The sequence below is a fragment of the Rhinoderma darwinii genome, chromosome 12 (genome assembly GCF_050947455.1).
Source record: "Rhinoderma darwinii isolate aRhiDar2 chromosome 12, aRhiDar2.hap1, whole genome shotgun sequence".
Classification (NCBI taxonomy): Eukaryota; Metazoa; Chordata; class Amphibia; order Anura; family Rhinodermatidae; genus Rhinoderma; species Rhinoderma darwinii.
In genome coordinates, this window is record NC_134698.1 from 59,984,713 (window position 1) to 60,097,801 (window position 113,089).

Below are 113,089 nucleotides of genomic sequence, written 5' to 3' on the forward strand. Positions count from 1 at the left end.
CTACTTTACCTGCTGACTTACACCACGTCTGGTGTCATCTGCCACGTTTTGCATCACCTGCCGCCAAGGTCCCATCTGTGCCTAAGCCGTTGCTACTGTCTTGACTATTACAGGTACCCTTGTGCTCGGACTTTATATTGACTTGGTACACTGTTGTTTGGCCAGCTGCTCCCCGCTAAGGCGGTGCGGCCTAGTGGGTCCACATACCCACAGATCGTGACACTGAGGATGATGGGGCCGCAGGCACTGGTTAATTGCTGCGTCCCCTTAAGTATTTCCCTGCACAGTGACAATAATGGGCACCTGCTGTGCAGCGAACTGCGGCACTTCTTCATTCATGTAGAGACAGACATCCACGTTACACGTCTCATGGAGACAGGCAGCCACCTTTCACATCTAGAGGCCACCAGGGGTACCAAGAACAGAGCCGGGTGCGATCCAGTACCCGACCATCTGTAGTGTAGGTCGAGTACTGGAAAAAACAGTGGCCTTTCCCACCCTGGTAATGCTAGCCTGCTGCTGCTGTGTTGTATCTGGCTTGTTATAAAAATGGGGGAACCCCACATTGTTCTTTACCATTATTTATTTTATTTTTTTATGACGTGGGGCGCCCTTATTTTTCACAACCAGCCAGATACAACATAGCAGCAGCAGGCTAGCATTACCAGGGTGGGAAGTGCCACTGTGTTTGGCCTTTCCCAGGCAAATAATATCAGTCTGCGGCTGCCCCAGTAGCCGACCATCACTACAGATGTTTGGGTACTGGATCGTCCTCTGCTCTTCGGTGGCGGTGGGTACCAGGGTAATAAGGGGGGTTAGTGTTAGCCTTTTCACCGGCTAACACTAAGACCTGCCCTAGTAATGGACGCTGTCAATCAGCCAGCAGCCTTCACTATAGAGGTAGTAAAAGTTTCAAAAAAATACAAAGACATAGATAAAACATTTTATTGAAATAAAAAACAAAACATAACTCTCGTTAACCATTTTATTGATAATAAAAAAAAAAAAGCTGTCATTGAAGTAGTCCTTGAATCCAGCGTAGTCCAAAGACAGAACCTGTAAAAAAATACAAACACAAAAAAAACAACATTATTAGTGGCCTGTGCACATCACCGCTGCCCTTCTGTTGAGGGGTTCTGTCGGAGGTTTCCATTGGGTAACCCCTCAACGGAAAGGCAAAGTGAAACCTCAGCTTCCGTTTCCCTCACCATTGATCTCAATGGTGACGGAAACGTTGGTAAAGGTTTCCGTTTGTCACCGTTATGACAGGGTTCCGTTGTTTTGACGGAATCAATAGCAGTCGACTGCACTATTGGTTCCGTCAAGAACAATGGAACTCTGTCACAAGCTAAGGTTTCCGTTTGCATTTCCGTTGAGGGGTTACCCGATGGAAACTCAGACGGAAACCCTCAACGGAGGGGCAACGCTGATGTGAACAGGCCAAAACACATATGGTAGCCCATGTGCGATACTGTTTGTTGGACCCTGTATCTAAGCCTACCACAAGGTAGGCTTCGATACAGGGTCCAGTAGACCGTAATCTTATACAGTATTTAGGGACTGGACAACCCCCCTCAAAGGGGTTGTCCAGTCCCTAAACATTGATGGCCTATCCTCCGGATAAGCCATCAATAGCTGATAATCGGGGTCCGACTCCCGGGACCCCTGCCAATCAGCAGTTTTGAAGGGGGTGCAGCGCTCGTACGAGCGCTGCTTCCCCCTTCATTTCTCTTACTTGCTCACACTGTGAATCGCTGACACGTCCATGTCGGCGATTCACAGTGTGAGAAATTGACCAGAATGAAGGGGAAATAGCGCTCTTACGAGCGCTGCACCCCCTTCAAAACAGCTGAATGGCAGGGGTCCCGGGAGTCAGACCCCGACCTATTAGCTCCTGCAGGCAGTGGTATTAAACTTACCCTCCTCTTCAGTCACAGAGGAGGTCCTAACTTCACCCAGGGCCAGGATTTTGTGCGCAGCGCATGGCGTCGTGACGTCATGTGCTGCACACAGTGCTGTGACGTCAGGACCGCCACTGTGCTCCAGTACGGGGAGGGTAAGTACCGTCAGTTACTATAGTAACAGGTCCCCGTGTAGTTTATTACATAGGCCCCAGTTACTACAGTAACTTCTCACTGATGTGGTGCGGGGGCCCTCCTGGCTTTGGGGCCTGGTCGCAATTGCGACTCCTATAGTTACGCCACTGCTCGTACCATTGCTCCATATTTGCTCCTCATTCCACCGGAGTTTCGCCTCAGAACCGAGGCGGCTATTTTAATTTTATTGGAGGCTGCAACCCCCCCTAATAACTCCAGGGAGTGCAATACAGCGCTGGAGCACTGGCGCCTCTATGGCCACACTTCTCAGCCATTACCACCATCCACACATACATCCCCACCACCACTGCCAACTCGTAGTCCTTTTTTTCCTGAAAGTACTTCAGTCCAGAAAGTATTAATAATTGGACACTCCGAGAGACTTAGAGACGTGCAGTGGGAGAGCTCTGCCAGCGCCAGAATTAATCCATCTCCATCCTCCCTGGCATTGTTGATTCCCTCCTGGGGCACTAACAGAGGTGATCCCTGAGTGTGCTGCTACTCTCAGAGGGCTGTATTCCGCCATTTGGTGGCGATATCGGTTTGAGCCGGATCCCCGGCCTAAAGTTGAAACCGGAAGTGCACAGACCACACTTCCGGTCGGACGAACGGGGGCCTGGTGAGGCCTAATAGCGCTCTGTGGAGAGTGATTTGCTTAGGGACGCTGTCCCTGAAGTCCTCCCTGGTGCCACCCTGATTTAGGGCTCCCTCTGACCAGCCACAGGTACTCCCGTGCAGGAGTTAGCACGTGCGGCCGCCTTGGATATCTGTGGTGCTCCATCTGCGCCCCTGGTGTAAAGGATCTGCCAGGCACAGCTTCTATGTCAACGCCCATAGGTAATCAGTCTGCACCTGGGTAAAAGGTAAACACCAGGTGTTTAAAATAATAGAAGCATGACGAGAGACCTAACCGCTACAGTAGGTATAAGTTCTTTCACGAGTAATAAAAGCCAAGTTCTCGGTTCAAGTATACGAGGGAGTCCTACTTTAAGCTCAAGAAAAGTCTTTGTTTGGTCCCCCATTCCTCCACCGAACTTCTCCCTTTGACTAGTCCTAACCAATTTTTCTCTTATATATTGCCGATAAGGAAAGGCTGTTTGTTAGAGTTTTGTTTTTGTATATTAACTTCTGTGCATATCAATATGTGAGACATGGATCCGTGTGTTGTAGTTTTTTTGTTAATAACTGACCTTGTACACTTGGTGCTATTGTATTACTTGCTATGTGCAACCGTCAGAATTTTACATTTCTGCATTTGTACCATTGTTTTGCTATGTGGTCTTAATAAAATTGCCTTTAAACAAAATATATACATATATATATATATGTATATAAGCTCGCAACCCACGTCAAGGGTTCTCATTGACTAAGACTAGACTAATGGTGGGTTCACATCAGCGTCGGGTTTCCGTTCATGGGTTCCGTTCCACCTTTCCGTTGAAGGAACCGATGAACGGAAAGCCAAACCGAAACCATAGCTTCCATTTACATTACCATTGCTTCCATTGCAATTGGTTTCCATTCCGTAAGGTTTTTGTTTATTTCGCGGAAACCATAGCATAGTCGACTATGCTATTGTTTCCGCCAAAAAAAGGAAACCTTACGGAACAGAAACAAACCGAAACCAATTTCAAAGGAAGCATTACCATTGAAATCAATGGTAATGCAAGCGGAAGCTAAGGTTTCCGTTCATCGATTCCTCTGACGGAAAGGCCAAACTGAACCCATGAACGGAAGGACGACACTAATGTGAACAGGTCCTCACCAAGCAAAATTAAAACAATGCACACTAATTGTAAACACAACATCAAACTTGACACATGGCATCTCTAGCGGATGGAGTCCTGCTACCGGGCACTGCTCCCTCAAGGCCCGCAAAGAATTCCCAGATTCTGAGACCAGATGTTCCTGGTCTTCCTCTCGGTGCCTCATCAATTGTAAATTATCCAGTTGCCATGTGTTCAACGTCACTATGAACCGCTGAATCATACAATGAAAATTGTGACGGATAGCACAGGCTTTGATGATGTGGTTCACATTGTCTGGATCCATCTGAATTGTGCACATAAAGACCCTCCATCTATTGGCGAGAATACCAAAGGTGCACTCAACAAACCTACGAGCCTTGGTGAGCTGATAGTTGAATATGCACCTCCGGTGGACCAAACCATGCCTGGGAAAGGGGTGCATAAAATGCATGTAGAGTTCAAAGGCCTCACCTGCTACTATGACAAATGGGGTTGGGGGGCCAGAAGACCCAGGGAGTAGGGAGGGTTCTGGGAGGGCTAGCTGGTTGTTAAGAAGCTGCTGACCCATTCTGGAAGCCCTGAAGATGCCAGCATCAGCCTACCATAGGAACCCATGTCCACAATCGCAAACCGGTAATTACGGTCAGCCAAGGCCAACAGCACTAGCGATAAATACTGCTTGTAATTGTAGAATCAGGACCCTGAGTGGGGCGGCTTCTTGACACTGATGTGTTTCCCGTCCTGTGCCCCGATGCAATTTGGAAACTGAACATTGTCCATGAACCCATCCGCAAGGCGAATACAATGTTCTGCTGTGGGTTGAGGCATCACCATCTCTTTGAGTCTCTGCCAGCTGACCTCAGAGGTAAACCGGATAACCCCAGAAATGGTTCACGTCCACAGTAGAAATTCAAAATGAGGGGAGGCAAAAGAATTTTCCAGTCGCAAGGAATCTGCAGAAATAGAATAAAGAAAAATTCTAACACAAATTATCAACATTACTGCCCTTTACAGGCCTCCTCAACTTGCTCTGTGAGGTTACTTACAGTGCATTTAAAAATAGAAATAACATTACGATTTATTTGATAGGGTCTTTGTGGCCTTGACAATACTAGTTCGATTAGCAGGCTAACACATGTTGTAAAAGGGGGCATTGACTGTACTGATAAGTATATCATCCGGAAGGAATCATGGGGAAATTGGGTAAAGCCATTTACCATAGTGCTAGCTGCATCAGGGTAACAGGGCATATTTTTATAAAAAGCAGACCGTATGTATTCTTAAGATGAATACCTATACTGATCTAGACCACAGACAAACGTCCCAATAAACATCCACACATATCAAAGTATAGAAACTCAATACCTATAAATGTATGTGAGGACATGTCAATATCCCAAAGAAGAAATAATACAAAGTACAATGTGTGTACCATGCAAAATATAAATACTTTATTAAAGTTATCATAAGAACAGATTGGCCATCAAGACCTAAAAATAGACAATTAAAATACAATAATGTGGTGATGAGTAAGGACTACACAAATTACATGCAATTGTCATATAGACACCGTAGGACGTAATGACGTTCTAGTGAACTGCACGGAAAGACAAATTGTAGATGAATCAGTTATGAAGCACAAGTACAATTTCATAAGCACCAGGAAATAACCAAACATAAGGGCCCTAGAACCAGTACCAACCCATGTGTTACATGGTGAGCCCAAACAGACAGTCACCACACTAAGAGCCCCGACACGCGTTTCGCCGTCAGCTTTTTCAAGGGGTAGTGATTGGTGAGGTGGCTATCATAATAAATACATTGAATAATGGGAGGAGATTAGTTCAGAGGTCCAATAGGAGCCTGCTGCCTGACATCTATGAGCATTAAGGCTAAGACAAAACAGGTGTCACACTATACACACCTGAAAATAGGATGCACTGCGATCCGTGAATGGCGGACACTGCAGCCCCGGCCTCCCCATCCAGGCGTATGGAAGATGCGGAGTACGGATGCGCACCCACATCATCAGAAAGCGCCAGAGGGAGAGCGCGAGGCAGTGCGCGCGCCGAACACAGACGCGAGGTGGCCATTTTGGAAACTGGCACAAATGCCAGGACAATAAATACGTGCACATTGCACTTAACAACAATAAACGGGATACCACATAATAGATATAAGTATGCTAGAACGACCAAGACAGACACGCCACCCCGGGTATGTATTCTTACCTCAGTGTGTCGATGAGCGGTTCCTCAAGTGAAACGCTGCGTCGCATGTTGGTGTTCTGGAACGTTAGTCTAGGACACAGCTCCTCCAGCAGGCGGTCAAATGTAGCGAGGGACATCCGACAGTCCTTATACATTGTGTGGAAGTGCCCTTTGGAGGCACATTGAGAGACCATGGGATTGCGCCAGTCGTGGCGGATGGTACCAGGGATGGCAGATGACACCAGACGTGGTGTATTCAACAGGCAGCACAACACGACTCCGATACTAGGCAGGCTCAGGAACGAAACACAGCACGGGATACAGGGCACGGGAACACTGGGAGCAGGAAAACACTAAGGGACCATGCACAATACAAACATGGGAAAACGACAACAACGCACAGGCAAGGAGTGGAAGGGCGGAGCCCTTTTTATAGTCATGGGTGCGCTGGGGATAGGATAGGGAAATTTTAGCGAGTGTGCGCTGGCCCTTTAAGGCTGGGTTACGAGCATGCGCTCACCCTATCGCATAGTCCAGGAAGGGGAGGCCGTGCCAGCTGGCGTCTCCGGGGAGGAAGACGCTGGCAGATGGCCAGGAAGTTGCAGTCATGGCTGTTCGGTGATGGTGAGCAGCAGCAGTCCGCTACCGCAGCCATAACAGTACCCCCCCTTATGCCCCCTCTTTTTGGGTCTAGAGCATAAGAGGAATCTAAATGCATTATGTATTTTTGTTTATTATGTTATTTTGATATGGGTCTCCTAGGTTGTTCCAAGGTTACCAATGGATCAATATATTTATGCACTAATGTTACTATCTGGTTAATATACCCTTATCACTGTCCTATGTTCTCTGTTCACTGTGTTGCTTTGTGATTGGTGCATGGTGACTGGCCTCCGCTCCTTTGCTCATGACATGTCGGACTCTGGACGTTGACGTGTGTCCGGCTCCGACCCCTCGTGACTGACGCTACCGGAGGGCGGCCAATTTACTCTCCAGGACGACACGACCAGTAGGTAAACAGTGAGATAATTTAGCTTAATTTCATTGGTGCACTTTCACCTGGACATATGCTCTTGTAATTGGCCAGTCTCCATTTAAATATGGAGGGTTTATTGTTCAACGCCTCCCCCGACTAAAGCATTAGCGCCAAAACACGCGTTGGGGCACACGTTCTCTTCTGCACTCCTCTGTGTAACCGTTCAGATACGTCCAGATACGTAGAGACCTGATGCTTTCTCTCGCCGGACACTATGGTCACTGGTATTGTAATGACTGGGATGGGGAGACAGACAAGTGAGCCCTAATCTACCCGCCACTCAGTCCCTGCCTACTTGCAACGACCCGCCCTAGGCGACGGGGTACAACTGGGCGACGGTCCCTACGCTCAATAAGTGCACGACAGACAAACAGACAAGGGTACACAGAGCTAGGGGGAGAAAGGGGCAGTTGCCCACGGCAACACCGTGAGCAACAAGAGAAGTGAACAAGCCGAGTCAAACCAGGAGAGTACGAGGTGCCAAACGCAGAGCAGAAGAGTAGTAAACAAGCCGGGGTCAATATGAAGCAAGGACAATAGTACAAGAAGCTGCAGCAGGGCCAGGAAACCAAACGAGAAGAATCACAAGCAAAGGAGGAACAGGAAAGGCAGGTATAAATAGACAGAGGGCGGGAGCTAGCTCCGTCTGGCCAGGCTGTGATAGGTTCTCCCACTCCTAAGCCTGCCAACCTGAGTGGTGGAAGATGGAGTCAGTCTCACAGACATAGAAGCAGGTGCAGACTGATTATCTATGGGCGTTAACCCCGAAGCTGTGCCTGGCAGATCCTTTACAGGTATGGACAATTTAGACAGAAGTCCTTTCTTACCCAAGGTTGCCTCTCCTCGCACAAGATGGCCACCGAGGCCGCAATATAGGCAGAGTCCCGAAGTGCGTCTGCGTTGTCTCTCCTGGGTGGATAGCTTACACTGGTCCATCAACACAGACTCCTTTAGGAGGATCGACATCTGAGGACAGAAGGTTGCTGCAAAGTAGGGACCAGATTAGGAAGACCTCCCTCCCGACGAACCTCGGAGGCGTTCTCGGATCTTCATATCAATCAGAGCGGACAGAAAAATGAGGTCATCCAGGGTAGATGGCAGGTCTCGAGCAGCAGTTCGTCCTTAATTTTAGGAGACAGTCCATGCCAGAATGCAGCCACCAGGGCCTCATTGTTCCATAACAGTTCTCCCACCAGGGTGCGGAAGTGGATGGCGTATTCGCTCACGGAGGTGTCTCCTTGGCTTAGGTTAATCAAGGAAGTCGCTGCAGATGAGACCCGTCCAGGCTCCTCAAACACCATGCGAAAAGTCCGGAGGAAGCCATGGAAGTCACGGGTCTCTGGTCCTTGTCTCTCCCAGATAGGGTTCGCCCATTCAAGAGCCTTGCCAGTGAGAAGAGAGACGATGAAAGCGACCCTTGCGCCATCAGACAAAAATGTCCTAGTATACAGGCTGAAGTGGATCTGGCACTGGTTCAAAAATCCACGACAGGTACTTGCATCTCGTCTCCATCTTAGCATTCGGAAGTGGCAAAGAAAAACGCAGGTCGACGCTTCCAGGAGGTGTAGTCTGAGGATCAACACTACCAGGAGGTGTAGTAGGAGGAACGGCAGCTCGTGCCTCCTGCCGACGTGCGAGAATGTTCAAAGCCTGGAGGAGTTGGTCCTGTCGTGACTGGAGGTCTAGCATATCCGCCCGCATCTCTTGTGACGTCGTCATAGTCTTGGATCGACCAGCAGGGTCCATGGCCTGAGCTTACTCTCACGTAGGGTTCATGGACCCACTGGGCCATACCACCTTGGCGGTATGGCAGCTGGCCAACAGAGCGCAGGTCAGTGTCTATAGTTTATATAGGGTACCTGTGGCAGCTCGGACAGTAGCAAGGCAGGCTTACCAGGAACTAGCCAGCAGGTAGATGTCAAGCGTGGAGAAGCAGGACAGGCGTGGTATACAGCACAGCGCGGCTACAGCTAAGCACGGCACTAGCTCAGGATACAGGAACAGGGAACACTGGGAGCAGGAAACACTAGGGGACTTTTTGCAAGACAGACTTGGAATACAACAACAAAGATCAGGTGTGGGAGGATGGGGCTGGGACCTTCTTATAGCCCAGGGTGCTCTGGAGCAATTAGCTCAATCACCAACATGCGTGCGCTCTGGCTTCTTAAAGGGAAGGTGTCATGATTTTTGTATATATATATATATATATATATAATATTGCTTTTAATAAATAATAAACAAAAATTGTATTTATTAGTGTTGTCACATTCTAATTTTTACTGTGTTGAAACTTTTACTTCTCTATGGGGGCTGCCATTTTTTTTCATCTCTGTATGTGTAGATTAACAACACATACAGAGATGGAATACGGCATGGCATGAAACTCACTGCATGTCCTATATTGGTGCGTTTTCGTGGACGTCGACGCTTATTGAAGTCTATTGGTGCGTGAAAAACATGGACCGCACACAGGGATGACATCTGCGTGCTGTCCGTGTGTCACGCATCAGTTGCTAAAGAAATGCAGAGAAATAAAACCAAAAAAAAGAAGTGCCTGCAGAGTAGAATCCCAGATGTGAAAACGGACACCATACGGTCCGTTTTTTGCGCACGCAAATCGGACTCGCTCATGTGAATGTAGCCTTAGGTTGACGTTCTGAGATGAAATAGAGGACATGGCGGTATAATATGATTTTTGTTTATTATATCATTCAAGTTTTATATGACCCGTCTATCAGAGGCGCAAAATGTCCACAATCCACTGTAAGCCAAAGTGGCAGCTTTGGGCCACAGCACTTTTATGGTACTCGCTGTCATTGCTATGGGGCTCTGTGGCTTGCACTAGGTCTTGAGGAAACGCTGGACATGTACCATCCATGTCCTATATCGTGGACGGACGTTTGTCCAATGCCATAACCGCAGCCACGCCGCCCCGACCCTACTAAGATGACGTTATCAGCCGCGCCTCCGGATTGACTAGACGCACAGGCCCCGCCCCTAGATCCGCGGTGCATGCTGGGCCCAAGCGAGCGCTCTGCGGCGTGAGTGCGGCCTAGTAGTGGAGTGTAATCCTGTCTCTTATACAAACACCGACGGTGCACAGGCGCTAGAGACGCATCGGACGTGGCGAGTTTTCCTCACGGTCTAGAAAGCGAAGAAGCGGCAATTTCTTTTCCTGGCGAAGCGACCCCTACCCAGCTGGGGTGGGTGAGTACGGTGGACCACACTTGGGCTCTCCAGACTGCAATGCGGGGTGTCGGCGAGGTGGTTGGGGTAGTCTGAGGGATTCATCAACCCTCATCTCACTCAGGTGATATATCGAAGGTTACATCAGGGGGGCAGAGACTGGCGCTGCTCATATTCCGCCATCCTCTCAGACCAGTGTCCCGGCCTCCCAGCTCGTGTGCAGGCACAGGCGGGTGTCATGGCGGGAATCACGCCTTCCCTATTGGTATACAGTGATTGTTGTCCCGGTTTACTTCATTGTCCCACTCCTTTGTGTGTAGGTGCGGGCCGGAAATAGAGGTCATACCCTGTGTACAGACTGCTGTGAGGAGACTTGTAGTGTGAGTGAAGTCACTCGGGAAAAGTAAAGCCGTTGCCAATAGCAACCAATCAGATTTCAGTCTTTATTTTTTTGGGAAAATGAAAGCTGGTACATGATTGGTTCCTTTTGCCAACTGCTACAATGCTCATTTCTAATACTTAAAATCTCCCCATAACGTGCTTTAAAGGGGTATTCCCATCTCGTACATTTATGGTCTATCTACAGGCTATGGCATAAATGTCCCATAGATACAGGTCTAACCTCTGGGACCCGCACCTATCTCTATAACGGGTCCCCCTGACCCCAGTCCAACCTTCTGTCTCTAGGCTCTGGCAGAAGCTACGGAAACAGCGTAGCAAGGCGAGCTAAGCTGTTTCAGTAGAATCAGAAGTGACAGAAATGTGTGGCTCACTGTGCTACGCTGTTTCTATAACTTAATTTCACTTGTATGGGAGTTCTGGAAACAGCATAGCAAACCGCGCTCGGCTATTTCAGGAAAATCCGGCCACTAAGCCCAGCCGCATTCACATGGCTGCATGTTTTGTTTTATTTGACTGTGAGCAATGTACAACGAGGGACTGTGGCATAATTTTTTAATTCAAGTATGTTGACGTCCCCCTTTTTTTTTTTTTTTTACTTTACGGTCACCCAAGTCACCCCTTCTGCTCTTACTACATTTCAGTGGGCTCCATAACCACATGGCTCCATAGACCTAGTAGGGTTGAAAGGGGATTTTGTCGTTCTCTGTAGGGACATATGTGGTGCCATCTTGCAGTCCGTTGAAATTAATTATAGGGTTATTCCCAGAATCGACAATCATCGATTATGAGAATTCACAGGTTAACTCATAATTGTTGAATCGCTGCGGCACTCGCCGCCATTGTCGATTCTGGGACAATCATGAACCAGTTTTTGTAGCATAAGCAAGTTATTATCAGTCTGACAAATAATTGAAAGAACTGCAACTTTATTTGCTTAAAACTTTGTTCGATAGAATATTTTCTTAATGCTGATTGACACAAATCATTTGGCCGGACATAAGGGTATGTTCACAGGCAGTGTTTTCAGGCAAATTTCAGGGCGTTTACGCCTCGAAAAATGCCTGAAACGGAAGCTGAACGCCTGCAAACATCTGCCCGTTGAAATCAATGGGAAAAACAGCATTTAATTTATATGGGGCGTCTTTTTACGCCACTGTTTTAAAAAAAATGGAGCGTAAAAAAGAGTGCATGTCACTTCTTGTGACGTTTTTTGGAGCTGATTTTCCATTGAACGTTATGAAAAACGCCTTAAAAGAAGCTTAAAAAACGCCTGAGAATCAGGTTTTGTTTTCTCTGAAAACCGCTCCGTATTTTCAGACGTTTTTTGTTAAGCATGTGAACATACCCTAAGGGGGAGTTCACACTGAGTTTTTTTACGCAGAAAGCGCGCCTAAAAACTGCCGAAAATGCCTCCCATTGATTTCAATGGGAGGCGGAGGCGTTTTTTTCCCACCAGCGGAAAAACCGGCTCACGGGAAAAAGGGACATGCCCTATTCTTGGGCGGCGTTTACACCTTGGACCTCCCATTGACATCAATGGGAGGCAGAGAAAGCGTATTTTGTGGCGTTTTATGCCCACGACGCTCGATGGCCGCGGGCGAAAAACGCCACGAAAATCTGTGTACAGGCAGAGCTCAAATCTGCCTCAAAATTCCAAACTGAATTTTGAGGCAGATTTTCCGCCTGCAAAAAACTGAACATAGCCTAAGGCTATGTTCACACGGAGTATTTTGGGGGAGGAATATCTGCCTCAAAATTCCGTTTGGAACTTTGAGGCAGATATTCCTCTCCCTGCACGCCGATTTTCGCGCAGTTTTTCGCCCGCGGCCATTGAGCGCCGCGGGCATAAAACAGCGCGAAATACGCTTTCTCTGCCTCCCATTGAAGTCAATGGGAGGTCAGAGGCGGAAGCGCCCGAAGATGGGGCATGTCGCTTCTTTTTCCCGCGAGGCAGTTTTACTGCTCGCGGGAAAAAGACGCCGACGCCTCCCATTGAAATCAATGGGCGGCGTTCTCGGGCCGTTTTTGCCGAGTTTTGCGACGCGGTTTCCGCGTCAAAAAACTCGGCAAAATACTCCGTGTGAACATAGCCTTAAGAGTTCTGTGTTGTCAGATGTTTTTTATCTTTGCCATACAGAACTGATGAAGTTGTGCACCTGCCCGTACCTGAACAGACGCTGCATGCAATGTTTCTCTGTCAATCTCCGTAAGATGTCCGGCGGCATTAATGATGCTACTGAACACTGACATTAATGGGACAGGAACTGCAATCCAAGGCGCAGCCACTACGGACGTGTAATGCTCTGTGCCTGGTAAACTATGACGAGGCCACAGCATCTGTTGCCGCGGCCCTTTCAGTCAGCTGATTGTCGGGGTACCGGGAGTTGGACCCCCACCGATCAGATAATGATAACCTAGGCCATCAATATAAACGATTCAAAGTACCCCTTTATGGCCCTCTCACATGGACCAATGATGGGGTGTATGAGCGTTTGTACTAGCGCTCATTTCCCATCATTGCCCGGTTTTAAGTGATTTAATGGCAGTCCATTGGTTATATTCTCTAATTTATTTTGGTTTGTTTATTTTTTAACAGGTCGGTACTATAAGAATGTCTTACCCGCCACATCTTAACAGGCCCCCTATGGGGATTCCAACTCTCCCTCCGGGTATTCCGCCCCCACAATTTCCAGGTTTTCCGCCCCCTCCTGGTAAGTGAAAGTCGATACAATGATAGACTATTAGGGGGTGGGGGAAGCCCCCGTCCAAGACACACCTATAGAGCATGTCACGTTTTAAAAAAACAAACCAAAAACGCGTGTTTTAATGCCCATAGGCCCCATGCACATGACCGTGCCCGTAATCGCGGTCCACCATTGCAAGCACGGGCGTCTGCTGACGGCCGCCCACATTTTCAGGCCGTGCTCCCATACTTTGTATCGGAGCACGGCCCATAAAACACAAAAATACGGACATGCTCCATAATTCCCGGCACAGTTCTACGGCGCGGACACCCATCCGTAGCGATACGGAAAGGTGTCCGCGGCCAATAGGACCGAATGGGTCCGTAAAACCATGGACTGTGTTAACTAACATCTGACCTCTGCATTTTTAACAACCAAAAAAAGTCATGAAAAACATGAGCTAAACAGCTTTGTGTTTTTTTTTGTGCATCCAGGGCACACAGACGCTATTCATGTAGTTTACCGCACTCCTAGTCCAAGACTTAAAAAGTTAGTGTGCTGCCGATAATCTGTTACATCACAAAGCTGTCGTGGTCATCACCAAAATACACAAATATCTTATCCATATAAACAGAACTAGCGAAATACCATTCCTTTCCTTGCTGGCATTTGATAGTATCAGAAATAAGCTTGTTTAACAGATCCAGTCTTTAAAATTTTAATTTCTCTTATTCGCCTAGTGTCAATAAAGTCTATTGACGTTTTATACCACGCCTCTTTCCTATAGTAATCGATTTCTGTATTTTGACTAGTTATTTTATTATTTTTCCCCTTTTTGCTAAAACATAACTTTTTTTTTTTTTATTTACCTTTTAAAATGTTTTTGATTTATTTTGCAGGTACTCCAATGATTCCTGTACCAATGGGTTTAATGGCTCCAGGACCAACTGTACGTTTACTTTGTACTCTTCACTTTGTCTATTGTAATGATTTAAAGGACACTTCTGTGGAGATTCTATTTAGTCAGTGGAGGCAGCTACTTTTTAACAGCTTACTGGTTATGAAAACAGTTTTTAGCTGGCCATACACTTCTCTATAGGATTAAACATACATACTTGCCTGATCCAAGTATGCATGTTTACAGGAGAAGTTTGAGAGAGCGCTGTCGACCAAATTCTCATTTGGCAATTTTTCTTTGTTCCCCTTCTATTTGAAGAACAGCTGTTTAAATGGCTGCTGGCCGAACCGGCAATTATTCCCCCTGGGGAATAAGCCGCTGCCTGACTCCTGGTTTATCTCCTCAGGGATTGAAGGATCGGTCATATTGAAATTTAATCTGACGATCCTTTTCTCCCCCAACACCTGCCATTGGGGGGAGAGTCAGGAACACCACCATACACATTAGTTGTCCGGTTTAGCCAAAATCGGCAGGTTCGGCCAACTGTCATCCATATGTATAGGTACCTTTTATGTTGCATTATGTTGTCAGCATGTGCTTTGTTTGATTTGACAGTATATATAGAGATAACATTGTGCATTGTTAAGTAGTAAAACTATTATGATGAAAGTGCTTTTAAAAATGAGCGAGAATATTCCCATAATGTTACAACATATGTTCAGGGTTTAATCCTTTTTGTAACCTTATTTTTTTTTTTCCCTTACCACAAGGTTTTGTTGCCAACTGTACCTATGGTTGGGAAACACATGGGTCCTCGAAAAGACCTAATGGGCATGAAAAATAAGGAAAATGATGAGAACAGCGGGCCTACAACCACTGTTTTTGTAGGAAATATTTCAGAAAAGGCCTCCGACATGCTTATTAGGCAGCTGTTAGCTGTGAGTATCTCATTGCAGTTATTGGTGTGCATATATTTTAGCTTTGCAGTCTATTAAATTGTATGTGATTAATATGCATCTATGTCGGCTTCTGAGCCGAAGTGAAAACCCCCTTAACGAAATCCGACGTACTATTACATCGCTGTCGTTAACGACATAACTAAACGTGGTGCTTAAAGTACGGGCTTAGAAGCTGAGCCCACGCCATCACCAGTGGGTGTCAGCTGTATATTACAGCTGACACTCTGCTGCAAGGCCAGGACCGGTGCTAGCTCCGATCCCTGCCATTAATCCCTTAGATTCCAAAATCAAAAGTGATCGCAGCATCTTAGTGGTTTGTAGCCGATCGACATCACAGCCATGTGATCACAGGAGTGCCGATGGTTGCTATGACAACAGGAGGCCTAACAATGGCCTCCTGGTCTGCCTCGTATGGTAGCCCATTAGGCCCTGCCCTGAGGTGGAGCCTAATAAGCTTGTTGTCAGTGTATGACTAACCGCTCTAATGCATTGCACTACGTGGGTAGTGCAATGCATTAGAATAAAGATCAGAGGTGCAGGACTTCAAGTCCCCTAGTGGGACCAAAAAAGTTGTACAAAAGTGTAGAAACTTTTATTTTAAGTAAAAAAAAAAAGAATGCCTTTTTTTTTCCTATGTCTTTTATTTATAGGAAAAAAATAGAAAATGTTAAAATAAACAAAACGACCCAAACAATGAAACTAATGTTATTTATTTTTCCCGCATGGTGAACAAAATGTGGGGTCAAAATGCTCACTACACCCCCTTAAAATGTCCCAAGGGGTATTTTTTTCCAAAATAGGAGTTGCTACTTGGGGATTTGTTTTATTATTTGACCTCAGAGCCCTGCAATTTTGGGCCAATGGTGTAAAAGTCACCAGACTAAGCCCCAAATGCGCATGATGTTAACTTCTGATCCCTATCATATGGCCAGGCAAATTATAAATGCCTTGAGGTGTGGCGTTTCTAAAATGGGGTCACTTCTTGTGGGCTTCCACTGTACTCTGGTACCTCAGGGGTATTGCAAATGCGACATGGTGCCCAAAGACCAAACCACCAAAGTCTGCATGCCAAATAGCGCTCCCTCCTTTGAGCCCTGCCTTGTGTCCAAACAGCAGTTAATGAGCACATGTCGGGTATTGCCGTACTCGGGAGAGTTTGATTTACAAATGTAGGGGTGCTTTTTCTCTTTTTATCCCTTGTGGAAATGAAAAAAATTAATGTTTTATTGGAAAAAATTTCGATATTCATTTTCACGGCCTAATTCCAATAAATTCTGCAAAAGACCTGTGTGGTCTAAATGCTCACTCTACCCCTGTGTCCGGCTTATGTGTCCGGCAGCTCCATAGAAATGAATGGAGCGCCGGGCACACTTGTGTGCATGCGTGACCGGCGCTCCGTCCATTTCTATAGAGCTGCTGGATACAGACCCAGGAACTCCCAAGCTTCTCATGGAACACTTCGGGGGACTTTCGGTTCCCCGTTCTCCTTATCACTGGGTCCCAGCGGTCCGACCCCCAGCGATCACATGTGTACCCTATCCCATGTAGTTTACCAAATGGGGTCACTTTTAGGGGGTTTATACTGTTTTGGCCCCTCAGGGGCTTTGCAAACACGCAAAGCAAAGTTGTGCTCTTTCCCTTCTGAGCCCTGCTGTGTGTCCAAACAGCAGTTTATGACCACTTATTACCACATATGGGGTATTGCCGTACTCAGAAGTTTGCTTTACAAATGTTGTGGTGCTTTTTCTCTATTGTGAAAATTTAAAAATCGGAGCTAAAACTTCATTTTATTAGAAAAAACGTACCTTTTTAATTTTTATGACCTAATTCCACTAAATTTCAGCTAAACACCTGTGGGGTCAAAGTGATCACTATACCAGTAGATACATTTCCTGAGGGGTGTAGTTTCCAAAATGGGGTCACTTTGGGGGTGTTTCCACTGTTTTGGCACCACAAGACCTCTTCAACCTGACATGGTGCCTAAAATATATTCTAAAAAAAAAGGCCTCAAAATCCACTAGGTGCTCCTTTGCTTGTTAGGCCTGTGTTTCAGTCCATTAGGACACTGGGGCCACACGTGGGGTATTTAGAAAAACTGCAGAATTTGGGCAATAAACAGTTACACTTCTCTGGTAAAATCTTCTGTGTTACAGAAAAAAATGGTTATAACAGATGTTCTGAAAAAGCAAAGGGTAAATAAAAAATTTTTCTTAACTTCTGTGAAACGCCTAAAGGGTTAAGAAACTTTCTAAATGCTGTCTTGGTGCAGTTTTTCAAATGCGGTGATTTATAGGAGGTTTCTAATATATAGGGCCCTCAAAGCCACTTTAGAACTGAACTCGTTCCCAAAAAAAAAAGGCTTTTAAACTTTTGTGGAAAATGTGAGAAATTTCTGCTAAAGATCTAAGCCTTGTAAAGTCCTAAAAGTTAACAAAAGTTAAATGTTATGCCAACATTAAGTAGACATATGGGGAATGTTAATTCGCAACCATTTTGTGTGGTATAACGATCTTTCTTACAAGCAGAACTTTAATTTTTGCAAATTTCATAAAAATGTTGGTGTTTTTCACAATTAAACACAATCTGTCGACCAAATTTTACCACTAACTTAAAGTACAATGTGTCACTAGAAAACCATCTCAGACTTGCTTGAAAAAATAAACATTCCAAAGTTATCACTTTAAGTGACACATGTCAGATTTGAAATCATTGGCCTGGTCCATAAGGCCAAAACCGTGTCCTTAAGGGTTTAATTTATTTCTATTTATGCCCAAAGATGATGTATGCTCGCGCTTCACTTACTTTAGGAAAAAAAATAAGTTGTTTTTTGTTTTTTACCCCCTCTGTAGAAATGCGGTTTGGTGTTGAGCTGGAAAAGAGTCCAAGGGGCATCTGGGAAGCTTCAAGGTAAGTGTGGTATGTAAATCCTCCTTATTTTACTCATTTATTTGATTAAACATAAATCTTGTAGAAGTGTTTGTTTTTCTGCATGTTCATAGCATTTGTGGTATAGCTCTCGCATGTTATCCAGGAAAATCTCTGTACAGAAGCACCTTTAGACAGTCACCATCCCCCAAAAGCCATTTCAGTTTTTTGCTTTTTTTTTTAGTCCCCATAGGGGACTTGAACCATCATTGGATCACTTGCACGATATACTACAATACTAATGTATTGTAGTCTATTGTGATTTTTACAGGCTCCTATTAAGCCCCCCGTGGCTTAACCACTTAGATGTCGCAATGACTATTGACTACGGGGTTAAACGAGCTGGATCCCAGTCGTTGCAAAAAAGTGTCGGCTGACATCTCAATCTTATCCTATATAGTCTCTTATGTAAAGTTATTACCTGTTTGTTTTTTTTGGGGGGGGGGGGGGTTCTGCAGTTTTCTGTATATTTTATGGTCTCTTAGGTTGCTCACCACTAGATCACTGCAATATGAGTCTGCATCAGTGGATTGGTTGGAATTACTGACCGGGTGTAGTAGCATCCATAGTATTAGGGTGTTTTTTATTGGTATATTTATGGTTGCACAGTACTATTCTATGGACACTCTTCCACCATCAGTTCTCCTCTCCCTATTCCCGTCCTGCTGGAAAATGGCTACTTAAATAGCATCTAAAGATTGTTGCCACTCTGTGGGTATACCTGTCAGTTCATTCATCTTCTCCACTGGGAGCTCTGACCACAAGCAGAGAGTGCTGTCAGCTTTGTCCTCCTTCACTGCGTTGTTAGTATAACAGGAGCAAGCACTGTACTAGGTGAATGAAACAGAGCATTGCTCTGTGTCTCGAAGGCTCCTGTTTCCGGTACTGGAGCCAGCCGCATTGTTATACTGCACGCTCTAGTTCTGGGGTCGTGTGCCGCTGAAACAGAGCGTTGCTCTGTTTCATTCTTCCTATTCACTGATTATGTAACGCTACTGACTCCCGTACCGGGAACAGGAACTAACATTGATACATAGTAGGTGAATGCGAAAAATTAAACATAGCCTTGATATGTGTCACGATGGCTCCTGTCCCTGGTACTGTAGCTGTGGCAATATAACATGTTGAAATGGGAATAGGGCATTTACTGGTTCAACTCAAAAAAGGAAACTCCTGATGCTGCATACATGACTGTATATATCGGCATCAGGAGGGCGCAGCAAGCTGAGCCTCTTGTCACGTGAGGTAAAAGCATAGTCCTGCCCACAAAACGGGCTCAGCAAGTGGACAAGGAGTGTCAGTGCAAGAAAATGAAAATAAGTAATAATTTTAAAGCCGTGGATTGGGTTATATTTACTGTTAGATGTGTGGGCAACAAAAAAACTTTGAGTGGGGAGACTAGAATAATCCTTTCACAAGTTGGACACCATTCTCTCGCACCATTTCATTATTGTATAGAATCACTATGTTAACCATACTAGTTGATGACCAGATTTCCAGGTGACTTTTCGGAATAAAATGTTGGGTTCACATGAGGAATTACATTATTTCTGGCCATTATATGACTTCTATATGGTATTTTTTTAGCAGTTTCCGTTCTGCAGACTCTTTTAACCGCTATGTGTGCAGTGTATGGCAGACAGAATAGCAAACAGAACATTGTGCACCCCAATCTCTCTGTATCTCACACATAGAAGCAGTAGCAGCATGGAAGACATCATACAGCAGTAATGAGCAGTGTACCTGTGAATCCAGCACTGGGGTGAGATATAACACTTACCAGAAGCTGCAGCAGCATCTGTGTCTCTGCCTCTCACTCTGTTCCTGCTCCCTCCTCCCCTTCCTTCTCCATAGACTTTTATGAACAGCTGTAACCATATATCTGGGTGAGCTGATAATCTGTCTTGTCTTGAGGAGACTGATTTAGCAGTAAATTCAGGAGGTGAAAATTTGGGAGAGGGGAAAGAGGAGCCTGGTAAGTGCAGAAAGAGGCTTTTTTTCTTTAATAAGATATATTTCGTAGTTTGTTTGCTTATACTATTTATTTATGCAAAGTTTGTTAAAAAGTTAGTAACCAGTTAACCTAAAATGTATTTTGTTCTTTCGCTACAGCCTTTGGGTTTTGTGAGTATAAAGAACCTGAATCTACTCTGCGAGCATTGCGGTTACTCCATGATCTACAGATTGGCGAAAAGAAACTACTTGTGAAAGTAGATGCCAAGACTAAAGCCCAACTGGATGAATGGAAAGCAAGCAGGAGGGCTTCTAATGGGGTAGGTAACACATATGGTTTTTGGTTTTATTATTAGTCAGCCTCTACTTTATGCATTCGTGATGCTCTTTATGTAGTCATGCTGGAGTAGGTCCCTCTAAATAAAGGAAAAATCATATTGAATTTGCACCAAACAAGAGGATTTCACTACTTGTAAACTTTGAGTGTTTGTATTTTGTGCCATGCCATTCAAATGTTCCTCATTTGGCGTTAGGAGAGATGTCATTTTAGAAAGTAATAACCGATGGGTGAGTTTGTTTTTTTTGTTTTTAAATCATTTTTACTTAATTTTAGAATGCCCGTCCTGAATCCGCTGTAGATGAAGATGATGACCTTGATGAAGAAACAAAGAGACGGGATGGAGTTATTAAAGGTGCAATTGAAGTCCTGATAAAAGAGTATTCCAGTGAGCTGAATGCTCCATCTCTAGACTCTGACTCGCACCCTAAAAAGAAAAGAAAAGATAAAAAGGAAGAATTATCAGTAAGTAGATTATTGTGTGTAGATAAAGGTCTAGTTAGGCCTGATTCACACGAACGTTGTATACGTCTGTGTGCTGTGAGTGAAAACAACGGACAGCACACAGACCTACGCAACTCAATGGGGCTATTCAGACATGTGTGATTTTTCACGCAGCAGGTTTCCGTTGCGTGAAACTCACTGCATTTCTATTTTGTTTTTTGCGGATCACACACCCGTTGAAGTCCAGGGGTGCGTGAAAATCACGGACAGCGCACAGACGTCTTCCGTGTGCTGCCAGTGATTCATGCACCATTTTCTAAAGAAAGGCAGAGAAAATAATAAGTAAATTAAAAAATGTGCACCAACCCTGACATAAAAAACTGATGTCACATGAAACACACACACTGATGCCACATGGAATTGCAACGCAAGAAAAACGCTGCAGTTTTTTACATGAGCAAAACGGACACGTTCGTGTGAATCTAGCCTTCTACTGATTATCCCATTTAAATCTATTCAATACTTAAAATTCTGTTATTTGTAGCAGGAAGACATAAATGCAATTGAGATGGAGGAAGATAAGCGAGACCTGATATCCCGCGAGATCAGTAAATTCAGAGATACACACAAGGTAATGTTTGTTTTTGTTCTTTTCTGATAAAATGTGCTCCTTACAGATTCGAGAACCACATAGTTTTAACACAAGCACCATGCTTAATGTGTCAGAAGATAAATGTAGACCTTAAAATTCAGCGTTGTGTATCCTTCCTAAATAGTGATTGGCATTAACCATTGCAATGCGCTGTTATGGTCAGTAATGTTATCAGCTGATTGTACTCGGCAACAAGAAACTGACTAAGCTTTTGTCCTCAAACGAAAGCTGAGCATTTAAATATTTAAAGCCACCTCACCACCATATATAGCCTTACCTTTAACAACATCATACTTAATGTTTTGAAGAACTAAATGAGTAAAAGGCTTTCTACATGCTTTTAGTGAATCAAAATAGATCAGTGGTTTCCACATTTGCCACAGTTAAGATGCATGGAAGATATGTAAATTCCCTAAAAAGCTAATCTATTCATTGACCCCCACCATTATGATAGAGATCATATGGTGACTAATGCAAGATGAAACTCAGCTTGGAAAGTTACATGGAATATGAATGTAAGTATGAGCTCCTGTTTTCTTTACTATATTTTTCGGATACCCCCTCTGAAAAATGTGCAAAGTGGCAACTGGCTTGGTTATTGAACTATTTCTGAGAATTTTGTTTGGATCTCTTGTGCACTGTGGGTTTTTAACAAATGTAGACGAGCTGTTTATTTCACTCTGGCAATAATGCGGGCTAGCATTTTTAGCTTTAGGGCCGGTTCACATCAGCATTTGGGTTCCATTTCGGCTTTCCGTACATCGGTTCCTCTGACGGAAAATTTGAACAGAAACTAGCTCTTCTTTTTGCATTACCATTGCTTTCAATGGTAACCCTTCCATTTCAGTTTTTGTTCTGTAAAGTTATTATTATTTTTTTTTTTCCGACCGCTATTGTTTCTGTGAAAAAACGGAAACTTTACGGAATGGAAACAAACTGAAATGAAAGCATTACCATTGATAGCAATGGTAATGCAAACGGAAGCTATAGTTTCTGTTCATCGCTTCGAATGGTTGAACGGAACCCGAACGCTGATGTGAATAGAGCGCTTAAAAGTTTTATTTTTTTCTGAGCTGTGTTTATTGAGGTATTTAAGACATGTCATTTTTCCACCTGACAAAAGTACACAACTATATATTTCTGTATTATACCTTCTTGCAGAAGTGTATTAAAAACAATATTCTTGAAAATACAATAGTATTGAATCAGTATACATGGACTTTATTTGCTATTGTTTATTATTTATTTGTATTGTTCAGTTCTGGAGTTTAGAGAAAAGTGTACGGGCTCTGCTGTGTTTGATGTAGAGCTGATGTAGCACAGTGAACCTTTGCATGTTTGGTAGGGATTTCTAAAATAACACTGCGGCCTCCTTATGGCTGTCAGGGTATGAGTAATGTAGGGGGTGTCCATTTACAGCACTGATGAATCTGAAGACCATCAGGTAAGATTTTTCTATTCGCTATCTATCTTTCTGTCTGATGTGAATTCTATTTACCCTATTCATTCCCCCTATGCCTTTTTTTATTTTTTTATTTTTCTAATACTAACAAAGTGCAAATAAAACTACACATACATACATATAAAAGATTAGTCAAACATTGTTCATATTGGCCATTGCTTGGCTGAAGATCTAGCTTTTATTTCCTTACACATACAGTAAATATTACAACCCCTAGTTTTAGGATTTATAAAATCCTTTCATGTAATATTTGGATCATCACATGAAACTTGGATCTTCTAGAAATTAAAATGTAAGTATTGTTAATGCTGGTGGAGATACTTAACAGTTGTAATGCCTGAAAGAGGTAAGTTTCCAAAGAAATAAAGTACAGTTCCAAAAGTAGTTCTATAACTTAATTGGAAACAATGTGTACAAGTCTCCTTTGTGTGTTTTTATTATTCATTTTCATTTCTTGTCATGCTTGTGTTGCTAAAACACACTAGGCTTATACCATTGGGTCATGACCCACCTGCATTTGCACTGAGTCCCTTCCCTTCTGTCTGTGTCTCTTTTCTATTCCTTCTTACCTATACGTACTCATAACCGGGATCCAAATCCGGCTGGTTGTAAAGGTAAGATATCTTTCAATGATTTATTTGAATGTTTTGTTTTTTTTCTGTTGAAGAAAGAAAATGCGATGTTTGTATTGTTGTAGTTAATTTTTTTTATAACCTGAGATTGAAGGGGTGAAAAGTCATTTGTTGGTAAATGCGATAAAGTCTAAACTATGTGATGCGTAGACATTTGTACACCTAGAATGGTCTTGTCTGTCTTTGAAAATGTACTTGCTCTTCCTCCCAGAATCATAGCTTGTAGGCAAAGTTAATCCCGTGTTGGAGAGCCATGTCCTAGCACATCATCTGTAAGTTTATTCAAAACAATTGCTAACCAGGATGGATATATGATCTGTGGATGTCTTATTTCCAATGTGTTCAAGGTATTTTGGGCATAGACACACACTTTTTTTTTTCCACAATAAAAGAATTGATATTTTTTTTGGCCATTACTATGGGACGAATGGATACCCCTGTAGATTCCATGTCGCAAGTGATTTCCAACCTTCCTGCAATTTCTATGTTTAGCATCATTCTGTGAAGAGCTAAACCAACATTTGTAAGTTTGCTGACGTTCCTAGTCTTTTTGTAGGTAAATGTTGCCATTGTATTTAATCAACATGCCCACCAATTTATCCAGGTAGAATTTGGCGTCGGATAGTGTACTTAAATCTTTTAAAAGTCAACAAGTACACGCTTCATGTTCTTATTCTTGTTTTTATTTTGTTCTCAAAAGCAGCATTTCATGTTTGCAGTTCCGTTTGTTTAGTTTGTAGCGGAGAATACCATCCAAAAAAATTGAATATCTAAATGTCTGCCACCCTTTGTCTCCACCTATTTGGATTTAAACTATCTTTCACCTCCGGAATTTCTTGAGTTCAAGAGCCATTACAACTTTGACCACCCACCTCTGATAATAGCGGTTGTTGAGGGTGCTCTATGAATGTGTGTGTTTTGATGTGCTGGGATTAAAGGGGTTATCCGTAGAAACAAAACACTTGCCTATTAATCTTGCAATGAGATTTAAACTTCCCAATGTAGTTGAATTTTCACGTGATCCTGGAAGCTCAGTAGTTTACAGATGCAAGATAACGTGCCAACGCAACCCCACGTGACTTCTTGTTTCCTACTCGCTCCCGGTGGTGTTGGCGTATCACCAAACACGTGACCTAATGGGACTAGAACTGTGACTGCTCTTGTTGGGTTGACTTTTTGGGGAGACCGTACAGGGAGAAGGTGTGGGGGGGGGGGGATTAGGCTCCAGAGGGCACAATTGCATGACCGGTTATGTAATACAGCAGCAGCACTAGTTGGAGCACTTGGTGAAAGTGGAGGAGTGTTTATGTTGCAATATCGGGGGTAGGTTTTTGGATATAATATAAAAAAAATAATAATAATTTTGGGTTGGGGGGCCGTTTGACAACCCCTTTTAAGTTTAACCTACCTTTTGAATATTTTTATATTCATGTCCTGAATCTTAGCCACTATGTAGCCTGTAATTTATTGCCTCCCTTTTTTTTTTTCTTCTCCTATTACTGGATATGAAGTGCTGCTTTAACTTGAGCCCTGGATCCTTTAGAAACCATGGTTGGAGATTGCTGGTCCTCGTACCTATATACTTCTCGCACGGAATCTAGTCTTGTGCCTTTTTTTCTTTTTGCTACACGTTTTGATGGTCTTTTTTTATTTACATTTTTTTTATTTAAAATTTTGTCTTTAGATAATTTTGCATTAATATATTCTGTCTCTTTTCATAGAAACTGGAAGAGGAGAAGGGCAAAAAGGAAAAGGAGAGACAAGAGATTGAGAAAGAACGAAGGGAAAGGGAGAGGGAACGTGAGCGAGAGAGAAGAGAGCGAGAAAGGGAAAGAGACAAAGAGCGTGAGAAGGAGAAAGAAAGAGAGCGGGATCGTGACAGAATCAAAGAACGAGACAGAGACCGGGACCGTGAAAGAGACAGAGATCGTGACAAGGAAAGAGACCGTGGAAGAGATCACAGTAAGGATCGAAGTCGATCAAGGTATGTCTACGCTTGTAATACTTAGTCATTGTATGTATCTCTGACTATATGGCCTTATCTATGCTCCCCCCTCCCCCCCTCACTTTTCCTCTTTTATTTGGTGCTAGAAATTGAGTCATTCCTTTATGGCAAAGACTTTTTTTCTAATGTTTTGGGATTTTATAGTGCATTACGTTTTACTGGTATTGAGTAAAGAGGATTTTTTTTTAAACTATCGTGGTGTGACTTTATGCACTTTATGGTTTAGCAGGTGAATATTGGTCTCAAAATAAGTGTTGCTAAAATATACATACTTTAAAAAGGGTTGTTTCATGAAGAGAACGCCTGTCCACCTGCTTTATTAGGACATTTTCCTTACTTAGGACTCTCCTCTGAGCCAGAATGGAGAGGCGTTCTACTGAACCCGGCCCGTCCATGCATTATATGGACAACAGGTTATTGGTAATGTCGGACCAGATGTGGTTTCTCCTGGGATTACAGAGATGGTAGCGGAGGTTAGAAAAGGCCCGTCTGCAGTTGCAGATGTTCATAAAGTTCTCTTCGTGAGATCACCCCTTTTAATTACCGGCCCTCCAGTAGTGTCTCTAATGTTGAAATATGAATGAAAACACAGCAGCTATTAAAACTGAAAGATTCTAATTCTACTTTATGTTTAACTTGTGTTTGTTGTTCAGGGAGAAAAGTAGAGACCGGGATAGGGAGCGGGAACGTGAGCGGGAACGAGAAAGAGAACGAGACCGAGAAAGGGACAGAGAAAAAGAGAAGAAAAGAGACCGGGAAGAAGATGAGGAAGAAACTTATGAGCGACGAAAACTAGAAAGAAAATTGCGTGAAAAGGAAGCCGCGTACCAAGAGGTAAATGTTTGACCATCAGCAGGAAGGCATAGTTTTGTTTTATTTGCATTTCAACATTTTTACAAATAGTCTTATTCCAATGAATGCAGTGCCATGTTTAAACCACCTTTTCTTTGTAGCGTCTTAAAAATTGGGAGATCAGAGAGAGGAAAAAAGCTAGAGATTATGAAAAGGAAGCTGAGCGAGAGGAAGAAAAACGCAGAGATATGGTATGTTCTGTGAAGTGCAAATGTGTAATTTGACTGTTCCAAGCCATCATCCACCCCGTCCTCGTTGTGTTAAGTATTAAAACTTTTTCCCTGCTTTATTAACAGGCAAAAGAAGCAAAAAGATTAAAGGAATTTTTGGAAGATTATGATGACGACCGAGATGATCCCAAGTATTACAGGTATTTTTATTTGTGCGCATATTCTATAGGTTTCCAGAAATACAAACGCCATTTACTATATCAAAACTGACATAAGAGGAGTAGTAGTGGTATGAGTTTTCTAATGTGCATTATTTCTTTATACAGAGGTAGCGCGCTCCAGAAAAGATTAAGGGACCGGGAAAAAGAAATTGAAGCAGATGAACGGGACCGAAAACGAGAGAAAGAAGAGCTTGAGGAAATCAGGCAGCGGTTGTTAGCAGAGGGACATCCAGACCCGGATGCTGAACTTCAGAGGGTCTGTATTTAACAATTTTGATACATATAAAATAATGTCATTTTCTTTATTGGCTTCATTGTTTAACTAATGATCAGTAAAGGTGTTAGTTAATAAAAAAAAGGGTTGACCAGTTGTGTAAATGCCTGTATAACAGCCTCGTTTATCATTTGAGATTTATTATGCTTATTACAGTTCTGACATGTATCTGTTGGAAATTGGTAGGATGTGGTTCCTATTGCCACTTTTAGTAAGACCACATAAGTTCTAAGGGAATAAATTGCTTCTGTGTTTACATGTGATTAATTCTGAGAAGACTAAATAATCTTTTGCTGTTCAGCATTCGTATATGTATGTATGTTTTGCATTCTGAAACTATCATTGTTGGTTAAATGCAGATGGAGCAAGAAGCAGAAAGGCGAAGACAACCACCACAGATTAAACCACAGCCTGAATCTGAAGAGGAGGAAGAGGAGAAACCCATCAAAGAGGAAAAGCATGAAGAACCTATTGAGGAGGAGGAGGAGGAAGAACCTGAACCAAAACCCTGCCTTAAGCCCACTATGCGGCCTATCAGCTCTGCCCCGTCTGTCTCTTCTGGTAGTGGCCATGCCACTCCCAATTCCCCAGGGGAAGAATCTCCTTGTGGTATTATTATTCCGCATGAAAATTCACCAGAGCAGCAACCACAAGAGGAATACCGACCAAAAATAGGTCTTAGCCTCAAATTAGGTGAGTAAAAACTGTTTACACTTCTGTTTCGGGCAACTATAACATTAAGGCTCGCTTTTTAACGAACTGACATTTGTAGGTCCAAAATTTTGTGCTGAGTTTTTTATAGCAGTTTCTTCAGAGAGCGTTCTAAATCCCCTGCAAAGATCGTGTTAAATGATCAAACTCTGGCTGACTTCAGCCACCACTACGGAAAGCTTAGATGTTTTACAGCATACTCTTTTATTGAGTTCAATGTATAAACAGTATTCCGTAAGCTCCAATGCTCCCTCTAGTGGTGGCTGCAGGCAGACAGAATTCTAACATATAACTGTTTATGCAGGGTATTTGGATAGCTGTATCAAAGAAAACGAACTGTTATGTAGATATATTTAGAGGTTAATTCTTATGTGCTTTAGGGTGGATGTTAACGTTAAGGGTTTTTTCAGTATATTTTTTAATTATAGAAAATTCTAGTTGGGTTTTTGACTAAATGGATATTGCTTTCTTTCAACAGGCACAATAACTGCATAAATTGCCAAACGGGATTATGAACTGTATCTTATAGATGGGCCTAAATTTTTAATCTTTTCTACTTCCTTCTTTTAAATTTTAGGCGCTTCCAGCAGTCCAAGCCAAATAAATGTTTCTAAAAGAAAGAAACTTCCAGTAGATAGTGTTTTCAATAAGTTTGAAGATGAAGATAGCGATGAGGTCCCTCGGAAAAGGAAACTGGTACCACTGGATTATGGTGATGACGACAAAGCTTCTGCCAAAAATAATGTGAACACTGAAGAGAAACGCAAACATATCAAGAGTCTTATAGAGAAAATCCCCACAGCTAAACCAGAGCTGTTTGCTTATCCTCTGGACTGGTCCATTGTAGACACTGTGAGTGTATTTGTATGGCATTCAATCCCCTTGAGTGATTATTTGAAACTTATGTACTACCGAACCCTTCATGCAAATAACGTCACGAAAAGCTTAGAATTCTAATAAGGGGTCTTCTGGAGTATATGTTTCTAACATGGGACCTATAGGCAACATATGTCATTGTATGCCTGCCCAGTGGCATATGTCAGGCAATACGTCTTTTGGAAGGCTCAGACGTGATGTAAACAATACTTAAAACATGAAGCTTCCCGTTTGTCACTTTTAGGGTATGTGTTAGGCTTTTCAGTTGTTTTGCTTCATCATAAGAGCAGAACAATGAAAAATTGGAGCCGATTGACACGTAGCCCGATGGGACACATTGACTACGCTATTTTCTCCGGGAAAGACTGAATCTGATCGTTGTGAACATTGTCTTACCATTATTCCTTACTGGTTTATAATTCTCATGTTGAAGGTCTCCATCATCTGTACATTGTTTTAAAAGTTAAACCGCAGTCTGTATTAGGATCTGTCAGATTTTTATACTGCCCTCTCTGAGGGCAGAATAAAGTAGGGGCATATGCTAATTTTATCGGTCTGTCACTTGGTCTGTAATTTGCAGTTGATTGGGAGAACTTGGTTTACATTTGCGATGAACAAACACTGAAGACCTGGAGTCCAATGATACGCATAAGATTCACTCTACAGCTATTGATTGACACATTTCTTCCCATGCACAGTAATAGGGAGAAATGGGTCAATCAGTGGCGGGAGGAGAACGAATGTCATGCATATCATTGGACTCTAGGTCTCTAGGTCAAATATAACCTGTAAGTTCTAAACTACTGCAAGTTGCCAACTAAGTGACAACCTTACACGTTCAGACAGGGCAGCATGAAAATCTAACAGATCCACTTTAATTGTACACCAAGATGCATAAAAAAAAAAGACCATATTTTATCTAAAAGACATGTTTTACAGCGCTTTATAGTTTGCATTGCAGTTAGGCGAATTCCTTTTTAAATTGTGAAATGCAACAAAAAAGTGTTTATGGATCGGGATGCTGTTCATATTCATGACTTGTAGCAACGTATTAAACATTTTCTCTCCCCTCTGATCCACTCAGACGTTAATGGAGCGAAGAATTAGGCCATGGATCAATAAGAAGATCATCGAATATATTGGTGAAGAAGAAGCTACTCTCGTTGATTTCGTTTGTTCCAAAGTAAGTAAAATGAAGCAACAAGCTGATGATCTTTATACAGGTACCTCAGTCATTTTTAGGACAGCCGGGGTGTAAAAATACTACGTAAAGTGGTGTTCGTGTCCATCCACTGTCATCTGACCTATCTTTCGGCCCAATGCTTGGATCAGCCAGGCATGCGTGTTTATATCTATAGGAAGATTGAGATAAGCGAATGCCAGACACATCTAGAAGCGCTTTTCTCTCCAGGGAACAGAGTCAGGCATGCTGTTGAGCTGCCCTGCTATACATTTGGGGGTCAAATCGGTGGGATCAGCACACTTATCTAATTCTTATAGGCAGCTTAACTTGAGACCTGGGGTTCCAGATGTTCAGAATGTTAGACTTTTTTTTTTTTTTTTTCCTTCACTCAGCTGTTGTCCTCTTGACATCCTGCAGTCACCGATGGAGATCTTATAGAACGCAGCCCGGTTACTGCACGATAACCTACGCAGCAAGAATGCTAATGGACCCTGCTGCTTAGTTAGTTACCAGGCCTGAATGCTGAGCGTTCCCCAGTAAATTACTTGTTTTGTGATTGGAGCTTTTAGGTGGAGTTATGTCACCAAAATGTTTCTGATCTGTTTGCACTTAACATTTCAGAATGTTGTAATAGGCATATTTTATACTATGTGAGGATATTATTTTTTATAACTATGGTTCTCACAGATTCAGTAAAGAATGCCAGACAAAACAGCGCTGCATGCCACGCGCTATTTTGTCTGGATAAAACGACGGACACAAGGGTGGAAACCCAAATGAAGCCATTAAAGTTAATTGGTTCCATAAAGCGCCGTTAGTGTCATGCAACAGATCGGCGTTTCTGGTATTTTCGTGGTTTTACTCCTATGATGGAGCAGGATAACTACAAACACTTAATGCAGATGTGAACGAAGCCTTACACTGAATGTTATTGGGCAAAGTCCTCACTATAGTTCAAGCCTGTAGCCTCACTAAGACAGACAAACCTCTCAGGCCTGTTTTATGTTAATTTCGGCATATTTACAGGAACCAGAAGCCCCCACCAAAGTTAGCGAGAACTGTGGGGGTGGGGGATATGTCTTCTAGCTAGTAGGTTATTTTACTTTTCTCATTAATTCCTATCTGACTTTTCTTTTTTGCATGGTAGGTAATGGCTCACAGTTCCCCTCAAAGCATTCTAGATGATGTTGCCATGGTGAGTTTTTTTTTTGTTTTGTTTTTTCTTAATATGTTTAACCCAGTATTTTTGTGAATTGTTAAAGGACATCTGTCACCAGGTTTGCTGCCCTATCTGAGGGCAGCATAAAGAGGTAGCAGAGACACCGATTCCAACGCTGTATTACTTGTCTATGATCAGTAGCTTTTTTTTTTAATAACTTGATATGTTATTTCAGAACTTCATGACAATCAGGTCTGACCGTTCGGATCACCACTTTATCATTCAAATGAAGTGGCTGTATACTACGGCCAATTTATTTATAACCTCATATCTTCGCAATTACCCTTCAAGACATATTTTCAATATAAACGTGTTCATTTTAAATATGATTTATGTTAAATCAAGAGATGTGTTAGTGAGTTGGTGGATATATATATTTTATACACACTCCAGATGGTTAAAGGCATGGTGTCGCCCCAAAAACATGTTTTTTTTTTTAAATTTAAACATTTAGTGTGTGGGTGATAAAACATTGTTCAAATTTTTTTTATTTTTTTCGCGAGTCAGGAAATATTATAAATTTTTTCAAATTTATAATACTACCCATTTTTGGTCACTAGATGGAGCTGTTTGGAGCTAGTTCCCAAAATTGCAGCATTGCAACATTGGGTTAAAAGCTATCGCTCTAGTGAGCGCTCAGCATCCCCCCCTCCTTTATCCTGGCTAGTGCCGGGATAAACGAGGGGTTTGAAAGGTTTAACCTGCTACACTGTGCGTCGCCATTTTTTGAGGTAACCCACAGTGTAGTAGGTTTACATGCAGTAGTAAACACACACAAACACTAACATACATTGAAATCGCTTACCTGCTCCTGCCGCCGCGGCCCGTCCGCTCCCTTTGCTGCCGCTGTTCCATGTGCACTTGTCCGGAAGCCGCGACCGGAAGTAGTAATATTACTGTCCGGCCGCGACTTCCGGTCCACAGGAAAATGGCGCCGGACGGCGCCAATTTCGAATAGGACTGTGTGGGAGCGGCGCATGCGCAGTTCCCACACAGACGCCGTACACGGCAGTCAATGGGACGGGAGCCGTTCGCAGTCCCTATGGGACTGTGGCTGCCGTATTCCATGTCTGTGTGTGTCGTTAATCGACACACACAGAAATGGAACAAAAAATGGCAGCCCCCATAGGGAAAAAAAAGTGTGAAAAAAAGAAACAGTAAAACACAAACACACAAATGAAAATAAACGTTTATATTAAGGCACTAACATCTTTAACATATTAATAAAATATTTGTGATGACACTGTTCCTTTAAAGAAGCACTCCACTTTATTTTTTATTGCACCCGCCCATTTGTACATTGGTGTTTCAGTGGGGTGCTTTGTGCAAAAATACTTACCGATCCCCTCAACTTGTCTTTTTTGGGTCCAGCACCGCTCATGTGATCTTCCCCCTGACTCGTCTGGAGTGTCTGTGCTTTTGAATAAACCGGAACTTAGGCTCTCAATGTATTCCTATGGGAGCCTTACGGTTTTCTGAAAAGCAGCAATTCCAGACCAAGTCAGACTGAATATTACGTGAGCGGCGCTGGACCCGAAAAACTACAAGATGCGGGGATCGCTAAGTATTTCTGCAGACAGCAGCCTATTGAAACACCACTGTACAAATGGAGGGTGCAAAAAAAATAAATAAAGTGGACTGCTTCTTTAAACCTAAGCTTCCCGAATAGTCATGCATGAAATAATGTAAAAGGAGCTCCGTCCATAACTGAAAATTTCAGTAATCCATTTTTATATTTTTTATGGGATAACCTAAAATGCAATTTCTTTTCCCTCCCACAGGTTCTGGATGAAGAAGCAGAAGTATTCATAGTGAAAATGTGGCGGTTACTAATATATGAAACAGAAGCAAAGAAAATTGGTCTTGTGAAATAAAGCACACTGGCTTAAAAAAAAAGAAAAAAATAATCCATATGGCGCCATTACATCTTTGCTGTCAGTAGGGCCACTAAAACATTGAGGAACAATAAGTTGCAGCCCCAGAATCCAGCAAAGTTGTTCATAACCCCAGTCATCATACACATGTAAGGTCTGGACTCTTGTGTACAGAATGTGATTTTATTTTTCTTTAATAGTAACTTTTCAGCTATTGAACTCTTAGAGATCATCATTCTAACAGTATTTAGGCACACAAGTAAGCCAGTGGGGTAACTGGTACGGTTTAAAAACTGCAGCTACTGTACAATGGGATCTTCTGGTGTTTTTCAAGTCCATGCTCATGTACATATTAAAATTTCCAATTTTTGCAAACTGTTTGCACTTATGTTCCATGCCTGTTATACATATGAAGAACAAACTTGATTCACTTGTGACTTTTAGGATTTGAAGACTAGTCCGCTTTCCTAATTTAAAGGAACTCCACTTCACTTTTGTGTTAATCGTACATTGCAGAGAGAAATGTGATCTCCAGGCCCCTTATTCGTCATGCCTGGTTTCGGTCGGCACTGTTCTTTGTGGCTATGGGGAGCACAAGATGCTACCTGCCAACAATGAGGCTCTCTCTCCCTGGTGTTTCTATAGTATACTGCCGCCCACATTTTGTGATTGTGATACATATCGCTTAATGCCTAAATTCCAAGCCAGCAAGGTATGTTTACACCTCTAAGCATTTTTAAGCCATATCCCTAAGGTCTTGCGCACACAGGGCTGTTTTGGTGCAGTTTTTGCATTTGTTAGCCAAAACCCAAAGTGAATTCTAAACCGAAGCATAAATGAAATGTGTATTGCTTTCTTTTTGGATCCAATCGTGATTTTAGATTTAAAAAGTTAAGACACGCATACAAAACCTGCACCAAAACCGTACTGTGGGGCTGAATTAGTTTTTGCTTCTTGTGAACACCTGAGTTGTAATACCTTTAAAAAAGGGCTGCAACGTATTGTCTTATCAACATTTCTTGTGCTAAATTTTTACTCTTTTTTTTTTTTTTTTTTTTTTTTTTTTTTTTTTTTAACGTCCTTTTATTTAACATGACTAGCCAAACAAAAAGTTTGCTGTTAAGAAAATCTTTTGTTGTCCAAAAATCCAAGTTTGTGGGATTTTTTTATTTATTTTTTTTTTAAATCCTTTCAATCAATACAGTCACAGATTTCCATTTGATGTGTTTTTGGCAATAAATGTGGAACAGATAATTACATTCTCAACCACCCGCTTAAAGGAGGGTGAGGGGTGGGAGAAACTGTTCACACTTGACTCATCCACGACTGATTTTTAAAAGGCCAAGATCACGCTCTAAATACCCTGTTATGGGATCTGAAGTCCAGTGGAATTCTCTTTTGGGACAGTATGATGCCTTTTTTTGGGGAATGTCCATTGTGCAGTTAATAATCTGCTTCCTACATCAGCATGTACTAGGGTTAAACACTGTAATCCCAATTCACAGATGAGTTATGGGTTGCTAGATCTTGCTATTTGCTATACGTAGTCGTAATGTACAGCTGACCAATATTTATTTTGTATTGGAACTGATTTAACAATTGAACCTGAACTGCTGTTTTTGTAAAACTGCTGCAATATCAGTTATTGTATTTAAAACATTGGTTTGTCTAAAATGTGGAAGCTGTGATCTGATTGCCAGACAACTTGCATTTGGAACTGTCAAGCCCTTGCAGGCTTATTCTGTAAATAATTCAAACATTAAAGTGTATATATTTGATACGTGGACTTAGATTCTTAATAGGTTTCCATCTCCATGTAATGCTTGAAAATCACTGAAGTTACAGCAATTATTCGCAATATATTAAAATGGATGTGTCCGCTCTTCTGACATGTCTAAATCAATACGTGCATTCCCAACAGAAGAGTTCCAGAGCGTCTGTTCAGAGATATCTGCATTGTCATTCCTCTGTTAGGGCGGGTACCCACGGCTCGGATACGCTGCATAAAAGTCCTGGAACCCGTAGTACGTTCCGTATAAAAAAAAAAATTAAAAAAAAAAGCACATCGGGGAAGATGTTGCTAGTGCGTATCTTTGTTTTTTCCCCCGACTTTTTTATTTTTCATATAAAAGTAACAATCAAACCTGACACGGTGTGAAATACACTGCACATTGACTCAATGTAGCGATAACAAGAGGTACACTGTCACCTATACAATGTATGTGTAAGAACATATTGGAATATTAACATGAACAATACCCCCCCCACCACTGTGTGAATCATTCATATCTATTTAAGACATTCATGAAATATTACAATTCCCAATCCCTACTTAGTCAGAGATGGACACAGGCGTTCGGCCCTGAATAAGTTCTTCCAGGTACCAGTTGGTCTGTTCAAATTGTGATCTCAATCTCTGTCGTACATGATGCAGGAGAGTAGTAATGAGTGGAGACCATGCTTTGAAAAATCGTTCTGTAAGTTTTTCCTTGTCAGTCAGGGCATTGGACCAATCCATCTTAAACAAGAAGTTAAGTTTTGCCTGGATCAAAGATAGTGGTGGCAGTACTGGGTTTAGTCAATGCTGCAATATATATATATATATATATATTTTTTTTTAACAGCTGCGCAAAAGCATAAAAAGTGCTGTCTTTGTTTAGGTATTCCGTCACCCTCAGACACACAAATATTAAATAGGGCCCATTCTGGATCAAGAAGAAGAGAAACTAAAAGTAGACTGTAGGTAGTTGTGTACCTCCTCCCACAGATCTCGAATTTTCGGGCAGTCCCGTAGATTGTGAAATAGATTTGCATTGGGAGAACCACATTTGGCACAATTGAACACTGAACCTGGAGACCTCAGTAATCATAGAGCCTGTGGAAACCCGAGGTTTCTTCACTCTAGTGGCTGTTTGAAAGGGCTTTGTCAAAGACGCAAGGAGTCTGCCTGGTTTATTAAAGTATTTGTTTTTGGTAATCTAAGTTAGTAAGGGCTCTCTTATGCGTCAAGGCGTCAGCTGCAGTTTTAGCGTCTAGGTAAATTTGACTTTTATCAGGCGTTCCATTTGATTTATACCTGTTCTAGGCCATTGCAAGAGCTGACTGAGCATGTTAACTAGCCGCATAAAGCTTTTTTTCTTTCTAGAGACATATGCAATAATCTAAGGAGCACTTTAAAAGCGGACCAAAAGAGATTTATGTCATTTAAGTGTTCCATATTGTCATCTAAATAAGTTCCCCAAAATCCCCTCAGAATTTGGCGGAAGTTATTAGAGTTGTACCAGCAGGACGGGAACCTCCAGCGTCTAAAATGTGTAATAGGATTAATCAAAAGAGTCTCAATGACAATGGGTGCGTGAGCTGAAATATGGATGTCCTGTACACATGTCAGCAATGTAAGAACAGAGCGATGAGGAAACCAACCAGTAATCGATACGTGCATGAGAATTACGAGCATGAGAAAAATGAGTAAAATCATGGTCGTCTGGATGCTGCAAGTGCCAGGGATCTATCAGATCCAAATGTTCCATCAGAAATTGGATTGAAGTGGTACCATCAGACACAGAGGATCCCGACGAGCATGACCTATCAACTGTCAGGTCATGTACTGCATTAAAGTCACCTCCCATGGGGACATTGGAAACCTCCCAAGTCGATATTACTTCCAAAAGGCCTCTGTAAAAAGCAAAATTAGGAGCCACAGGTGCATAAATGTGTATCAGACAAAATAACTGTTCCTCAATTTTAACCTTGACCCTAAGGAACCTGCCCGCTGGGTTTGCCAGAGTATCAATGATTTTGTGATTTACTTGTGAGCTAAATAATATTGCAACTCCTCTGACTTTTTTAAGTAAAGGAGGCTTTAATACAAGTTGGATATCTTCTGCTACGAAGTAAGGGATGATTATTCTCGTCTCTTGAAGAAAAACTACATGGGGATTTAATCTATGAATATGGTTAATGAACTTTTTACGTTTAATCAGGGAATTTAAAGAGGCTCTGTCACCAGATTTTGCAACCCCTATCTGCTATTACAGCAGATCGGCGCTGCAATGTAGATTACAGTAACGTTTTTATTTTTAAAAAACGAGCATTTTTGGCCAAGTTATGACCATTTTTATATTTATGCAAATGAGGCTTGCTAAAGTCCAACTGGGCGTGTTTACAGTAAAAGTCCAAGTGGGCGTGTATTAGGTGCGTACATCGGGGCGTTTTTAATACTTTTACTAGCTAGTTGTTCTGACGAGAAGTATCATCCACTTCTCTTCCGAACACCCAGCTTCTGGCAGTGCAGACACAGCGTGTTCTCGAGAGATCACGCTGTGACGTCACTTCCTGCCCCAGGTCCTGCATCGTGTCGGACGAGCGAGGACACATCGGCACCAGAGGCTACAGATGATTCTGCAGCAGCATCGGCGTTTGCAGGGAAGTAGCTACATCGACTTACCTGCAAACGCCGATGCTGCTGCAGAATCAACTGTAGCCTCTGGTGCCGATGTGGCCGACACGATGCAGGACCTGGGGCAGGAAGTGAGTGACGTCACAGCGTGATCTCTTGAACACGCTGTGTGTCTGCACTGCCAGAAGCTGGGTGTTAACGAACAGAAGTGGATGATGCTGATTCGTCAGCATCATACACTCCCATTCCTAACGCCCAGCTAGTAAAAGAAGTAAAAACGCCCCGATGTACACACATAATACACGCCCAGTTGTAGTTTTACTGTAAACACACTCAGTTGTACTTTTGCAAGCCTCATTTGCATAAATACAAAAATGGTCATAACTTGGCCAAAAATGCTTGTTTTTTAAAAATAAAAACGTTACTGTAATCTACATTGCAGTGCCTATCTGCTGCACTAGCAGATAGGGGTTGCAAAATCTGGTGACAGAGCCTCTTTAAGCCATCTACGTTCCATGAAGACCATATCAAAGTCCTCAAGATTGAGGACGGTAAATCTGCGGGAGTACTCATTAACCAATCCCTAAAATGGGGAACCGAACATCAAAGAGGTAAATATGGATAAGAGACAATAACCTAACCCAGCGAACAGGTCCCCCCCTCCACAATGAACAAAGCTTTATATAAGATGCACACAGTAAACCCCCCCCCCCCCCCCCTCAGAACCGAACAAGGTTTAGCAATGACATTAAACCAACTCATTAGCCAATACATGACCATGGCAGCCAAACAGGGTGTGCAGCACCCAACTGTAGGCAAGCAAGGGCCCAGTGACGTCAATCATAAAAACTTGTGATACCATCCTTGTCAAGGAGGAGATGCAGGTGACGAGGCTGGTGTAGCTGAATGAAGAAGATCCAAGGCCTGCTATGTATCTTCAAATAGCCAAGCAAAGTTTCACTGAAGACTGAATCGGATTCCATTTTCCAACAACAATTTGCAAACAGGGTTGAATGCCTTTCGTTGAGCCGCTAGAGAAGCTGAGAAGTCCTGGAACAACAACAAGCGATGATTTTCGTATGACAACAAAGAGGATTTTCTGAATGCACCCAGAATTCTGACTTTGCCCTGGTAGTTTAGGACTTTGAAGATGAACGGGCGAGGTCTAGACGCTAGTGCTGCTTTTTCAGGTCCAATCCTGTGTGCCCTCTCCACTAGTATAGACCCGTAGAGCCCACCACATGGAGTATTTGAGGAAGCCACTCAAATGTAAAACTCAACAGTTCTTGGGGGGCACACAGATTCCGGTACTCCAATAATGCGTAAATTGTTACGAATGTTCCAGTTTTCCAAGTCATCTAACTTGTCTTGCAAGGTAGTCACCAGCTGATCCCCCAGTCGCTCAGTAAGTGCATGTACAGAGTCCTCCAAGTCTGACACCCTTTGCTCGACGCCATCGAGCCTAGCGATGACCTGCGAGACTATTTGATCCAGAGAGGACTGGAACATTGCTAGGCGCCCATCAATAGCTGGCATAAGAATCGCGGACATGGCCTCGGCAGTGCCGAGTGCCTTTTGGAGAGGAATCCGCACTAGTATTGCGAGTCTACGGCCTGTTTGATTTGCCATGAGTCGGCTGACTGCTCTTGCCCATCAATTTGTCAATCGTGGAGGTAGGCATGTTGCGTGACTAGAGATACCGTGCAAAATTGAGCCTCAAATAGGAGTGGACGGCTTCACAAGTACAATTAGGTTACATAGAAATTGACAACTTTAATAAAAAAGTCCCGAAAAAAAAAAAAAGAGAGCACTAGTTCTCAAAAGTTAATGGAGTAATAGCACCACCTAGTCAGAAAAGTCTGTAGTGTTAATAGCGTACCAAGTAAATGGAAGAGTTCTGTTCTCAGAAGCAACACAAGTATGGCACATTTAGGTAAGAACAAGGTGATTAAAGCTGTGATTGTCCTCTTCGCATAGAAAGTATTTCACCATATAAGAGATGGGAAAAGTTCTCAAGAACGCTCCCAGGCCAGGGAATTGCAATGGTAGATGTAGTATAAATGCATACAGGAGCTATAAAAATGGTACTTTTCAATTCTATCATCAGCGTGACTTAGCAGCAACAGTAGAGATACAGCAGAATGGGCATATGGGCCCTGTCAGTACTCGCAGTGATGGTTCCAGTGCAGAGGCCGCATGGCCAGAAAAGCATATAACCAGCAGATGCTGGAAGTCAAAATGGCCACCAGGCCAGGCAGTCCAGTGCTATTCCACGCTTCCCTCCTCACAGTGGAGCAAGCTGCTAGCAGCAGAGAACATGAAGGGACAGTCACAGTCTCTCCGGAGCAGGTGCTGGTCTTATTCACCCCGATTCCCAGGTTTTCTTCTGCAGAAGAATTGCTGCTGTGCCCACCATTAGCTGGGGACATCAAGAAAATGGCCACCGCAGGTGCCCTCGTGTCACACCTCTGCCGAGACTCAGAGGATTGCGCCTCCGGGGTATTGTGGAGAGCCGGTCAGGTCCTGCCTGACGCTTGTCCACCCCTTATCCCGCTGTCTGTCACAACAAATCACCGGCAAGCCGGCTTACCGAGAGTATGAGACGAGCAGAGCGGGAGCTCTCCTAAGATGCGGCCGATCCTAAGCTCCACGCCCCGGAAGTCTCCCTAGTGCATTTTCTTATAACAAAATAATAATGCAAAAATGCAGCACTGATCAGGTACATGGGGAAGGGGTAACGTACAAGGGAATGTTCACGCGGTTTATTTTCAGGTGTACTTCGGAGTGTAAGGCCTCATACACACGACCGTAGCCATGTGCACGGCCGTGATTTTCGGGTCGGACGCAAATCGCGGGCCGTGCACGTGGCCGCGGCCATTATTTTCAATGAGCCCAGACTGCAGAACACGGCCGTAATAAGACATGCCCGTTCTTTCTGCGGTGCGGGCTCCTGGGCCATGCACGGACAGTGAAAACCACGGTCGTGTGCATGGCCCTATAGGAATGAATGGGGCCGCAATTCTCCCGTGGATTTTCGGGAAAATTGCGGCTGCAAAAATACGTTCGTGTGCATGAGGCCTTAGCCGCTTGAAATACCAATGCAAACAGCTTCCTGTTGATTTCAATGGGAAATATACTGTATAGCTCTGTATTTAGGGTTCCTGTCTGAGGTCTGTATTTATTTAGGTTGCTTGTTCTGGGTCTGTATTTATTTAGGGGGGACTGGTCTGGGGTCTGTATGTATTCTATAATCTAGTGTGAGTAAAAGGGGTTGTCCGGGCACATGGATAGGTCATCAGTATAAAAAACGGTCTGTGCCTGGGAAACCCCTTTAATGTATGGTTCTGGGCCTTGGTGTCTAAATTTATGTGTTTCTATAGAGGCTGGAAAAGGCTCCCGAAGTGATGGGCAAAAATGTCTCATCAGGAGAAGTCGCCATAACGGTCTGCGTCAGATGGAGAAGAAAAGAAAATGACTCCCATCAGAGAACACATCACCTGTGAGTCACTGGATCTATAGGGGATCTGTCCCCTCTCCTGACATGTCTGTTGTAGGAAATCCTTGTATTCTACATATCTTTGTGTACCCGGAGCTAATAGACAAATGTGTATTACCATTCCCATTGTCAAGAGGAAGTGTCCCTGAACAGTGTGATCTAGTCAGCGACGTTTGGAGACTGCCAGTATGTAGGGACACAGCCCTTTGACAAGGGGAATCGTAACAACCATTTGTCAATGCTCGCACAAAAAGGTGGTGTTCACTATAGACACGGCAGAGCGGCGCTGGGGAAGGGGGGCCCAAGTTTGGAGAACAGCCCAGGGCCTGTGGTCTACTTAATCCGCCACTGCACCCATAGAACTTCATTGTTCTAAAAACGTCCGTGTGGCCCTTAAAGAAAACGTCCGTCACACGTTTTTCACTGCCATGTGAATGTAGCCTTGAACCAGTTTTGTTTTTATTTAGTTTGTTTTGCAATTCTGCAGTGGTGTAGCTTTCTACCATACCATTACCACCGTGCGTAGATATACCCTTAGGTTACATGCACACGTTGCTTAATTTGATGCGGAAAATCCGCACCAAAACCGCAGGTGTACGCACGTAATTCCGCAGCTAAAACTGCAGCTGATGGTGAGTTTTTTTAATACGTTTTTAGGTGCGGTTTTTAAATTTTGATGTGGAAATAGGTGCGTTTTTATGCTGCGTAATTTGGTAGGTTTTTCTTTAAAACAAGACAGATATAATTCGCAAGCGGAAACGCAAGATAAATTTACATGCTGTGGATTTTAAAATACGCACCACAGGTCAATTTATGTGCAGAAAAGATCTGCACCGTATAGATGAGAATTCTTGAAATCTCATGTACTTTGCTGGTACTGTATTACAGTGCGTATTTGCCGCATGAAAATCTGCACGTAATAAGCAAAGTGTGCATCCAGCCTTAGGCTACATGCACGCGTTGCGCAATTTGGTTCAGAAAATCTGGATCATAACCGCAGGTAAAATCCTTACTTAATGGGGCGTATTTTATGCGGCCTATTTTGTTGTGTTTTTTTTTATGAACCCGTCGATACAATTCTCAGACGGAAACGCAAGATAAACTGACATCGTGCGGATTTTAAAATACGCACCACAGTTAAATTTACGTGCGGAAAAATTCTGCAACATGTAGATGACATTACTTGAAATGTCATTTACTTTGCTGGTACTTTATTAAGCTGCGGATTTGTTGCAGGGATAACGTTTCATCCCAGAAGGCCGGCCTGGACACAGGAGCAGAGAGAAGTATGAGATATTTTTTTTTTCTACTGAGTAGCGATTTTTGCGGAGGAATCGTAGGTTTTCTGCTGCAAAAATCGCAATATCTGCTATTTGTTGCGGGTTTTACCTCTCTATTGAACCCAATGGGGAAAACCCGCAACATCAAATCAGCAATTCCACAACATAAATTGACATGCAGCGGATTAAAAAAATGTGCCGCAGGTCACTCTATGAACGGTTTTTCGGTGGGTTTTTTATGCGGCGTGTGGATGAGAGTTGTTCAAATCCCATCCACACTGCTGCTACTGTAAGGGTGTATTCACACAGGCTATTTTCAGCTGTTGTTCGGGCCGTAAACGTTCCAAAAAACGGCTGAAAAATTGGAAACAGAACGCCTCCTAACATCTGCCCAACGGCTCAAATTACGTTGCAAAAAAGTTTCCTGCACTTCTTTGCCGAGGCAGGCAATTTACGCGTCGTCGTTTGACAGCTGTCAAACGACGACGCGTAAAGGACAGGTCGTCGGCACAGTACGTCGGCAAACCCATTCAAATGAATGGGCAGATGTTTGCCGACGTATTGGAGCCCTATTTTCAGACGTAAAACGAGGCATAATACGCCTGAAAATAGGTAGTGTGAACCCAGCCTAAGGGCCACGTAATAGAAGTGCATGTCACTTCTTCAGCTGTTTTTGGAGCCGTTTTTCCAATAGACTATGGAAAAAAAACTCCAAAAACGGCCGTGAAATACGCGAGTGGCATAAAGGGAATGTGTCGCTAGAAATTTTTTTTATTTTTTTTTAGTTAAACAATTATTATTTGAGTGATTACACATTGTTTTATTTTTTTACATTTTTTCACAAGTCAAGAAATATTATAAATTAGATTCTAATTTATAACATTTCCATGTGCTGGCCACTAGAGGGAGCAGTTTTCAAAATTGCAGCATGGTCAATGTGGTAAAGCAACCTCATTGCTTTATGCTGCAAATTTGGGGTAGACACACTCTCTCTTTGTCCTCACACAATCCCCCCTCCCTTCTTCTGGCTAGTGCCAGGAGAAGGAGGGGTTTGAATCTTCAAACCTCCTACACTGTGTGCCGCCATTTTCTGAGCGACTGCACAGTGTAGGAGGATTAGATACAGTGCTCTGCAGACTATAACACAAACATACACGAACATAAATGACCTGCTCCTGCCGCCTCCGCTCCTATTCCTTGCACCTTCGCTTCCTTGAACATATGGCCGGAAGCCGTTATCTTACTGTCCGGCAGCGGCTTCCGGTCCACATGAAAATGGCGCCGGTTTGGTCTGTGTGGGAGCGGTGCATGCGCCGTTCCCACACAGACGGCGTACGCTGCAGAGAATGGAACGGCCCCCGTTCGCATTCTCTATGGGGATGTATGTTCCGTGTTCCATCTCTATGTGTCGTTAATCGATATATAGAGATGAAAAAAAAAATAGCAGTCCCCATAGAGAAGTAAAAGAACAAAGTAAAAAGTACAACACAAAGAAATAAAATTTATGTTAATATCATACTAAAAGCAATATGATAAAAAAAGAAAAAAAATTCATGGAACCTTCCCTTTAAAAAACAGGAGCTGTTTTCCCTTGAAAACAGCTCTGTATTTTCAGACGTTTTTGAGTTTGTGTGTGAACATATCCTAATACGCTGCAGATTTTCCGCACTGAATTCCGTAGCGGAAAATCTGCAGTATTTAGGCTACGTGTGAACCTGGGCCCAAAGGAGCGAAATGCTGAGCACAAGAGCTGCTGGTATCAATCACAAACATGCACTGGCGTAGCTATAGGGGTCGCAGCGGTCGCAATTGCGACCGGGCCCCGAAGCCAGGGGGGCCCACGGCCCCCCGCACCACATCAATAAAAAGTTACTATAGTAACTCGGGCCGCGGGCCTCTGTTACTATAGTAACATACTTTACTTACCTTCCTGGTTCCGGATGGCAGCGGAGGTCCTGACGTCAAGCGCTGTGCGCAGCGCATGACGTCACAGCGCTATGCGCCGCGCACAGCATCGAGACGACAGAACTCCCGCCGCGGCCGAAGAGGAAGGTAAGGTTAGCCCTGACTGGCGGGGTCCGACTCCCGGGACCCGCCAATCAGCTGTTTTGAAGGGGCCGCAGCACTCGTACGAGAGCTGCTCCCCTTCATTCCTGTCACTTCATTCCGGTCACACTGTGAATCGGTGTTGGGGATTCACAGTGTGGGCGAGTAGTGAAATGAAGGGGAAGAAGCTCTCGTACGAGTGCTGCGGCCCCTTCAAAACAGCTGATTTGCGGGTCCCGGGCGACACATCAGCTATTGATGGCCTATCCTGTGGATAGGCCATCAATGTTTAGGGACTGCACAACCCCTAAGCCTACGATGTAGCAGGCTTAGGGGGCCCATGAGACAGGATCACAGATCCTGTCTGCTGGGCCCTGTATCTAAGCCAATCACATGGTAGGCTTAGATACATGGCCCATGCGTGATCCTGTCTGCTGGGCCCTGTATCTAAGCCAATCACATGGTAGGCTTAGATACATGGCCCATATGTGATCCTGTCTGCTGGGCCCTGTATCTAAGCCTACCACACTGTAGGTTTAGATACAGGGCCCCAGAACACAGTAATCTTATACTGTATAAGATTACTGTCTGCTGGACCCTGTATCTAGATACAGGGTCCCACAGACAGTATCACACATGGGCCCTGTATCTAAGCCTAACACACGTGTTACTAATCATTTTTTTGTGTGTTTTCTTACAGGTTCGGTCGTTGGACTACGTCGGATTCCAGGACTACTTCGATGACAGCTTTTTTTTTATTATCAATAAAATGGTTAATGAGGGTTGTGTGTTTTTTTTTTTATTTCAATAAAATATTTTTTCTATGTCTTTGTGTTTTTTTTTAAACTATATTACTACCGCCTTAGTAATGGACGCCGGCTGATTGACAGCGTTCATTGCTAAGGCGGGGCTTAGTGTTAGCCGGTGCAGAGGCTAACACTAACCCCCTTTATTACCCCGGTACCCACCGCCACCAGGGGTGCTGGGAAGAGCCGGGTACGATCCAGTACCTGACCATCTGTAGTGATGGGGTGGCCGCAGGCTGGTATTATCTGGAGGGGAAAGGCCAAAAACAGTGGCCCTTCCTACCCTGGTGATGCTAGGCTGCTGCTGCTTTATTGTATCTGGCTGGTTATGAAAAATGGGGGGGACCCCACGTCATTTAAAAATAAAAAAATAATAATTGGAAAGAACGATGTGGGGCCCAGTAAGAATTCTTGCATCGGGGCCCATGAGCCTTTAGCTACGCCCCTGCAAACATGGCTATTAAGGTACCTGGAGAGATGTGAGATAGAGGAGCTATAATGCAGCATACAATTTTCTAAGCACTGCACCCATCCGCCCTCTAGTCTATTAGATGGTCAGTTTACATACATGTCATAGAGTTTAGACGCAGCTTCCCATACCAAGATGGCGTAGAAATTCGGACATGTGACGTTCCTCTGGGCGGGGCATGACCCGGATGTGTGTGCTGGACACCGAGACACCTGATTAGAGTTCCAGCAGTCGTTAAAGGGAGGCTATTACCGGGGAAGGCGGGTGTACGAATACTGCGGGGAGCGGGAGGTGAGTGTGTGATCTCGGCTTGTCAGAATAAAGAAGTGAGCAGAGCACATGGCGCCTCCATGTTTCTTATTGACATCCCTTTTATTGTCTCAGCAGCCGTCCGTCCGTTCACCGGAAACTGCCTCCCCGGCGGCCGGCGCGTTGCTCTTCCTTGCAGTACCCGGTCACAATAATGAGGACTGCTTCTTGGTAGGATCACAGTGGTCCTGTGGGTTGCGATCCTATACATGCTACTAGCTAACCTTCCCCTTACTACGGTAGCCCAGCCTGACCACCACTCCTCCCTGCAGAACAGTCAGACTTGTAGGAAAAATGTCCCGCACTGATATAAGATATGGTGGTCCCTGCCAGTCCATTGTCCTGTATCGTAGAGATCTGTCCCTGACAGTGTCACACCAGGTTGGCATACATAATACTCTTCATGGTGCCCACATAAGCGGATGTATATAGAAAAACTAGCACAATGGAGCACAAACTATTACACATCACAATCACCCCATATCTCCGCCTCTTTAAAAAAAATTATAAAAAGTTACAATCTGGTTGCTATGGCAACGTGTATGATTTTTCTTTACACAAGTAAATACATGGGCACATGTCTCTGGCCCGCTTCTGGTGTCACCTACTTATGCCAGAGGTGACTATACACTTTTGTAGCCACTTGTGCAGTGAGCAGGAATTGTCCTAAGGGCTCATGCCCAGGGTTGTTTTACAGGATGTCACCGTGTCCTGTGAGGTCAAGAAATTCGGCTGTGTCCATGACCCCGTGAGGTTTGATTATGGTGTATTGGAGATGGACAGCGGCATTGTTGCGGTCACTGTTCTTTCCGGGCATACTCTAGGTTTATATGGTGTGTAGTAGGCAGCCGTGCCCTGTTAGTTATTTGTAAGGGATATAGGAGGCTCCGTTCACTTCACGGTAATGAACTACATTTGGCCCTGCATATACTTCCGACCGAAGTCTCAAACGTAATATCATCAGACCCTAACTCTATTATTTTAGGTTTCCATTGCTGTTTGATGCCAAAATAGCATCGCATGCTTCTCTATTCTACCGCAGTGTGAACAGAGCCGTACACCACAGTCCCGTATCCAGTGTGTAGGAATCAGGCTCTATTCACACCACACTTTTACCTCTGGTTGAAGTTTTTGGCATTACCAGGAGGTCATTGGAAGATCTTTCCAAAATAATTTCTGCTAAGAGTCAGTCCTGCTTTTGTCCAAAAGGAAGCTGGAAATAGACGGTAATATGGATCTCTGTCATAGACATGTAAATGAGTCCTCGTAAAGAAAGAGCGAACAGACAAGTTCAACGTCTTAGTAACTAAGCTGAATAACCAGGGAGTGTTTATTATTGTGGACTTTGCCTCTGTATTAGTTGGGCTCTGTTCACATCTGCGCTATGAAGTCTGTTTTTCGGTTCAGTCATAGGAGCAGAAAAATCAAATTCAATGCTGTGAAGGACCTGGCAGAAAGCAACACCACCCAACAGACCTCATTGACTTTAGTAGGGTCTGTCGGCTATCCGTCATGGTGTCCATCGTTTTAACAGATAAAACAGCACAGCATGCTGTGCTATTTATTGCGCCATTTTTGACAGAATCCGCTATGGAGACTCCGTTGCTCATGTGAACATGGCTTTATATATTTGTATACACCTCTATTGCATATTGAATAGTCTTATACAGATGGTCTCCAAGCAGGTTTTTAACAGTAGCGCCTGTAAACCCTCCCCTATTAAAATATCATTTATCCATGTCCGCATTGGTAGTTTGGGGTCCGCTCATGGAAAAAAATTGACACTCAAATCGCTTTTACATTGATTTATATAACCTTTTCTTCCTTGAACGATGTTAACAAATAATTCGGTGGTGGAAAATGCGTGCACTAATATAGCATTACCGGAGTCTTTCTGCTGCAAAATGAAGGGTCGGGACAAAATAAAACCCCAGAAAATACAGGTTTGGCCAGTGCCTACTCTGTTTAACGTTTTGGGGTTTCTTTAATTAATATCTATAAGCGTCTTTATTGTTTTTATTTCCACCCCTGGTCGTATTTATTAAGTTTTCATGGTCAGACTGTCATCCACATCCCATTGATCTTATCATCGGGTGGAAAGAGATGCAGATCTCAAATTCTGCGTCCCACGCTGTTCTTGACCCTTTCTCTATGGCAAGAGGTGAGAACCCGGTACTTGGCCTAATTAGGGTATGTTCACACGGCTTATTTTTGGCCGTTTTTCGGGCCGTAAACGGCCGAAAAATCAGAAGCAGAACGCCTCCAAACATCTGCCTATTGATTTTAATGGGAAAAACGGCGTTCTGTTCCGATGGAGCGTTTTTTTACGTGGCTATTTAAAAAACGGCCGCATAAAAAAACGCCTGCGAAAAAGTGCATGTCACTTCTTGAGCCGTTTTTGGAGCCGTTTTTCATTGAAAAACAGCTCCAAAAACGTGAGTGATTTAAAAAAAACTTCTGAAATCAGGAGCTGTTTTCACTTGAAAACTGCTCTGTATTTTCAGACGTTTTTTGATTTTGCGTGTGCATATACTCTTACCTTCTCTCGTTATTTGGAAATTTTTGAGAATTTTTGTTAAAGGTCATTTGCAGATAACTTGCAAATGCTCATAACTTTTAAAATAATGAAAGTTTTTTTATTTTATTTTATTTTTTTTAAAAACCAACAAATCACACTAGTTATCAGCAGCAAAGCACCTATTAGATTAGTTAGGAGATAGGGAATTGATAAACTGGTGACGGAGTCCCTTTAAGTCTCTTAGATGCTGCAGTCATTTCCCACCACAGCATCTGAGTGGTTAGGTCTAGGGACTGGGTATTCTTTGTCACGCCATCGCCTGCTATGGCAGCTGGGGGCCCAAGGCTGATCTTACGTCACCTATCCTATCACAGGGTACAAAAGAAACACATGACACATTTAACTCTGCGACATCTGCATATGTGTGTGTTTTGTGCATACATATAAGGATGGATATCTCTCACATACAGAATGATGAGATCCGGGAAGCTATTTGACACAATACGGTATCTTTTCATATATCATGGCTGCACTTGAAAAGTATGTTTACAGGTCTAAGCTTGCATGTGTTTTGCAAGATTAATAGTAAGTCATCAACTTTGTAATGTACTTGTGTATACACCCAGGTCTTGTGGAAGAAAAAGCCACGCTGTATCAGAATGTATTTGTTAAAGAGGCTTTGTCACCACATTATAAGTGGCCTATCTCCTACATAAGGAGATGGGCGCTGTAATGTAGGTGACAATAATGCTTTTTACTTAAAAAAACGATCTTTTTTCACGTTAGGAGCGATTTTGGTTTATGCTAATGAGCTTTCTTAATGCCCAAGTGGGCGTACCTTTACTTTCGACCAAGTGGGCGTTGTACAGGGGAGTGCATGATGCTGACCAATCGGCATCATGCACTCCTCTCCATTCATTTACACTGCACTAGCGATATAGATATATCGCTATGTGCAGCCTCATACACAAGCCCTAACATTACTACAGTGTCCTGATAATGAATACACATGAAATCCAGCCTGGACGTCATGTGTACTCAGAATCCTGACACTTCTGACTCTTTTCTGTGAGATTCCGGCAAGTGAAGCCAAATCTCGCGAGATGACGGAGCTAAACGAGATTTGGTTTCACTTGCCGGAATCTCACAAAGAAAGAGTCAGAAGTGTCAGGATTCTGAGTACACATGACGTCCAGGCTGGATTTCATGTGTATTCATTATCAGGACACTGTAGTAATGTTAGGGTTTGTGTATGTAGCTGCACATAGTGATATAACTATATCTCTAGTGCAGTGTAAATGAATGGAGAGGAGTGCATGATGCCGATTGGTCAGCGTCATACACTCCTCTGTACAACGCCCACTTGGTCGAAAGTAAAAGTACGCCCACTTGGGCATTAAGAAAGCTCATTAGCATAAACCAAAATCGCTCCTAACGTTGTGAAAAAAGATCGTTTTTTTAAATAAAAAGCATTACTGGCACCTACATTACAGCGCCCATCTCCTTATGTAGGAGATAGGCCACTTATAATGTGGTGACAGAGCCTCTTTAAATGAAGGTGCTGCATAGATTTCTAACTTTATAGGATGTCCGATTGTTGCCTTCTATATTCACACTTGTTCTGTTCTGTCTTAGAATTCTATTGCTCTTCTTCCTTGAGTGGCTTCTTGCTGTTATGTCGTGCAGCCGAACGTAAGGATCTGGGAGAAGAACATTAAAGGGGACAACTGAAATTTTTACTACATAAAAAAGTTTGTAAGTATTAGTTATCCTTCCTTATCAACAAACTGACCCCTATGCATGTAAACAATACCAGGTCATACTGTGCCGGATTGGGGAAAATATATTTTTTCTCAATTCTGGTTTTATCGTTAACATTCTTGTTTATATCCGGAGGATAAAAACATGTTTTTCTGAGATAAATTCACAGCTCTTGTGTAATGCGCTGCAAACCTATGTCAGCCGGACACGATTAGGAAATGTTGTCTCTCTCTCCGTGTAAACAGTGAATGTTTCTATTCACTGACAACAAGCAGAGATTTTTTTAAATGGTGAGCAGTTAATACAGAAAGTATATAACAAAGTTGCATATATTTTAATTACAAAACGATTATGTTTTTGTTTTTATTGAAACCCTGTTAAAGGGATTTAAAAATTGATGGCTTATAATTTGGATAGTCCATCGATATCTGATCGGCGGGGATCAGACTCTCGGCACTACCACTGATAAGCTGTTTTGAATGGGCCGCAGCGCTCATGTAAATGGGAGGAGGTTGTAATACTTTGAACCGCCGCTACAAGTGTATGAGCAGTGACAGAAATGAGCGCCGCATCCCTAAACTGCTCATCGGCATGGGGTGTCAAGAGTCGGACCCTTATCAATCTGCTATTTAGGCCCATTTAGGCCGAGTTCCCACGTAGCGGTAACGCTGCAGAACTTCCGCAACCGAATTCTGTGCGGAAATTTCGCATCATTTACAATAGCATCAAAGTGGATGAGATATAGAAAATCTCATGTCCATGCTGCGGAAAAAATCCCACAGCGTAAACATTAATAAATTGACCTGCAGTGCGGAATTTAAATCTGCAGCATGTCAATTTATGCTGCGTTTTCGTTGATTTTCTGTTGCAAGTTTTCCCCATTGAATAAAATGGGGATGCAAAACCTGTAAAAGAAATCCAAGTGAATCCATCACAAAATCGGCACCCAGAAAAAAATAAAAATATCATACTTACCCAGAAGTCTCTCCTCCTTCCTGCAGTCTGGCCTCCTGGGATGACGTTTCACCCCATATGACCTCTGTAGCTTCACATGGCCTGTAACGTTATCCCAGGAGGCCGAACTATGTGCACAGAGGGGGGAGGGGGTAAGTATGATCGTTGTTTTTTTCTCCCCCTTTTTTTTACGCAGTGGAAACTCCACAATGTGGTGCGGTTTCTCGGACGGAAGGTGCTGTGGGTTCCAGGTTGGATACGATGCACAGTTTTTACGCAGCATATCCGACCCGTGGGAAACCGGCCTTAAGGCTGGAATCACTCATTAAGTTTTTGTGGCATTTTTGTGAGCCAAACACAGGGGTGTATACACAAGAGAGGAGACATAGCCTTTCCTTTATACTTTTCCTTCTATTAGGATCTCCTTCTGACTTTGACACAAAAAAACGCATCAAAAAATACATGTGTGATTGCAGCCTATTGGGGTATTCCTGGTATAGTATTTCACAACCCTCTTTGGTATTAATGATATTCCCCACTTTGCCTATTTTCTTCTTTTTCTTTCTTTTTTTCTTTTTTAATAATAAGTTCAGTGGGAGACAAATTGCACAAATTCATAACATCTGATAAGCCATCTATTTATGTTCGTAACCTGTTACCACTGTGTGTGAATCAGTTTTTCTCGCCAGCGACATTAATAGGATAGAAAACGTCTTTTCTTAACGGGGTTTGCCCATCAGGAACATTTATGGCATATCCACAGGATATGTCATAAATGTCATATAAATGCAGGTCCCTTCTCTGGGACCCGCACTTATCCCTAAAACGGGGCCCCCTAAACCCCGTTCTATCTTTCTGGTTCCCCACTGCAACTTTTTTTAAACTCTTTTTATTAAGAACTTTTACAGTAACAAGTATAAAATCAGTCACACATCTCTGACTGTAAAATACATCACATTGGAACAAGAAATGTACATACAGAAAGTCAAGTAATGAGAACACAGTATATTCCAGGAATATAATATTCCATTAACAATGGCGCTTAGACTGGTTTATATTGAAGTTTACAAAAAACAAGAACAGAAATAAAAGAAAACAAAACAGCCTAGGATCTGTGTCACCCACGAGCATCTAATAAATCAGGCACAATAAGTTCAAGGAGATACACAATAAAAATGCGGGTCACCTATATTACTATCTCACAGTATCTGGTGATACAGCAGAGGGGTTGACTGTCAAAGGGGAGTTGTTCCAAATATCCCAAACTTTAGAAAACTTAGTACTACAACCACGATTCAGAAATACAACCTTCTCGAAAGGTATTACAGAATTTACCAATCCCTTCCAATGGCCAATGGATGGAAGTCGATCATTCATCCAATGCTGTGCTATAGTTTTTCATGCTAGAAACAGTTTCTCTCAAAAAAATTCTAGTGTGATAGTTCCATGTCTCCCCATCCAGTATACCAAACAAACACATCTTAGGACATAAAGGGATACCTACATGTAACAAGGACGATAACAGGGATAGTATGTCATTCCAAAAGTCCCTAATGATGGTACATGACCATATCATATGCCAAAAATCTGCCTCCGGAACATGGCATCTCATATAGTCTGAAGAAGGCAAACGTCCCATTTTGAATATCCTAACCGGGGTCAAATATGCCTGGTGTATTATACATAACTGGATCATTTTATTATTTGCGGATGGGGAAACATAAAGATGGGACTACAAAATATCATTCCAATCCTCTGTCTGTCCCCACTGCCACTTGTAGTTTCCGACCTTATAATCAGAAAACAGCCTAGCTTGCTGAACTACGCTGTTTCCGTAACTCCCACAAAAGTGAATGGCAGTTATGGAAACATTGTAGCTCACTTGCAGAGGTGGGACCCGCATCGAACTGATATTTATGGCATATCCTGTGGATATGTCATAAAAATCCCTGATGGGAAAACAAACCCCTTTAATGAACTGAAGGATTGAAGCAGCCTAATGTACTTTTATCTTCAGTTGTGGAGTCCGTTCGGATTTATTAAAGATAAAAAACTGAGCACAAGATTCTCTGCTACTACGAGACTTTCTGTGGAAAAATTAAGATACATGTAAATTGAAAATAAAATGGAACTTTTATGAAGTATGCATTAAAATAATAGTGGCGCCAGTGTTTAACATCGATCAGCTAGAGTCCATCATCGGGGCTCTAGCTCAGTATTTTAACTGCTATAGTAATTTATCTGTGCATTCAATCTCCTGATGATCCCTCTCGTTCTAACAATCCCTCGCATTCTAACAATGCTTTGTTAGTTTCAACATTATTGTGTACAATTCAGACAGCCGATAGTAGGAATACAGTGTGTCCATTGGTGTGTTAGCCAACAGAGTGGTAGGGTCTTCATAGTACCCTAGGTCTTAGGCCTCATTCACACGGCAGGGTTTCCTGGCCGGGTGTCGGCCGTTCAAAAAATAATAGACCCCTAATGGGGCTATTCACACGACCGATTTTTTGACGGCCGGGAAATCCGGCCGTCAAAAAATAGGGCATGCTCTATCTTCGCCCGGGTACCCGGCCGCCCGGCTCCCATAGAAGTCTATGGGGCCGGGTATTACACGGCCATCACCGGAATGTGTTCTGAGTGATGGCCGGGTTTCCCGGCGCTTGCGCTCTATCTCCTCCTCCTCACAGCGCAGAGTGCATGTGAGGAGGAGGAGTTGATGCCATTCTGACGAATGGCATCGCTGTACACGGTGTGGCAGGGCCGGGGTGTACAGCAGGTGGAAGGGAGCGCTGCGCTGGCTACCTTCCCCTGCTTGAAAAGCACCCTGGCCCGGCGACACCTTAGATGGCGCCGCTAGCAGCTGCTGCTGCGGCTGCTACTACTGTAGCGACGCCACTATAGCAGAGCGGGGAGGTTTCTCCCCGCTCTGCTATGTGCTAGCCGCACTTTAGCTCCTTGAAGGAGCGGAATCCCCGTGTGTTGGGGGATTCCGCTCCTGGACAGAGCGCTTGATGTCTCTGTCCATATCTGGGCAGTGACATCAGGGGAAACTCCTGAAGCGGAATCCCCGAACACATGGGGATTCCCCTTCAGGAGTTGCCGCTGATGTCACTGTCCGGATTTTACCGGCCGACACTCGGGCTCGGGCTCGGGAACGACCCGGTCGTGTGAATCCCGCCAAATTGTCACCTGACTGAACCCTAGCGATCAGTCCTCCTATTGTATATTCCTCGGGTCGGATTTACAATGACTGGTGAGTATAAGAAAAGCTGTCTGTCAATTGAATATCAGTCACAATTTTAGAACACTGGGTGCCACTATTATTTTAATTCATACTTTATAAAAGTAACATTTTATTTTCAAGCCACAAATCGCTCAGTGATAGGTGTGTTACAAAGTGGATACTATTAGCAATTTTTCAGTGATAGAAGTATTGGTCCTGGAGAAATAATCAACCAAGCTAAACTTAAAAACAAATACTGTTGAAGCAGAAAGATATAAACAATCACCAAATAAATTGGTCTCAACATTAGACCACTCGCAGGTCCATATTTGCAAAAAAAGTTACACATGGTATGGTTTTTAATTCTAACCATGTTTACTTTCCCTGTGCTTTCGAGAATCCTTTTTATTTTACTTTTGCACAGTGTTTGTATTCTATATGCCAATTCTCCTCCTTTGCGCTGGTACGGAAGCCTCTAGCAGTCAAACCCCCTATGACGATGATTTTGAATCAGTCCAAGGAACTGAATGAATGATTTGAAATAGGAAAGAAGAATTGATCCAGCGCTGTTTGAAGATAAAAGGGATACTATGTTCCCACTTTTATTGGTACGAAAAAATAGTTACAATTGGAAGGAGACTCGGTAACAAGGTGGTTTTCATGCGGGCGGATGCCCGAGCCTACGCGTTTCGAACACTGGTAGCGTTCTTATTCATGGCAGAAATAGAATGAATGAATGATTCTCATATAATTTAGCTAAATAGGAGCATTGCCAAAGCAGACATTGATACTGTTGCTGTCTCATCATGGACCTAGAAGCTGGGTATGAAAATGGGCTTGCAGCTTGAAGCTATAATTTATCAATGCTTTTGCTTGCCAATAATTGGCACTCCAGTCGTGTCCTCGCTCCTATCAGAGTGGTAAAGCAGCAGTCATCCTGGCTATGTAACTAACAAATTATAGGCTTCAGAATTGTGAAATGGTTCATGGTGTTGAGCAGATTTTGAGCGCATGGACACATTGAAAACTAGTATAGTTTATTCCATTAGGCACTCTAGATGTAGCTGTCAGCTGGCTATAAAGTCCCGGCAGTATGCTTAAAGAGGCTCTGTCACCAGATTTTGCAACCCCTATCTGCTATTGCAGCAGATAGGCGCTGCAATGTAGATTACAGTAACGTTTTTATTTTTAAAAAACGAGCATTTTTGGCCAAGTTATGACCATTTTTGTAGTTATGCAAATGAGGCTTGCAAAAGTCCAAGTGGGTGTCTTTAAAAGTAAAAGTCCAAGTGGGCGTGTATTATGTGCGTACATCGGGGCGTTTTTAATACTTTTACTAGCTGGCCGTTCTGATGAGAAGTATCATCCACTTCTCTTCAGAACGCCCAGCTTCTGCCAGATCACGCTGTGACGTCACTCACAGGTCCTGCATCGTGTCAGACGAGCGGGGACACATCGGCACCAGAGGCTACAGTTGATTCTGCAGCAGCATCGGCGTTTGCAGGTAAGTAGCTACATCGACTTACCTGCTAACGCCGATGCTGCTGCAGAATCAACTGAAGCCTCTGGTGCCGATGTGTCCGACACGATGCAGGACCTGTGAGTGACGTCACAGATCTGCACTGCCAGAAGCTGGGCGTTCTGAAGAGAAGTGGATGATACTTCTCATCAGAAAGCCCAGCTAGTAAAAGTATTAAAAACGCCCCGATGTACGCACATAATACACGCCCACTTGGACTTTTACTTTTAAACACACCCACTTGGACTTTTGCAAGCCTCATTTGCATAAATACAAAAATGGTCATAACTTGGCCAAAAATGCTCGTTTTTTAAAAATAAAAACGTTACTGTAATCTACATTGCAGCGCCTATCTGCTGCAATAGCAGATAGGGGCTGCAAAATCTGGTGACAGAGCCTCTTTAAAGAGATTGTCTGGCGCCAAAAAAAAACATGTTAAGTGGTGTCAAAATGTGAAGTAAAGCAACTTACTAATATATTGTTATTTTTAAAACTGTACTTATTCCAGCCATGGTCACGTGACGTTTGGAGGCCTCCATGTAAGCTGTGACGAGACGTCACAGCCTCACGTAGCAGACGGCTTACGCCCTCCCTCCCTGCATGTCAGCACAAGACCAATGACGTAATGAAGCTAAGCCAGCTTGGCTACTGAACTGAGCCAGCAGCTAGCTCCATCATCACGTCACTGGACATGTGCCAACACACCGGTAGGGAGGTGGAGACTCCCTACTACTACACGAAGCCATGACGACACTTCACGGCTTACCCGAAAACCTACAAATTTCCGGGACCGCGTAACCACGGCTGCAAATGAGCAATTGTGCAGTTTTGAAAATAACAACATATTAGTAAGTTGCTTCTCTTTACATTTTGACACCACTAAACGTGTTTTTTGTCGTCGGACCACCCCTTCAAAATGTTGTGCCAGATTTTAGTAACAGAAATCTCTGATCAATACCAAAGGGTTTAAAGCGACCTGTAAAGCCCGTTCATTGTGCCAGTGGTGGTCCAACATCACAGACTTCTGATGTTGTTTTTACTGGATTTCCCCGTTAAACTGTTACAGGCACAAAAAATTTGGGTGCATATATCTTTGGTGTTTCAAGGTAAAAATCGAAGGCTGCCTCCTTATGGGTTTTTATAAGATTTATCTTGTTTTTTTTGTGACTTCTTTATTTATTTTTTCTTCACAGATTTAATAAAAGTTTTGAATAGAATTTCTTCACCCTGAGCCCGAATGACTGAATTATCGGCATCACTTACGCAGCTGCAGCAGGGGCAGGTGCCGGAAGACTTTGCTGACAGTCACACTGCAACCATGGTATTAAGTCTTATTTTTTTAACCTATAATTATTTTAGACAATAAACGTATTATAATGTAGTTTTACTTATGTAAATTTATACACTTATTCGTATTTTTGTTGGGTCACTACTCTTTCTTTGTACCAAACATAAAGATTGATTTGTCCCCAACTACAGCAATACCTCACTTTACTTTAAAAAACATACAACATTCCGGTATTCCTTAGAATAGACCTTCAATGTGTGATCATGAAGGTTCTTAACCATTGAAACGCCGACTGATCAGAAGAGTTAAGGGAACTGCAGTACGTAATGGAGTGCTATTGCCCCTATACTACACTAATTAAAGCATTACTATCGTTTATCTTAATTTTTTTCCATAAATAGTACAAGTGAAGATAAGAAACTTTGTAATATGTCTTATTACAGAAATATGCCACTTTCTAAACTTCTAACACTACTATCCTCCTCCCCTGCCTCCTGCATTGATCACTCTCTGAGTTCACTGATGAAATCTTTGAACAGAAGTCAGAGGAGACCATTTCACTGAGTGATCAGGTTTCAGTTGCTGCCTATAGAAGTCTATGGAGAGGGGATGGGGAGAAAGGAGCAGTTGCCGATGTAAAGACACCCACACCCCCCCCCCCGCCACACACACACACACACACACACACACACACACACACACACACACGTGCTGCTGTGTGCTGGATCCAGAGTAAGGGTGCAGTCACACACGTCAGATTTTGTTGCAGAAATTTCTGCCACTGAAAATCCGTTCCATTCATGTGAATGGAGTTGTTTCTGTAGCAGGTGCATGGATTTCTGCAAGTTACATTTAGATGAGTAGTACTGATTTTCAGTCGCAGAAATTTCAGCAGCAAAATCTTTTGCATGTGACAGCACCGTAATACTGCTTATTACTGCTGTATCATGTCCTCCGTGCTGCTGCGGTGTGTGAGAGAGATAGGGGAGCATTGTATGGGAGGCTTATGATCTCTAAAAAATTTGAGAAAAAAGTGTCTCATGTTGCATAAATCCCAAAAGTATAGGTGCTAACAGACAATGATATAAGAGTTGCTCTCACCTGCGAAACTTGTGCGACGTCCAGGCACAGCTCTGATTCAGCGGATAGAAGTTATGAGGTTGCAGCTGCTTCATCGCTGGTAGGTCAGTAAGACATTACCGCATAGTTTTGCATCAAAGAAGGAAGGGAAGTAGCGCTACTTCACCCTCAGAGTATGATAGTCACAGTGCTTTTTAGTAATTATCCAGTCATTATTAGGTGATGCGTTTCGACATCGGACCAGTGTCACCTGACCATATATATTATATTGTATTGATATATTTCGGTCTGATGAAGACACCGATCCGGCGTCGAAACGCATCGCCTAAGAAAGGCTGGATTATTACTAAAAAGCACCGTGTCTATGTTATTCCATGGGGAATTCAAGTATTTACTAAAACAGGAGGGGTGACAGGTCCTCTTTAATATAGTTCCATTTATGTTGTGTGACGGTGTCTGGTACTGCAACTCAGGACCTTTCAAGTGACACGGTTGACCTGCAGTACCAGACACATCTACTGTCTGTGTCAGGTACTCCTGTAAAGGGTTGAAGCATTTCAGCAAGTGCAACAGATCCAGCTAATGTTTCTGCTGATCTCTGGTTCCAGTTGTCAGACCCACCGATCATACATGGATAATCTATTCTAAGGATATTCTGGAAAATCCCTATAATGTCACCAGTTTAAAGTGAACATATTCTAAAGTAAAACCCTATACTGTTTATTCGAATACCCCTAAAATATTAAAGGCTGTGTAAACCTTTGATAGGCAATTTTTGTTGTTGATAAAACGGTTAGGCTGCATTCACACGAGCGTATCAGATTCACGCACGTGAAAAACGCGCGTGAATCTGGTTTGTTATGCATCAGCGTGCTTTGCGAGTGCCATGCGTTATTCACACACTCGCCAAGCACATCTTTTTAAAAAAAATTATATTTTCAATTGAATTGATGTGCAAATCACGCACCGCACACTCGGATGTGCATCTGTGTGCGGTGCGTGAGTTTCACGCACCCATTGACTTCAATAGGCGATAGGTGCGCGAAAAACGCACCAATATAGGACATGCAGTGAGTTTTACGCAACGGACACACGCTGTGTGAAATCTCCTGTGTGTGTGAACATTGAAATGGGTCCGTGTGCTGTGTTTCACGCATAGCACACGGACGAGTTTTACGCTAGTCTGAATGAGCCCTTAGGGTTTTTGGTGCATCTTTATAAATACTTTTTATTAAAAATATATATATTTTTTAAATACAGCTACTCTGTAGTCTCTATAATAGCTGTATCTAGCGCTATTCAGTGAATAGCGCTAGATACTGCTATAATATATTGAGACTTCAGAGCAGCTGTATCTCAAAAAGTAAATAAAATTTTTAATAAAAAGTATTTATAAAGTTGCACCAAACACCCTGACTAACGTTTTTATATAATAAAAAATAATAATTGCTAAGTGCATTTCAAAGGTGTACATAGCCTTTATCTAAAAATAACAAAAGAATAAAGATTAAAAAAAAACAATAAAAGCACAACCACTGCATATTAAGCAAATTATAATAAAATGCAGTTCAATCCACTATCTGGGCACCACTCACATGAACAAAGGATACACCATAATCCGTACAGGTTTACTTTAAAGAGGCTCTGTCACCAGATTTTGCAACCCCTATCTGCTATTGCAGCAGATAGGCGCTGCAATGTAGATTACAGTAACGTTTTTATTTTTAAAAAACAAGCATTTTTGGCCAAGTTATGACCATTTTTGTATTTATGCAAATGAGGCTTGCAAAAGTACAACTGGGCGTGTTTAAAAGTCCAAGTGGGCGTGTATTATGTGCGTACATCGGGGCGTGTTTACTACTTTTACTAGCTGGGCGCTCTGACGAGAAGTATCATCCACTTCTCTTCAGAACGCCCAGCTTCTGGCAGTGCAGACACAGCCGTGTTCTCGAGAGATCACGCTGTGACGTCACTCACAGGTCCTGCATCGTGTCAGACGAGCGAGGACACATCGGCACCAGAGGCTACAGTTGATTCTGCAGCAGCATCGGCGTTAGCAGGTAAGTCGATGTAGCTACTTACCTGCAAACGCTGATGCTGCTGCAGAATCAACTGTAGCCTCTGGTGCCGATGTGTCTGTGAGTGACGTCACAGCGTGATCTGGCAGAAGCTGGGCGTTCTGAAGAGAAGTGTATGATACTTCTCATCAGAACGCCCAGCTAGTAAAAGTATTAAAAACGCCCCGATGTACGCACATAATACACGCCCAGTTGGACTTTTACTTTTAAACACACCCACTTGGACTTTTGCAAGCCTCATTTGCATAACCACAAAAATGGTCATAACTTGGCCAAAAATGCTCGTTTTTTTAAAAATAAAAACGTTACTGTAATCTACATTGCAGCGCCTATCTGCTGCAATAGCAGATAGGGGTTGCAAAATCTGGTGACAGAGCCTCTTTAAATTAAATGTAAACCCTTTGAAGACTTTTTGTTTTAGTAAAAAAAAATGATTCTGGTGTTTAGAGTAACTTTGTAATTGGTTTTTATTAGAAAATGTTTAACTTTGTGAGATACAGCTTCTATGTATCCTGGATACACAGAAGCTGTAACTTGCGCTGAAACCCAAATCCAACAGGTCAGCGAGACTGATGGCTTCGGTGACAGCGGGTCCTGGGGGTCTCTAACACGTTGGATCCAGCGGTTATCGATCACATCTAAGTTATGAACTTCGGTGTGATCGATAACCGCTGGATTACACAGGACACGCTGTCACCGAACCTGTCCGTTCCGCTGACCTGATTCCGGTTTCAGCACAAGATGCAGCTTCTATATATATAATACATTGTTTTAGTAAAAATAAAATATTAATCTTCAAAGGTTTACATAGCCTTTAAGCATTTATGTGCACATATCCAGTAAATTTGCTATATAACAAAAACTATTCTGCCCTTGACGTTTCCCACTGTGCCCCTCCAATGGTTCTCCACTGCCAAGAATTTACCACCAGAGTATTTTTGATGCACCACTGCTGCAGAGCGGAACACTTACTGACTGTTTATTTCAGCCCAGTTCATTTAACGTGAGTGAACTTGCTTGCTAATTTAATTGTAGATTGAGTAATCATCGGTTTGCTATGACCTTTACTTGGATATTGTTCATTATTGCCAAACAAGGAGATTTGTAAAATGAGGGATTACTATTCCTTCATTGTTTTCCTGCATAGTGACTTTCAGGACACTTGCTGTGCATGGAACCGCAACACAGCCCTATTCAGGTGAACAGTGGGTGCCTAGGAGCACCTCGGTCCCTACGTTCTCCGAATCAGAATATTATGGCATTTAGTTTCCGTTTTTCTCAGTTGTGCAAGGGTTTTGACGGAATGAATAGCGCAGTCGACTGGTATTGATTCCATCAAAACAACGGAATTCTTGCACAACTGAGACAAACGGAAACCATTTGCACCGGATCCGACACAAACGGAAACCTATGATGGAAAGCTCTGACTGAACGCCAGAACGGAGCCCTGACACAGATGTGAACGAAGCCTTAATCGTGTTTTTTTTTTGTGTTTTTTTTTAACCTCCATAAAGTCCATAATCACACAGTTTTTTGCAGGCAGAAAAATCTGCCTCCAAATTCCTTCAGGATTTTGACCTGCCTGCACTTTTTTGCTGCGTTTTTTCAGCGTATTTCGTCCGTGGCCATTGAGCGCCGCGGGCAAAAAAATGCTGCAAAGAACACTTTCTCTGCCTCCCATTGGTTTCAATGGGAGGTCAGAGACGGAACTGCTGGAAGAAAGAGCATGTCGCTTTTTTCTCCCCGCAAGCGTTTTTTCCGCTCTCGGGGCGGGGGGGTAAAAAACGCCTCCCATTGATTTTAATAGGAGGCGATTTTGGCCGTTTTTTGGGCGTGGTTTCCGCGTCAAAACCAGCACCAAAAAAACTCAGTGTGAACTGGACCTAAAGCTGCTCCATGCATATAAATAACAATCCATTTAAATATTTACCTTTTAACATTTTGCTCTATAGATATATATGAATACATTATACATGTTGCACAGACTTGTAATACAAGTCTGGCCGTTCACAAAAAAAACAAACCTGCCGCTGTGCTGTAGACTCGTTCTATTACCCGATGCTGCTGTATTCTATCTATGATGATTGTAATGATGGGAATTGTCCAACCAATGCGCATAATGATTTTTGAAACCACTGACCATTCAGTAATGAAGAATTCATCTTTATTTTAATTAAGAATGTTGTCAGTCATCTTCAGCTAGCAGAGATCTTGAAAATTGCCAAGGATCAAAGTATATCAGAAAGTTGTAATACTTTTCATTATACAATATTTAGCTGTATTTACCGAAATCCATAAAAAAAACCCTTTATTTATTCTGCCCGACACTTTCCGTCAGTTCATAATGTTACTGTAAGAGACAGTAAATAGCAGCTACTTCTCCTCCTGTATATCTGATGTACATTTCAGAAGCCTGGTGCTGTGGTTAATACATAACTAGTGAGCAATATCCCAGCCCGGTCTGTTATCAGAGGCAGGGTGATTTGTACTAGAGTTGGGCTGTGACTTCCTCACAAACCTCATGTACAGATATGTCGGAGGACGAGGAGTCCATACCGCTGCTTGTACTCCAGCCGGTGAGTATTGAAGGGCGCACATCATGTTTTCTTCTATTGCGCACACATAATTGTAAAAGAACAACTCCCATTATACAGTCAAGAAGTTCTTATAGCGCGTATGTTTTGCTTGGATTATTAATAGGAAGCGGAGTCATATAAGCGCATGTTTTCTTTTTGGGGATCTAAGTGATCTTATGTTTTTGCAACACCTCAGAAACTGCTACAACTGTTTATATAGACTTGGGAACAACCATTGTGATAGAAAAATGATCGTCAGGCATGTGTGATACGGTACCACAATTCTAACAAAAAAGCAGCAAAAACATATATTTTTTTTTTAACCAATTTTGCTTAATTTTACGAGAACTAAACGATATTGAAAATTGTTTTTAAATATATACACATGCTAATTCAGTTATGTGCTGTTGTATTTCCCTTTGAAGTAAGTCAGTAATTGGAATGTTTGATAAAAATGCTAAAGTAGAAGTAGTAGGAGTAGTCGGCGTAGTATTCGGCGTAGGCTCTAAAACCAACTTTGCAACTCTCATTCCTCTAAGGCAGTGTGTGAATGGCATTTCATAAGTTATTTTTGGCTAAAGTTGGTTGTACACATTAGATACAAAGTGGTCGACAGATCGTGCGAATGAGCAATCACCCCAAAAACATTGCAGAAAGCCTTGGCTGTTACAGTGGTACAAAGGGTCATACAATAACCGGCTAGTGGGAGAGAAAAAAAACCATGTGCAAAGTACACGCAGGGAAATAGAAATCAACACGACTGACTAGCGTTTTGGCATAGGTGTTGTCAGCTTAACACTTTTATACAACCATTAACATTGCATATGTGGCTGCTGGAGATATATTTAGTTTTCATGTTTGTGCTTTTTAACCCCTTAAGGACACGGCATATTTTGGGCCTTCAGGATGCAGAGGTGTTTTTTATATTTTTTATCATCACATTCCGGGAAACATTATTTTTTTTATTTTCCGGTCAATGTAGCCGCATGATGGCTTGTTTTTTCAGTGGCACCTTTTTGGGGTACATATGATTTATTGATCAACTTTTTGGAGGGGGATAAAAAAAAAAAGCAACTCTGCCATTGTTTTTTTAAAGTTTTTTATAAAGCAGTTTACTATGCGGTATGAATAACGTAATAACTTTTATTCTACGGGTCTTTATGATTGCTGAAATACCAAATATGTATGCAAAATTTCAATGCGGTCAGTCTGACCTTCTGTGATGTCTGCTTTAGCTCCAAGACTGTCGTCCACGGCCCCTCCGCCCTCCAAATCAGTTGCCACACTTTCTGTACTTGCTGTGGTGAGTGGCAAGCTCTCTGTCTCTGCCTGTGACCGACCTTACTAAGGTCACCCAGTCTGTGAAGGGCATTCTGGGCCACCTAGCCAATCATCCCTCTCCCACTACACCAGCCACTGAGCTACAGGCTGAGGACCTATCTCGAGGCAGACCCTGTAGAATGGCCTGTACCTATTCTTCCCGCCACCGCTGTCTCTCGTTGGTCTCCTCTGCCTCCCCTTTTCCGTCAGAAGCTCTCGTAATGCTTCTCCCCAGAGAAAAGATTTGTCAGATGTAGAACTCTACGATTCTGTCTCGGATCAGGGACCCCCGACTTTAGGAGTCGCTTCATGGGGCCAAGGGTTTGCCTCAGTTTTTTCCTTTCTGATTTTGATGAGGTCCCCTCCAAAGAGTGGAACACCCAGACAGGCATTTCTCCCCCACTAAACACTAGGATCTGATGTACGCATTCCCTAAGGAACTCCTGACCAATTGTACAGCTCCTCACCTGTCTCACACCTGGCCAAAGCTACCACGCTTCGCATGGCCAAAGAGAAAGACGCCATCTATTTCCGTGATCCTCTGGATCAACCTTTTTAATCCTGCGCTGTTATTTTTTGAGGTGGCAGACTAAGCACTTAGATCTGTCCCTACATCCGCCTAGATCAGCAAGGTCATCATCGAATGGGCCGGTCACCTTGGCCAGGGTGTCATGTATGGGGCCCACCAGGGTGAATTGACGGACCTGGCTCACCAGCTTTCCTATGCAGCAAAGTATCTCCGTGAATCTTAGATGCAGGTAAACTACTGGCGCACTCCATTTCCATCTCTTTGACCCAGGCTTGGATGAGATCCTCTCAGAGGCTACCGGTGGGAAAAGCTCTCAGTTGCCCTAAAGTAGACCGACCTAAGGCAGATCAGCCCCATTTTTTGCTGTTATAAAACACATTATATATCTACAGTACTGCAATCCTGCCTATCTAGTCTTCAGTGGTACAACATACCAGTCATTCAATCCTTATAATACCACCCCCTGAGGTTAATGGATCTATATATGTATGTCTGGATATGTATATGTGTGTGTGTGTGTGTGTGTGTGTATATATATATATATATATATAATACCTACGATCCTTGGATCAGGATTACCCGCTTGCACCCATACTTTGGACGATTATTTATGGATTTCTTTTTGCGTTTAGCTCCCTTAATGGATGGCAGCTTGTGGTTAATATAAGTTACCGTTTTCTTAATGTTTGTGCAGCGTTTCCTCTCTTTTTTTTATGTTTTGTGATCTACTGTAAAATCATTTATAACCTCGCTCCCCCCTGTCCATAACTCATGCTCTGATGATTTAGCTGTTGGTCTTCTTCATCTCTTGAGGATATTGTGTAATGAGCGGTAGAAATAACAGGAAGTATCATAATCCCCAGGTCTGTTTGTCAACCATCTTCCCAAGGTTTTCATGTTTTTTAATTAAACATTTTTATATGCTGAATTTACTGTTTCACTAAATCGAAACCACAGTTCGATGTACATGTAAAACCCTGGCTTATGTCCGTATATTGGGCCGATGTCTTATTTAAGATCCGCTTATATTGTCATTAGATCTATTCATGTATGAAATGATTAGACAACTGCTTTATTATGTTTCTGATGATTTCAATCAGATTGACACATTCATTTAGATTTATCTCAATGGAAGACCAAATTCTGTGGATGTGAAATGAAGCAGAAGGCTGACTTCTATAAAGTGATCAACAGTAAGCTGTCGTAGCATTGCGATGTTATTGCGTTCAGCACGGAGCCTGCGCGTTGGAACAGAGTCCCTACAGCTCTGTACTGTGCACAATGAAAAAACCTACATAATAAGACCCCTGATAAAACATGGTACGATTTTCATACGGAATCTGACAGAAACCTCCATATTCCTCTGTATGAAATTGGAGTTACGCGGAAGTATGGCATGGTCCTGTAGACTTTTATTGCTGCTGTATTACACCTCCATACAACTCAGAGATGGACAGATGCCACTATGGGTGAGACCCAACATCCTCTAAACGTCGCCATTTCTGTATTCACTGGTTATTGGCATGAATAAATAGTATTTTTTTTTAATGGAGATTCTGTCTACCCTATATTTTTTATTGAGCATTTGATTCGCAAGGAGCCATCCTACTTGAGACAGCGTGCATCCATGGGCTACACGATAGAGGGTAGTTATTCTTATATCTGTATATCCTAAATGTTACTGTTGGCGAGACCGAACGTCCTTTAAAAACGAACTGGGGGCGAATCTCTCAAGTCGATCGACTATTTACAATCCTGGTTAACATTCTCCAGGTCAGATGACCATAATAAATCACAAGTTACATGTGGCGATAATGTAAACGTTTCATTGGCAGGGTTGTATGGTTTTGTGCGTCGTTCATATTTCTAATACAAATGTGGGTCTTTCAGAATGACAACAGTGATCGGAGAAACAATGAGCGTGCGGAATCCCAAAGCAATGGACAGACGCAGAGCAGCTCGCAGCAAGTCCTGGAGCAGGACGAGGAAGAAGACGAGGAGCTTACGTTGAGATATGGTGCCAAGCACGTGATTATGCTTTTTGTGCCAGTTACACTCTGTATGGTGGTCGTAGTAGCAACAATAAAGTCGGTCAGCTTTTACACAAGGAAGGATGGGCAGCTGTGAGTATAGATTTATATATTAAAATATATAGAAGTTTTGTACTAGGTTTAATGTATTTTGTAGACTTTTTTTTTTTTCATTTTAATTGAATAATGAATCTGAAGCCTCTAAATCTGTGTTGAAAAAACCCATGTGGATTTCCTGTAGGCGTAATGTTCCTGTACACACGCAGCATGTGAACATGCCCTGACCAGTTAGTTGAAGGATCAATTTTTAAGAACCTATGTTTATCACGATTGCTTGAATGAGCAAAACTCTCAGGCTGGGATTCCGCGGGGCCTTTTAACGGCGTTTTTACTGCAGTTTGTTTTTGCGACTTTCATGTGCTTCTTAATGGCGGTGAAAAATGCATTGTCAAAACCGCATGCGGGTTACCTGTTTTTTTTTAATGTAGTTCTTGGCCGTACGGTTATTACAAGTGAAGCATATTGAAACCATGTGCTTCACCTGTAATAGTTGTACGGCGGTAAACCGCATCGCATAACCGTGTCGATTCGCGGTTTGATGCGTGAGGTTTTTACAGCAATTAAGAAGCACATGAAAATCACTAAAAAACTGCACTAAGAATGGGTTCAAAACGCCCAGTGGAATTGCATGTGCTTGCAAGGTGTTTGCAGTTCGCCTTAAGGGGCCTAACAAATCCATGACATGTACATATTGTAATTACATGGATACATTAAATGTTTCATATTTAAAGTACTGAAATGGTTCCCCTAATTTAAAGGTAACTGGGATCATATATTAAGAAATGACTCTACCTGCAATTCTTTGAAGGAACACAACAGTCAATTCTGACACTGTGATGCTCATTCATAGTACACCAAAGAGTCCCTGTGTCATGCTCCGCCTCTTCAGGCTCTGCACTCATTAGAATGCAGTTTATCAGTTTTGCCCAGTTTTCCTTTAAGATCTTTTTTTACTAACAAGCAGCAAGAGGGATCCAAAATGAGTGCATGGAAATTATATTCTCCCCCAGACTGTCCTTTACAATACGGTGAGTGAAAGAATATTAGATAATTGCAGATGACTTTTTCCCTGGGGTTTATACCTTTTAAAATTATAAATACATGCTTGTAGTCTTTATTTTATGCTCTGTGCATATAGCTACACTATTTTATATGAAATGCATGTAGTACCTACTTCTGCCACTAGACGTCATACATGATCTATACCCTTGTTGAATTGGTTTAACATTGGCTCAGAATTAATTACAAAAAAATTATTTTCCCAGGTGAGGGTCGATCTCTTAATTTTGCTCTTACATGTTACAATGCTGAAATTTTCTGCTTGTAGCCTGCAGTAAAAGTGTCATGAATCGGGGTGGCATGAGGAACACTTAGATTTCAACAGTGAGGAGATAGGTCATCAGTATATAATCGGTGGGATTCCGACACCCGGATCCCGCACCGATCAGCTGCTCCTGCTGCCTGCGGGCATACAATGTAGCAGTTGGCATATTGCATAGCGGCCGTATTGACGAACTGCAGCTCTGCTCTCTACCTCACTTTGAATGTACTGTTACTTCAAGGTGATCAGGCGGGCACTGTAACTATGCCCACGAGATAAGCAACTGGATCACAGCTGTACTGCACACCTGCACTCCCACTGCAACTTTACCATGAGAGAAAACTCTTCTCTCCGCAATTAACTCTTTAAGCATCATGATCAAATCTGAATGCATCAACATACAAGAGGAGAAACCCCCCTGATAATGTGGTCCCCAGAGCTAACCACTTTAAAAGGGTATTCCAGGGGACATGCCATAAATGTCTGATTGATGTAAGTCCTAACTTTGAGACTTGCATCTGCCTCGAAAATGGAGGTCATCAGACCCCTGTCTTGCCTGGTGAGGTGGTCGCCTCATCCAGACAGGGAATGAATGGACAGGTGGCTGCGCGTGTGCATGTTTCTCTCCATTGATATCTCTGGGAGTTAAAGAAACAGCGAAGCAGTATGGATAATACCCATATGTGAATATGCCATATATGTCTACGGTAGGAATAACCCTTTAAACTTTTAGCATTCGAATTTCCTCAGTGTAATGAAAAAGTATCAAACCTATTAGATTTTGTTGAGTCAGGTGCTTATATTGTCCAGTATGGTGCCTTGAAACCATTAGGGCAGATTTGTTGCAAAAATCCCTTCCATACATCTAAATGGGGTTGCTTCTTCTGCATGGGCATGGATTTCTGCAGGCCCCATTGAGATTAGTGTGACGTCAGACATTTCCCTCAAGCAGCTTAGTGCATTACTTAAATTTATGACATTGGAAGTGGCTGCTCTCTGAAAAATTGACTTTGTTTAGATCCCCCATTATACAAAACCCTTACAGAATTAAATTTCACATTTTACCCCATCCACAAATGGCCAAAACTATGTCCTTGAGTTGTCTTTTTCTATCGAGTTTCTTAAGCCAATAAATTCGGACCAGTACAGCAGCCACATGGATTGTCCTAGATTGCTAAGCTGTTTAGTAATGCAATAATACGTCCTACTGCTTCTGCATCATATGTCATCTCTGTATTAAGGTAAATTTGCCGTTTAGGTTTGTGGGTAAACTGAGGGATTAGACCTGTCCTATCCTATGAATTATCACCCAGATTTCCAAGCTAGATATGAATAGAGTTCTTAACAAAAGAGGCAAACTTGAGGACTTACATTTACCAGTGATTTATTTTTGTATGTGTCAGAGTTGAAAAGTCCCTTTTAAAGGGTAACTACAGTGACATGTCAGAAGTGTTGATCGGTGCAGGTCCTAGCACTGAGACCCCTACCGATCACTAAAACGAAGCGGCCGTGCTGCTAGTTTCTGATGGTCTTTCCTCGAAAAGCCAAGCGAGCGGTGTATGGGCTATATTAAGTCTATGAGCTCGTACACCGGGGGTCAGCAACCTTCGGCACGCCAGCTATTGTGAAACTACAACCCCCACCATGTCCTTATAGACAAAGGCTTTGATAATCCATCCAAAGATTGTCAGGGCATGCTGGAAATTGTCGTTTTACAACAGCTATAGTGCCAAAGGTTGTTGACCCCTGCCGTACACAGTGCTCGGACCCCCACCGATCAAAACTTCTGACATGTTAAAAGTTTAGTTACCCTTTAAAGGGACTTTTCAACCTGATACATTTATGGCAAATAACAGGATATTCCATAAAGTTTTTGTCAGACGGTAGTCTGATCACCAATATGAACAGGCTGCTGATCTCTTCCTGGCACTTGTACCTTTATCGGCTCCTGCACTGGGCGTCACTTGAGAGACTCCAGGTCGTCCATTCACTATAATGTGCCAACTTGGTGTGGCACAGAGCCCTGCTTCTGGGAGCCGAAGGGGACAGTGTCCATAGGAGCATGGTAGACTCTTATTCTAGTTGTCATTGAAGTTCTTAGCAGACAGATCGCGCCATCAATTTTTAAGTCAAAAAAATGTTTTTATTGAAGATTTTCACATTTAGAAAAGTAAAACAGAACGTAAAAGCCCCTCCCCCCCCCCCCCCGCTCATGAGAAGCTGCAGGTGAAGGTGTCAATCTTCTGCTGTATCAAATCGAAAAGTCCTCCATAGAACATCGTGATTTCCAATGGCACGTGACATACAATCGCCTCACCCCTCTCCTTCAGATTACTCAATGTACATAAAGTAAACACATATATCCCATGCAAGTCAGTCAGGTACAAAAAGAATCCAGGACGCAGACCAGATTTAAAATTTTACAAAAGGAAAGGAGGATCAACAACTATCGGCTCCTGGACCCCCCCCCCCCCCCCCCCAATAGGCAAGGCCAGCACTGGGAGAATTCTGTCAACTAAAAGAACTGTTGGTACCAAACCCGGAGTGTCTAGCCAAAGGGACCACAGATCTTCAAACTTTTTAGGGGTGCCCCTTTTTCCATAAACCTATTTCTCCGTTCTCAGCATCGTGTTAACCCGTGTTTTAAATTCAGAGAGTCTAGGTGGATCTGCATCTTTACGTTGGGAAGCAATTAATTTTCTCGCCTGGTACAAAAGGCGTATTATCGCCAGTTGCTGATTCTCCATCACAGGCAAATTGGCAGTGTAACCCAAGATACACGTCACAGGATCTAAATCAATATGACCGCTATATACCATATTAATAAAATTAATCGTTCTCCTCCAAAACCTGCCAAGTCTGGCGCAGCTCCACGTTACATGAAGTAGGTCTGCTTCATTTTCACCACATCTGTAGCACTTGGAGTCTTGCTTATAGCCAATTTTTTATAATTGTAATGGGGTTTTGTAGACCCTGTGTAAGAGATATACCGGAGATAATCTATATATTTCACTCAATGAGGTCTTGGGTACCTGTTCAAGGACCTCTTGCCAAACCTCCTCCTCTATAGGTCCCACATCCTTCTCCCATCTCCTCTTAAGGTACAGGGGCTGTGTCTTAAGGGTGGCCTCCAGTAGACATCTATAGAACAGTGAAATGACTCCTCTCGTTCCCCCCGTTTGGGCTACCAAATCTACAATTACGGACTGCGGGGCCCGTGACATAGGAGTTTGCCTATTCTGTAACACCACCATCAATCGTTAATTTATTACCTATTCTTTTGATCTGCCATGAGTGTATGCCATTGGAAAACCCTTTTTAGTCAGAAGTATATGGTTGCTTCCTCCATCTTTATGCCGTCTACATTTTTAACACCCTACAACATATTTACTTCTTAGGAATCACCAGCAAGTTTATATTACTGTACGTGATTTTGGTACAATATTAAGTATAAGTCGCTCTGTAGATGCTGAAATTTTGTGCAATGGTTTCAAATGTTATCTTTTATAGAATTCTGGACGTGGTTGATCTTTCATAATCTATCGATGTGACATTTTTCTGAATTTTTGTTTTTTATTCTAGAATCTACACCCCATTCACAGAAGATACAGAAACAGTTGGACAAAGAGCCCTGAACTCCATCCTCAATACTGCAATTATGATCAGCGTTATTATTGTCATGACCATCCTGCTAGTGGTGCTCTACAAGTATAGGTGTTATAAGGTGATTGACCCTTTTACTTTATACAAATATTTGTTTGCAATGGTCTATGTTCTGTTCTATAACTACATGAACATTCAGTAATGTCTCTGCTATTCCAGTTCCATGGATAGCAACAACAGAATATGGATCAAAATAATCTTCATATAGCACCAAATATTCTGCAGCACTTTGCAATTCAGAGGAAACATTACATAGTGACAAAAATAATTAATAATCCAAACAAGAGGAGCGAGGACCCTGCTCACAAGAGCTTACAATCTATGAGGAAATAAGGGAGACACAAAATATAAAAAAGTGCTTGTCCAGTACAATGGTGCAGCCATTTTTTATACATGTGAGGTAATACACACAAAGCTACATGAGCCGGTCACCAGCCAATATCTGTGTATGACGGACATGAAGTGTATTAGGGTGCAAGGAGTGTGGAGGGGGGATGCTGCTGAATGACGGGGTCAGGGTTCTAATGAATAATGTAATAGGCGGCAAAGCAAAGGAGTCAGATTAAGGAATGTGATAGGCTTAAAAATGTGGATGGACAAAAAATATACAAAGATAGGCTTTATTCAGACGAACGTGAAAAACGTCCGTGCAACGCGCGTGATTTGCACGCGCGTTGCACGGACCTATATGTGTCTATGGGGCCGTGCAGACATGTCCGTGGTTTTTGCTCAGCGTGAGTCCGCTGAAAAAAAGTCACGACATGTCCGTTCTTTGGGCGTTTTGCACGCATCACGCACCCATTGAAGTCAATGGGTGCGTGAAAACCACGCATGCCGCACGGAAGCACTTTCGTGCGAACTGCGTGATTCGCGCAAGAGCTGTCAAAAGGATGAATGGAAACAGAAAAGCACCACGTGCTTTTCTGTTTCCAAGCATCCAAACGGAGTGTCTTTGCGAGGAGCGAACCCCGACAACCGAAGCTAACTTCACCGGGTTCGGCCAAACTCGTTTTGGCCGAACCCGGCAAAAAAATTTCCGGTCCGCGAAATCGGGAGACTTTCACTGTGCATGGTGATGAAAGAGTTAAACTGTTTCAGCACCATGGACAGTGACTTGCGATCCCAAAATACATGAACCTGTAAAAAAAACCGAAGTTCTAACTTACCGATTACTCCTGTCTCCTTCCTGCCGTCCGACCTCCCGGGATGACACTTCAGTTCAAGTGACAGCTCCAGCCAATCACAGGCCAAGCACAGGCTGCAGCCAATCACAGGCTGCAGCGGTCACTTGGACTGCCGCGTCAACCAGGGAGGTGGGGCCCGATGTCAAGAGAGGCGCGTCACCAAGGACGCGTCACCAAGGCAACGGCCGGGAAGTTCTCGGTAAGTAGTAACTTTATATTTTTTTTTACAGGTTTTTCGCTGTTGTGTTCGGCATTCACTGTCGAGGGTGATGAAAGATTTAGCTCTTTCAGCACCTTGGACAGTGACGGGCGTCGACAAGCCTCATCTCTATGATGCCGGCTGCGCGAAAATCACGCAGCCGCGCATCATACACGGATGACACACGGAGCTGGCAAGTGATTTTTGCGCGCGCAAAACGCCGCGTTTTTGCGTCCGCAAAAACGCCACGTTCGTGTGAATCCAGCCATAGATGTATAAAACTCCTCGGCTCTTTCACTAAAATTGTTTTAGACCGGAGCAGTTATAAAGAAAGGGTGAAATCCTTAACACCCAAAACGTATATAAAATTGATAAACTTTACCGCTCAGCCGGTGCTAAAGAAACAGTAGAAGATATTCTCAGAGGACACACACTTCCACAGACTGTATGCACTAGACAAGCCACAGTCCCGTTTGTGTGTGCTTGGCTCTCCTGAGCTCTGTTGTTCCACGGACTAAGTATCGGTCTCCCGACGCCAATATCCTGGACAGGACGAGAACCTGTATCTTTTTTAGGTGAAAAATAAAGATATGGTGCAATACCTTCAGGACTGTATTTACTCCACGCTTTTTATTTCATACTTGCAGAATGTAAAAATTTTTCAACCATCAAGGATAAATCATATACGGCATGCCAGCACTCTAACCGGACCCTTTGTGTCGGACTTCCGGCTTCGTCAGGAGCATGTGTGGCGTGTACACTGATTTAACTGGTTGCCGACACAGGACGAGAATACTCGTCCTGAGCGGCAGGTACTTGGTGCATTAGGACGAATATTCTCGTCCTGTGTGACAGCCAGTGTCCGCGCGCCATGATGAGCGGGGCAGCGGCTGTAAAGGCTGTAATACACAGCCGCAACCCCGCTCTATCGGCGGAGAGAAGAGAAACCTCTTCTCTCCGCCGTTAACCCCTTGAATTTCTGCGATCAAAGCTGATCGCGGCATTCAAAGCTAAAGTGAGAAGGGGGTCTCCCCTTTGATCGCGTCACAGGAAATCCCTGTGACGCGATCAATGGCTATGCCTGGTCCTTCACCAGATCGATGGAAGAGTCAACAGACCTCCTCCAGCCGTGCCAGGACGTTTATTCGAATCTGCAGTGGCTGGAGGCGATGTCTGACTAAGTATGCCCTAACAGGAAATATGGTCAGACAGCCCTGGGGTACTTCAATGGACCCTGGGCCGTCTGCCCATACCAGGTATAGCCATTGAGCGTGTCACAGGGATTTCCTATGACGCGATCAAAGGGGAGACCCCCTTCTCACTTTAGCTTTGAATGCCACGATCAGCTTTCATCGCAAGCATTCAAGGGGTTAACAGTGGAGGCGCTGCTAACTACCGTAGATAGTGAAAGCCCTTTCTAGTACCACAGTCCCCTAGAATGCAGGTATTGTGTATCGATACAATAAGAGCTCGCATAGTGAATTGCTAACATATATGATACGTATTGCAAATACATGGGTTGAATACATGCATTCTGTTGCACAATGTGTATATTGAATTCTATCTGTTTTTAGAAAATGTTTGATATTTTAATGTTTTGTTGGTTTTATATTGATAAATGCTAGCGGCTATTTAAATCAGTCAGTGTACACGCCTCACATGCCCCAGACGAAGCCGAAAGGGCGAAAACCCAGGGTAGGGTTAGAGTGCTGGCGTGTGCCGCATATGTTTTATCCTTGATAGGAAGTGAATGCAATCTCCACGGTGTTGCAGCATATCTTTATTTCTCACCTAAAAAAGATACAGGTTCTCGTCCTGCTTGGGGAATTGGTGTCGGGAGACCGATAGTTCGTCCGTGGAACAACAGGGCTCAGGAGAGCCAAGCACACACAAACGGGACTTTGGATTCTCTAGTGCATACAGATTGTGGAAGCGTGTGTCCTCTGAGAATATTTTGGACTGTTTCTTTATCACCGTCTGGGCGGTAAAGTTTATACACTTTTTTTTTTTTTAAACTGAATGTTTGGAATTAATCTGATTGTCTGTGGTAGCGCATTCCAGGGAAATGGTGCAGCACGAGAAAAGTTTTGGCAACAGGAGTGTGAGGTTTAGATTATGGAGGATGTTAATCTAAGGTCATTTGCCGAATTTAGAGCACGGATGGGGTGGTAGACAGATGAGGGAAGAGATTTAAGGAGGTGCAGCACTGTGGAGAGCTTTGTGGGTGAGAGTAATGCGTCTGAATTTAATTCTGAAGAGAATGGGCAACCAGTGCAGTGACTGGTACAGGGTGCAGGCGTTGGTGTAGCGGTTGGTCAGAAAGATGAGCCCGGCTGCTGCGTTAAGGATAGATTGGAGAGGGGAGAGTTTAGTGAGTGGAAGACCAAAAAGTAATGAGTTACAGTAGTCCAGACGAGAGTGAATCAGAGCAACAATGAGAGTTTTGGCTGTTTCCACAGTAAGAAACGGGCGGAATCTCGAGATGTTTTTAAGGGTTCCGGCGACATAAGCGTGTAAGGGATTGAATATAAGGATTGTTGGAAATATCAGAGTTAAACATAACCCCAAGACAGTGGGCGTGCTGCCTAGGAGTTATGGTGGTGCCACACACTGAGATGGATACATCCGGTTTAGGGAGGTTAGTAGATGGTGGGAACACAAGGAGCTCAGTTTTAGAAAGATTCAGTTTCAGATAGAAAGAGAACATGATGTTAGACAGCGGACAGACAATCACTGGTGTTCTGTATTCGAGCGGGGGTGATGTAATGGGATGCGGCATATAATTGAGTGTCATCAGCGTAGAGATGGTTCTGTAGGCCAAACCTGCTGCTGGGTTGTCCAATAGGGGCTGTGTAGAGAGATAAGAGGAGCGGACCTAGGACTGATCCCGGAGGAACCCCGATAGCAAGGGGAAGAGGAGAAGAAGTAGAACCAGCAAATGACACACCAAACGAGCGGTCAGAAAGATAGGAAGAAAACCAAGAGGGAGCGGTTTCCTTGCGTCCCATAGAGTGGAGCATATTGAGTAGGAGTTTGTGGTCTACAGTGGCAAATGCTGCAGAGAAATCAAGAGGAATCCGTAGAGAAAAGTTGCCATTAGATTTAGAAAACAGGATTGTAAGGGATCGAGAAAAGAGTTAGAGAAATAGCGAATAAGGTGAAAGTACACGAAGCGCTCCAGGAGTTTAGAGATGATGGGAGTTAGCAGAGCAGGACGAGTAAAGAGAAGTTTTTTTTCAGTAATGGGGTTATAACGGTATGTTTAAAAGAGGAGGGAAAGATGATTGTTGGAGCCGCTTGGAAATCGAAGATGGATGCCGTTTCCAGGCTGCTAACTGGCACTTTTACGAAGGCCCCATGCACACGACCGTAAAATCGTTCGGAATTGCGGACCGAAATTATGGTCCTTAATTACGGACCCATTCTTTTCTATGGTCGACGGACCCCTTCCCTTTTTTTTTATTTTAAGGACCGTCCTCCCATACTTTTATAATGGGAGCACGGCCCGTAAATGCGGACGGCCATCCGCGCCCGTAATTACAAGCCGTGATTACAGGCACAGTCGTGTGCATGGGTCCTAACAGTACATGATGATGAAGTGTCAATTTTGTAGGCTTTGAATTGTCACTTGGCAAATCTCTGCAAAAGGAAACTGTTCTATTAGGCTATGTTCACACAGAGTTTTTTGCAGGCGGAATTTCTGCCTCAAAATTCCGTTTGGAAGTTTGAGGCAGATTTTCCTCTCCCTGCACGCCGATTTTCGCTGCGTTTTTCGCCCGCGGCCATTGAGCACCGCGGGCATAAACCGCAGCGAAATACGCTTTCTCTGCCTCCCATTGAAGTCAGTAAACGCCCGAAGATAGGGCATGTACCGCTCGCGGGAAAAAGACGCCTCCCATTGAAATCAATGGGAGGCATGTTCGGGCCGTTTTTGACGAGTTTTGCGGCGCGCTTTCCGCGTCAAAAAACTTGTAAAAAAACTCAGTGTGAACATAGCCTTAAGAATATTATATAAGAGAGTTACATGATATAATAGTATTAGCTGTATTCCCTTTAGCTAGAGATGCAGCCCTATAATAACATGTGGTGCTGTGGGCATTTTAAGATCCCATCCGCAGATTATACACCACCAATAGCAGACTGTAGTCTGTCATTGACCTCCCGTCTATAAAAATCGTCCTCTATTGTGTTTATCGGCCTGCTTGTGGCTAATTTATATTTGGAATCTGATATTTGTGGAAATACAAAATATGCTTTTTGAACTTGTCTCTAATGGAAACACATTATGTTAAAGAGGAACTGTACTTTTAAAATACCTTGAGAAATATCAGAGGCATATCTGAAGTTTTGATAGGTGGGGTCTGGGTGCTAAGACCCCACACTGTCGCTAAAACGAAGATGCAGATGCGCTCACCTGCATCTTCGGTTGTGATCGCAGCTCCTTGTTCGGCGGGAGACCGCTCACATAGACGTCTTTTTGTAAGCGGTCTTCAGTCTAACAAGGGGCGCCGATTACAGCCGAAGGTGCATTTCTGTAACTTCGTGTCATCTATGTTGAGAGTCTCAGCACCTGGACCCCAATGTTTTTTTAAGCGGTATGTTGTGCCGTTCCTCTGTTTTTCTTCTTTAAAAGTATGAAAAAATTGATAACTGTTACCAGTTGGGGGGGGGGGGGGTCCCTACACAAACTGGCACTGTCCAATCAGTGCTGACAAGAATGTGCCCCTTCGGCAGTGGTAACACCCAGTTCACAATTTATTCATACATTTCTAGGAGAAACACAACATCTAAGAAAAGATACTCTAGGATTGTTATTTCATGGGGAATACAAGTATTTATTAAAACCGACATGTCAGGACAGGTGACAAGTCCTGTTTAAAAGGATTTTTAGGGTTTCAACAAATAAAGCTCATTCGTTTTTATAATGAAAAGGTATGCAATTTTCGAATACACTTTTTATGTATAAATGCCTCACAGCTTCCAAAATCTCTGCTTGCAGTCCATCAATAGGCCAATAAAACTTTCATCGAATACTTTCAGGGGATAATTTCGTACACCGCTCTGATACACATACTGTAACCGTAATCGTTCCTGCACCCGTGTGTCCGTTACATGACTAGGACAGACTTTTTTCCCATGAAAGTAATCAATGAAGGTCCGCATTGAAGAACTTCAAGCAGAGATTTTAAAAACCTTAAGAAATTGATACAGAAAATGTATATGAGTAAATTGTTACAATTCTCACTAGAAAAGGATACATTTTATTTGCTGAAAAATTTAATTTCCTGTTAAAGGGAATGTCCAGTTATGATTAAAAAAAATATATACGTGCAAGTCAAGCATTGTATAATAGACTTTTTAGCTAGGATGGCACCGTGTAGCATTTGGCTGTACTTATTGGGGTCTCTATTGGATAGTTTCTAGTAGTCTGAAATCTGCCTCCTATCATTTGTGCATTTTGATATGTCCCGCTCCCACACTTCACACTGTAGATCTGCTGGTTCTGATTGGATGCTTTGCATAAGCACAAGCCCGTCAGGATATCGGTGCATGGAGGGCTGCTTTCTGTTACAATAATGATAAAAATTACAAGCAACTAAACTGCCAGTGAGAAAGATGTTCTGATAATTGTCAAAAAATGAGCCTCAGAAAGGGACGGGGGACCTGGAGATCTGCTCTTAACCCCTTAATGACCGCCGATACGTCTTTTTACGGCGGTCATTAGTGGGCTTTATTCTAGAGCGCCGCCAAACTACGTCGCTGCTGTAGAATAAAGTAAACAGAGCAGGGAGCCGTGAAATCTCCCTGCTCTCAGCTGCCAGACGTAGCTGAGGGCTGGGGGCGTCCCTGCTCTGCCGGGTGAGATCGATATTAGTATCGATCTCACCTGTTTAACCCTTCAGATGCGGTGCACAATAGCGAGCACCGCATCTGAATGGTTTTGGAGAGAGGGAGGGAGCTCCCTCTCATCCCACTGACACCCGGCGATAAAATCGCCGAGTGTCTGTGTCTTCTATGGCAGCCGGGGGTCTAATAAAGACCCCCAGGTCTGCCTGCAGCGAATGCCTGCTAGATCATGCCGCAGGCATGACCTAGCACATGCCTGTCCGTTTTAAACGGACAGGCAGTAATACACTGCAATACAAAAGTATTGCAGTGTATTATAATAGCGATCGGAGGATAGGGAAGTCCCCTAGTGGGACTAGTAAAAAAGAAAAAAAAGTTTAATAAAGTTAATAAAAAAAAAAAGTGAAAAAAAAAATGAAAAACCCAGCTTTTCCCCTTACAAAATGCTTTACTATTAAAAAAAACTACAATAAAGCAAAAAAGTTACACATATTTGGTATCGCCGCGTCCGTAACGACCCCGACTATAAAGCTGTTACATTATTTAACCCGCACTGTGAACGCCGTAAAAAATAAAATAAAAAACAATGGAAAAATTGCTGTTTTCTGTTAATCCTGACTTAAAAAAAATGTGATAGAAAGTGATCAAAAAGTCGCATCTACTCTCAAATGGTACCAATAAAAACTGCAAGTCGTCCCGCAAAAAACAGGACCTTATACAGCTATGCCGACGCAAAAATAAAAGAGTTACAGCTCTTCGAATGTGACAATGGAAAAATCTAAAAAATGGCTTGGACATTAGGGCCCAGAATGCCAGCAGGGGGAAGGGGTTAATTTGAACAACCGAATATCAGGTTGCAGGTCCTAAGGCAACATCTAGGGGACAGGTGGTCTCAGTGGTGGCCATAGTGTGAATGCTTTGGATTCTCTGCAGCGCCATCACAGGAAACACTAAGCATTGCAGGAAACCTGCTGAAATCAGTGGGTATCTATTTCTTTAAATCTATTTCTACCGCCCACCAGTACTTAAAGCGCAAAGAACCACATTCTTAGCAGTAGCTAATTAGGGGTGGGGGGGTTCTTATTGGGGACCTGTACTATTAGCTCAACAGGCTTTTACTTTTCACACTTTTTACTCCGTTTTAATTGAGCTTTTGTTATGATTTTTTTTACTTATTACTGTTAAGTATCGGTTCAGGTTAAAGCAAGCTCAATAGAATTTACCTGCAAATAAATTATCTTAAAACCTTACAGCATTTTTATCAAAAATTTAGAGTCATGCCTTTGTCCTTAGGGCTTCACTTGATCTAAAAGGCTTGTTATGTAAAAATGCTGTAAAACCGCTTTACAGAGGACAAAAAAATAGAATTTGAAAAGAAACCAAACCTTTTTCAAAGTAAAAAAAAATACAGTACATCACAAAAGTCTCTCACAGAAATGAGCCTACAGGAAAAATGCAGCTGAACATTGTAGTATGTGCTAAGCCATGTGGGGCGGTGAGTGTAGAGCTGGCTTGGAGCAGTTTCGTTAGAGTGGTAGCCGTTCATCAAAGTGTCTTCTTTGAGATGACCATGGAAGTGACATGTTGATAACAAGTTAATAAGAAGCCCATGGACAACCCAGGGCACATTCTAGGAGTCAATAATAATTTTCTCTTTGTGATCAGCCGTAATTATACGATGATCATTGCGATCAAGTTTTTGTTTTTATTTCTGTTATTGTAATATATAATTGCTAAATTGACCTTTTCATGGATCACTATAAAAAACCAACCATAGATAAATATCGTCCGTACCTATGGCGGCAAATTTAGCATGGCGATCTTATTTGTATGAGGTCAACCCTTGCCGACAGGTCGGACATATTGGATTTTAACATACCCAACTCTTGTTTCCGCAGAGATAGGTTGTCTGCCATTGGCTTATCTCCTACTCGCTAATAAAATAAGCATACACACTCAACTGATCTATGCAAGCGTTTTTTATTGGGGAGTCAGGAGAAATAGCTGTTGGCCAAAAATGTTCAGCAGACATCTCTCTTGTGTGTAGCCAGCATTACATTATTGTTGGCAGTTCCTGATTATTTTGGCTAAGTCCGTGTACTGGCTTGGGTGTAGGGACTGCTGACAGGGTCGACTCCAGGTGTCCATGTGCTCATGGATCCTGGTCCCCTGTCTACTCTACCCATGGCTTGACAGCTTAGAACATGTTTACCCAGATTTCCATGGGCCCCACAAGCCCTGTAGAGCTAGGCATCTGTCAGCGTTTGCCTGTTGCTGACACTAGCCCTGCTGACAGACCTCTGAGGTATCAACCAATTAACTTTTTTACAGCCAGTTTGGATCCTGCAAGGAAGAAAAGTCAAAATAAAAATAAAAAAAACTTTGCCTCTCTTCCATGTTGGATTTGATATGTGTTTTGGTAAAAAATAGACTAAAACCGCCATTGGCGTGTGACCCCGGTCATAGACTATTTTATTGTACTTCGTTTTACAGATGCCTTATATCCATGTGCTGTATATTTGAAATATTGTATAATTTGACTTTCGGTCACGGTAAAAATGCGAAGCATCCTTTTGTTTGTTTTCAATTAGTTAGACTTGTTACTGCAGGAATTGTCATGAATCATGACAAATATGTCCTTGTGTAACAATTAGTCCTGTCACGTAGCATATAAGCCAGGTATGCTGATAGTTTATAGACCTGTAATGGTGTAGTATAAAAAAAGGTGCTATGGTCTACGTTTCTTATTCCCAATAAACTAAAGGGAACATTTACAGGATATAAAGACTTTTGGACACCATACATAGAACATAAAATAAAATCATACACTTATGGCATGCCATGGATATGTAGAAAGCATGAGAATATTACGTTTAGCGTCATCTTGTACCTGATGGACAATGTCATCAATATGCAATTGTATACAACAGAAGAAAAGGGACTTGGTACAGGATAGCAAAGGATTGATTGTATTAATTGGGTGAATGGTGTCGTAAACTCAGCAACTTTAATCTCCTTTGGTATCCGACCCTACTTGCAGCAGTAAAATCTTTGGTGCCTAAAATAATGAATAACGTTTATGGGAGAGGAGTTGTGCTTTCATAGATGTACCTAGTTGTGCTAAAAAAAATCTATTTTTATATTTATTTAAAAAAATAAAAAATAAATCCTGTTTGCTAACTTACAGAATTTAAGATGGCCTATTACAGAACTGTATGTCCCCTTTTCAAGAAAATAAAGGCCAAAATAGGAAACACTATTATAGAAACATTATTTTAGCCACCAATGTTTTGTAGGGTGGAAATGCGGTTGAATCCTGTAAACTTGCTGAACAGCGCTTCTTAGGTTTGCACATCAACTGATAAGTAAAGGTTTAATTTACTAATCTGAAATACTGTTTAACAGCAGCTTTTGTAGGTTTCGTTATGACAGCTAAAAATATTACAAAATAGCTTAAAGCAGACTTCCAATGATTAGAAAAAACACAACCAGGGTGTATGTTACAGGGTATTTAAAGGGGGTATTCCCATCTTCTTAGCTAGAAACAACCTTGGCTGTGGTCCTTTTTGACTTTTAACCTCCACCTTTCCCAAACCAGCCTATTTTTCCTGGGTTTTGTTCCCGGTTGGGCGCTCTTGTGATGACTACAGACATGAAATCGTAAATCTGTAGTTACGGCCCTTCTAGGATCTTCTTCCTCAATTAAATCACCATAGAACTACAAGTTCCTGCACTCCTGGCCATTCCTGCAACGTGTCGGGTCTACCTGCCATTCTCCATATTTATATTATCAGATGAATGGAGAATGGACTACACGCCGAGGAGCCTATGAAACTATTCTCTGTTACAACCTGACACTGGCCACATAAATCCAAACTTTTCAGAATATTACCAATCACCCATTCCTGTTCCTACACAACCTCCAGCTATATAAACTTGGTACGAGAAAGTGCCCATTATGACCCATTTCTTTCTAATGTGTGCAGGTACATTGAGCTTTTTCAGAGATAAATCTCATAGAAATTGGCGTGGTTCTTTTATACGTATATAAATATAATTTTTCTCTCCAGGTCATTCATGGCTGGCTCATCATTTCCTCTTTGTTGCTGCTCTTTTTCTTCTCTTTCATCTATTTGGGGTAAGATTACAAGAATCAATTTAAATGTGTCAAATCATTTGTTAACTACTTTGTCTGCCGATTTGTTTCTATATCATTGGTTCTTAATAATTGAATGAAGTCATGAATATTGAATTAGTCTAGAAAGTCATATGGTCTACCATTATTTACCCAAATGTAAACCGCGAAAAAAACTCACTCTTTGAATAATTTTCTATCAATTTGTTAAATTCTCTTAAGCCGTTTCCTCGCAATAGGTTGGAAAGCTAGATGACAACGTATATAAGTTTATATTCCTGCTTCTAATTCCTTTCTCCTTCAATGGAAATTTTGCTTATTTATGCAGAAATACATACCCCTACCCATATTATTGCATACCTTGGCAGATTTGCCATTGTGAAGTCTGGAAAAGCTAAAGTCTAATGAAAAGAATATAATTTTTAACAACTTGTTGAATATTATTTTAATTATTATTGCTTGTAGTGGTCTTTGCTTCTCGGGACGCTTCGAGGTAGAGATTTTGGTAGCCTTTGTCGTTTTTCCATACTGAACTTATCCTTTAAAGTTATCCTTTAAGTTTTATAACACTTATTAACCTGCTTTCCAGAGAAGTGTTCAAGACATACAATGTTGCCATGGATTACATCACTCTTGCCTTGATGATCTGGAATTTTGGAGTAGTGGGTATGATCTGCATTCACTGGAAGGGACCACTCCTCCTACAACAGGCTTATCTCATTATGATCAGTGCATTGATGGCTTTAGTTTTTATCAAATACCTTCCAGAGTGGACCGCCTGGCTTATTCTCGCAGTCATATCTGTGTATGGTGAGTATAATGAGAAGGGCAACTGTTTTAACCTATTAATTATAGTTTTCTTTTAAACCGGGCATGGCGGTAAAACTTTTGTTTTTTTAATTTAACAAGTCTCTTTGCAGTCAGATATGGAAAATGATGTCACAGATGGCCAAACATGCGTACAAATAGTAACTCTTGCTCTCTAAGGTGTCTTAAAAGTCCAGATATTTTTATAGCGCTGCCGAGGGACCGGAAGCTTAGTTGCACAGCCTAATTTGATGATACGACTCTTCGTCATGTGACCGACCTCGTTGTACTCCATGTACAAGCAGGAGCCGTAGTACGGCGATTACATAGAGTACAGCGAGGTCGGTCACAAGATGAAAAGTCATATAGTCATCAAAGAACACTGTGAAACTAGACTTCCGGTCCCCCAGGAGCACTATAAAAATCTATGAAAATCTCAGAATCGGCGCGACGAGGGACTGCATACTGCAGTAAATACACTGCTAATAATTTTTGGTCCCCGCATAACCCCTTTTAAAGTGAATGTTCATATTTACACATTTACTTTTGTTGTCACCGGTGGAATTCTGTGCCCTGTGACCTAAATTTGTGATGCAGAATGGGAAATTTGTACAACCGACTCGGAGACCCAAAGGTCTTCAGTCAAAAAACAAAGGGATACACTCAGAGAGGCCCCCTTTGTTTTAGTGAGTATGCAGGGGGTCACAGGCCCCCACCGATGACCTCTTCTGTCTTGTCTGAGTGACATGTCAAAAGATGTGTGAAGACGTTCTCTATAAATTGTATCGTGAAGGAGACAGATTCTATTCTTAGATTGAAGTGATCGCAATTAAATTTGTCATTGTATAATATCTAAATATCTTGAGGTCTGATTTTTTTTTAAATCTGATTCTTTTCTCTTTTTTTTTTTAGATCTCATAGCTGTATTGTGTCCGAAGGGACCCCTCCGTATGCTAGTGGAGACTGCTCAGGAGAGAAATGAAACCCTCTTCCCAGCCTTAATCTACTCTTGTATGTATTCTGTATTAAAGGCAATTACGGTGGATATTTGCTACCGTTAAAAAAAAAAAAAAAAAAGTTTAATCCTTGTTTACAAGCCTTAGGGCTCATTCAGACGAGCGTAAAACTCGTCCGTGTGCTGTGCGTGAAAATCACACACAGCACACTGACCCATTGATTTCAATGGGGTCGGGCTGTTCACATATGCAGGAGTTTTCACGCAGCGTGTGTCCGTTGTGTAAAACTCACTGCCTGTCCTATATTGGTGCATTTTTTCACGCACCTATCACCCATTGAAGTCAATGGGTGCGTGAAACTCACGCACAGCACATGTATGCACATCCGTGTGCTGCGCACAATTTACGCATCAATTCAATTGAAAATAATAAAAAGAAAAAAAGATGTGCTTAGCGAGTGCGTGAATAACGCATGGCACTCGCTAACCACACTCATGCCTAAAGGACCAGATTCACACGCGTTTTTCACGCGTGTGAATCTGATACGCTCGTGTGAATGTAGCTTTAAAGGGAAATAATTTTGTGGTCATCTTTGAATCAGGAAATAAGTCCGGTTTTCCTAGCAGTTCAGCGTGCCATTTGCTATGAAATAACTTTTCATAAAAATATTCTATGAGGTCCCCATAATGTCCGTTACAACTGCATCTTTGCTTATTGTTCATATGTTTATATTCATCTCGCTATTTAACTATACCATTTCTTGCATCATTTTTCTATTTGGTGGGACCGTTTTTAACACTAGTTTCCTGCAATTCAGGGTCTCTGGAACGATGGATCCCAGCCTCTGACGGCCATTTATTAAATGACTGTCATTAGTGGTTGTCGTTCATGGAAATACAGCATTAAAAAATAACTAAAAAATTACTGAAAAGAAAATTTAAATGGTTATTTAGCTTCACTAAAATAAAAATTATAGCATGAGCACATATTCACATGCACCTCGTGTTGCTTTCTGTGTCATTTTTGCAAAAAAACGCACAATTTCCTTCTCCCTCGTGGCACCGTTCTTTACATGCGCCGCATCTTCAAACAGGGCGGTCCTGCTGCGCAGTTTCAGCGCTGAAAATTACATTTCCCATGATTCCTCCTCTTTCTCCAGACCCCTCTGCCCCCTGCCTCAGTTCTAAGCCACGTTCCACTGTACATCCTCCCAATCAAGAACTGGCAAACGTTTGTCAGTGAAGGGATCGAGTCATGGTCTCATTTAAAGCATAGCGCTGGGAGTCCTATGACTTGTTGGATTTCATAAGGTATAGTTTTTAAAGACTGGATAACGTCTACCCGCAGCTGGGCTTTAATGCATTAGTGTATTGCATTACATTAGTGTATTAGGCCCTGTTTTCACTGACAGCCATAATACACTGCAATACAGAAATATTGCAGTGTATCAACGAAGCGATAACATGGTCGAGTCCCATAGTGGGACTAAAAAACATCAATTAAGTTTGTTGTACAAAAAATAAAAAAAATCCCAAGCTAAAAGAAAAAAGTGGTTTTGTGTAAAAGTAGTAGAATATTAAAAAAAAAAGACTATAAATTTGGTATCGCCTTAATCTTACTGACCCACTGAATAAAGTTAACGTGTCGTTTATACTACACTGTGAATGCCGTAATAACAGTATTTATAACAGGAATTTTTTTAAATTTTTTTTGGGTGAGGGGGGGGGGGGTTACTCATCCCCACCCCAAGAAAATTGTACAAAAGTTATACAATACATTATGTGGAAATTTATTAAACAATTTACCAATTTACCAATTTGCGCCAATCTTGCTATTTGCTCAAACATTTAGTGACTTTTCTATTTTCAGAACGCCTCGCCAACTTTTTAAAGTGGGATGAAGCTTAGGTGGGAGGGACAGGGGCCACAGCAACCCGATAAATTTACTATAATTTACACCAGTAAACTGGTGTAAATTATAGCGCAAATCTACCTCCGCTCCTAGCTGGTGTACATTTTATTTTCTGGTACACGGTCATCCAGATATGCGCCTAATTTGTTAAGATTTGTGCATCTCTTAATAAATTGAGTTCACCTTACGCGTTTTTTTAGATTAAGACTTGCTTATGAAAAGCCAGTATTAAATTCCCCACTATACGTACCCCAAAATGGTGCCATTAAAAAATAGAACTTATGCCGCAAAAAAGTCCTCATAAGCCTATGTCAACGGAAAAATAAAAGTTACGGCTTTTAGAATGCAAAGATGAAAAACGAAAAAAATCGCTGTGTTTCCTTAACCCCTTCCCGCTCCTTGACGTACTATTACGTCATGGCAGCTCTATCGTTCGCGCTCCATGCCGTAATAGTACGTCTTGCAGTTAGAACAGCGGTGCGCGCGCCCGGCGCGTTCATGCGCTGTGATAGCTGCTGTTTCTGACAGCAGGCTATCACGGCATAATGGGACGGGACCATTTACTATGGTCCCGCCTCGCCGATCGCCGCTATTGGCTAGTCAGTGAGTAACTAGCCAATAGCAGCGATCGGTCTCATTCAGCACAGCAGTGCTCGAGCCCGGCGTTCCTGAGCTGTGATAGCTGCTGTTTCTGACAGCATGCTATCACAGCATAATGGGCCGGGACCATTTACTATGGTCCCGCCTCGCCGATCGCCGCTATTGGCTAGTCAGTGAGTAACTAGCCAATAGCAGCGATCATTCTCGTCACTTCCTCTCTCTGACCTCACATCCTGCTGCAACCGCCCTGAACGCCCTGTTGGAGTTAGCGAGGCGTTGAGATCGGTTGTGAGCAGAGAGTCAGAGAGAAAAGAAGTGAAAAAAAGTGAAAAAAAGTTTCTAAAACAACGTTTTTTTTGCTTCCCACCACCCCATCCACTACCCACTCCTGTTCCCTTCCTCTTTGAGTTCTACCCACGTTTTTTGGTCAGTGATCTCCTATCACTGACCACTTTTCAGTCTTCAGGACCACATTTCTTGGTCCCTGGGGATTTTTTTTTCATTTTTTTCTATATAAAACATAAAACAAAAAAAAAAAATATAAAAAGAAAAAAAAGAAACAAAAAAAAATAGTTAGTTTAGCCAATTTTGAAAATTTAACTGGTTAGTTTAGTATTAGCCCCTTCCCGCTCCTTGACGTACTATTACGTCATGGCAGCTCTATCGTTCGCGCTCCATGCCGTAATAGTACGTCTTGCAGTTAGAACAGCGGTGCGCGCGCCCGGCGCGTTCATGCGCTGTGATAGCTGCTGTTTCTGACAGCAGGCTATCACGGCATAATGGGACGGGACCATTTACTATGGTCCCGCCTCGCCGATCGCCGCTATTGGCTAGTCAGTGAGTAACTAGCCAATAGCAGCGATCGGTCTCATTCAGCACAGCAGTGCTCGAGCCCGGCGTTCCTGAGCTGTGATAGCTGCTGTTTCTGACAGCATGCTATCACAGCATAATGGGCCGGGACCATTTACTATGGTCCCGCCTCGCCGATCGCCGCTATTGGCTAGTCAGTGAGTAACTAGCCAATAGCAGCGATCATTCTCGTCACTTCCTCTCTCTGACCTCACATCCTGCTGCAACCGCCCTGAACGCCCTGTTGGAGTTAGCGAGGCGTTGAGATCGGTTGTGAGCAGAGAGTCAGAGAGAAAAAAAGTGAAAAAAAGTGAAAAAAAGTTTCTAAAACAACGTTTTTTTTGCTTCCCACCACCCCATCCACTACCCACTCCTGTTCCCTTCCTCTTTGAGTTCTACCCACGTTTTTTGGTCAGTGATCTCCTATCACTGACCACTTTTCAGTCTTCAGGACCACATTTCTTGGTCCCTGGGGATTTTTTTTTCATTTTTTTCTATATAAAACATAAAACAAAAAAAAAAATATAAAAAGAAAAAAAAGAAACAAAAAAAAATAGTTAGTTTAGCCAATTTTGAAAATTTAACTGGTTAGTTTAGTATTAGGGTTAGTTAGTGTCAGGGAACCGTCAAAAAGCGTAGTTAGGTATAGTGTCAGGGAATTTAGCGTCAGGAATCGGTCACCGTAGATAGGCTTAGCGTTAGGGATCCATCACCGTAGTTAGGTTTAGCGTCAGGGAAGCTCGGAATAATTAGATAGGTTTAGTGTCAGGCACCCGTCACCGTAGTTAGGTTTAGTGTCAGGGAAGCTTGACATAATCTAGATAGGTTTAGTGTCAGGGAATCGTCGCCGTAGTTAGGTTTAGCGTTAGGGAAGTCCACATAAAATTTAGTTAGGTTTAGTGTTAGGAACCCTCGCCCTAGTTAGCTTTAGTGTCAGGGAAGTCCACTTGCTCTCTAAAAACAAAACACACATTTGTGCTAGTTGTGCTATCCTATTGCTCCCAGTTAGGGATTTATTTTTTTGCAGTATATAAATTTTGTCTTCGCACAACAAGCATGTCCCAACGGACATTTACTGCTGAAGAGGCGTATGCATTTCTGGCCTCCGACACAGACTCGTCGGATGGCGATACAGTATTTTATTTGTCTACCTCCTCATCCAGCGATGAAGAGGAGGGACCCCCTAGGAGACGCCCCAGGACCACCACCATAGTAGAAATCCCTGAGAGAAGTGACCCCACAACAAGTGATACCCCTGAGCGAAGTGACCCCATTTGGACACCCACACCAGACCATTATGAACCCCAAATCCCTGAGTACACGGGCAGCCCAGGCATCAAATTTAACACGGCAGGGTTCAGTGAGATGGACTTTTTCAAGTTCTTCTTCACTGATAACTTTATAGAGCTAATGGTCACCCAGACTAATTTATATGCCCAACAGTATATCACCAAGAACCCCAACTCATTTTATGCCCAATCCCAGAGGTGGACTCCTGTAAACGCAGCAGAGTTGGGCAAGTTCTGGGGACTGCTCTTGAACATGGGGCTTCTAAAAAAGCCATCCATTAGGACCTACTGGAGCACGGACATCCTATACCACACCCCGATGTACCGTATGGCCATGTCCAGGATGCGTTATGAGGCAATACTTCGCTTCCTACATTATGCCGATAATGAGCAGTGCCCACCCCGAGATGACCCCAGTTTTGACCGTTTATATAAACTGAGACCCCTATTAGACCATTTCAGTGCCCGGTTTGCCCAAGCATACACCCCCGAGAAGTGTATTTCCATTGATGAGTCCCTGGTACATTTTAAAGGGAGGCTTCAATTCCGCCAATACCTGCCAAGTAAGAGGGCAAGGTATGGCGTGAAGTTGTATAAGCTGTGCGAGAGTGCATCAGGGTATACATATAAATTCAGGATATATGAAGGGAAGGACAGCAGTATTCAGCCCCCAGAATGCCCCCCCTTACTGGGAATTAACGCAAAAATTGTGTGGGATTTGGTGCACCCACTGCTGGACCAGGGTTACCACCTCTACCTGGATAATTTTTATACCAGCGTCCCGCTCTTCAAGTGCCTCGCTTCCAGAAGGACTGCGGCATGCGGCACTGCTAGAAAAAATCTTAGAGGCCTCCCTAAAACACTGCTTGGGCAAACACTCAGAAGGGGTGAGAGCAGGGCACATTCTAGTAGCAACATATTGTGTGTCAAGTACAAGGACAAGAGAGATGTCCTTGTATTGACAACAATACATGGCCACACCAGTACCCATGTACCTGTACGAGGTACCAGTACAGAGACCCCCAAACCAGATTGCATCCTGGACTACAATAGGTACATGGGAGGGGTGGACTTGTCAGATCAAGTCCTGAAGCCCTACAGCGCTACGCGGAAATCGAGGGTGTGGTATAAGAAGCTGGCCGTGCACATCATACAGATGGCATTGTACAATGCGTACGTGCTACGTCGATGTGCAGGCCAGAGGGGAACTTTCCTGGAATTTCAAGAGGTGGTTATAAAGAACCTAATTTTTGGCGACCAGGAAGGAGGGGCACCCAGTACTTCTGGAAGCGAGGCCACACGCATCGTACCAGGGCAACACTTTCCAGGAGAAGTTCCCCAAACTGGCAAGAAGGGAAAAAGTCAAAAGAGGTGCAAAGTGTGCTATAAGAGGGGGATAAGGAAGGACACAACATACCAATGCGACACGTGTCCCGAAAAACCAGGGCTCTGTATGAAAGATTGTTTTAAAATTTACCATACATCCATTGATTTTTAATTTACCCTGATGCACTCCGCACAGCTTATCCCCCTCATCTTTCCCTTTTGAGCCCTGCCATGTGCCCAAGCAGCAAATAACAGCCACATGTAGGGTATTGCCGTACCCGGGAGAACCCACATTACAATTTATGGGGTGTATGTCTCCGGTGGCACATGCTGGGCACAATATATCGGACACTGAAATGGCATATATGTATAGGAAATTGCAAATCTCACTTTGCACCATCTACTGCGCATTACCTTTTACACAATAACTGTTGGGTCAAAATGCTCACTACACTCTAGATGAATGTCTTAAGGGGTGTAGTTTTTAAAATGGGGTCACTTCTCGGGGGTTTCAACTGTACTGGTACCTCAGGGGTTCTGCCTACATGACTTAGCACCAGAAAAGCTCCAGTAGGCTAAATGGTGGTCCTTCCCTTCTGAGCCCTGTCGTGTGCCCAGGCAGCTAATAACAGCCACATGTAGGGTATTGCCGTACCCGGGAGAACCCACATTACAATTTATGGGGTGTATGTCTCCAGTGGCACATGCTGGGCACAATATATCAGACACTGAAATGGCATATATGCATAGGAAATTGCAAATCTCACTTTGCACCATCTGCTGCGCATTACCTTTTACACAATAACTGTGGGGTCAAAATGCTCACTACACCACTAGATGAATGTCTTAAGGGGTGTAGTTTTTAAAATGGGGTCACTTCTCGGGGGTTTCAACTGTACTGGTACCTCAGGGGTTCTGCCTACATGACTTAGCACCAGAAAAGCTCCAGTAGGCTAAATGGTGGTCCTTCCCTTCTGAGCCCTGTCGTGTGCCCAGGCAGCTAATAACAGCCACATGTAGGGTATTGCCGTACCCGGGAGAACCCACATTACAATTTATGGGGTGTATGTCTCCAGTGGCACATGCTGGGCACAATATATCAGACACTGAAATGGCATATATGCATAGGAAATTGCAAATCTCACTTTGCACCATCTGCTGCGCATTACCTTTTACACAATAACTGTGGGGTCAAAATGCTCACTACACCACTAGATGAATGTCTTAAGGGGTGTAGTTTTTAAAATGGGGTCACTTCTCGGGGGTTTCAACTGTACTGGTACCTCAGGGGTTCTGCCTACATGACTTAGCACCAGAAAAGCTCCAGTAGGCTAAATGGTGGTCCTTCCCTTCTGAGCCCTGTCGTGTGCCCAGGCAGCTAATAACAGCCACATGTAGGGTATTGCCGTACCCGGGAGAACCCACATTACAATTTATGGGGTGTATGTCTCCAGTGGCACATGCTGGGCACAATATATCAGACACTGAAATGGCATATATGCATAGGAAATTGCAAATCTCACTTTGCACCATCTGCTGCGCATTACCTTTTACACAATAACTGTGGGGTCAAAATGCTCACTACACCACTAGATGAATGTCTTAAGGGGTGTAGTTTTTAAAATGGGGTCACTTCTCGGGGGTTTCAACTGTACTGGTACCTCAGGGGTTCTGCCTACATGACTTAGCACCAGAAAAGCTCCAGTAGGCTAAATGGTGGTCCTTCCCTTCTGAGCCCTGTCGTGTGCCCAGGCAGCTAATAACAGCCACATGTAGGGTATTGCCGTACCCGGGAGAACCCACATTACAATTTATGGGGTGTATGTCTCCAGTGGCACATGCTGGGCACAATATATCAGACACTGAAATGGCATATATGCATAGGAAATTGCAAATCTCACTTTGCACCATCTGCTGCGCATTACCTTTTACACAATAACTGTGGGGTCAAAATGCTCACTACACCACTAGATGAATGTCTTAAGGGGTGTAGTTTTTAAAATGGGGTCACTTCTCGGGGGTTTCAACTGTACTGGTACCTCAGGGGTTCTGCCTACATGACTTAGCACCAGAAAAGCTCCAGTAGGCTAAATGGTGGTCCTTCCCTTCTGAGCCCTGTCGTGTGCCCAGGCAGCTAATAACAGCCACATGTAGGGTATTGCCGTACCCGGGAGAACCCACATTACAATTTATGGGGTGTATGTCTCCAGTGGCACATGCTGGGCACAATATATCAGACACTGAAATGGCATATATGCATAGGAAATTGCAAATCTCACTTTGCACCATCTGCTGCGCATTACCTTTTACACAATAACTGTGGGGTCAAAATGCTCACTACACCACTAGATGAATGTCTTAAGGGGTGTAGTTTTTAAAATGGGGTCACTTCTCGGGGGTTTCAACTGTACTGGTACCTCAGGGGTTCTGCCTACATGACTTAGCACCAGAAAAGCTCCAGTAGGCTAAATGGTGGTCCTTCCCTTCTGAGCCCTGTCGTGTGCCCAGGCAGCTAATAACAGCCACATGTAGGGTATTGCCGTACCCGGGAGAACCCACATTACAATTTATGGGGTGTATGTCTCCAGTGGCACATGCTGGGCACAATATATCAGACACTGAAATGGCATATATGCATAGGAAATTGCAAATCTCACTTTGCACCATCTGCTGCGCATTACCTTTTACACAATAACTGTGGGGTCAAAATGCTCACTACACCACTAGATGAATGTCTTAAGGGGTGTAGTTTTTAAAATGGGGTCACTTCTCGGGGGTTTCAACTGTACTGGTACCTCAGGGGTTCTGCCTACATGACTTAGCACCAGAAAAGCTCCAGTAGGCTAAATGGTGGTCCTTCCCTTCTGAGCCCTGTCGTGTGCCCAGGCAGCTAATAACAGCCACATGTAGGGTATTGCCGTACCCGGGAGAACCCACATTACAATTTATGGGGTGTATGTCTCCAGTGGCACATGCTGGGCACAATATATCAGACACTGAAATGGCATATATGCATAGGAAATTGCAAATCTCACTTTGCACCATCTGCTGCGCATTACCTTTTACACAATAACTGTGGGGTCAAAATGCTCACTACACCACTAGATGAATGTCTTAAGGGGTGTAGTTTTTAAAATGGGGTCACTTCTCGGGGGTTTCAACTGTACTGGTACCTCAGGGGTTCTGCCTACATGACTTAGCACCAGAAAAGCTCCAGTAGGCTAAATGGTGGTCCTTCCCTTCTGAGCCCTGTCGTGTGCCCAGGCAGCTAATAACAGCCACATGTAGGGTATTGCCGTACCCGGGAGAACCCACATTACAATTTATGGGGTGTATGTCTCCAGTGGCACATGCTGGGCACAATATATCAGACACTGAAATGGCATATATGCATAGGAAATTGCAAATCTCACTTTGCACCATCTGCTGCGCATTACCTTTTACACAATAACTGTGGGGTCAAAATGCTCACTACACCACTAGATGAATGTCTTAAGGGGTGTAGTTTTTAAAATGGGGTCACTTCTCGGGGGTTTCAACTGTACTGGTACCTCAGGGGTTCTGCCTACATGACTTAGCACCAGAAAAGCTCCAGTAGGCTAAATGGTGGTCCTTCCCTTCTGAGCCCTGTCGTGTGCCCAGGCAGCTAATAACAGCCACATGTAGGGTATTGCCGTACCCGGGAGAACCCACATTACAATTTATGGGGTGTATGTCTCCAGTGGCACATGCTGGGCACAATATATCAGACACTGAAATGGCATATATGCATAGGAAATTGCAAATCTCACTTTGCACCATCTGCTGCGCATTACCTTTTACACAATAACTGTGGGGTCAAAATGCTCACTACACCACTAGATGAATGTCTTAAGGGGTGTAGTTTTTAAAATGGGGTCACTTCTCGGGGGTTTCAACTGTACTGGTACCTCAGGGGTTCTGCCTACATGACTTAGCACCAGAAAAGCTCCAGTAGGCTAAATGGTGGTCCTTCCCTTCTGAGCCCTGTCGTGTGCCCAGGCAGCTAATAACAGCCACATGTAGGGTATTGCCGTACCCGGGAGAACCCACATTACAATTTATGGGGTGTATGTCTCCAGTGGCACATGCTGGGCACAATATATCAGACACTGAAATGGCATATATGCATAGGAAATTGCAAATCTCACTTTGCACCATCTGCTGCGCATTACCTTTTACACAATAACTGTGGGGTCAAAATGCTCACTACACCACTAGATGAATGTCTTAAGGGGTGTAGTTTTTAAAATGGGGTCACTTCTCGGGGGTTTCAACTGTACTGGTACCTCAGGGGTTCTGCCTACATGACTTAGCACCAGAAAAGCTCCAGTAGGCTAAATGGTGGTCCTTCCCTTCTGAGCCCTGTCGTGTGCCCAGGCAGCTAATAACAGCCACATGTAGGGTATTGCCGTACCCGGGAGAACCCACATTACAATTTATGGGGTGTATGTCTCCAGTGGCACATGCTGGGCACAATATATCAGACACTGAAATGGCATATATGCATAGGAAATTGCAAATCTCACTTTGCACCATCTGCTGCGCATTACCTTTTACACAATAACTGTGGGGTCAAAATGCTCACTACACCACTAGATGAATGTCTTAAGGGGTGTAGTTTTTAAAATGGGGTCACTTCTCGGGGGTTTCAACTGTACTGGTACCTCAGGGGTTCTGCCTACATGACTTAGCACCAGAAAAGCTCCAGTAGGCTAAATGGTGGTCCTTCCCTTCTGAGCCCTGTCGTGTGCCCAGGCAGCTAATAACAGCCACATGTAGGGTATTGCCGTACCCGGGAGAACCCACATTACAATTTATGGGGTGTATGTCTCCAGTGGCACATGCTGGGCACAATATATCAGACACTGAAATGGCATATATGCATAGGAAATTGCAAATCTCACTTTGCACCATCTGCTGCGCATTACCTTTTACACAATAACTGTGGGGTCAAAATGCTCACTACACCACTAGATGAATGTCTTAAGGGGTGTAGTTTTTAAAATGGGGTCACTTCTCGGGGGTTTCAACTGTACTGGTACCTCAGGGGCTTCTGCATACATGACTTAGCACAAGAAAAGCTCCAGTAGGCCAAATGGTGGTCCTTTCCTTCTGAGTCCTGCCATGGGCCCAAACATCAGTTTATCACCACAAATGGGGTATTGCCGCACTCAGGACAAATTGGGCAACAAAATGGGGTGTTTTATTCCTTGTGAAAATAAGAAATTTTGAACAAAAATTACATCTTAATGGAAAAAAATATCATTTTTTTAATTCACAGCCCAATTCAAATAGGTGCTGTGAAAAAACGGTGTGGTCAAAATGATAACAACAACCATAAATGAATTCCTTGAGGGGTCTAGTTTCCAAAATGGGGTCACTTCTGGTGGGTTTCCATTGCTTTCATACCTCAACACCTCTTCAAACCTGGCATGCTGCCTAAAATATATTCTAATAAAAAAGAGGCCTCAAAATGCACTAGGTGCTCCTTTGTTTCTGAGGCTTGTGTTTTATTCCACGAGCGCACTAGAGCCACATGTGGGACATTTCTAAAAACTGCAGAATCTGGACAATACATATTTAGTAGTATTTCTCTGGTAAAATCTTCTGTGTTACAGAAAAAAATGGAATAATATTGAAATTCAGCAAGAAAAATGAAATTTGCAAATTTCACCTCCACATTGCTTTAATTCCTGTGAAATGCCTGAAGGGTTAAAAAACTTTCTAAATGCTGTTTTGAATACTTTGAGGGGTCTAGTTTTTAAAATGGGGTGTTTTATGGGGGTTTCTAATACATAGGCCCCTCAAAGCCACTTCAGAACTCAAGAGGTACCTTAAAAAAAAGGCTTTTGAAATTTTCTTAAAAATATGAGAAATTGCTGTTTATGTTCTAAGCCTTGTAACGTCCAAGAAAAATAAAAGAATGTTAAAAAAACGATGCCAATCTAAAGTAGACATATGGGAAATGTGAACTAGTAACTATTTTGGGTGGTATAACCGTCTGTTTTACAAGCAGATGCATTTAAATTCTGAAAAATGCAATTTTTTCAAAATTTTCTCTAAATTTTGCAATTTTTCACCAATAAACACTGAATATATCGACCAAATTTTACCACGAACATGAAGCCCAAAGTGTCACGAGAAAACAATCTCAGAATCGCTTGGATAGGTTTAAGCATTCCGACGTTATTACCACATAAAGTGAAATATGTCAGATTTGAAAAATGGGCTCTGAGCCTTAAGGCCCAAACTAGGCTGCGTCCTTAAGGGGTTAAGGCCAAAACTGACTGAACTTGTATAATGCAGCCCTACTTTTATTACCTTTATTACGTTTTATTATGTGAGCATATAATTTGAGTTGGCCGATTTAGTGATATATTTATTTATTTTTTTAAGATTTTGGTACACGTTAATTTATATATGTCCACTGAAAAAGTGGCATTAAAAAAATAGAACTGATCCTCCAAAAAATAAGTCCTAATAAGTCTGTGTCAACGGAAATATATAAAAGTTATGGCTTTTTTGGTAATAAAGAACAAAATAAATCCCAGAGTCCTTAAAGGGGTTTTCCCATGAGGGACATTTATGACATATCCACAGGATATGTCATAAATGTCAGATAGATGCGGGTCCCTCCTCTGGGACCTGCACCTTTCTCTAGAACGGGGCCCCCTAATCCCCATTCTAGCTTTTTGTGCTCCCGCTGCCTCCCGGCCACTTACTGATTACGTGGTCAGGAGTTACGGAAACAGCGTAACTTGCTGAGCTACGCGGTTTCTGTAACTCCCATAGAACTAAATAGTAGTTACAGAAACAGCGTAGCTCGCATGCTACGCTGCTTCCATAACGGTCAATCACTACTATGGGAGTTATGGAAACCTCATAGTTCAGCAAGTTACGCTTTTTCCGTAACTCTCGCCCACGTAATCCGTAAGTGGCCGGGAGCTAGAACGGGGAACCGCATCTATCTGACATTTATGGATATGTGGATATGTCATAAATGTTCTCCATGGGAAAACCTCTTTAAAGAGGCTCTGTCACCACATTATAAGTGCCCTATCTTCTACATGATGTGATCGGCGCTGTAATCTAGATTACAGCAGTGTTTTTTATTTAGAAAAACGATCAATTTTGACGGAGTTATGACCTATTTTAGATTTATGCTAATGACTTTCTTAATAGACAACTGGGCGAGTTTTTACTTTTTGACCAAGTGGGCGTTGTGGAGAGAAGTGTATGACGCTGACCAATCAGTTACCCATCAGCGTCATACACTTCTCCCCATTCATTTACACAGCACATAGTGATCTTGCTAGATCATGATGTGCAGTCACGTACTCACACATTAACGTTAGTGAAGTGTCTTGAGAGTTAATCGACATCACCTCCAGGCAGGACGCGATGTCTATTCACAATCCCGACGCTTCGGTAGCATTTGTGTGGGAGTTACAGCACCTCAAGCGTAATCTCGCGAGATCACGCTGTGAATGACCATTTACAGCGTGATCTCGCGAGATCACGCTTGCTGTCATTAATACCCACACAAACGTTACCGAAGTGTCGGGATTGTGAAAAGACATCGCGTCCTGCCTGGAAGCGATATCTATTCACTCTCAAGACACTTCAGTAACGTTAATGTGTGAGTATGTGACTGCCCATCATGATCTAGCTAGATCACTATGTGCAGAGTAAATGAATGGAGAGAAGTGTATTACGCCCACTTGGTCAAGAAGTAAGAACACGCCCAGTTGTCTATTAAGAAAGTCATTAGCATAAAATTTAGTTTTTGTTAAAAATTAGTACTTTTTGAGACAGCTGCTCTGTATTCTGCATACACAGAAGCTGTATCTTCTGCTAAGACCTGAATCAGTCAGTCCTGCGTGATGGATAACAGGTGGACATGCTGAACCTGCTTTCACTGAACCAGTCAGTCCAGCGGACCTACAGGATTCAGCGTACAGCTGCTCTATATACAGAATACAGAGCGGCTGTATCCCAAAAAGTAAAAATTATTTTTAATAAAAACTAATTATAAAGTTGCACCAAACACACTGACCTTTTTATTTAAAAAAAAATCCCTTTCGAAGGTTTCCATAGCCTTTAAGGCCAAAACTGACTTCATCCTTAAGAGCAAAATACTTGACAAATGAAGAATAATCAATGGCTTTAATATTTTACTTTTTTTGTTTTGTTGTGACTGACTTCTGTAATGCAGCCCTGCTGTTGTTACAGTCTGTGAGCTTATCATTTGAGTTGGTTGATTTAGTAAATTTTAGGATTTTGGTACACATTAATTTTGGGCTGCTGACTAATCCGTTTTTTTTTTTTTGTTGTCTTCAGCTACAATGATCTGGCTTGTGAAGATGGCGGATGGAGATCCGGGTTTCACACAGGGTGGGTCAAAGAAGTCATCATACAACGCACAAGGTAGGGGGTAGTATAACCTGTTCTTATTCTTGAAACCGTATTTATATATACACATCATGTGTTTTTCGGCACAAAGTTTGCTCCTATTTTCCCTCCTATTTTCCCTCCTCTGTTTTGTATACCCACATTTTGGCAAACTTGCGGTACAAAACAAAGACTTATTATATTTAAAAAATGCAAGGCCATCTAAACAGTTACTCGTCTTGCATACCTGCCACTTAAATACACTCCTTAATGTTTGCATATTCTAAGAATTATTTGAAATATATTTTAGTCTCTCCTTTGAAAAGAATTAGCCTGTGGTCACATTCTGGAGAGTATTTTATTTATTTAAAGCATTCCATTACAATTGGTGCAGTGACCACTTTCTGTCCTCCTGCATTGTCTAAAGCTGGACATAGATATATTTGCAAAGATGGAAACTATCATGTGGATAATGATTTCCAATGCTTCAGATATTGTCTATGTATATTTTGCTGCATGTTTTTCAAGTCTTGTCAGATGAGCGTAGGTTTTTAATTTTTAGTAATGACAAAGAAAAATTCAAAACTAGTTTTATTCTTGTTTCCAGTTGATGGAACACATTTCCATAGGTAGGAAACAATCAGCAATTACCGTTCATAATTGCCGTATACCATGTATTGTTAATGATTATTTTGTCTGTGAGGTAAAGTGTAGCTAAACGTTTGACAAACTTCTGACATGTCATAGTGACATGTCAGAAGTTTGTATTGGTGGGGGTCCGAGCACGGAGACCCCCACCAATCGCTAGAACGAAGCAGCTGAAGAGTTTGTGTGAGCGCTCATCTGCTTCGTGTCTGTTCGCCCTTTTCCGGATAGAAATGTATCGGTGTACGAACTCAATACAAAGTCTATGGGCCGGTACTCGATATATCGGCTTTCCGGAAAAAGCCGAACAGACACGAAGCGGCTAAGCGCTCACCCGAGCGCTTTAGCTGCATCGTTCTAGCGATTGGTGGGGGTCTCAGTGCTCGGACCCCCACCAATCCAAACTTCTGACATGTGACACTGTGACATGTCAGAAGTTTGTCAAACGTTTATCTACACTTTAAGATGCCATTGACAATGGGTTTACTGCAGTCCTTATTCCCCACACATTCTTATTCACCATAGATGAATCCACTTGTTGTTCCCACTAAGGAAGGAGGTAGAAGAAAATAGGATTTACCACAAAAAAAAAATCTGACCTAGGCAAGCCGCAATGAGAGTCCATGGCAAACATATACAACTGTATCCTGACTAGACGCCCACTATTTTTTTTTATACTGAACCTGGGTTTGAGAAGGCTAAAATAAGTGTGTCTTGAGTACAGCTGAACCTTCGCTCTCTCTCTCTCTTTCTATTAATATGGGCAGAAGACGACATTTTCAGAAAAAAGACCAGTCTGTCTTAAGTTATGTTATATTGACATTGTTCTTGCAGAAAAGAACGAAAAAGCAGTTTGGCAGTAGTACAACTAAGTGGGAACTGAGCCTTAAGAAATCAATTATTTTAATTTTGTTTCCCAAAAAGGTCTGGTTTCTACACAGGCTGTACTTATATTGTTAATTTTATATGTAGCAGTTTTTGACACTCTGTTTTAAAGTGGTTTCTTTTTTTAAATCCATTTACCAAGCGCCTGTAGAGTCAGGTGGTGACGCTGCTTCACCAGATGATAACGGAGGGTTTGATGCTGATTGGGAAGAACAAAGGGATGCTAGAATTGGCCCAATCGGCTCTACTCCTGAGACACGAGCGGCTGTGCAAGCTTTACCTAGTAATGCACCTCCAAGTGAAGACCCTGAAGAACGTGAGTGTTTTTAGCGGTTCCATCTGTGACCACAACTGAGAAATGGAGGATAGATTAAAGCATACAGTATGTGCATCTTATAGATCTGTATCTGTGCGTTGTGATATGTATCAGGTTGCACGACGTTGCGGGGTGATTTCCATATTTCTTATTTTACTTTGAGATGCCTGTGCTTGTTGGAGCTTCAAGTTTAGAGCTCAATGGGTTCTCCCTATGAAGTATTTATTCTCTATTTCTCTCTCTGCCTAAAATTATTAGTGCGACAGGGGACCGGAATGTATATTAGTGAGTGTACTCACATACTGCAGTGACTACACTGCTAATACTTTTCAGTCCCCACATAACCCCTTTAAGACTTTAGTATTCAAAAAATAAATACCATACTTTACAATGCTTAACTATGTTGTAGTTGTTATATCAGGTAAAGTTCGGGTCAAGAATGGGCCATTTTAACACATTGGTGGGCTCAGTGCAAAGATGTCATCATGAGTCGTCATCCCCCCTCCTTTCCGGCAAGAGGTAAAATAATGACCCCATAGTGCCCCCCCCCAGATACACTACCTGCTAGGAAACCAGACGCCTGCTTCATCAGGCCTACTATACAGAATAGTGGCGATGGGAGCTGATGGCTTGCTGCTCCACCATATTAAATTGTATCCGCATCCTGAGGATGCGGATACAGTTGAAAATGATGCCACTGCCCGTGGGCCCAGTGCAAGTGCACAGTTGTGTTACAGCGGCCCTCGATCAAGCACTGGGAGACCTACACATAGCTATAGTTTCAGACCAGTATTCCACACCCAACTTTGATACGAATCAAAACTGTCTAATATGATTAGTGCTCCCAGGCGTCTGCTGTGACAGGACACATTTTTTTCTCACAACTTTTCCCTATAGGCAATGTAATGAGATTCTTTATTTGCTGTCTCGTAGCCGCCAGCACATCTCACAGGAATGTTCAGAAGGTCTGAGTGAACGCAGCACAGCCTCCCTATGAGCAGGACAGACACAGGCCTATTCTATGTTTCTGTGCAGATTTCCTATGGGTTTCTGACTATAGAACAGCTTAAGGGCTATACTGTATAAATTCTCTAATATTCAGCCCAATGTATTCAGTATATCGTCTGCTTTTTCTAGTCTGTATTTATGTGGCAGTTTTTGCAGGGGCTATGACCCTTATTGTATATTTTTCTTATGTTTGTGTAGACACGTATGTATGTATGTATGTATGTATACATCTGAAGAGCTGAAACCACACTTATAGAGACACTTTAAAAACTATATTAGAGAATCACATAAACGGCAAGTCCCTATTAAAACCTTATCGGAAATACTTACTGCGTATTCTGCAGATTTGTTAGTGAACTATATACTAAAGTCGTAAGACGGCCTGTACTCGCTAACAGACCCGCAGGGATTTTAAAATGACCTTCAACCTTGAAAGTCATGACCGTAACACACAATTATAAGGAGCATTTCCTATGTGTATAATTTCGTAACATATCCTTTAAAGGCCAATAGAGCTTTGGCTTACTGTATTAAAAGATCTGAATTGTATTTGTGTCTACAGGGAATTGAATAATAGACCAGTGGGAGCAAAATGCATATGTTATACTAGCTCTGTAACATATGGCTTGGTGTATGTTAAAATGCACCAGTTTGACTTTTCTATTACTATTACTTGTTTACTATTAGGCGATGTTCACACTATGAAGATTCTGTCAGAATTTTGATGCTGATTTCATGCCTAAATCTTGATAGAATCCGCTAGCATTCCACCATCAATACAAGCAAATAGGGTGTTTTATGCCCCATTTACATGCTGCGAAGAAAATCTGCAAGAAATAGTGAAGGTGTTCATGTTAATTATTGGCGCATATTCCTCGATGTAAAACTAATTACACTGTGGCTAATCCACGTGCGGATCTGCATGCCAATCCGCAGCAGAGATCCGAGTTTCTGCTGAAGGACAAATCCGTACAGTGTGAACTGCTCTTACTAATCAGACAGCAAAACGTGGTGACCTTTCATCGTGTTAAGGTTATATTCACATCACAGTTAACAGTAAGTGCATTTGCACACGACCGAGTGCCACTCGGACCGTTTTTCATGGCATCCGAGTGGTACCCGATAGTTTTCACGGACCCATTCACTTTAGCGGGTGAATCGGGTCCATAAGAACTGACCCTAGTCTTCGATCCGTGGAGAGATAGGACATGTCCTATCTTTCCACGGATCGCTGACGGGGCCTGGCCAGCACACACGGTCGTGTGCATGAGGCATAATACATGAGGTTTTCTAGTCAGCATTTCACCTATTGAGCTCTACTCGCCCCTCACTGGCTGCTGCTGTCAAAAGTTAATTGGCGTTATCCCCTCTCCTAAACTACTCCTCTGACCGTAAATAAGGTCTGAAAACATTTTGCTGCTTTTATGGTAATAATCCGGCAGTCTCGTTCAATCCTCTTTTTATGCCCGCCCACCGTCGAAAACTGGTCCATCGGAATGCTGTCAATCAAAAGTAAGGAGGCGGGGTAAACTCGGAAAGACTTGAGGAATGAAGATATGACTCTTTTATGCTCATTAGCATACAGTGTGGGAACACTAAAACACTGACTACTAAAACTACAGAGCCGACTAAGAAGACAATTATAGGTTATATAGAAATGATTTTTCACCTACTACCACCAGGTATTGCTGGTTTAATAGGTGAAATGCTGGTGACAGGTTCCCTTTAAGAGACACTAAATTTACAAAAACAAAACACGTAACTTACCGTAATTTTATTAACTCTGTTCTGCCCCATTTTGCAAAAATAAATATAACGAGAGTCCCTATATATGAATCGAAGCAAGTATCCATTTTATGTCACCCCCCCACCCCATTCGACCATACCAGTGCATGTGAAACAATAAGAGGGTCTTCGCCTGCTGTGTATCTGCCAGTGAGTTAGCTTGTTCCAGCAGATACCTCCCTTACTGCTCTGTCTGCAGTGGAGACCAAGCAAGCTCAATCCTGCCCCTCAGCTATTCTACATCCAAAGATGGAAAAGGACCTCTGTTTTTGCTGCCAAAATGTCTCTAATTTCTGAATTACTATCTGTTACCGGATCTTGCAGATTGACAGTAAAATAATTGTGTTCTACCCCCCTCCCATGTTCATTTCTATGTATAGTACCCTTTAAAGACCAGGCTAGTAATGACAGGGTGTTCTTTAAAACTACAAGCAGATATGCATTTAAAAACAGATTCTGCTCTGTGGATTCCTCAGATACTTTGTTTTGACCTTGACTCATGACCTTCAAATGCAATTACTTTTTGCTCTGCCAATGTCTTCTGGATGACCCATACAGTGACATCTGTTTAAAGCGGACCGTAATAATATCATAGCTGATCCTATTATTTCTCTTATTCTGTGGGAATATGTAGCTGCAGATGTATTTGTCATTTTCATAATAAAATACACTGGTGAAAGTAAAGTTTTTTTCTTTTAGAGAGCCTTAAATAAATACAGTAAGTAAGGTTCCATTCGCATCTGCGTCAGGGCTCCGTTCATGGGTTCCGTCTGAGCTTTCCATCAGGGGAACCCGTGAACGGAACCCTGACTGAAACCGTTTGCATCACCATTGATTTCAATGGAGACGGTTCTGGTGCAAATGGTTTCCGCTTGTCACCATTGTGCAAGGGTTCCGTCATTTTGACGGAATCAATATCGTAGTAGACTGCGCTATTCATTCCGTCAAAACAACGGAACCCTTGCAGAAGGGAGACAAACGGAAACAATTTGCACCGAATTAGTCACAATTGAAATCAATGGTGATGCAAACGGAAACCTATGGTTTCAGTCAGGGTTCCGTTCACTGGTTCCCCTGATGGAAAGCTCCGACAGAACCCAAGAACGGAGCCCTGATGCAGATGTGAACGAAGCCTAAGAAGAACATTTTCATGACCACCCTCTTTTTTGCTATTGGAATTATTATGATTTCGAACTGGTGATTAAAACTGCAATTGTGGTAATAATTTATCAAGAAGATAAGTGTCGTTTTTATTTTGTTGTTTCTTGTAGGGGGTGTAAAACTTGGACTTGGAGACTTCATCTTCTATAGTGTCCTTGTTGGAAAAGCTTCAGCCGCAGCCAGTGGAGACTGGAATACGACCTTGGCTTGTTTTGTTGCCATACTGATTGTGAGTATCACATTCTGAAGCCATAACTCCAATTATATTTTACTAAACACAACCAGGGCTTCTGTGGTAACCTTGACGTAACGGGACCCAACTCAGGTCAGTCTTGTCCCCCTTCTCCGTCAATCGTGTTACCCTGTGAAGTGCTCTCCTTTATCAGGGTGCACAATGTTGGCAAACAAGAAAGAGGAGTACCACCACTACTCTTCTGCATATGATGCGGTGAAGGAAAAAACCTTAGAGCGCCTACTTCTATGGTGGAACGTGATTATGCGGACCAACTTCAGCAGAAGCAACCTATTCTGTTTTTTGCTTTGGGACCCATTCTACTCTAAGCACTTAGCGCCCCAATGCTTTCCTGAAAAATACCTACAGTATATGACGTTGGAGGGAGGAATTGAAAGGGTTGTATTACATTACAGAAATATTGTTGTTTTCCTACAAAAAAAAGCGCATGGGCTGTGTCTTATATTGCAGCTTATGTCTGGTATTGGAATTTCCTTTCAAGTTATTGGGGCTAAATAACAGACACTGCCTATGGACAAGAGTGGTGCTGTTTCTGGAAGAAAGTATCCATGTTTTTCTAATCTCATACAACCTTTTTGATTTACTTTTCAGTTTTTTGGGGACAATTAGCTGGTTTATGGATTTAAACTGATAGAATAGGATCATTTTGATTGTGCACCTGACTTGTATGGTCAATTCTTCTGTCCAGTCAAAGGCTCCACAAGTTTTTTTTTGCCAGAACACTTGTCTCTTCCCCATTTTAAACTGCAGAACATCTTTAGGTAATGGTGGATGACCTCTAAAGTTTCTCTTTAACCTTGATTTATTGTGCTCTTTTCACAGGGTCTGTGCCTTACCCTGCTACTTCTTGCTATTTTCAAGAAGGCATTGCCTGCCCTTCCCATTTCCATCACATTTGGACTCGTATTCTACTTTGCCACAGACAACTTAGTGCGGCCTTTTATGGATCAGTTGGCATTCCATCAATTTTATGTTTAACCTCTGAACAACTTGTTTTCTTTGGACTTTTGTTTCCGTCAATGTGACTGTATACAAGAAAGGCATTTTGCTTTTCTGATTGTTTATTTTCCTGAGTCTAAAGGTTTGAGTAATTACTCCCTTAGTGCTCAGACGGTATCAACTCTGTTTGTATGATTTTGTTTTTGGAAAATTTTCATCCAGTTATCAAATCTATTATGGCCAAAAGTTTTCAGAATGATGGCATTCCTTTACCAGCAAAGGTTTTCAAGGAGTCTCAAGGTGACACAAGAAGTCCTTTCCCATGTTGTATGCGGTTTCCAGAATCGAAAAAAGGTTTCCAACAACAAGATACAAGGGAAGACCAAAGGATGGTAAAATGGTATGAATACCATTATGAAGTTTATTTCCACCCACAAGTACAAAAGGCCAAATGGAGAGGGCATTTGTGGGCCAAATTCCCACTAAGCGGGGAGTGAAATACTTTTCATTTAAAGCAATACTCTCTGGAACAAATATGATCTTCCTGTAATAAAACACTATTGGAGAACACCAATACTAAAGTTAATGCCTGCCTCAACATTTTTTCTTATGAAATACCACTTCAAAAATATTTACTGGGAGAAAATGCTTTGTGTCTGTGCTTATGTTAAAGACACTTGTAGAAATACACCTCCTCTTATTTTACTTTCCTGCAGGGGAGAAGTCGCACTAGAGCACCGCAGGGGTAAAGTGCATGTTTCTTCTTTCTTTTGTATGCTTTAATTGCAAGATTATATGTTTCCTTTTTATTTTTTTATTACACTGCCCATTGAAGCATAGTCGCTACTGAAACCTACGACAGGGGTTTGCCACAAAGAAAAGGTCTATACGCAGGATAATGGCATCTGGGAAATATTGAACCAAATCTCAGATCATCCCTTCCACTTGCAGATACCTTTTGTGGGAGCGGGTAGACTCAGGACGGTGATGCTACACTTCACTTTCCAGCCTCCCAAAACTACTGTTTGTTTTTCATGCTTTTCACTATTTGTCTGCTTTAAGAAGTGTCACACTGGAGAATATGAACGGCTGCCATTAAATCTGATTTTAAAAAGGGAAAAAGTTTAAAAGTTTTGGTCTGTTTCCATGAGGTTATGCCTTTTATAGAGTTTAAAGTCACAGTATTAAACAAATAAAAGGAAAAAAAAAGTCCATTGTATATATACTGGTCTGCAAGTCCCTACTGCTTGCAAATTTGTAACTCTTGTATCAGGTAAATTTTTGTTATTAAAAAAGATTTTGTAATTGTTTAATCTTTAACCGTTATCCCAGTCAAAATTGATCACCGTTCTGTCCATTCACACGTGAGATAAGATAATAGCTGAACAAAACTTGTCTTGTCAGCGATCATCTCTGATCCCACTAATACTGTGCAGTTCTGGTTTTGATGACCATGGAAGGTAATATGGAGAAAAGAATGGAAGTACCTATCGGGCAACAGTGGAGCTCCTTATCTCCCTATCGGGCAACAGTGGAGCTCCTTATCTCCCTATCGGGCAACAGTGGAGCTCCTTATCTCCCTATCGGGCAACAGTGGAGCTCCTTATCTCCCTATCGGGCAACAGTGGAGCTCCTTATCTCCCTATCGGGCAACAGTGGAGATCCTTATCTCCCTATCGGGCAACAGTGGAGCTCCTTATCTCCCTATCGGGCAACAGTGGAGCTCCTTATCTCCCTATCGGGCAACAGTGGAGCTCCTTATCTCCCTATCGGGCAACAGTGGAGCTCCTTATCTCCCTATCGGGCAACAGTGGAGCTCCTTATCTCCCTATCGGGCAACAGTAGAGCTCCTTATCTCCCTATCGGGCAACAGTGGAGCTCCTTATCTCCCTATCGGGCAACAGTGGAGCTCCTTATCTCCGAGAGCAACCCAAAAAAATCCAATGTGAATGTAAATATAACTTATCCATCCATCTTCCCCTCCCTGAGAGCATGTGCCTTAGGGACACCTTTTAGGGTGCAGTCACACGTGGCAGATTTTATTGCAGACATTTTCTGCCACTGAAAATAAGTTCCATTCATCTGAATGGGGTTGTTTCTGCAGCAGGTGCATGAAATTTTGCAAATTCCATTCAGATGAATTGAACTGCATTTTAGTTGCAGAAAACTTCTGCAACAAAATCTGCCGCATGTGACTGCACCCTTAGACCTAATGTGTAGGGGGTGGCTAGAGAGCCAAATAACTTTAAAGTGGAGAAGTAGGGCTTAGTTTAGAGCTGATCTGGGCCTAAGGTCTAGGATATCAACCCCTGGTACGTGTGCCCCACTGGGTTCATGCCACGTCTCTAGGAGATACTTCCCCTCTGCTCATGCTCCTCTTCCAATACACCGCAGTGTACAATAATAGCCTCGAGGGTATTTTGATCTATTTTTCTTGAGTAGGGGCTACTTGGTTTAGGAACGTTGGAAAATGCTTGTCTAGACTGTATTTTAAAGAAAGATGATTGTGGGGGGGGGGGGGGACTGTGTACCAGCAATGCTGTTGCTTGGGATTTAACTGGCAACAGAATAAAGCCAGGTGCAAAGGAGTAAGTGGTCAAAAACGCATGTAACTCTGGAGAGGACATGTAACCATCTAGCAGGTAAATTCCTTAAAACCAGTAATCGGCAGTCCATGTCCCACACTTGTCCTGCGCATGCAAGATCCTGGCGTTGTCTGATAGACGTGACTGAGTGGAGATAATAGGGATAACTTAAAAAGTGAGTGATTCTTACACAGTACTTTTTGTTATTTTGAACCGTTGAATATTTAATTCCAAATTTACACTTGTTTTTTATGTCTAAATCAGGTTCCCTATGTCATACCAGTGGACTTGTTAAGTGTATTGGACCTCTTGTAATGAGCCCATCACCTATGTGTGTCACCTGAACATGATCAGAAAAGGTTTTCAGACTCTGGACATAAACCAATGTAATATAATCTTTTTGTTAACTCGCAGCAAGCAGAGATCTTCAATATGATGGGAACACAAAGAGGCAGATTTACTAAGACTAAGGTTTCATACGCTAGTTTTAGTCTGAAGCCTGCAGGCGTGAGATGCGACAAATTTATTAAGAGGTGCAACCCTCTTAATAAATCTGTCGCATCCCAGGCGGTCCTGTTGGGGCCATGGGTGACCATGCCCCGCTCCACTAAGCCCCTGCAATTGTTTTAAGTGGCGTAAGCGGTGGAAAATGAAAAAAAGAAAAAGCAATGGCATAATACCAGTGGAATACAGTTCAGAATTTCCACCCATTTGTATTAAAATGATGTATAAGTTTTCATGATTTTAGTTTGTGTAAACTTAATGTCTTATTGTGAAGCGAGACCATTGCTACGTCTACATTTTCCAACTCCGTAAAAGGCATTTTGGAGTTATCAGTGTGTTGCTGTGTTCATTACTTTAACCCCTTGAGGACTGGGCCTATTTTGGCCTTAAGGACCAAGCCCCATTTTTCAAATATGACGTGTCACTTTGTGGTAATAACTTTAGAATGCTTTTACTTATCCAAGTGATCCTGAGATTGTTTTTTTCATGACACATTGTGCCTAATGTTAGTGATAAATTTCGGTCCATGTGTTTTACGTTTATTAAAAAAATCTAAAATTGACAGAAAATTTTGAAAAATTAGCCGTTTACAACAACTGCAATTCTCTGCTTTTGAGACATATAGTGATATCACACAAAATAGTTAATAATTAATATTAATCATATGTCTACTTTATGTTGGCATAATTTTTTTTCATCCTCTTATTTTTATAACTTTAGCACCAATTTTTCAAGAAAATTTCAAAAACCTTTTTTAGGGACCAATTCAATTCCGAAGTGACTGAGGGGCCTATATAATAGAAACCCCCATAAATGACATTATAGAAACTACATCCCTCACATTATTCAAAACTGCAGTCCAGTCTCAAACTTTGTTAACCCTTTAGGTGTTCTACAGAAGATAAAACAAAATGGAGGTGTAATTTCAGTTGCATTTATTTTTACAGATATTCAATTTTAATACATTTTTTTTACTGTATCACAAAGAGTTAACAGCAAAGCAAACCTCAATATTTATTACCTTGATTCTGTAGTTTGTAGAAATATCTCATATGTGGCCCTTGTGCGCCTCTTGACTCAAACGCAGTCCTCTGAATTGAAGGAGCACGTATGGATTTTAGGGCCTTGCTTTTATAAGGATGTTTTTCAAGCACCATGTTGAATTTGTAGAGCCCCTAAAGTACCACTACAATGAAAACCCAAAAAGTTACCCCATTTTGGAATTTACACCCCTTGAAGAGGCTCTGTCACCACATTATAAGTGCCCTATCTCCTACATAAGGAGATCGGCGCTATAATGTAGGTGACAGTAATGCTTTTTATTTAAAAAAATATCTATTTTTACCACTTTATTAGTGATTTTAGATTTATGCTAATGAGTTGCTTAATGCCCAAGTGGGCGTATTTTTACTTTAGACCAAGTGGGCGTTGTACAGGGGAGTGTATGAGACTGACCAATCAGCCTCATGCACTCCTCTCCATTCATTTACTCAGCGCATAGGGATTCTGCTAGATCCTTATGTGCTGTCTTATACTTACAAATTAACAATACTGAAGTGTTTAGACCGTGAATAGACATTCCACGGGATGTCTATTCACAATCTCTGCACTTTGTTACTCTGTCTGTGGTAGTTACAGCAGAGGAAGCGTGATCTCGCGAGATCTCACTGTAAATGACCGGTTACAACGAGATCACGCTTCCTCTGCTGTAACTACCATAGAAACAGTAACGAAGTGCAGAGATTGTGAATAGACATCCCGTGGAATGTCTATTCACGGTCTAAACACTTCAGTATTGTTAATGTGTTAGTATAAGACCGCACATAAGGATCTAGCAGGATCCCTATGCGCTGAGTAAATGAATGGAAAGGAGTGCATGACGCTGATTGGTCAGCGTCATACACTCCTCTGTAGAACGCCCACTTGGTCTAAAGTAAAAATATGCCCACTTGGGCATTAAGCAACTCATTAGCATAAATCTAAAATCGCTAATAAAGTGGTGAAAACAGATAGTTTTTTTTAATAAAAAGCACTGCTGTCACCTACATTATAGCGCCGATCTCCTTATGTAGGAGATAGGCCACTTATAATGTGGTAACAGAGCCTCTTTAAGGAATATATCTAGGGGTGTACTGAGAATTTTGAGCCCACATGAGTTTTCCAGAATTTGATGGAAAGCATGAAAAAATTCAAATTTTTCACAATTATGCCTTTCCAGTGCCCAGCTTGTTATAGAAGACACTCCTACCATAGATTGTTATGCAGGTTCTCCTGGGTATGGCAATACCTCACATGTGGCCATTATCTGCTGCCTGGGCACACGGCAGGGCTCAGAAGGGAAGCAGCATCTTTTGGCTTTTGGAGCACACTTTGCTGGAATAGTTTTCAGGTGCCAGGTTGCATTTGCAGAGCCCCTGAGGTATTCATACAGTGAAAACCCCCAGGAAGTGTCCCCATTTTGGAAACAACAATCCTTGAGGAATTTATGTAGGAGTCACTGGGCCGTGAAAATGTAAAATTGCATTTTTTCCAATAAAACGTTGGTTTAGCCCCAAGTTGTTAATTTATACAACGGATAATAGGAGAAAAAGCCACCCCACAATTGTTATACCCCATATGTGGTCGTAATTTGCTGTATTTGCTCAGAAGGGAAGGAGCACCATTTGGCTTTTGAGCATAGATTCTGCTGGAATATTTTTCGGGTGCCATATTGTGTTTGCAGAGCCCCTGAGGTACCAATAGAGTGGGAACCCCCAAGAAGTGAACCCTGTTTCGGAAACTACACCCCTCAAGGCATTTATCTAGGGGTGTAGTGATAATTTTGACCCTAGAGGAGTTTTCCAGAGCTTGATGCAAAGCATGAAATATTGCACATTTTTTATAATTGTGCCATTTCAGAGCCCAATATGTTGTGCCCAACTTGTGTTATCGGAGATATTCACCCCATGAATTGTTATGCAGGTTCAGAAGGGAAATAGCACCATGCCTACTCTGGTGATATTTACTACATTGTAACGTGATTACAGAGGTTAAGGAGGTTTTAAAATATAAAAAAAAAACAAGAAGTGGCCCCATTTTTAAACTTACATCCCTCAAGGTATTCATCTAGGAGCATAGTGACAAATTTGACTTTTCAGATTTTTTTTGTAGGAATTAAAGCAAAATTGGTAGAAAATTAAAATAATTATTTTACAGACTTGTGGGTTTGACGGAACATTTTGGGCATTTGTCAAGCTACCACTGGAAAAAAAATTAAAATAAAAACTACCTCACAATTCATTCAGCTTTTTTTCCTGTGTTTGATACCCCATACGTGACCTTTATTATTGTACAGGCACACTGGGGCCAGAAGTGAAGGTGTACCATAAGGCTCTACAAGGCTTAGTTTTTGCTTGGGTGATTTTGGCCCACCATGGTGGTTTTCATCTAGGGGTTTAATGATTTTCATATATATATATATATATATATATATATATATATATATATATATATATATGTGCACAAATGGGCAATTTTAAATGATAGTGACATAAAATTTAAGATGAAATACAAAAAAACTAATTAAAATGTGTAATGAGGGGCCTATTCTTGAACAACCTCTCAAAATTTGGATGATCCGGGGATGGACACTGCTCATTATAAGCAAAATGTAAAAACTTTAAAAGGGCCTTAAAACGTTTTCATGGCATCACAGCACGGAATATAGGTGTATCATACAAAATATGACTAATATGATTTTATGGTTGTTTCTCTCAT

General features: G+C 42.5%; 2 protein-coding genes across 5 annotated transcripts; both read left to right on the forward strand.

Moving 5' to 3' along the window:
- The first annotated feature begins 10,070 nt into the window (after positions 1–10,070).
- On the forward strand, positions 10,071–34,787 carry RBM25 (RNA binding motif protein 25). Of its 3 annotated transcripts, none has more exons than XM_075844420.1 (18): positions 10,071–10,297; positions 13,275–13,389; positions 14,262–14,311; positions 15,031–15,198; positions 18,069–18,135; positions 20,257–20,417; positions 20,711–20,899; positions 21,423–21,509; positions 25,346–25,608; positions 26,283–26,463; positions 26,583–26,672; positions 26,778–26,851; positions 26,978–27,128; positions 27,506–27,839; positions 28,435–28,709; positions 29,818–29,916; positions 31,064–31,111; positions 32,917–34,787. In XM_075844420.1, the coding sequence occupies exons 2-18, from the start codon at positions 13,290–13,292 to the stop codon at positions 33,007–33,009; spliced, it is 2,430 nt and encodes an 809-aa protein (XP_075700535.1). In that variant the 5' UTR covers positions 10,071–10,297; positions 13,275–13,289; the 3' UTR covers positions 33,010–34,787. The 3 variants fall into 3 exon arrangements, with proteins under 3 accessions (XP_075700535.1, XP_075700537.1, XP_075700536.1); XM_075844422.1 differs by having other exon boundaries at positions 18,069–18,126; XM_075844421.1 differs by having other exon boundaries at positions 10,071–10,293.
- Positions 34,788–45,678: 10,891 nt separating this feature from the next.
- PSEN1 (presenilin 1) lies at positions 45,679–106,830 on the forward strand. Of its 2 annotated transcripts, none has more exons than XM_075844423.1 (12): positions 45,679–45,796; positions 49,968–50,087; positions 56,986–57,113; positions 66,554–66,786; positions 71,657–71,798; positions 83,038–83,105; positions 83,692–83,912; positions 84,822–84,920; positions 99,202–99,288; positions 100,925–101,098; positions 105,163–105,281; positions 106,128–106,830. In XM_075844423.1, the coding sequence occupies exons 3-12, from the start codon at positions 57,030–57,032 to the stop codon at positions 106,281–106,283; spliced, it is 1,383 nt and encodes a 460-aa protein (XP_075700538.1). In that variant the 5' UTR covers positions 45,679–45,796; positions 49,968–50,087; positions 56,986–57,029; the 3' UTR covers positions 106,284–106,830. The 2 variants fall into 2 exon arrangements, with proteins under 2 accessions (XP_075700538.1, XP_075700539.1); XM_075844424.1 differs by lacking the exon at positions 45,679–45,796 and adding an exon at positions 45,917–45,985.
- The last annotated feature ends 6,259 nt before the right edge of the window (positions 106,831–113,089 follow it).

Bases quoted from the DNA above. Each gene is read 5' to 3' on its own strand.
- RBM25 (XM_075844420.1), top strand. From the start codon at position 13,290: ATGTCTTACCCGCCACATCTTAACAGGCCCCCTATGGGGATTCCAACT. The intron at 26,464-26,582 runs GTAAATGTTTGA...TTTTCTTTGTAG, and splicing joins AGGAAGCCGCGTACCAAGAG to CGTCTTAAAAATTGGGAGAT. The intron at 26,673-26,777 runs GTATGTTCTGTG...CTTTATTAACAG, and splicing joins AAGAAAAACGCAGAGATATG to GCAAAAGAAGCAAAAAGATT.
- PSEN1 (XM_075844423.1), top strand. From the start codon at position 57,030: ATGACTGAATTATCGGCATCACTTACGCAGCTGCAGCAGGGGCAGGTG. The intron at 57,114-66,553 runs GTATTAAGTCTT...TGGGTCTTTCAG, and splicing joins ACAGTCACACTGCAACCATG to AATGACAACAGTGATCGGAG. The intron at 66,787-71,656 runs GTGAGTATAGAT...TTTTTATTCTAG, and splicing joins ACAAGGAAGGATGGGCAGCT to AATCTACACCCCATTCACAG.